At 45.2% G+C, this 143,605-nt stretch overlaps 4 protein-coding genes across 4 annotated transcripts in view; 1 reads left to right on the top strand and 3 right to left on the bottom strand.

Annotated features, from left to right (window-relative positions):
- Positions 1-13,629: 13,629 nt before the first annotated feature.
- Positions 13,630-117,744, bottom strand: ANTXR1 (ANTXR cell adhesion molecule 1). Its single transcript, XM_009984230.2, has 18 exons — positions 117,593-117,744; positions 109,237-109,308; positions 108,469-108,540; positions 105,322-105,403; positions 104,118-104,151; positions 102,255-102,334; positions 100,425-100,493; positions 98,279-98,359; positions 91,066-91,126; positions 87,433-87,531; positions 75,667-75,736; positions 75,299-75,377; positions 60,438-60,533; positions 50,225-50,266; positions 42,279-42,374; positions 40,942-41,109; positions 34,164-34,244; positions 13,630-13,902 (listed from the first exon to the last, which is right to left on the bottom strand). Exons 1-18 carry the CDS (start codon positions 117,742-117,744, stop codon positions 13,630-13,632), a joined length of 1,707 nt encoding a protein of 568 aa, XP_009982532.2.
- A 7,525-nt stretch (positions 117,745-125,269) lies between these two features.
- Positions 125,270-129,111, bottom strand: LOC147526679 (gastrokine-1-like). The gene is made up of 6 exons (XM_086628003.1): positions 129,100-129,111; positions 128,477-128,530; positions 127,939-128,109; positions 127,614-127,724; positions 125,524-125,662; positions 125,270-125,274 (listed from the first exon to the last, which is right to left on the bottom strand). The coding sequence occupies exons 1-6, from the start codon at positions 129,109-129,111 to the stop codon at positions 125,270-125,272; spliced, it is 492 nt and encodes a 163-aa protein (XP_086484129.1).
- A 3,577-nt stretch (positions 129,112-132,688) lies between these two features.
- On the bottom strand, positions 132,689-136,537 carry LOC147526680 (gastrokine-1-like). The gene is made up of 6 exons (XM_086628004.1): positions 136,526-136,537; positions 135,166-135,219; positions 134,235-134,369; positions 133,686-133,793; positions 133,278-133,419; positions 132,689-132,765 (listed from the first exon to the last, which is right to left on the bottom strand). The coding sequence occupies exons 1-6, from the start codon at positions 136,535-136,537 to the stop codon at positions 132,689-132,691; spliced, it is 528 nt and encodes a 175-aa protein (XP_086484130.1).
- A 5,037-nt stretch (positions 136,538-141,574) lies between these two features.
- GKN2 (gastrokine 2) overlaps positions 141,575-143,605 on the top strand; it is a 3,178-nt gene continuing 1,147 nt past the window's right edge. The window contains exons 1-4 of the mRNA XM_009984233.1: positions 141,575-141,586; positions 142,147-142,200; positions 142,727-142,858; positions 143,366-143,476. Of these exons, the coding sequence (XP_009982535.1) occupies positions 141,575-141,586; positions 142,147-142,200; positions 142,727-142,858; positions 143,366-143,476 (309 nt within the window). The remainder of the gene's footprint in view (positions 141,587-142,146; positions 142,201-142,726; positions 142,859-143,365; positions 143,477-143,605) is intronic.

The raw sequence follows: 143,605 nt of genomic DNA on the forward strand, positions 1-143,605 counted from the left end.
GGTCACCATGTCACCTAATCCCACCCTCAAACTGAACACTTAATCCTAACCCAGGACAGCACGCTCCCGTTTGGGCACTGTCCCACGTCAGCCCTGGAACATCCCCACTTTTCCTGCCATCTGAGCAAGAGCGCGGCTGCTGTTTGTGAGAACCACGCTTTAGGACGACAAAGAACAGTTGTGTGTGTATGGGAAAGTAGATTTGTCCTCTCCTCCTTGCACGGTTTTCACAAGCCTTGCACACAAGCTGAACTGCACTCTGCGTACTCGCAGCACGAGACACTCGCGGACACCACGGGCCGGATCTGCTCCTCTGTTGGAAATGCATTTAAAAATACTAATATAGAGCAAAAATGCTTCCAGACTGTGCCAGCCTACGTTAGACTGACAAAGCAAAGCTGGAAGAAACCTTAATGCTTCCCCACAAAACTGGAGCCCCGGCGCTGCAGAGGTGTCCCGACGGCTGCTGGAGTCCCTCCCTGCGTGCAGCTGAACAGCACAAGCAGCAGATCCACTCCTGCTGCAAACCTGCAGCTGGGCAAGAAATGGCTCCTGGAGACCACATCCCCCCTCTTTCATGGCTTAGAGATCCTCCGAACTCCTCCAGCAGCCTGAACACGTTCCTGCCTTCCCTGGAGCCTGGGAAGCGACTGAAATCCTGCAGTATTTATGCATTAGCAAACTGCAGCAGCTGGAACTCGCCAGCACACACAGCATCCCACCCCCAGCTGCAAACCCTCCCGAGGAGGGGGTGAGTGTGGAAACGGCTTTCAGCACAGCTCGGCTCTTCCATGTCTTTTCTTCCCCAGAAAGGGAGGTGGAGGGAAAATCCCACCCGAGCCGACATCCTGAGGTTCCAGCGGAGCCATTTGTCACCGAGCTGGCTGCAGACAGACAGACTCACATCACCATCGCTCATGAGTCCGGCTGAACTGGCTCCCCAGTGGAGTCGACTGGGATAAATCATATTCCAACAGTGGCAGAAAGGGAGGAAAAAAGAAGTCAGGAATTTTTGGACAGGAAATACGTGGGAAGAGGAAGAAAGGGGATGAAACGGGAGTGGTGCATCAAGTGTGAAAGACACAACCTGTTCGCTGGTCACGGTTCCTGCCCTTCTCCTGCAATGGTCTGAGGCAGGACCTTACTGCCCCGGGAGCCGGGGCCCCGTCTCCCACTGCCACGGATGATGGTGGTGAAACCCCTCTCACACCCAGGGCTGTGCAAGCTCAGCTGAGCTGCCAGCCCAGCAGGAGCTGGCACTTCTTGAACGCACACGGCATTTCTGCAGGCACGTGCACGTTCCTCCGAGCAAGGCGGGGAGCGCAGGAAAAGGAACATCCTCGTGTAATTCCCTACAGCCTTCCCCTTCCAGGCAAGGCCTTCTGCACACCAACACACTGCCTGCCATTAACACAATCCAGACAAATTTGAAAAGAATTCTGTGCTTGTTTTAGCTCAGAATTGTTTGAAAGAGGATCGTGTCAAACTTCTGTAGTTCCTGAACTGATTTTATTTGCAGGCAGGTCTGAACCAAGGACCAGGACCACTCCTGGTGGCAGCAAACTTCCCATCTCCGTTGCAGGAGGAGCACACAGCTGCATGACACACAGCTGCCCCCAGTTGTCACTGGCCTAACTGGAGGGGGAACCATGCAGAGAAATTATCCCCCAGCCTCCAGCCACGAGGACTGGGCAGGTGAGACTTCTAGAGAAGGGATCCGTAAGGCTGTAGGAAAATTCCTTGGCTCTGCCGAGCCTGACATGTTTTAGACGTGTGCATTAGAGCCCACAGTACCATTTGTCAGTTTAAAAAATACATTCAGCCTTTAAAAGGTCTCTAGTAAAAATAAGAAAAAAATAAGAAAGAAAAGGTTTTCTTTTCTTTTTTGGCCAAACCACAGTTTTCAGTAAATACTCTTTTTCGGATAAATAATTTGTTGTTGTTGTTTTTAAACAAATAAAGTTTGCTTGTTAAAGCCCAAATCCGAATTACTTTTTAGGGAAATGAAAACATTTCCCTTCGGTTTTTCATCAGCATTCCCCTCCCCGCTAAGTACTGCGGTAAACAGGCAAGGGAAGAAGATCTCCAAGACACAACTGCTGCCTCCGTGCCGACAGCTCTTCCCCGGGGCACACCAGCGGTCCCCACCAGCGGCTTTGGCAGCTCCGCGTCGTGCCCTCGGCCCCCGCGGAATCACCGCCCCATCTCCCACGGGTGCTGGGCTCCGGGAGAGTGGTCCCAGCTCCCCACCCGCCTTCAGAGCTGGGGGAAGTTCTGTGTCCTCCTTGGCCATCCCACACGGTGATTTGTTTGAACTGGTTTCCCTCCGGCTCCGCTCCCAGAGCCGGTGCTCTGAGGTGTCGGTGTTTGCAACGGTACCGTTTGTTCTTTAAATCCAAATTATTCTCACCACCTTTGCCCGCTAATTACGAAGTATTAAAAGATCCCACAAGCTGCTGGGGTCCCTACCTACTGTTCTGATCAAGATCTACATCATCCGACTGAATCAATGGATTCTCTGGTGGGTTCCCAGTGGTTTGTGCCTTCTTTTTTGTTTCTTACATTCTGGTCTGTTTCTTATTTATTTGATTTTATGTTGTGGGAATGTAAAAATGTGCCGCAGTGGATTAGGCCGGTGGCCTGGGTGGTCCGGCACTTGGCCTCAGCTGGTGTCTGTTCCAGCCAAGTGGTTTCAGTAAGAAATCGTGCTGAAGAGGTACAAAGCAAAGGCCAAACCCTCCAGTCCGTATTCAGGCAAAAATCCCCGCAGCCCAGCGAGGGCAGGATGCCCCAGCGCTTACAGCTCCGGACACGAGTCCCTTCTCCAGCTCACTGCAACGCAGACGAGATCAGACAGGATCAGCATGGGACAAATCACCTCCACAGGCAGGAGTGGTGTAAATCCACCCGTTCTAGAGACGGGGATGCACAAATCAAGCAAACGGGAAAATCTGTGCTAGGAAAAGGCACGGACAACGACGCAGGACCCCTCTGGTCGATGCCACCAGCCACTGAGGGGTACTTGGCCCTGAGACCACAGCCTACAGCAACACACGTGTGACGATGCCACGTTCTGCTGCACCACAGCGGACAGGAGGGATCTGCAAACCCAACTCCCAGTGGGACACAGCGCAGGCTGGGGGGGTCCCCTCCGGATTTCCCTGGTGCTTTTTGGTGTGCGAAACAGCACAGAGAAAAGCTTTTCACTCCGGAGGTCGACAGCCGCCCGTCGCTGCAAGAACAGGAGAGAAGCCCACGGCACAAACCGCTCTGTCGCTGCTTACGATCTGCTCACAGGCGGTGCTTTGCCAAAGCCGGCCGGCAAAAAGCGAGCGTGGCATTTCCCTGGCATCCGCCCGCGTGGCATTTCCTTGGCATCCGCCCGCGTGGCATTTCCCTGGCATCCGCCCGCGTGGCATTTCCCTGGCATCCGCCCGCGTGCTTCTCTCGGCCGTCTGGCGCATGCGGCACGGGGCCTTTCTGGTTGATACGGAAGGTTGTTGCTGAAGGCTCCGAGCACGGCTATGGAGTCACAGCTGGAACAGGCATGAGATCGATATATCTGGAGACAAAGGGAAGCTCTTGCCAAGAGAAAAATCAAAGGTTGTTTTGCAAGGGGAGCCAGATTCTCTGCTAAGGCATCCTCTAGATCAAGCCCTAAATCCTGGAGTGCTTGTCTTGGCCCGAGTACCACCGTACCAACCTCCCAAACACATCAATGCTACCTGGAGGACAACCAGCACCTCTGCAAAGCCCCGAGTGCTGCTGTGGCCTCTCCCACCGGCGCTGCACCAGGAAGCAGCACGGCCGTGGCCTGCGGCAGCGCACAGTGAAACCAGACTCAGTCGGATCCATTACACACGTGTGCACCGAGATGCTTCTGTACAATCACTTCACACTCTGTCCCAGACTAGTGAGGAGTCTGGGGAGTTTTCATGGTTTGCAGAGGATCTTCAGGTCATAGGATACAGTTACTGAGGGTGGTCCTCTCGTTTCCGAGATGCTTCTCAGGAATGTCTGAAGAGCTTTTGGCTTTGGGAAGAAAACCCAAGCCCTCGCTCCCCTTTAACATTTGCCTTTCATTTGTTCCCGCATGTCAGACAGAACAGCCCTGCACAGGGAACTCCTTTGTCTGCTTGGCCTTTGCATGGAAACAGGCCAGGATGGGGTACTGATAGACCAGCCACCATCAGCAGCCAGAGCAGGGCTTGCTTAGTCACTATCTCTGATGACTTCCATGTATAATGGGTATTCTTGAAACCCTTGCCAATCTGGCCTCAGATAAGTAGATGGAATTACCTCCATATTTGCAGCATTACCTAAACTCTCCCCTGCCTGCTAGAGAGAATGGTTGGATATTTAAAGAACCAGCAATCTGTTAACAGGACCCAGTCCTGGGTTTCTTTTTTACAAAGCCCTCAAAGCTATGCAGTCATGCAAGCCCTAGCAGAACAGCAAGGGAACCGAGATCGAGCTAGAGGGGATGGCACCAGCGCAGATCCCAGCCCCAGGTCCTACTGCACAGCTGAAGGACACGGGCACCACGAGGGATGCGCAGGCTCTTGCACAAAGCCAGCACCAGACCTGAGGTCAGAAGCACAAACCTCTTCATTGCAGATGTGCAACACCTGGTTGCAGTCATTAACCATAAACGCCAAAGGAATACGTGCACCTGCAGCAAGCAGACAGGTTTTAACCACTAAAAACCAGGTGGCTTTCATTGTAACCTGTTGTTGCAGCCACCTGAGCTCCAATTTTATTTCTGAAGCAACCAGTGCCACCACCAACTGCTCCAGGAGCTTCCTCCCTATATCCTCCAAATCTTGTTTTTTTCCCAAACCTGGGGGATGCTCCTGTCCAAGCGGGGCTGCCCATTGGTGGCACACAGGTTGCTGCTGTCCACGAAACGGGTGGCATCACCACTCGTTGGCTATAAACGCTTTCTCTTGCTGCGGACGCACCTCCAGACTGGTTTGCACGCAGAGAAGGAAACTTCTCCGGAAAGGAAACTTGCACAGGAACCTGATTTCATAACTGACCTCAGCCAGGGAAGCCCTATTGCTCTGGAAAGCCAGAGGGAACTGGAACAAAATTCCTGAGGACTTTTTCTGGTTTTGTTACCTCTGAAGACCCACAGTGCCACATGTGCTTCCAGTTCACCCAGTGTCACGGTCGAGAATTAAAACCTCATTTCTAACTCAGTGCATTATTTAGGTCAATGCAAATGACTCAGTCTCCTAAAAAAGCAGCTTATAAGATCTCCTACAACAGAAAAGAAGAAAACAATGGTTTGCTGCCATGTTTTGAGGACAGGCTATTGTCACAGGAGCCCAAGCACCCAGCATGCCACTAACAGCTCTGCCAACAGCCACCTCTTTCATCCTTGATAGGTTGTTTACCTCCACAGTCCTTCTCCAACAAAAAAACCCCAATACTTATTTTATTTTACACGGTACTCTGAGCCAATTATTTTCCCCAGATTATCTCGAGCAGGCTGGGGGAGCCGTCTGGACCGAGCCATCCCCAGCCCTACCCAGACAGGAACGGAGTCAGAGGCAGACAAGTGAGAATGACTTCAGAATCTGACCTTCTGAGCTGGACTGTTAAAAAAACGAACAAAAAACTGTCTGATGCTACTACAGTTATTTCAATGCACTTTTAGCAACTGCGAATCTCTCCAGTTTCCATGACAGCCTGTGAAAAGGCGGCTGTAATTGCTGTTACTGTAAGCCAACAGTGTCTCACACACACACAGACGCTGGGTTTGCCCCCCAAAAGGTAATTCCATCAAATTCACACTGTGTCCTGCCAAAACAGAAACCCCCCAGTTCTGCCCTGCGAGGTCCTTCCTGGTGGTCCATGGAAATGCTGCCCATGTATCTCCTGCTGGGTCCCTGCTACTGCACTGCGTTAGAGACAGCTAAAAATACTTTTCATCCATTCCTAATATTTTTTCCACATCTGCCGTTGCTGTGGTTACCAGCCTGCTATGCCATTCTGAACAGGGAGGGTGAGGCGCTTTGCTCAGCCATGAATGGGGAAGGAATTGTCCAGAAACACCCTGCGAAACCCTCCCGGCAGCACCTCTGAGCGCAGGCAGGCTTTGCTGGGGTTTCCCAGGAGCAGAGGCAAACCTGGGATCAGGCTCCATGAGTAGCACGGGCTCTTCCCAGACCAGCACCAAGAAATACCCCTGTGCTAACACAGACCCAGATCCTGCTCCCGGGGTCCCCCCGGCTCTGACCCCACCCCGTGACAACAGCACGGGTCAACGTCTGAACATCAGGGCCAAAGCAGGATGCAAGTGGCTGAGTGGAAGAAAAGGAACACCACTTGCTGATTTTCCTTTGAAAATGATACTGTCACAGCCCATCAGGGCACTTGTGAGCTCGACCTTAAATAAAACCAGGGAAGCAAAACCAGTGTTCTCCTCAGCCGTACCACTTCAGTCCAGTCTGAAGCTTTTGAGGTGTAGAGAAGTTTTAATTTTGGCTGAAATCAGGCACTGCAGAGCCAAGATGAGTCCAAACCGAAAAAAAAAATCGCACTTTTCCAGAGGATTTTTTCCCAGCTTTTCTTAAAAACAGTTCAAGGTTTGCCTACACAGGTGACAGGAACGGCAAGACGGGATATTACACAGCAATGCTGACAGGCAGACAAACCTTTCTGAGGCCAAAGATACATTTCACATCACCCATTGCCAAAAAACAGATTTAAGGAATGCAGACGTACTATATTTCTGCCTGGCTTTTACTTTCCCAGAGACTTTCCATCAAGTAAGAAATACTTGGAAAAAGGATCCTGACACCCCCATTCCCAGTTGTCTCCTGGTGAGCCCTGGATGTACAGAGAGACCACAAGATCTCACACACAAGAAGCAATAAGCACTGAGCATCTTCTAGAAGCAGCTAAAGACGTTCACGCCCAGAGGCACGCAGCAGCGGGCCTCGAGGACACGCCAGAAAGGATTTTAAATGGGAATGGAAAGTGGGATAGAGAAATCCCCAGCTTGCTTGCAAGTAAAAGTTACCTCATCTGCTAAGTTCAGTTTTCCACTCTCTGTGGTATTTTTGCATTTCTCCATCCCTGTCAATTCTTCCAGCTCTGGAAAAAGCCCCACAATTTAGTGTCTGTGAAGAACTAGAAGAATTCCTGTTTAGGCTGCAGCATGGTTCATTCGGGAGATGGTGGGAGATGGTGGGAGATGGTGGGAGATGGTGGGAGATGGTGGGAGATGGTGGGAGATGGTGGGAGATGGTGGGAGATGGTGGGAGATGGTGGGAGATGGTGGGAGATGGTGGGAGATGGTGGGAGATGGTGGGAGAGCACAGCTCCAGGCCACATCCAGCGTGAGCCAGGAAATCCCCTTGGTGGATGGGTCAGTCCTTCACCATCAGGGACACGTCCCTTTGGACAACATCTGCACTGACCCAGTGGCATGACAAAACACCTTCCCTGGTGCTCTGGACCTCTCAAAGATATTTTACCTTCCCCTGCTAAGGAAGAAGGACCTTTGAAAGCATTTAAATATTAAAAGATATTTAAATAATCTTCAGGAGTTTGTTCTGGCGACGTGCTGCAGACTTTCAGCCACTGTCGCGGCTGACACTGTTTATTCTGCAGCTCATGTTATTTTTACAAGTTGTTTTGTAGCTGTTTCTTCAAAAAAGTGCATTACACTCTCCAGCAACACTGACAACAAAAAGACTATGCTACTACGCTTTGAGTCTCACCAGTGCTTCTACCAGCCCCCCCCCAGCAAAAGCCTGATCTATGATTCAGAAGGGACTTTCTCTCCCAGAATTAGAAAAAACAGTAATTTCTTTCCCTGCCAAGCCAGGACCTCAGGTGCCCAAAGCCAGATGAGCCTTTGGAGGAGCAAACAGGTTTCATATGCAAGGAGAGACCCCCCCAAAAAAACCCCAACGACTGTTGAGGAAAGGGGCTGCTCTCTGCACCCCACTCGTGTGCCTGTGTGCTGGGGCACGTGCCGCTGACTGCCACCAACCCCGGCAGAGCCTCCAGCCAGAGCCACAAAGCCCTGGAGAAAGCAGCCTCCCTCCCTCGCAGCCTCGACACAACCATAAAAGAAGTTGCTGGAAATGGCCCAGCCAGGACTCACCGTTTCGGCTTCTTCCAGCTGCTGCAGGCACCATCCCGGTCTCCTCTACTTCCTCACTCCAGAGGCAAACCAGCTCCCAAGGCACTCGGTCACCAACCACTCCAACATCACCTCCTGCAGCCACAAAGCCACCCGTTCCCTCCCTCGGCAGCCCTGGCTCTGGAGCCTGGACCTGCTCCCAGGTGGAACTTGTTGGGGGAGACAGGTGGGTAATTAGGAGCCAGACCAAGATGGGGGTGGCCGCATGCTCAGGGCTACTTAGCAGCCTCGTGTCCCCATGTCTTTTCTTTGGAACAACTTTGCTTCAAACAAGGGTCTGTCTGGGGAAGTTTTGTCCTGTTGCACGGGCAGTGATGGAGCCTGCTGTGACAGCAACATGGCGCAGTTCCCCGAGCAGGGAACAGGCTCAGGGAGCAGAGAGGTTCCTGCGGCGGCGGGGCTGGCAGCTGGTGGACAGGGCAAACGAGCCAGTCTGCACCTGGCTACAGTGCTTTGCTGAGTTTTTCCTCAATGTAGAAATAGGACTTTCTGCAAAGTCCAGCTGCACAGCCACTTCTGTGTAAATGTGTGCCCCGAAAGTCCCAGGGCTGCCACCAAGGCTCGGTGGGTTTGCCTCATCTCTTCTGAGTTTGGGCTATGCTGAGCTTTAACTTTCCTTGTGTTTTTTTTCACCTGTTCTCTTCTGAGAAGAGCAACTCAGATTTTCTTTGACGTGTTTAAAAGCACCCTTTGTCCGAGCAAGAGAGCAGGACCTGCTGAGTACTGGGGCTTCTCTCTTTGCATTTACTGGCTACAAGTTTGGTTTCAATAAAATGCAGCAAGAAAAACGTGGGCTGAGCCTGGACTTGCAAGGTTTGCCGTGCTGAGGAAACCGCTCGCTCACGTTTCCAGCGGAAGAGCAAAAGCCTGGGCTCGCATGCTTTGCTGAAAGAGGACAGGGTGTTGAGGCTGAACTTCATGCTCTGTTCATCTTCTTTGAGGAATAAAGTGTTCCAACCATGTCAAAATCCAGGTGAGTTAGTGATAGCTAAGCAGAGAGGAAGAAAGAGAGACTATCAGCAAACGTAAGAAGCAACATGCTTGGTTATTTCTAGGAGTCGTTATGCTTTGTTAAAGGATCCCTTCGTTAAGGGGTGCAGAGTTAGGTGCGTGAGATGAGAAGTGACCCCGCGTTTGGCAGGCGAAGCTCTGGGAGAAACGGGCAGTTCAGGCTGTGTCACGTCCGAATGGAAATAGCTTTTGTGTCAGGCAGAAGTGCTCAGGGTTGTCGGGAAGAAAATCACCAAGTCTGAGTTCTCCAGGGTGACAGAAAACTAGTTTTATGAGAAAACTTGTTGACCAGGATTGTCCTGCCTCCTCCTTCGGTCACTCAATGAATCTGATGGAGCCCGACACAAATTTGTGTAGTTCTTTAATAATAACATCAAGGTCAGCAAGAGTAATGACTGAATTTAACAAATGACACATGCAACAAACAGAGGGAGTAAAACATCATTGCACAGCACTGGCTGAACTGACAAAACGTAATTGGACATCAAAACACGAGGCTTGTTTCTTTTCCTTTGCTGCATCAGCACCACAGATAAGGCAATGGTTCCAACTGGTTACCCTCAGATCTTGCCAGAGCTCTCAGAAGCCGGACGTTATGCCCCTTCCCCAAAATCAACAGTGACAGAAGATGCCTTCACACACCAAGGAGCAGAGAGAGAATTTGGATGACCGCAGAGTTCGTGGGGGTGAATGCTTCAAAATACAGCCAGTGACAATTTGTAATATTATAGCAATTAAAAAAAATTTAAAAAAAATCTGAATCTTTGTCAAATGCAGCTGCTCAGTCCTTTGAGGCCGCAAGACACACTGACAGACGGTTCTGTATGAATGAAAAACAGCGGGAGTGACCAAAGTGACCTGTTTAGAGCAAATGAAACGACTGTTTATTTAATGCCATCAGACAGCTGGTACTGCTGGTCAGAGCAGCCTACAGAGGAGCACGTGCAGCCAGCCAACAGTGACCTGCTGAAGTCTTCCGAAATCGCAGGGCAGATGTGGTGCCACCCAACTCCTTTGGATCTGTAACGAATGTTCACTTAAAAACTGGCTAGTGTGGGTCGATAGCCTGTGTACTGTGGTTCTAGGAAAGTTTTATAGACAGAGAATACATAGGGTACCGTATATCAGCATACGGTACGCCAACTAATTCAACCTCATTTACATAGCATTAATTGTCAGTGGGAGCTGATTCAAATTCAGGACCAAATTTTCCCTCTCTGATGGCTTTACGTTAAGTTCCTTAGTCAGTCTTTGGGGACCAGCATAAAAGGACTACGATTTTTAAAAGCATGTGCGGGACTTTTGGGAAGCTGTTTTAGGTCGATCCTAAACACAAGCTCAGGTCCCAAGTCCGCCACCAAACGTGCTCTAATTTTTCTGAGGACATTAACAAGAGTCCACCAAAACTGGCAGCAGCACGGGTGCTCAGCGTTGGAATTCAGTTATCCCACACCCGTTTTGTTTGTGGCTACCCACCGCGCTCCGGCCGTATCCCACCCCGGATCCATGTGCAAAACTCTTTGGCAACGGATCGAGGGAGGGTACAGCCCGGAGCTCCAGCGCTTCAATTAATGCTGTATAAAATAGGTATTCGTCACTACAGGAAATATTTGTACATTTATAAAAAAGCAATACAACCGTAAAGAAAAAAATACAACAAGCACAGCTTGATACGATAACATGCCATGAAATGTCATTGGCTTTATAATAATTTACTACAACTTGAAAAATGTTCTTTTATCCACAAGGGATAGGAAATGCTTCCATCTAACATATGGTAAGCATGCAGTAACAATATGTACAACAAAAAATTTGGAGTTTGTTTCTTATTCATAAACTGGATGATTACACAGGGAGTAATTAAAAGTTATTGCTTTTCTAGCCTGATGTAGGTTTTATGTTGCTTCTTTAATACCGTAGGGTGTTTTTTTTCCCCTTGGTTTGGGGACAATGTAAAATTCTATACACATCTGCAAGAAGTTAGCTTTAGTCATGGTGTATACACTGCTTTTTTCTTTTTTTTTTTTCCCCAGCAGTAGGTTTAGATTTATTGGTTAATTGACACTTAAGAAAGAAATTTCTCAATTCTGTATTGTTGAAAATCAATTTCTTTTCCAAATTTTTTTGGAAATACTTTTTCTGAATAAGAGAAATATCCATATTACACTAGTCCCGGTTTTTACACCTTTCATCATGAAACCAAATTGAACAGCTATTAAACTAGATCCCATCCATCACAAGAGGGAGTCCAACCAAACTTGTGTCAGGGTGTTAGAAGCTTCCCACTGCCACCTGCCAAGCCCAAAGTCGACGTGTTGAACTAACCACGGCCCGTAGCTGATACAATCTGACGTAACGAGTAGCAAAACTGTTGGTTTTGCTCCTAATTGGGGGCTGTTCTGTGCTGCCTGCAGACAAAACAGTGTTGTGGGTGAATTAATCAGCCTTTTTGCAGAAGAGCCAGCCTTGGCTGTAGGTTGAGTCTTCAGATCCATCGTGACTGATACACTGATCTCATCTAGTAGATGATACACTGACCTAGTGGTGGGTAAGGCTGGTGAATAACAGACTGACTCTGAGTCTCACGGTAAGGGTTCATTCACAAATGTCCTTACCAAAAGGGTCCCAGGTCAAGTCTCCTGAGTCTTTTTCTTGTGTTCCCTTTCCTCCTAGAGCATTTTTTTTTCTTTTTCCTTTTTACTTTTTTTTTTTTTTTTTTCCTAGAAAAGCTAGAATTAATATTTCCAACAGCACTGAAGTGAGTACTTGGCAAAGCGTTTCTTTATCTGGTAAAAAATTGTATGATTATGAGAACCCTTAGATATTCATAGAACTGCAGCTACAAAGACGGTTTACCTCTTGTGACCTCGCAATTTCCAGAGAGAGGAGTCATTTTGTGAGAACTGATCCTGACAGTCAATCAGAGGGCCAGAGGTTCGACTGAAGTGCTGAGTGATCTCACCTATTTCTAGCACTGTGTTGCGAAGGCAGGTGCTCAGAAGGTTTGCTATAGGAGAACAGACGCGCGTACGCAGTGTTGTGGAACACGGTGGGGGTCCCCTGAAGGCAAGGAGAAAGCATGGAGAAATGCAGCCAGTGCATTTCTTGGAAGACTGATTCCCATCTTGCATGTCGGGTGTGTTGGTTTTTGCCTTGGTCAATAACTGCCAACAGAAGTGACGTTGCTGAGAGTTGACAAGAGTGAGTAAGCACACTGACTCTTCTTCACTACGAGTTTGGAAGGCATCTGCTACTTATTCAGGAAAGGAAAACAAACAAACAAAACCCACGTGGAAACATTTCTAGGGAGAAAGAATGCAATTTACAGAAGAAAAAGGAACGCATCAGTGGTGGCCATTTCAAACTGACGGTAACAAGGAGCCCAAGCAGACTGGATTTAGTGAAATCAATACCCCTAACCTCTTGTTTATATTCAGAAACTTTCCTTTCAAAATGGAAAACAGCATTCAATTACTCTGCTGAACCGCAGAGCTGTTAACTAGATGGACATAATTAGTCTAAACTGAATGCAATGACTCTTCTGTCAACCATACCTTTCCCAGATTCCTTTGCTCAATTTTTATGAACTCCTCTGTTCCACTGGGAGAGCTGAAGGCTGACCTATCATCAATTATTCCTTGTCCTCAGGGGATGGGGTTGAAGCCTTGTGACATACTGACTGGTTTATTTTCCCATGTAATTCGTTTTCCTAGTGACACTCCATTTTCTTTCACCTGCACTTCCACTTCCACATACCAACATACGCAAATCCAGACACCAGAGACCCACCCCTTCTCCTTTCTGGACTCTCCGAGATGACAATACCTTCCCTTCTCCAATTCATGGTCCACAGGGACAGCTGCCTGTCATCAGTTCTTTTCGGATGCACGAGGGTTTCTGCACTTGCAGACCTGCTGTTGTCATTATTTGCGTGGCAGCTGGCACATGGGTGAGATGTGATCAGCTCTCTGTCATACCTTGAGTCTTGTACCATGAAGTTTGTGCAGTTGTCTCCAGGTAGCTAGCTGGGATGTCTGCACTTGGAAGAGTCTTTGCAGTCCTTCCCTGGGGAGAACTGCCTCTCCGGAGAGCGTACTCTAGTTATTCATTCTTTTTTTTTCACTGTATCCTGGAATCACCATGGCACAAGGAAGTGTTGGGGACAAAGAGGGGGGAGAGCCTTGCTGAAATGGAACTCAAGTTATTTGCCTCGTTCCTGCAGTCTCTTGGCTTTTCTTGCTTCGATAGTTTGGTGGCACTGATGCACAAGGGATTTTAAAAATAAAGAAAACTAAAAGAGAAAGATGACTACAAAGTCGTTCGTTCCGTTGTCACCCATTTCAAAAACGGTCCAGCTTCCTCTAGCCCCCCCACCCCCCCGGAAGATGGATGTGATACAGTACTGCTGAAAAAGCCTCTCAAACGCTTGTGGAAGAGACGGGAGCAAGGCTGACCCCCTAGACTGCTGGGCGAGGTGGGGGCCGAGAGGGAGGGGGGGCCCGGTTGGGTGGTGGGGCTTGGGGCGGTGGGGGGAGCGGGGGGAGCGTGGAGGACGGGGACGGGGTGTGGGGTGTGGGTGAGCTGGGCGGAGGGGGGGTGTAGATCGGAGCCGGGGGCGGGGGGTTGTAGATGGGTGCTGGAGGTGGCGATGACGGAGGGTATGCGTTGTTGAGCGGGTATTTGGGTGGGGCCTCTGTGTTCTTCACTCTGGTGAAGTTGATGCAACGGCCCTAAAAGAGAAGAGAACAGAGTGGAAAAGCTGAGTTACTGCTCGAGGCAACGGCGTCACAGCCGAGATCCCTCCCTGGCTGCGTGCAAATCTGACGTCGGTCTGAGCATTCCTGGGCACACCGCTCTGTTCCCTCTCGTTCTCCGAGATGGATGTTTAAGAGCAAACCCTGTGCTGAGCAACCACGAGGTTAAACCCTAACAGCAGCTTAGGCAGTGAGGGGGATGAAACCCCCCCGTACTGTTGTCTGACTGCAGGAGCCTCATTCAGAGCATCGAGCACTTCAGGCCATACTGAAGCTGCAAGAGCTGGTGAGAACCGTTCCTGTTCTCCAGAGCTGGTGGCTGAGTCCGTGCACGACCCGTGGTCCTGCCTCTACATGTGCCTCTTCCCAGGCCTCAGTCTTAAACTTCCAACAGCGTGAAATGTGGACTTTGCACCTTTGGAGCCTCTATCTCCTTCAAATGCCTGGCTTGTGTCTCCTACTTCTCACCATTTACCAAGCAGGCAAAGGGAAGATTTGTTTAACTAAGACAGTTTCTTGCTGAGAATTTTTCCTGAAATACATCCCTTCTTCACTAGGATGTCTTGATACTCTAGTGCTCATGAGAAGCCAATAAACTGCTTTTCTCACTCTTCGGTGCTAAGCTACAGTTTGTTGTACATTTTTAAACAAAACCTTTGCCCTTAGAGCTGTGTTGTTTTTTTTTTCTCCTAAGTTCCACCTGTGAAAGATCCCACTGTAAATACTCAAATGTCAGAATCAGCACTATTGTATTATGGATTCATTCTTTCAGATATGAAATCATCCAAAAAGGCACTAGAGGATTTCTGAGTCCATACTTTGTTTTTGGATTTGTGAGTGTGAACTTATTTTCTGTTTTCCTCTTTCCTCTCCCAAAGTAAATGTTTTTCCTGGTGAAAAAATGCCAAATGGAGCATTGAGCCCATGCAGGCTGGAGCAGATCTGTCGGGGTACAACATCAGCCATTCTGAATCCTTTGCACGGCTCTGTATCTTCTCCCTGCTGGACCCAGCCAACGGACAAACACTCTGCAGAAGGGGGACCCGAAGTGAGTTAAGGGAGATGCTGGTAGAAAGGCAGAAAGTGCTGGGGAAGGATTCGACAGGGATGAGAGGAGCTGGTGTGGAAGGGGCTGACACATAAAGAGATACAGACAGCTCCTCTCCAAGAGCTCTGCCAATTATCTCATCGTGTTCTGTGGATATGAAGAAACATCTGCCCGAGCCACAGCCGTTCAGCAGAGGAAAGTGGATTCCTTGCTGAAGCGACGAAGCATGCGGAGCAGCCCACAGCTGAGCGCAGGCTGTCTTGTGCAAGCAAAGGTCGTGTAAGGGGAACAAAGATTTCACAGTGCCTGAACTGCATCGAGTTCAAGACGAGAGCAGAGCCTCAGGGCTGCTCTGAGCGCGGTGGCAGCTGAACCCTCTCTGCATGGCTCAGCCCCGGCCTTCTGTCAGCAGGAAGAACCTCTGGCTTCAGCTCAGGTTCTCCTTGAGGAATCATGCCCTGTAACAGTCACAAATACGCCCACGGTAATGCCCCTCCTTGAGTATTGATGCTCTTTCCATTAAGGCTTGTCCTTACGGCACGACAAGACAGAGGGGAAAAGGGAGCAGAGGGTTGACCACTGCTCCGTACGCTGCGCTGGTGGTGGCCTCTGTGCAGTGGGGACGTGCTCTCCATCCCTTGCACAGGACAAAAAGCCAATACAAAATGTAGTGCCAGAGTGGGCAACGTCCCTGACCAGAAACACTCTGCTCCCTCCACAGCATCCCAGTGTCTCCGGTGCTGGCCGAAAAGGGGGCACCCTCAGATAGGCAGAGGAAAGCCTGAAACAAACCCACAGCTGTCTCATCTCAGGGTGTCCCTGGTTCTGTTTGCTCTCTGTGGGCTGGTGTCTCTGCTTGAACATCATTTTAATGCACTTTGCTGTGATTTTAAACAGCGTGGGGCAGGCTGGTGAGTGAGTGAAAGTCTGAATCTAAGATGAACTGATTCTATGCAGAAAAAAACAACCCATGAGAATGTTTGCCTTGTTCGAGTTCCACATCTCCTGCAATGCAACTTCAGTAGTCTCAGACTATTACTTGCACTAGTTTTGTTTTCTTTATTTAAATTGAGAATAAAATAAACCCGAACAAAAAGCAGCAGTCCAGGAATCCCAGCCAGAGAACAAAAAGTTGCAATTGTTTTTGTGCGGAGAGATACTCTGTCTGGATGCTCCAGGGGTGAGGTTATGGTGCTGCTGATCCAAATGGAACTGAGCACCGCCCTAAGAGTGCTCAAGAGGATGCAGTGAGGCTCAGAAATCTTTGGGTTTGGGGCCGGGGCAGGGCTTGGGGACTAAAAACCATCTAGTACTCCCAGCAATGCCCAAAGCGTGGTCCAAAATGGTAAGAGAGTAGATCCCGTGCAAAGGTATCACTTATTGATGGAAACTGGCTTGGATAGATCAGCAGTGCCATTATGAAAACGGTGCTGGCACTTCTACCAACGTATAGCTGCACCAGGTTTACACCAGTTGTAGTAATCAGCTACCACCTTGTGAGCCTGTGTCCATGAACTGCTGCTTATGTTCATGACTATTGGTAACTTTTTCTACAGTGACAGGGTTGCTTGGAAATTAAAGAGCTCTTTTCCAAATGTGACTAGATCTCCACTGTCCTTGACAACTAAGGTTTAAGGTGGGCTTGTTGGCTGTGTTGTCTGAGCAAGTTGTTGGACCGGAGTCTGAGCATAAGCTGCTCAGGTGCAGACCAGTGAATGGACAGCATGGGAGCGTGGACACGACAGCCAGCCTTGACCCAGCGCTGGCACAGCAGGTAGCTGTGCTCATCAGACCCATCTTCCTCATTCCCTTGTGCATTACACTGGTCTAACTTCAGAGTTCGAACCTTCTTCCCCTTAAAACAGGATGGAGTGTGCCTTTTTCTCCACTCGAGCATGCTGTTCCCCATCTCTTCCCATTTCCTTCGCTGCCTGGGTCAGCTGCTCTGCAGAGAACTGACAGCGACCCGTTTGGCAACACTTTCTACTGCTGTGCAACAGGTAATTCTGCAGAGCATCCAACGTGTGGAGGGCAGATACACAGCTCAGGCTTCCTCCTCCTTTCACGTGAACCGACAGACCAAGGGAGCTCTTGCGTTTCATTGCTTGACGTTTCTCTCACCCATGCAGATGGGAGGAGATGCCAGATAGGAGTTTTCAGTCCAGATGGACTGAGATGGACTTTGGCAGCCACGCTGCCTCAGAGGAGATGGAGAAGCCGACATCTCTTAGGGGAGGAGAGTTGTCAGACTGAATGACAAGGAGATACCCAGGAAACAAATTACTGTGCCATTGCACAGGGGAGGCAGAAAATGTTTTACTAGTGCCCTGGGTACAAACGCAAAGCAGACCCAGGAGGAAATTGCTTCTTTAACCAAAAAGCTGGATGTTAAACGAGGCTCTCGTGTCGAGCACTACGATAACAGACACGAAAGCGCAGAGGTTGTGCTAGCCAGAGTATGACCACAAACAAGTAATCCTAGAGCTCCGGAAGACCCGGCTTTCTCTGAACTGCATGGCAAGAGATGTGTTTTCCCACCTGCACTTACCAGAAGGGGGCCCTGATTCACAGCTGGGCTTTGTACAATTGTGATAGAAAAATAAAACATCAGCATCATCGACCTACTCCATGGTTCAGTGCTGTTTTATCTGGAAAACTGTCTGGATGAAGATCAAGTTGGCCGGCTAATCACCCATCCATTCAAGCTTTTGCAGGGCACTCTGTTGCCAGCACAGTCCAGTTCATCCCACAGATAACAGAAGTTGATGTAAGCTCTAAAAGACTCTCTAAATAAATCGGCCCCAATGCCTTCATCAGCCTTGGGATGTGGATGCAAAACCAGAGTGAGTGTCTGAAGCACAACAGGTAGGAGAGGTGCAGGATCTCTCTATGATCAGTGGAAACATAAGGATCTTCATCTGACTGTGATTTTAGGAGAGTCTCAACTGCCTCTTTGCCATCCACCAAGGTTTACCACCTCATTTAGGTGTCAAAATTTAGATGGGGTGAATGTGGAAGACGGTGGCAGAACATCCAGGAGGCAGGACATGAGCCCACTTCCACTAAGTGCTACTTTGGACCCTTAAACAGAAGTCACATTTCACCCCAGGAGAAAAAACTCCTTAATCAGACTATACCACAGCTTTGAGAATAAGAGGAGCCAATTCTGTTGGTGTTTCTAGCAGGGAGACAGTAGTTGGAGACACAGAATGTGTGAATGTATGTTAAAAGGCTGCTGTGGCGAACGCCTTGGCCAGGTTTTACTTCCCTTTCTGCAGCCACAATGCTCCAGGGGGGAGAGTCACAGCTGTGCCTCAGAAGAGACAATTGAAGCAATATGGAGACATTATTAGATCTGAAACTTAGTGGGATCAGCAGAATCAGCAAGGGCAATTCACTCTCGGATTTTATGTTGGTTTTCTAGAGAGTACTGCTCGCAGGCGCATGCATAATGAATCCTGCTTGGAGTGGCCTTGCTCCTTCACCTTCCCCAGCTAATTATCTCGGGGTGAGGGCCGGCAGCACTGCCTTTAGGACAGCAAAGCACTTATCCGTGGGAGGCTCGTCCTCTCTGACCATGGGCCTCACCCCCCGAGCTCTTTGCATGCAGAGTGCCGTGGGGTTGCACGCTTGATCCAAGCTTTTCCTTTTGTTCTTCACATCTGGTTGACTGAGGAGCGCTGCCAAGGTTGGAAGAGAAGGGTTGGGATGTGGGGTGAGAGGGACATTAGGCTACTGAGGTCGTAGCACAGGGTGGTGGTTTGCTGAGTGTACAAGAGAGTGAGCTGGAGTGTTTGTGTCTTGGACACGGATCCGGCAAGCAGGGGTGCAAAGAGCAGCAGATGACTCAGCCAAGCTGTGGCATTTCCTAGGAACTCCACAGCCTTGTCCGAGCTACCTCCCGCCTCCTCTTGCCTCTCTTTCTGCTTTTATCTGAGCCTGGAAACTAACTGGGAGACAGACAGTCACTTAAAGCACAGTGCCCAATGACCTGCCCAGAGACATTGTTTGGGATGCATCACATGGAATGCAGCTGTGGGGAGGATGGACCTTTCTCTTGGGACACTGGAGTATTTCTTTTTTCTCTAACCCAATAGCTCTCCGGCCCTCGCCACAGCAGGACTCAAACTAGGAGGAAGCTTTTGTCTTTGTTGCATTTCAGCCCTGCTGTCTGTGGCTCCAGCTGTTCAGGGTGAGGCTCACACACGGCTCAGTGGAAAGGTAATTTAGGAAAGGGAAGCTGGTCTCCGAGCAGTGGCATGCCCTCCGTGGTACTGAAAAGATATCTCTTTAACAGATGAAGATGGAGCACATTTTTCTGAAGTGAAGATGAAAAATGTTTTTGTTTCTCTTGGTTTCCTATCAAGCTGGAATTAATACCTGGAAAAATATCAACATTTTAAGATCATAAAACACTGGGACTGGCTTCTGAGCGCCTGGGTTTAAAAAGAGACACTAGAAAAGATACGACCCTTAATGTCGTTTTGTATGGGTCATTAATAATTCACACTTTCCATAAACAAACCTTGCTGTTATGAGAAAGAAGAGACAGAAATAAAAAGAAATATGGAAATAAAGAAAAAAAGAAAGAGAAAAAGGAAAAAGAAAGAAAAAAGAAATGTAAAAATTAACTTGTGATTTGATACCTGAATCAAGCACGCACACAAACCTGTAGGAGACAGTGGCCAAATGAGTAACAGGCGAACATTAAATACGAGTAAGAGTTACCACTGGTCTCTGCAAAGACACGATTTACTAAACTGTAGCTACTTTAAAAGCAAAGCACATACACGGGTGTGTGAAACTAACACTACATTCCCCAAGCCAAACCCTGCCCACCAAAGATCCCGGGTGCTTGATTTGAGCTCAGTCCAGGCATGAAAGTTCCACAAACCTCTGAGAGGGTGACGAGCGGGGAGAGGAGGAGGAATACAGAGCGGAGAGGCATGGAGGGTCCGCCGGCAGCTCTGAGCCCCACGGGGAGAGGCAGGCAGCAAACTGGCAGTTTGCCTGTCCGCAGCCTGCAAGAGCTCGTGCTGCCTCTCCCATGGCTACGGAGACAAATTGCCTATGGCAAACGTGGTGTGGATCCCCTTTTGTGAAAGAGGTCTTTGCAGAGGGTACGTCACAAAACCTCTCTCTAAAACTGCATCCCTTTGTGCCTGGACAAAGGTGATACTGGGAAAAGACCAAGGTGTGAAATATTCAATATGTGCTTCCCACCAACATGTTGTCATTTGGGAACAACTTTGGTCGGGGAGCTCTTGGGTTCCCAAGGGCTTTTGCTGCTCTGAACCCCCTTCAAGACAACCCCCAAAATAAACCCCATGTGGCTTCTGCTATGTGGTAGGGTTCTGCGAGCTTGAAATATCCCTGCTTGCACGACCTGAGCTGGCAGCAGGCTCCTTTTTAAATCACACAAGGGTGTCTGGAGACAGTTTTGGGAAACTTAACCAGCTTCTGGGCTTTGCTAGCCAGCCTGTCTCACTGAGATCAGTCTGTGTCGAGTACGCTCGGTAATGCCAGGAAGCACTGCCTCCTGCAGCAAGCACGCTCATTATACGGCTACCTCTGCATCTGTTAGTCACCAAACAACTATTAAAACTGTCTCATTTCGTGATAAAACATCACTGCCACAAAACCATTCCCATCTGTGCCTCATTACCAAATACAGAGCCTAGAACTCAGCGTTGCTCATCAAACCTACCATTCCCAAGGCATTCCTGACACCTTGGCTGCTCAATGAATAATAAATTGGAGACTTGACCTATTTTCTCCCAAAATTAAGAGGAAGACTTCTGTTGCTAAGATCATCACTCCAACAGGATTCTAATAACCTGGTGTCTTACTGCAGAGACAGCACTGAAATCTATGGACTGTTAAGGTCTACCTTAAAAGACCTCGAGAAAAGTACTGCGGAGTGATAAAGTTTGGAGCAAGATTCAGAGTCTTCTGTCGAGTCTCAGCACTACACGCCACGCTAGGTTTGACTTTCTAAATCCCAGGAACAGAGGTACAAAACGGTGTTTCCTTCTGAAGCCAGTAAAGAGGTGGGATTTACCCGAAAAGAGAATGATAAACACATTATCAAAACTAGTGACAAGTGATCTTACACACAGCCACTGAACTCCAGTTATCTCAGAGGCAGATTCCTACACTGCAGACAAGCATCCTGTCTAAATTCAGAAGGAAAAAAGAAGCAGACAAACTCCCTAACTTTCTTTAATGCCTGGATACGGTTTGGTCTGCTCAGATGTTAAAGCAATGGTTTGTATTTGTATTTATATGATCCTTTTCTGCTCACGCAAAACAGTATACTGCAAAAGCAGTATACATTAAAGAGCAAAGGAAATTACTTTAAACATCATGAAGTATTGCAATTTTTGCAGATCTTTCCCAGAATTTTAAATAAGTAAGAGTTTATTTAGCATACCAGCTCAGTCATGCTGGCTTCTGACTACCGATATGTACAGCACTGGGTATCTGAGGGCCCCGCAGTACAAAGAGTGGTTCTGCCAGTTCAGCCTCCAGTTGAAATCTTACTCATGAGCTTACTCAGAGCTTCTCGCCTGCGCCTGGCTCTTCAGACCCACCACAACCCAGCCTCTGCTTCTTGATATCTGTGACCACATTACGCAGGACCGAAGCAGCTGGGGAACCTACTGAAAAGAAAACATTCAGAGCAAGCTCCTGCAAAAAGCGAAACGAGATGATACAGGCTTCTATCTTGCCAAATTCGAGCACGGGAACGAGCTTAATAGCCCCAAAATAGCTCATGCCAAGTTCGGGAGCGTGGCGCTCCCAGTGACGAGTGGGCATTTGTACGTCAGCAAACCGGCCTGATTGCTTTCGCAGGAGCTAGTTCTGGCTTAGTTACGCTGTGGGATGAGTGTCATTTCCAGGAAGATCTGGTCATTCTTCCCATTGTCTTTCTGGAAAGAGGTAGCTAGTCTTGGAGAAATGGTGAGTGACACATCAAAGACGCTGTCTCACACAGGATTGCAATCTTTTTTCTGGAGGTTGAATAACAAAGCCTACTGGGTACGAGGAAAAGAGAGAAAAATTCAAATGAAACAGATTCTTTTGGCAGCGATAACTGGAACAGCTAATCAAGAGTAGTGGTAAATACTCCTCTGGAGAGGAAGAAAGAGCCTGCAGGATCTGTTCTTCCAGAAAGCAGTGATCTGGGGAGGATCTCTCGGGCTGTAATTTGTCTTTGAGCAAACAAGACAGGGCACAGTTCAAGACAGGATCTTCCACAACATGAAGATCCAGTTCAAGACAGGATCATCTCCAACGTGAGAAGAGCACACTCACTGGCTTTTTTCGTATTTTACATGACTCAGGAGAATTACCCCGTGCAGGGCAGTGCTAGTGGCTCAAGGAAACGGGAATTACTGTCCGCTGAATATTGTCCTACCAGCATTTAGTGAGAAATAGTTCCCGTCCCTGCAGCCCCCGTGTGCTGGATTTGCCTTGGCCTCTGAGGCAGACCTCCGACCGTCAATGCTAAAGGCACAACCTTGCCATTCTGTCCAGGGAAAATTTTGCCCTGGATCGAGGTACGACTGGGACGCTCCCCTTTACGAGCTGGCTACTCCCTGCTCAGGACCAGAGGTCTGGCAGCTCAAGAGTCAGCTCTGTCCTTTGTTTTTGCAGTAGTCCTGCAAGCTGATGAGCAGATCACCCAGCTTTTGGCTTGGGAGCTGCTAATTCCAGGAAAAAGAGCTAATATTTAGGTTAACTTTTCCACGGCTATTAACGGAAAACCGCACAGCAATAGTATGTGTGGAAAGTTTACAATTTTGTTCCCAAGCTCCACAGCTTATCAACACAAACCTGCTGGGTCAGACTTAACGACAGGTTAAACAACAGCTCCTCGTTAGCGCTTGCGTGTTTTGGGTCTGCAGAAAGAAGAATCATCCAGCAAGCGGTAACTTAGCGACGTAGTGGCGGGGGAGTGACTTGGGAGTCCACACAGCTGGTTTTATTCTCAGGTCTGGAAAGGGAATGTGGGCCAGTGTTTAAAGCTGGGGAATTTGAAATCGTATCTCCTGGTTTCTGTTCTTTATTTCAGGAGGAGGTTTCTATTCATGACACGGTGGTACAGCATGGCATGAAATCAGACAAATACCTTAAATCTGAATTTCCTTATCTCTAAAAGAGGCTCCTAATTCAAAACGAGAGAGGACTCAGGGGACTTTCCAGGAGGATGGATTTTGCTGGTGTGCTTTGTGATGTTCGTCGTTAATTAGCAATAGCCTTCCCCGTGTACCATTCATCTTGGCTACTCTGTAACGAAACAGATTTCACCACTTTCAGTGAACTCATTGGAGGTTTGTGAGGCAGAATTTGCTCCTCAGTATCCAATTATGAACAAATAATTATGACTTTGGGAAGGTTTTCATTGGATTTGTGCACTCCAAGCAGAGGCTCAAGCCAACTGCCACATTCCTTCTCTATTTTTTGATATAGCCCTAATAACGCAGCCTTAAGCTAAAACCAGTATTCCTGTGTGCCAGCAACATTTACTGGGCTTTAAGTTCCTCCTGAGCCTGCTCACAGCTGAGTTTCTTGCAAGTGCATGATGGCTGATGACCAATCATTGGTGCTAAGGCTGAAATAAATTGCCTCTGTGCTCCCCATGGTCTCAGTCACTGGTGGGACGGGGTGGGACGAAGGCCATGATCTACCAAGTGTAGGTGCCTCCTGCTTGTAGGGACGTACAGGAGGGGTTCTCCATTACTGGTAGAGTCCTGCACTCCTCTTTGAAAGAGACTGGGCTTTGTGTATCCACTTGCCTCAGGCAAGAGGTGGCACACGTAGCGCAGTACCTGCGGGTTTCAGTGGGACACCAGTTACAGCAGGAGTAAGATTCATAGATTCATAGATTTCTAGGTTGCAAAAGACCTTGTAGATCATCGAGTCCAACCATCCCTAATCCCCATTAAACCATATCCTCAAGTAGATCATCCACCCTATTCTTAAACACATCCAGGGATGGGGACTCAACCACCTCCCTGGGCAGCCTATTCCAGTGGCTGACAACTCTTTGAGAGAAGAAATACTTCCTAACATCCAACCTGAACCTCCCCTGACTAAGCTTATACCCATTTCCTCTTGTTCTATCACCCATCACTAATGTAAAGAGCCCCTCCCCCACCTCCCCACCATCTTTTCTCAAGTATTTGTAGGCCGTAATCAGGTCTCCCCTCAGCCTCCTCTTCTCCAGGCTAAACAGCCCCAACTCCCTCAGCCGCTCCTCATAAGTTTTATTTTCCAGCCCCTTGACCAGTTTAGTCGCCCTTCTTTGGACTCGCTCCAGGAGCTGAAGAGGGAGAGCTGAAGCCCTGGCAGCAGAACAGCATCACAGAAAGCAGCACGGGGCCAGCTGGAGCTACACTACCCACTCTCAGAGGGCGGCTGCTGCCCTGCTGAGCACCACTGTGGCTCCTCGTGGCTCTTCTGAAAAACCACTTACGTGTTTGGGATTTGTATGTGTATTAACAGAACGAGCCATGCAGCAGGGCCCTGCAGTTAGCAGGACTTACACACGCGTGATGCCAGGGGTGGCTGATCAGAGATGTGGCTCCAGTGCTACCGATGCCGTGCTTCACCCTGGCTGTTGTGTGGCACACCGATATGGCGTGAGCCACCCTACCACTGTCCCACTCTGAGATCCTCTGTGCCTTCATCTTCACAACTTCCATCCTACCTCTTCAGTCTGACACTGTTCACTCTTTTTTCACCTCGTGCAGGATATTTGCTCACGATCCTGCAGGTACCACACGTTTTCACATCCGGGATGGGGGCGTGAGCCGGGAGAGCCACAAATTGAATTAAGCTGTAGTTTAAGTCATCCCTTTCTGTGCCTTGGACTGCAGGTAAAGCATCTGCTGTCAGTGCGTTTGTTTCTGGGTGGCTTTGCGTGCTTAGCAAGTCCCTGAGGGCCCTCTGATGGCTGATGTAAGACCTAGGGTTCCCCCCACAAGTTCTCAGTGCAGATGGACCCAGACACAGTCCAACTTTTTCAGCTGGGGCTGCTGCTTATTTTTAGGAATTTATTGCAATCCCACAGGAAATGATGACCTCGCTTTCCCATAAGGATAAGGAGAGTAAGTCCAGCCCACTGCTGGAAGATGCAAGAGGGAAACACAACAGAAATGCAACATCAACACTCACTCAGCAAGAAACACGCATGGGAGAGATGTGTTTTCTAGACATCTGTCACAAAGTGATTCTCTCTGCATCAAAATACTATTCTTTCTGTTGCAGGAGTTTCACTTCCTATGTTTTTACTGATTTCTAAGAACCTAAACACCTACTGAACAAATTGGCAATGATTTCTGTGAGAATTTACATACCTACACACTTTTCTGCATCTGGTCTCCTGGGTTCTGCAATTCTACACCCACAGCAAAGTCCCGTTATCATTGTGCTGCTCCAGTAAGGGTTTTACTCCAATGGTTATTTCATTCACCCCACAGCTGCAGAACTACTCACTCCACGCAGAGGAAAGTTTGAACTACGCTGTTCCATTGGCTTGTTGTGCCTTCTGCTCTTTAAAACAAACTAGGAACACTCTTGTTTCTCAGCTCGTTATACCGAGGGCCACCCTTTCCATGAGCCCCACGCAGGAATATCCTCTGAGCAGGGAGCCTGCCCGCTCCCTCGCTGCTCTGGAAATCTCAAGGCAACACTTAAGCAGGGTCATTTTTTGCCTCAATTCAAATCACACTTTACTGTAAAGCTCAGCACTTGTGAGGGTTCTGGACAAACCCTGTTTCGTACAGTTTCTCAGAGGAGCAAAATGCAGTTTTGTGCTTGAGGCTAAGGAGGGTGGGAGGGGAAGAGGAACCTGAGTGGAAACACAGGTACCCACCTTTGTATCGAGAGGGCAGGTAGTACTGAGTCAGATGGACAAACCCACATCACCCTCTAAGTGCTTGCACCTAGACATCTGTCCTCCGGCAAAGAAAAATATATTCTGCAAGTTTTGCACAATTAGACACACTTGATGGCCTAATTCGCTGTCCCACTAGTCCAGAAGAGTATCGCCTGGCCCAGCAGGAGCTTTGCACTATCCCCTTCCTGTGGCTCCATGACTGCCTGCTCCGGGCTCTAACACACACACATACTCCGTTTTGGCTGGAGCTCTGCACTGCTCCTTCTTTGGAAGCTGCACGGGAGATGTGCTGAGGCAGAATGAACTAGTGAGAAGAGTTGTTCCGTGTGGTGAAAGGAAGATTTGAATTACGTTAACAGATTATTCCAGCTGGTGTTGTATATCCACTGTTTAGCATCCAGATGAGTCAGTACTGCCACATTGTCTTGGTGTTTCTCACCGTATCTGTCTATAGCTGCTCATTGCTCCTTGTCTCAAACAAGGCTGAGATTCTGGTTTTATTTTACACCAATACAGCACCTGGTGTAACTGGTTTGATTTAAGCTGATGCCTGGAGCATATGAATACACCACGGTAAGGAACAAGGCCCAAGGCTATGTGGCAGCACTGTCCCTCTCTTTTTATTTTAGATTTCACTTCCCTCCATTTCAGCATGGTGTGGGGAGCGAGAGACGACCGGTTATTTCCTGGACAGGTGTTTGCCAGTACAGAGCTTTCTGCACAAGACAGGGGAAGTCATGGAAAGGAGACTTTGCTTTCTGTGAGTTGGAATTTGCCAAAAATAAAAAGACACTCAACATTCCTGAAATGGCACAGCAGTCAATGTAACCTCCTCTGTGAAACATCCAATTATATGCAGCAGATTAAAGGTTCTGCAGATTTTTCAAAGTATAAGAACAGACAGAGAAGAAAAAAGTTTCACTATAACATGCTAATGGTTCAGGCTGCTTTCTTCCTCCTCTGCATTTTTTAGACACAATGATGATTGCCCACTCAGCTGGGAATGCTCAGGAGGGTTGTCCCATGAACCGAGAATCATCATCTGCTGAAACGGGTCAGTTCCTGACACAGGTGCCAAGGTTGGCACATGGACAAACTTGCCAAAGCTAACTCCTGGTTCCCACCGAGCTGCTTCTTGTAATACCTCAGCTTGCGTAAGAGAAATGAACCATGTAAGAAACACTGCCAGACTTCTGCTTTAAACTACCTGAGCATCATAAAGGTCTAAAACTTACAGACGAACCGCCAAACCCTGCATCTCTGTACCATCAGCATCAGGTTGTAACCAGCTGAACCCACAGGCCACCTGCAAATACAGCTCTCGCTGCCCACGGCCACTTGCTAATCCTTGAAATTTAGCACTGAGATTCAGCCTTCATTTTCACAAATGCTTTAGGAAAGAAAATATGTTGGATTAGCCTCATTCAGAGGACAAGAAAAGCATCTGAGAAACTGAAGGTGATGAAGTGGCTCGGTCAAGGTCACTCTGTGTGTCAGAGGCAGAGACCGGAGCGACTCCAGGCTTCGACTCCCAGCCTAGTGCCCAAGCCTCCGATCTTGCTGCTGCCATACGAGAATAGCCCACGAACCTCCAGCTCAGCCGGGCATCTCAGATCTAGAATCATAATAGCAGGATGCAAATTAAAAGAGCTCTCCATCTCCTGGCTTAAGACTTTCAGACCATTTTTGGCTGGGGTCAGACAGCTCTTTGCTGCCCCTTGTTGCACAGCTGTGCAGAGGTTGGCCCCGGGTCGGCAGCACCCGAGCACACGCTCCAGTGATTCTCCAGAAACGCAGTGGGACTTCACACACAGGAGCAAGTCCTCGCTGTGCAGAATTGGCCCCTTCACAAGAAACAGTCATTTGGGATGAATGGCCGATGTAATCCAGAGCGGTGATCTGAACTCCTTAGGCTGCACCAAACACCCACAGTGAAGCCTGAAATCAAGTTACTTTGAGGTTTTGGCATTTCACTGTAACGTAAAAACATTAGTGTGATCGTAGGGCAGAGGGAGTTTTGTAAGCTTTTGTTGAAAAACAGGGCTTTTCTGTAGCGAAGGTTCACGCAGTTTGGCTGTAAATTGGTCTTATTTCATACTCTGACTGTTCTGTTTATATTAAGATCAATTAATGCTGACATAAAAGTCAGCACATGCTTGCTTTCTTAGTAAAAAGAACAATTGTGATTACTTCAATGGGGACTTTTTCATGTATTTCGTAGCCTCATCCTCTTGTCACAACTAACCACAATTTGTACCAGAACCATCTCACTGAGGTCTAACAAGATATGAGTTTATGTGATTCCACCAGTAAACTTGCAAAACTGTATTAGTTCTGGAAAACAGAACACATCTGTACACATGATTACACATGGTTTTGTTATACTTTTTCTCAGTATTTATACCCACCTATATCTATGTTTACCTATGCAAACACAAAATGAAAATGTAATTTATGCAATGCAATAAAAATTTCAAATATAATTTGCTCCCAGAATGAGATGTTCCTGGCCAAGTCTGAGCTTGAAATACATTTTAATAATCTCATAAATTCCTGACAGAGCAACATTTATCAAGAAAATGCAACCGACACTTTGAAGAGACACTAACTATTGGGATCCTGTGCTTGGTGAGCAATTTGCACAAATAAACATTGCCTTACTCCATTATAAAGTGATAAAATTTTCTGAAATAGATATATATATTTAAATCACCCCTATCTGGTGATGTTTCAGATGTAAAAATAACCTCATTAATGCTGACAAGAATGCAAACCTAGCCTCTCGAAAATGTGAGAAGACCACAGGAATCCCATGTGACTCTGACTTCCTCGCCTTATTGGAAACATCTGTGCCTGTTGGTAACCTCAGATCATTTCCAGGTTCGACTCCAAAAAAAGAATTTCACAACCTTTTTGTGCACCTCAGCTTCTCTGGGTGCCCTTCAAAACAGGTCCTGAACATCTCCCTCTTTTCCTTTGGGATGAGAGATGCATTTTAACAAGGCTTCTGCAAGCCAGACCCAAGTTTGCTTCACGGTTTGTGCTTCCAAACGCAGACAGGCACGCGGCCAGTCGTTGCAGATTTACCAACACGCTGCTCAGGACCTCTTGGTGCTATCGAAAGCCGTAGCTTTCACAGAGCCACAGTGGTCAAAGCCAGGCAAGACTCTGGCTCAGGCTGCTGCCACACTATGGGCAGGCTCCTTCTGGCAGTCCTCCTTCAGGGGGTCTCAGCTCTCTGTTGTCCTGAAACACCCAACCCTGCAGCCAGCACTTACTAGTCAGTTATTTCTACAACTGTACCTTTTGCAGCAAAAAAAACAGTCCTGGCACCAGGCATCTCGACCTCGATCACAGGGTCCAGGGCATGGACAGAGAAGAGGCAGAGAGAAGGGATTGTCTGAGGTCACACAGAGGACTGGGTCTAAGCTTCAGTCCTCACATTATCCTCTGCAATGTATATAAATTGCAGATTTACTAATCACAAGCCTTGAAGCAAAGTCTTGTTTCAGACTAAAGTGAACTCCAGGGCAGGCGGTGTCGTCCTTGACAATTTGCATGGTGCCCAGGAAGCTGCGTGGGCTGCGGCAGATAAACAGCAACAATTAGTCAACAGAGTGTTTGGAGCTGGATCCGTAGTTCATTCCATGCAAGAGATCTTTTTGAACAGCTCAGCTAACGTGCTGGCAGCGGATAAAGTAACTGATTATAGCCAGGGATTGCTTCTATACGAAAGTGATGTAACCCTGGGATTAAGTCCAATTCCTTCTCAGGCTCCAAAGCAAACAGAGATGCCTTTCAGTTATTTTTCATCTGGCTTCACTTTTTGATGGTGACCAGTGGCTGAATTAAGGTGCCCCTTTGATAGCACCAAGGTCTGAAATCTGCTTCCCTCTTTTCTTCAGGAAAGAGAAGGAGGTACAAATTGCTTTCAGAACATCTCTCTCTCTAGCTCTTGGAGATATCACACGGTCAAAGGCTCCTGTCTGCAAATTTCAGGCTATTCTTTACTAGCCATAAATTTTGCCTGCAAGGGTTTGAATACTTATCTAGCCTGAGGATGCACCATGTGGTGAATTTTTAATTTGGTGGCTCCGTTTGAGGCTGCTGGTTACTGTAGGATGCTTTGCTAATCACTGGTTCTCTCATTCCCAGGGCATGTCCATGCTGTCAAGACTGCTCCGGCTGGCAGTTTGTACGTAGCTGGCAGCGTGGGCATGCTGGTTTGCTGCTAAGCAACCCCGGAGTATTTATCCAGCTTGTGCCACATGTCTACACGGAGCTGCATGGTACTATTGAAACCGAGCTAGTTAGTCTGAAACTCCTCTGGGTGACTGCTGGGTAGCAAAACCAGAGTGCCCAGCCTGCGTTGCCTAGCACTGCTGCAGAGGACCTGGGACAGGAGCAATGGGTGGCCTGGTCCCCTACGGCACAGCGGATCGCACTCGCCATGGCACCCTCTGAAAGGGTGCCGTTGGGATGAACTCAGGCAGTCAGGAGAAAGCTGGAAAGCTGAAGCCGTCCTGCCTTGTGCAGCAATACCTCAAAGCCCTGCAGCCAACCACCTGAAGCTTCCTGTCTTCTGCGACTGGCAAGGCTGGGTTTGCACCAGTGCACCAGGGCTGAAGTTTCAAACCAGCTCTGCCTCCACCTTAAAGCCACACGACTGACCTGGAGCTGTCGATACCAGCTCCGATGGGCCCCCTTTGCTGACAAGCTGGGCAGAGCATTCCTTCCCCTACACTTCCCAGAACAGGATCAGATCCATATTTGCCAGTGGACAGCTATGAAAGCCCACAGACTTGTCACTGAAGATTTTGTAACCTGCTGAGGACCAACTCTGTCCTTGCTGTGCCCCTGGTCCAAACGAGTTATTTGGAGTCACATGGAGAGGCCACAAAAATTTATAGCTGAGCCCAGACTGTCAAAACAACTCTTACAGCTCTACCCCGCTGGTCAACCTTTAGCACTGGCAAACCCTACACCAGAAACACATGGCTGGGAGAGCACGTAGGTGTCCACGTGTGACTGTGCAGGGCTGGCGCGTGTGAATGCCCCCCACGGTGCCATCCTTCAGCATCTCCTGCGCTAGGAACACCTACACCTGTTGGACACAGCTGGTCGGCCTCAGTCTGCGTGTCAGGTCAAGGAGGTGGCGTGTCAGGTCAAGGAGGTGACGAGCCATGTCTCGGAGCACGGTGTCAAAAGACGTTCCTCACAGTAGCTGTCAGCCGTACCATACGCTCAGTGGTGCTCCTGGCATGTGACCAGGTGTACAAACATCACTCGGAGTGTTGTTGCAAGCTGGAGAGATGCCAAGAGCTGTGTCCCAGTTTGGATGAAGGAAGTGATGAAGAGCTTAGTAAACTTACTAAACATCCACTTCAGAGGAAGGACTGTGTCTATGAGTAATTCAGAGGCCCTCTCATTGTAATACGGGTGAAAAGTCTTCAAGCTAATGGAAGGGATTGAATCCAAGGAAATCTAAACCAGCCCTGACTTCCCTGGCAGGAGATTCCAGACACACAGTTGTTTGCACGAGTAGAAATTTCTCATCATCTCAGTGCAACACATCCGACTTTTCTTTTGCAACACTGTCCTACAGACACAGGTTTTGTTTTGAAAAAGATTTTCTGTGGAACTGCTCCTTTTCCTTGATGTTTTTTCTTGCAAGGAAAGCAAATTGTTCACACTGACAGGACTGTCTGCATGGAAGGCACTGACAGCTGCAGTCAACACTGGCAGATGTTTCCGTGCTGCCGTCCCCATCAATTCGGCACTTCCCACTGGGTTTCCAATCACACTACCACAGTAATGTGTTTTATGAGACAATATTTGATGTTTGCTGACCTGGGAGAAGCCACTAGCCTTAAGGTAGCTTGATTCATGCAGCCTTTGTATCCCAAGGTTTGGAAATGTATTTAGATTTCCCTTAGAAGAACAGTGGCACAGAGAATAGAGGGAGATGGGCAGGGATCAAACTGGGCTTACAGCCTCCTGATTTTGTGAGGTGCAAATTTTGCAACTATTTCTGTGCCTTTTGCTTTTCTTTTTGACCAGTTTGTCTCCCAAGGCACAGTTGTAGATTGTGGCAGTTCAGCTAACAGCAATATTGCCTCATTCCTTCCCAGTCCCTGGCACAGAAACCTCTAAACGTTGTAGAGCCAATCTTCCTAACACCCAGCTCTGGTAAATTCACTTTCTACACCTACAAAGGAGAAAGTGAGGTATGACAAACTAAAACCAGCACCCAAATCATGGGGAATGTCTATAGCAAGATGGGAGATGACTTGGAAATCTCCAAGCTGAAGCCAGTGCTTGAAGCTGGATTCTTCTCCCTATTTTAAATCTGAAGTAGGGAAACAAACCCCACGTTTTTGCTGAATAGGAGAGGGGAAAACCCTACCTAATTCTGCCATTTCAGCTGTGTAAACTAATGACTGTCATTTCAGTGTTTTACAAGGAGTTCTCATATTGGTTTTTCCTGTACTGTTGGGAGTGACATCACCTGGTAGTTACGTCACTACTATAAAGGAATAAACACAAACTGCTCACTTAAGCTTCTCTTTCATGCTGAATTATACTTGCACCCGAGTCAGAGACCCTTCGTAGGCACAGCAGAACCAGAACGAGCTTAATTTCCTTCGAGGCTGGATCATGTAACACCTGTATGGGCTGATTCTGCAGCTGCTAATGCTGACAGGACACACAACTACGTGTCTAAGTGATACATCACCAAAAAGGATGGAGCTTGCTGTCAGTTGCACTAATATAAACTGCTGCTCGCTGTATCCTGCATTGGCGCCAGGTAAACTGCTCTGGATTTTCCCTGGCATAGATGGAAGTGGTACCTTTCCTGTAAATAACCTTAGCTTGTCCAGTCAAAAACATTATTCATCAAATAGTCATTCTTCAAAGCCTGCTTTCTGTGGGAAATTTGCCAGGCATTAGCAATCTGTATGTTATGACCTTTTCTTCCAGAAATCAATATCACACTCAGCAAAGATATTTTAGCAAATCTTAGCCCTGAAGGAATAAAATATTAAACATTTTTATTCACAAAAGTTTTGCATTCAGTGGAAAACCTTACAGGGAGTCAAACGTCACAGAACTATGATTCTCCACCCAAAAATTACATTGTTGTTTCCTGTGCCACTGAGTTTCTTGAAGCCTTCACAATGCTACACAGTCACTTACGCTTCAGGCCAACTATATTCCTGAAGCGACTCCAATCTCCTGGGTTGGTTTATGTCGGAAGGTGTAAAGCGACTGCATAGGGCATAAATGTAACTGACATTTTTCACCGTAAGGTGAATATGGGCAGAGGCTTGGAGAGATGTTGAATCTCCACCTTGGACTGGGAACAGCCCTGGGCAACTGGGTGCAATCATCTAAATCGCAGGGAGTTAGGGGATGTCGTATGGCTACTACAGAGATTTCGATTCACCCACGTCGTGTGTGACGAACACAGACTGAACTTGCCAAGCTCCGGGGCAGCGCTCGCTCACCCCTCCCAGCCGTGTGTCCCGGCGTGTCTGCGGGGTGCTCAGAGCGGAGCACAGCACAGGGGTGTGCGCTGGCCACTGCGGGGCTCAGCCACCTACCTCGAGGGATAACTGTCCTGAAACGATTTAGGAAGCAGCCAGACATTTAACTCCACTGAAAAGGAGGAGATTAGTACCTTGGAGATGAGAGGCAGCTCTGTGGTATCCTGCTGTCATAGACAGTGTCATTGCTGTAAAGTGACATTAGTCCTTGCTCTTCAATGGCTTCTGTCTCCACCCACAAGCACACATCAATGTGTAGAAATCTATGGGAATAGTTCTCCCTCTCCCACAACAGTCCAAACCTCATTCTGCAAGCTTTGCTTCATAAAAGTGACCATGAAGTTTAAATTTATGTAGCAAAATATCTATATTTATGTGTATGTTCAGTGTTATTCCAGAATGTAAGATTTTAATGAAGGAAAACATGCAGAAATATTCCTTGCCATTCATTAGAATTAATTACATAATTAATTGAAAGCAGCTATATTATCTAAGACCAAGACCATTCTGGGCTCTTTAATGGATATCTCTGTTACTGCATCTGGACAGTTTTCATACTTGAAACTATATCAGTCAAATTGCACAAATTGCAGTTGCAAACAAAGCTGATAGACATCACTGAATGTTTCTAAGCTGTCATGAGTATCCGCCTTCAGTCCCACGTGTGAAGGTAGTCAGAAACTTGAGAGGGATTTTATTGTTCCCTGGCTGTAAAAAGCATTTTGAGGCACAGTACCTTGTCTCCTGGCTGTGGGCGCATCACAGATACACGGTCGTAGCCTTTCCGCAGCAAGACCCAGAGAGCATCCAGCTTCCCCTGCAGCCAAAAGAAAGAGCGTTATCTCCTGTGCAGGAACGAGCGTGCTGTGCCAGACGCAGCGCAGGGACCACGCAGCTGTGTGGCTTTTACCCAGCCATTTGCTGTGCTTGCACAAGGTGCTGCAGAGCAGGGTTTGTCCCACAGAAACTTGCTTCCGACTTGCTGCGAGAGCAAAGGAAGAGGCTTTCAGACGAGCAGTAAGCAGATACGTCTGACAGTGGACAGTACCCATGTGCCTACCCCTTACCTATTCTTCTGAAAATCTCCAAAGGTAGTCGGTGACTGAGATACTTCCTGGGCTGGGAGAGAGTCTAATACCCACTCAGCTCCTGACATTGTTCCCAGCAAAATGCTAAATCCATGCAGAAAGCGATCAGGTGAGTTTATACGATTCATTTCTAAATTATTCTGCTGCCTCCTCCGGCTGGCTGAGGAGCTGGCCTCTGGCTGACCGCTGCGACATGGTAGAAATAATTTTGATTTATGTGTCAAAACGATCTGCTGGGGAGAACTGACTGAAAAACCGTCTGAGTCGCAGCGAGGTGCTGTGCAACACCACGCTTAATCTTTCATGTCAGCTACGTGCTAGCAAGAGGGGATCAGGTTCCTGGGTCTCACACTGCCCATATATCAACAAACATTTGCATCTTTTCCAGGCAATAACACGCATCTTTCAGAGTCCTCCATTCCTACGAGCGCCGTGTCAGCTGCCCTACAGATGCCACCCTCACCACATTGCACTGGTTTTGACAAGTTCTTCGCCTCACCGTGTGGTCTCTTACCCACCAGCCTGTACCTGAACGCACACGTGAGTACATGCACAGACCCAGACGAGTTTTTCCCAAAACCCAGAGTGTTGAAATCTCTTGTTAACAGCCAGTTTGTTTGAGACGCGGGGTCAGACCCTCCCTGCAATGCTTCTCTGCAACACAAAGCGTTCATTCCTGAGGGAAATTCAGCAGCAACACAAAGCCAGGCTTGTGGTTACTGACTTCATTTGATTCTTGGTCTGTTAAGTGCACCATACTCAGAGATTTGTAAAAATGTGAGAGGGTTAACAACTGGCAGTATTTCCTAAGCTTTCTGTTAGTGTTTTTCCGGATGATACAGAAGGTACCATGTAAAAAGCAGGCACAAGTGGAAACCTCACCAGCAATACTCAGTAAACTTTATTGTATCTGCAGAGATGGAGAGGAGCTGCTGTGAGAATGTACCAAGGGACAACTACTTCCTGCAGTTGAGAAGATCAAACTCACAGACCTAGCTACCCCCAGCTGGACTCAGAAATTCATGGATGATCACTACCTCTTTCCTGGAAATAAAGACTACAAAAATTTTGTGATAGCAGAACTGCCTCGTGTAACCATCATGGGACAAAACTAAGGAAATGGAAACATAAGCTGAACATTGCAGCAGTGATGGGAAAAGAGCGAGTAGCTTCATCAGCAGTGAGGAAAGTTGCTTTTCTGAGAGCCTGTGCCTCATGGCTGAGTGTGAACTTGAGCGTCCGTGATGGTGAGAGCTTCCTGACAGCCAGGGTGTTTATTAAGGTCCTTCCGTGACACTGGTTCTCTGGGATCTAATTAAAGACTCAATGTACACTCTTCCTTTCATGGAGACGTAGAGTTGTCGTCTCCTCTTTTCAAGAAACTATCAGGGCTGTAATCATCTGAAACCTATATTCCTCAATCAGTGAGTTGAGCCAATGGTTCAAAGCTTGTTTGGGATTTGGAGGGATACCTGGATGGAGACAGAGGCACAGAATGACTGCATAGATCTTGTTTCCATAGGATACTAGGGAAAACACTTCCTAAGGTGAGAGCCAGGAAAGTGTGTTATTCTCAAAGGAAGAAGTAAGAAACTCCTCTGTCAGACTCTTCTGTGTTTGGACAGCACAGCCATAGACCTAAGGGAAGCCATCCCTCTCTGTCCCAATCCATCTTTCCCCTACATCAGAGCTGGTTGAAACTCTTGATCTCCTGTCCCCTCTGACAACGTAAGAAATGAGTATCTTTTTCTTCCATTTTTCCTTTAGGAAACCAGAGGGAAAATAACAACTTTCCATGAAACAAAAAGTCCTTTTTACTCTGCAGTCCTAACTTCCAAGACCCTACCAAGGTTTCTTGGGAAAAGCCAAGAGCTCTATCTCTGGGAGTCTGAACGGAGCTTCAGGGTCTGCCTGAGACATCTGGGTGGAAGAGAGGGAGAGCAGATCATGGAAAGAATTGTGAAAATGGCCATGCATTCACTTGGAAATATAAACACTTCTGTGCTCTCCAGTGGACGGGCTGTGTCTCTGTTTGGGAACTCCTTTGCAACTGAGGCACAAGGTTGCTTGAAGAAAAAGAGATCTGGAGGCAAATAAAGCTTTGAGTCCTACTAGATAAAGTTCAGAAAGAGGAAGCAATCGGAGCAGATGACAAATGAAGGAGTGCAGTGTTTCAGCCATTGCTTTAATGTGAATGCGTTCTCCTCCTGAATTAATAGTTAATTCAGCACTATATCGGTCCTGCTCCAGTGAATGACCTGGTACCTAGAGTGCTCCTGAGACCTGGCGTCTGGTGGTGTCAGTCAGAGGCAGTTTTGTAAGCTGCCTAACAAATCCAGGCTTCCCTTGGACCTCCTTCTAGCAAGAGGCTGTGCCATGTCAGCTTTGGAGATAGAAACGGGAGATACAAAGGCGAGAAAATGTGCCAGGGCCACACGGCTTAGTAAATACTCAAGTAGCCTCCACTTCGGATTCACCTGAGGTTTCTGAGGGCACCAGCTCTTGCTCCAACCTCAGCCTTGAGACAGGTGCTGCACGCCAGTTTTTGAGGATGAACAGTGAGTTTAGCCTCGTCATGTGGTTCTTTCTGGATTGTTTTTTAGAGACTGACAGTGGTCCTTTGGAAGTCAAGTACTGTACGTGCTCTGAGGAGGAGGGAGAAAGGAGAGGCAGACAGGTAGATAAAACAGCAGTAGAAACAGGTAGGAGGAAAGCTGCTCACCAAACCAAGGCATACAGAGCCGCGCAGCTGGCTGTAGCAGGGAGCATGTCCTGAACCAAACCAGAACAAAAGGCATGGTCCTTCATGATCCCTCACTTGCATCTATGTGTTGTGCTGCTCCTCCCTGTGTCAGATGAACCGAGGATCCGGCAAGTTTCTTAAGAAGTTTTCAGATTTGTCATTCTCCTTGGATTATTTGCATTGACCTTTCAAACTGTTGAAATGAGATTTTAGAAGTGGCATAATCCAGTTGGCATCATGCTAAGAAGCAGCAGTAGCAAATAAGAATAATAATAACAGCAAGAATCTATTAAGTGTCAGGGGCCACATTTGGTACTGTCCATGTCCTTGGAGCATTTAAAAAACAATCTATTCACTCTCAGCTGTCTACCTACCTTATAGGTGTTACTCTGGGAAAAGTAACAAAGGAGGGAAGAAAAACTCCTTCAGATAAACTGGCAAAAGACAAAACACCAAGTAAAGCACGTTTATCTACCTTCCCAAGAGGGTTCCAACCAGTCCAGTGGAGCAGGTGGAAATTTAACATCTGCTTTAACCAAAGGACCGAGTGCACTTGGAGCGTGGGGATGAGGGAAAATTTAAGCTGAGTATCAGGAGACATTTCCTCCGGGTGAGGTCTGGTAGTCTGTGAAACATTCCCCCCTGAGAAGTGGTGGAAGCCTCTATGTTATTTTAAAAACCAGGCTGGAAAAAGCTTTGGCTGAGAGCACAAACCCGATGACCTAACAGGCTGTCCCTCCTCGCCTCCCTCTGCCTGTTCAGACTCTGCTTCTGCACAGCACAATGCAAATTCATCTCTATATGCTCACATCCTCAGGGTAAGAGCTTCTGCCAAGAGCGCTGATGAATTTTGCCAATTTTGCTAATTCCTTACTGCCCAGGGAGAGTAATAGCAGGATCTTTCATAGAAATGATCCCCTCTGTTTTTGATGAGTGCTCATGGTTGTACCTGGGGAAAGTGTTGGATACAGTTATCCCATCTGCATACGCTGTCTTTTTGGGTGCAGCTCAATAAGGGGTGTGGTGGCAATTAATAATTAGGTACAGTCTTGTCCACAGACAGATTCAGGCTGCTAAATACTATCCAGATGTGGAACACTCCAAAGTTACAGGAGTATTTGGATATGGGATCTTGGATTGGAACTGTCCTTAGACTGCATACAGTTTGGATGGTACATAAAAGAGGTATTTCTAAAGGAATTAAGAATATATATCACCCGTGAGATACTCCTACATTTTGTAGCCCCCTTATAAATGAATTTTTGCTGTTACGAAGCAAAAGCTGTTCCCTAGTGGGAGTCAGAACCGACCTTGAACACTACAGACATTGAATCTTTTCTCCAGGCCTCTCTTGAGCTTTGGAGAATTTGTCTGGGACACAAATCTGCAACAAAATTGCCTCCTCTGTTCAGAGCTGGTTTCCTACCACGCAGAATAAACTCTGAAATTTAGCTGAAAGTCTCGTGAGGTTGTAATCCAACAGCATGAACTGGTGAAGGAAGAGGAGAGAAACTCAGCAGTATCTCCTACAGGAAAGGACCCAGCTCTCAACTCATGATCTCAGGTAGTTGCACCCACATGGATTCCAGCTGTCTGAGCATGTGTTCAGGGCTCTTTGTGCTAAAACCAGTGTTTCTGTCAGGAGTTAGAGCACAGCTTCGTGTGCTGCGAACCTTTCTGGCTGCAGAATATGGAAAGCAACTGAGCTGCACTTCTCAGCTGGATGAGGTCATTTCCACAAGCACACAGGAGGATTGAAAAATCTCCCCGATGGGACGAGTGTGTTTTACAAATGCTTTGCACTAATGCAAGATGACAATGCATTTAGGAACAAAGGAGCAGCTATATGGATGGTGCCTTCCCCACTCTGAATGGAAAACAGTTGGCTCTCTAACCTGTCCCACCGTGGGGATGAATAACCTTTGTGAACACATGTTGAAGTCGTTATAACACAATTGCAAATGACTTGTTGTAGGCTATGTTTATTAGATGATAATCTTTAAGGGGGAAAAGAGAGAGGGTATTGGACAAAGGTTTCAAAGAGGCTCACATTTCCGTATCCTCCGGAAACCACTCTTACTCCCTCGTGCATCCTTGCCATTCCCATCTCTGGATTCGAACCAGCTGCAAGATCAATGACTGAGGAAAGCCAAACACGTGACTTGCCCAAATTCCTACGGGCACTGCTTGGAGCTGAACTGTAACAAGATACAACGCAGGGAAACCTGGGTGTGCTGCAGTGCAACATATCTGCAGTGCAATAACCCAGCTAACAGAACACGTCTGACTGACTGACTGCGACTGGGGAGGAAGAAAACAGGAGAATAAAATCTCTAATTTCCAGCAGTGAGGCACTTCCCCATTCCCCAGCATAAAGTTTAAGACCAGCTCTATACACCAAAAGGTTTACTACATGTGTTGCACATACTCTCTTTGCAGGTTACCTGCAGACACATTGCCTGTAGAGGGTTTCTAAGCCCCTCACCAGCATCTCCACTCATCAAAATGAGATCCAAGCTTGAGTGGTGCAGGGTTTGCACTCAGACATGAATTGAGCATTTTTCAGTCTTTTTGAGACTGATAAAACTCCAGAGCTGCTGCAAACAGCCCCAGACTGAAAAGAGATGAGAAGGGTATTAGCATTTCCCAAAAGAGTTACACCTAAGAAACAGGAATGCAGGATTATTTTTTTTCCATTTCATTAGAGTAGTTCCACAGTAGTTAAGGTGTCCTCCTTTCCTGAGGACAGCTTAATTTGTCCTGAATGCAAAAGATGAGCTTTCTGACATGGGAGCGCCTTCATACCATGCCCTGGATGATGCAACTAATCATCTGTTTTGTATGATTTGTTCCTCTTAACCCACGAAAAGCATTCTCATGTGTAACAAAGAGTTTTTCTTCAGTGAAGTATAGAGTTGCTTGCTGGCTTCCGTTTCGTACGCTGGCAACCATTTGTACCAGTGAAGACAACCTGCAGAACAGCTGCCTGCCCGCGGGTCAGATGGCAGTCGCCTTCCCAGTTCCTGTGGGCAACTGTTATGCAGCTTTGCGTTACATGTAACCTCATATCAGAGTGAATTTGACCTTCCACATCTGCAGCACTCTAATTCAGCCAAACACTTCTTGCAGGGCATCTCCTCCTTGTGAGGCAAGCGTGCTGCCCTGCAGCAAGCCTGGCCCTGGGACCTATGCCTGCTGGCAGACATCACTGCAACCCTTGATTTGCTGAGGACAACTCTCTCTGGTGACATGCAGTAGCAATTTCCTTCCGATTTTCTCTCCTCTTTCTAAGGAAAGAGGATGCTATGTATTCCCTATGTCTCAGGGAGTATGCAGTGTGGACTCAAGGGCCTGCCCTTTGGAAGCGCAGTTGAGTTTGTAAGCACTTTACAGAAACTAGCTACACCGCCAGAAGAGATCAGGGTCCTATTCTTCTCTAAGAAAGCAATGCAACCCCAAAACCCGATCAGCCTGGTGGGAAATTCCCATTGTCTCATGTGGCTCCTTTCCAGGGTACCTCCCCAGGCACGTGTTCAGTGGGACTCCCTCACGCACAGCTACTCTAGCAGCATCTTGAGATCACAGGTTTGTGGACAGTTCTACCTCTTAGTCTCGGATGTGAAAACACTTAATACAGATCTCCTGGAAACATCCTGTGCAGTACAACGCTGGACTGGACTCACCTTGATTGGAGAGTACCACTTCCGAGGAGAGGAAGGCCTGCGCATGCTGTTCGCAAGGTTCCTGGGTTCGGGGAACTCGTATTCCTGCTCTGGCATCTTGACCCTGGCATTCTTGGCTTTCTCTAACTTAGCGCCTTCTTCCGTGGAGCCCTTTTCTCCCCAGCGCACCTGAAAAGATGGCATCAGGGCATATTACAATAGTAGCTGCCCCGGAGAGAAACATCCCTGCTGTAATAACTAGATCCTGGTCCCTGTTCTCACAGTGTCTAAATCCAAGGTGAAGAGCGAGCCGCAGGCTGCCAAGCTTGTGTCGTGGTTTTAGGCTGATCCAGCAACTAAAACTCACACAGTCTCTCCTTCTCCAGTAAAGTAGAGAGGAGAGAAAAAAAAAACCAAAGGGACTGAGGGTTGAGACAAGAACAGAGGGAGCACCCACCAACCATGGTCCCGGGCAAAACAGACAGGGCTTTCTCAAAGCAAAACAGTTTATTAATGATTACTTAGAAGGACAAAGGGAAACAAAAACTGATTACTCGAGAGGACAGAAAGAAACAAAACCAGATCTTAAAACCGACACCTTCCCGCCCCCTTTCCTTTTCCTCCCGGCTCTACCTCCTCCCCCCAGCAGCACAGGGGGCAGGGACTGGGGGGGTGCAGGTCAGTTCATTCCGTGCTGTTACTGCTGCTTCTTTCTTAAAGGAGAAGGAGTCCTTACACCCTTTTCCCCTGCTCCAATGGATCCCCTACCCACGAGGAAAAATCCACAAACTTCTCCAGCGTGAGTCCAGCCCACTGGAAACAATCCTTCCCCACAGATTGCTCCGGTGTGGGCTTTACCACAGTCTCGGGTACTTAGGGAGCTGTAGCCACTCGCTCCGGCGTGGGTCGTCACGCAGACTCCAGATGCCGCTCTGCCTCGTCGTGCACCCCAACACGACCATCCTCAGGCTCAGGCATCTTCTCCCCACTTGTTTCTAGACTACAACCCAAACTTTGAACGTCTCCTTCTTTGTGATTTATGAGAAATGTGAGAGTGGGGAAGGTTTTCAGAAAAACTAACTATATTTCCTTGTCATTTGTATGGCAACACTGCCCCTGTATACCAGGCATGGACCAGGATCTTACTGTACTAGAAGAAAAAGACAATCCCAAACTTAAGGGATCTATGTTTGGCTCTCAAATATTCCTATATCAAAACAATCTGGGCTCAGATGTTCAAAAAAGCTTAAAGAAGTTTGTGTGTATCTCTTGAGTCTCTTTCTGGGTAAATTGTAGGGGTACTTTACAGCTCAGTTCCCAAATAAGATCTTCTGAAACATGAACTGGTATCTAATTACCTCCATTCGTTTGATGCCACCAACTCCTCGTCCACCATAATAAGAGGCATCTACTGTTGGCCATTTCTTCTTTGGAAGGCCATCATCATCTTCCTCCTACAAAACAGAAAGAAGGGGTTGCACTGTTAGGAAGCATGACTAGAGACCGATAGGAAAAAACAGTCATGGGTTATGTGCTGCTCTGAGCCTGCTAGAACCAGTGCAATCAAGGTTCTGGTCTCTCACTGGTTGTTTTCCAGGGGATGTACACTCATGAAAAGAAAATGTTTCATGATACAAACACCACCACTACTTGAAAGGTACAGACCAGCTCCAGCAAGAACGTGACTTTTGCTTGATGTGGTGTTTGTTTTGGAGATTTTTTGTTGCTGGGTTTTGTGGGTTTTTTGTGTGTGTGTTTTTTTTTTTTTTAAGGAGACTCTGTCTTTCATCATCTTTAAATTCAGGGAAGTAAATTGTTTCCAAATTGCAAAATCATTGAAGCAGCCACTAAAATAGCACTTAGCATAGCTCAAGAGCTGGGGTCTTTTGGCTGCAAGCCTGGTTGATATGCTAGCCAGGAGCGATGGTAGCAGGGACTCTTTGGTAGCAGGGACTCTTTGCCATCCCTTCACTGATGCCTGTGATTAGGGAGAGAAGAGCTGCAGCTCTGAGGAGTGTTCCCTGACTCATGGCTCTCCACGCTGGACCAGCCCTCCAGGGCCCAGACAAATCATTGTATGAATGGTGGGAAAGCAAGAAAGCAAGTAAGGGAAATTTGCTCCTGAGTGAAGGCAAGCTAGGAATACGTTTGGAAACAGCCCCAGTGTGAATGCCCAACACAGAGATGAGAGGTTTATCTGACATGAGCTGGCCAAGTGTAATAGGATGGGAAAGACTGATGGAAAAGGTACAAGAACGGAATTAGCTCTTATAATGAATTTCTGCCTCTGCTGGGGAGGCTGCCCATGGAAGCCCATGCAGCTTCAGGGACGTTCACGGGCTTATGTCAGCTTAAGTCAGGCCCTGTGTGGAAAATGAGCCTTAAATTCTGTGCAAATCTGAACATGTTTGACCCTTACGCGCCGCAGACAGGAACCTGCGGTGCGTCACCGTGCACCGGGCTGTACGTGTGCAGGACCCTGGCATTCAGGTACGGCCAAGGCAACAAATCAAGAAAATCTCCTTAGTTTGTCTGAAATGAGCCTAGCTAAAGTTCTAGGGAGCGTATTCTGTGTGTTCTGTGTTCTTTGCTGCACTATGTAACAACTCCACAGATGCTCCGACCTATACAGCGCCTTTCCCTTTAATTTCGGCAGTTCAGGCTACGAACTGGCAAAGCAGAAAAGCAGAGTTCATCAAAAACGTGAAGTATTTCCTGTGAAAAAAGTGGAGAGAAAATGAAAAATGGTCCCTCTCTTTTTCTTTCTTTAATTTTTCACAGGGATTTGGCAAAACTCCAAAACTTAGGAGCTTTCCAAAACTGGAAAAGCCAAAAATACTTTGAAATTGAACTCCCCAGTAGGAAAACTGAAAAACTGGGGGGAAAAAAATCCAAGACAAACTATGCTTTTCACGTCAAACAAAAGCATTTCTGTTTTTCAAAATACACATAATTTCAGCTGCAAAATTTGTCCTGATCTAAAGGAAGAGTGAACAATTGAGAACTAAATAGAAGGTTCCTCGCTGTCGTAGCTTTCCTCCTCCTCTCGCCCTGGGGTAGAGCTGCTGCGGCTCTTTGCTGCAACCCAAGAACTTAATATCTCTGCATGAAGTTTTCCATGAGGACTTTTTTTTTAAAAAAAAAATGGAATCAAAGCCATCTAAATATTTTCCTTCAGCAATTCTCTTTCTCTCTCTCTTCAGTTTAGCACAGACTGGACTTCTCACAACAGGAAATACCAAGGTTTAGGAAATCTTCCCCACAAGCCCTTAAAAGCCCTTCGAGTCACTTCAATCTGAGATAGGAACGTTTCTGCCAGGACAGCAAGGGAACCAGCACAAGGAGACAACAGCCTGAAAAACAAAGGAGTCACAAGCTTGCTTCAGAAGAGTCTGTTTACATGTTTTCAAGGGCATGGGAGGTTTTGCAACACAAGCAAAAAATAAAAAAAAAACCACAATCAAAAAGCAAACCACCAGTGATGTCCTACACATTTGGCAAACGTGCTCACAACACACGTGAGCAGTTAAAGGAAAGAGACTGGAAACTTGGAGTCAGGGAAGAGAGGAGCAGGAAAAGGAGAAGGAATTTTACAATCCCCATGTCCTGCGTCCTCGCTCGCTGCCCCATTCCCAAGGTCTGAGCTGATAAAACAGGGCTGAATTCTCACGTCGTGGCTCAGTTTTGCCCATATTTTCCTGCATGTAGCTACACCGGGGTTTTTGCCTGAGGAAGAGCTGCACCAGGAACTTCAGCTCTGGCCCCAGTATAAAAAACCACCCCGGAAAATTCAAGTGCATTTAAGGATGCTGGAAATTGCCTGTACAGGACTTGGCATCTTCACACCCGCAAAGTCTGCTTTAGATGGAGCTAGAGTTTCTTGTAAAAATAAGAAGCAGGAGGACAGAGCTACGTTTCACAGTCAGATTAATAACTGCTGAACTTCAGAAAACAAAGATCTGTGTTTATCTCGGAGTCCGTGCCTTTGACCCTGACCTGAGGGAACCTCATCTGTGGGTAACACAAGGATAATTCAGGCTTCACTAGGGACATCTGAACCACTCAGGGTAAGAATTCAAACTAAATTTGGCCAAATATACAAAAAGTCTGGACAACTTACCCCTCTCCCCGCCCTTATAATTATTTTCACAGTTGTCTCTGCAATGCCTGAATCTTGTCAGAATTCAGCATTTATAGAGCTCTGCCTGCACAAAGTGCTGTGAGACACGACAGGACAAGGATTCCTCCAGGTTTTTCTCGTATCTTTGCCTGTCAGTGGCCCACGCCTGCCAAGCGTTGTCAGAAAGCACTCGCAGGTCACAGAACATCCAAGAGAAAATGTTCTAACTGGTGCTCTACTAAGGAGCAGGCTGGAGGAAGACCTCAACTCTCGTGAGGCACCACGAAATCCACATATAAGCTTATCCTTGAGACAGAAATGCTTAGAAAAACAGCCTTTGTTGATCTTACCGATCACAGAAGCTCCCAGTTTATCTATGGTACAGGTTCTTAAAGATCCTGCCTGAAGTTCTATCCTCCAAGTGCAAAGCACTGCATGCACACAGTTAAGAGAGAACCCCCGTTTTGATGAAGATGAAGAAGAAAGGATGTTGAGTTATCCCCACTCTATAGCTCAGACACGGAGCTAAAGGAAGATGAAATAAGGTCTTAGAAGGTCAAGGGAATGAACACTGGCACTCCAATTGCAACTGTGATGTACTTAAACCCAACTTCCACAGCCTCTACACTAACCGAGTTTGCTGTGCTGAGCCTGCCTAGACATTTCACATGAAATCTGGCTATAAAACTCCCCACCTCCACAGGGTAATACCTACACCTCATCTGTTGCCAATAACACCCCAAATCTGTTTCTTTTAAATGCCTGTCTCTTGAAAGGTTCCTTTTCTCCTTTTCTCCTCCTCCTGTATTTCTGCAACTCACCGTAAAAGGGGAGTAAAGGGGAAGGAAAAGAGCTGGCATACCACTGGGACCTGGCTTTATTTCAGGAATAACAGAATACATTTCCTGTCTTGGTGTCTACAAAAAATTCCTATCAGGTTCTTTCTCTGGAGTGTATTTTGCTGTCTTCCCAGCAAGGCTTTTCAGGAAGAGAAAGGAAAACAACTTAGAAAAGTTTAATAAACACCAATAAGTGAGGTTGCAAGCAGCTCCCTAAACAGATGAATCCCTGTGAGCCCTTCTCTGGCCTTATGAACGCTCAGTTGTGGAGAAAGAGTTTATTAGTTCACGAAGATCAAAGTGGTTCAAGCTAAACAGGTGGTTTCATCTGTTGGCTTAACAATAGCTGCCATGCAGTGAGTTGAATTCCTGCTTTTCATGCCAGCTTCCCATGACAGTGATAATTACCTTCAGCATCTCAGGGCTGTGCTGCTGAACGGTCCTTTCTCTGCAGGACTCGTGTGTGTTTGCTTTGGTGTATGCGGGTAAGATGACAAGAGACATAAGAATTATCCAATTACAGGCTGGTTGGTGGCTTGGCTCTGGTGCCATGCTGGGGTGACTGTGGAGCTTGGGTGATAGAGCAGCATGGAAAAAACAGGTCTGAGCGACGAGGAAAGAACACACGCTGGTCATCTGGTAGTTCTCCTGCCTGGTTTTGCCAGACTTTAGGGAACTCTGTGTCCCCGAATCCCTTCTGAGGGAGAAAGTGCTGCCGTGACAGAAAATGAAGATCCAGCCGCGTGTTTTAACATTGCCTGGTCTCTGTTTGCAGGGCAAGGAAGCGATGAGACGAGAGAGTGCCTCCTGGGGGTACTGGGGAGGGCTCCAGCTCATGCACCCTCTGACTGCAGTCACAGTCTGTCCTTCTGTGGGACTGACTAGCAGCAGACCTCTGGCATGGGTCAGGTAGTGAACAGGAAATCGTTGGAAGCTGCAGAGCCCTGCAGGTTGGGTTTTTTTGATGTAAAAGATCGGTTGCTATAGTGAGAATCAGCTTTGGCCTCGTGGTAAGCTTCCGGTCTGAGGTGAGCAAGAGTTGTTCCAATAAGCCTAGCCTGAAAGTGATAGGACACATGAATAAAAGCAGCTGTGTCTTCCTCCAACAGGGCTAGAAAAAGCCTTCCTATTCACTGGAGGTAGAAGAACGTGGTTTTGATCCACCATCAATGACTAATCACAGGCCAGAAAGGTGCTCACTGGTTCCTCAAGGCATTCACCTCTTCCGATTGGCATTAACTCAATCTTTCCTGGCTGCAAGTAAAACCATCTGTCCTTCATCTGGGCTTAGCCTCCTCCAGTATCCTGCGTTGTCCGAGGAGCACAGCGGCAAGTTGACGACGTTTGCGATTTCGGAATGAATTAATTGGAAGTTTCCAGCCAATAGTGATTTCCTTCACCAACAGTGAGCGTGTCTCCAATGTGTCTCAAAAGGCCTTTAAAGTAGAGTTTAATAAAACCTTTGGCGGGTTTGACAGCAACGCTGCTTTCCCTTCCTTGTCACACTATAATGCATTCTCCTTGCAGTGCAAAGACATATGGGCCTCAGCTCCCAAATCTGCTGATGCAAGAATTCCTCTTGTCCTTTTTTTGCCAAGATTTTTGGGAGAAGAAAAAAAAAATATCTTACAGTAACTGTAATGCTGCTGCTTAAGGGATTAGCACCCTTTCACGCTGGAGACAAGCAGTTGCTAGGTTTTCTGCAAGGGAGAAAGCTATCTGCAAGATGTAAGAAAAACTGGATTGCAGAAAATCAACTCCATCTCCTATTTGTTTTGAGCAAAGTAGGAAATCTGGAGTATCCAGCCTTCTGTGAAAGCATCCTGCTGCTGCCAACCCCATTCTGTGGACCAGGCTATACAAGAGTAAATGGGACCAACAAAATGTACCTTTTCAGAGCTTCTGCTATTTTTTCCACAGGTGGGAAGCTCTTCTGCCTGGGAAAAAATGCATAGTACAAGTCACAGCTTCAAGCCTTACTAATTTTTGAGCACTGCTCTGAAGCTGTACAGATTCTAAAATAGGATAAACTACATTTTCCTTCTTAAGAAACCTTTGGCTGCTAATTGTATAAGGTGGCTATAGGATAACTGGGTACAGAGCTTAGGGGATGTGCACTGGTGGAAAGTACACGTGAAATTATGCCATCAGACTAGTCCCAACAATGTTGCCACATTGCTGTAGCCAAAGCCTCTCATCCCAGGGTCCCAAAACTGTAAGGATAATAGCCAACAGATTGTACAGAACTCCTCTTGCATTAACGAGGAAGCAGTAAATGACAGGTACGAGCTAAGGCAGCAGTTTTTCAGGCACTGTGCAGTGCTCTGCTCTGGATACAGCCAAAGCCTGGACAAGTCTGATTTAAAACCATCACCTACTGGGAGCAAGCCTGAGCGCAAGCACAACATCCTGCTTCTGTACAAAGAGCATTTGCCCCACGTTCCCCACAGTACAAGACCAGGTTGGTTTAAAATAAAAAGCCAATGGCAAACGCATCGCTAAGGGAAAGCTGTGAAACAGACAGATGAATCGAGGACTGTTTCATCCGAAGAGCTGCACAGACTGTTCCACTCTGTCAGAATCAGGGCTGAGAGAAAATATAAGGTGTCCAGAAATATCTTTACACCAGCTTAACTAAACTTAACCTCAGGCAAACATAACCGGTCTGCTGCAACTAGTTTATTTTGCAGCAACTGGTCTGCTTTTGCAGCACTTACTGGTTTGATAAAAGGCTTCCTTATACGTGAAGCACGCCTTCCCTCTTAGCACAGAGATGTAATTTCCCCTTCCAGTCCTTGGCCAGTGAGCCAGCATTCCAGAATGATGTATTTCAATTAATTTCAGCAATTGAATCCCTTGGCTGGGAGGCATGTGCGATGCAGAACAGAGCATATGCAATTTTAGGTTAATATTTCCCCTTTCATTCAGAGGATAGAAGCTAACAAAGCTAGTGGATTTATATACAGCCCAAACAGAAACGTCTGCTTAGGAAAACCGGCCAGATGCCCACATAGAGAGGCATGGGGAGTGCTGGATCCAAGTACAATCTCCCTTGGGTCCAGGAACGTTCAGATTCGGAGTTTTGCTTCAGGCTTGTTTTGAAGTGCCACGAAGATGGAGGTTCAAGTGCTGGCCTTGGCTCCAGCTGCCCTCAACAATTTCTCAGTGCAGGCAGAAGCTAGGTTGCATTCCACCTCCATAGCGTTGCAGAGGACTGAGCTTTAAGGGTGTCTGTCTGCCTTGGCACAGAGAACACTCACTGGGCCAGACCTCATGGACAGCACAGAGAGGATCGTTTCAGCAAGCTTTTCCACTTGCAAGCTGAAGCAGGCAACGAATTTGTCTCCAGATGCAAAAAGGAGGGCGAACTAACCAAGCAAATCACTCTGAGCACAGATCTAAGTCTTCTCTTACTCGCATAGTTAAGAGGAACTGATCCAAACCCCAGTGAGGTCAATGGAAAAACTCCCATTGACATCAACGCGCCCTGAACGCAGCCCAGTGACTTTTCCATGAAATCTCACGTGTAAAACAGCGAAAGCAGAGGCTCATCGCATGCTGAAAGCAGAAGGACACAGAAAGAGGCAGATGAAAAACTGGGCATATTTCTGGGGAGAAATTCCTACTGATTAAGTAGTGGTGACATAGCTTTAAACCATTCGTGGATAGATTCATCTAAAAAGAACAAGTAAAATTAAGATGAACGTTGTAACGTTGCTTTATCATTTCTCACCAGTAAAACTTCCCCAGCTAGTGCAGCTCTTCTGTTATCAAGATGATTTTGCTGGGATTTTACGGCCCTCTGTCTTCAGACGCCTTGCAAAGACTGTGGGCTGCCTTTGCTCACAGCAGCTGCAGTCCAAGGGGCCAGCACCGTGGGTTACCACTGACCTGCCAAGCGTGGTTTATACGTGCTAAACCATCAAAATCATTACCATGCCATTCCAGGAAGGCAGCTAAGCACGTGTTTAGGTTCCATTAACTTCAAAGTTAAACACACACTTAAGAGTTGTCCTTTTTGTGAATCACAGCCTAACTCTGTAGTGCTGTTCTGTCCAAGTGGAAATATTGTCTGCCTCTGTGCTCCTTCCCCACCTGCTCTGTGGAGGTACTGTACAACAGATCTACAGTCACTCTCCAATAAATAAAACCCACATCTCCACCTCTGTAGTAAGCAAAGTGAGCAGAGTGAGACACACATGGCAGCCTCTTAAAGGCTACAGAGCTGAGCACAAAGGTTTAAACAGTCCATACTCTCCCGTGCAGCAGAATCACAACCTCTTGTGAGGAGACCGAACACAATCTTGTCTTAAACACTGAGGAAATCAGGTTGCCAGTTACTCACCTCGCTGTCTTCTGCAGGAGGTGGAGGAGGCTCTTTAATGATCTAGAAGATTCAAAGAGAAACAGAAGAGTAAATCCACACTTTGTTCTGTAGTGCAATTCATACGTCATGTAAAAAAGCCCCAAAAAAGACAACAGGATACGCCACTATGAACATCTCTGAACTTAGTTGCAACACTGCGTGGCTGCAAGGTGGCTGTGTGTGCTACTGGTGTCAGTCAGAGAGCAAAAGGGGAAACAGGAGGCGTCCCAAAGCCCTGCCATGTAAACATTTCCTAATTACAGCTCCAGACTCTAATTGCTCGTTAGGTGACCCCTGCCCTGTGTGAGGTAACAGCAGATTCGAAGTCACATACCCTTGATGCTCCAGCCTCCTAATCCCAGTAGGAGCCATAGTCAGTGCTGGCTCTAAACAACAGATAGCAATCATTGTTTCACCCAAACAATCATTCCAAAATCAGCATCTCCTTCTGCTGGCCACTGCACACGTGTACAAATCCCGCCTCAAATAATTTACAGTCTGAACAAACACTGGAAAGTGAAACCAGGGTGAAGTCAAATGCCCTGGAGACATTGCAAAGCAGTAATAAAACCCCAGCCTCTGTCTGCCAGGCCCAGACTTCATTCCAGAAGGCTGTGCCACCTCACGCTCTCATGAAAAATGCTTTTCACATTATCAGGCTGATACAGTTCACACTTATAAGCTTAAAAATAAAAAAATTTAAAAAAAGAATATATATATATACACATTTGAGGCTCTCCCAGGGTTTCTAATAAAGCACCAGGGCGAGGTTTTAGACTGGTCCAGGATATTCTCCATAGAAACAATTTCAGTTTATGTGGGTGTGAGGCTATTATTTCATGCAAAAAGTTTGCATCTAGGGCTCGGCAGGCAGTTGGCTATTATCGCAGCCCGCTGCTCCAAGAGCAACAGAGAGCCTTCCAAAGGGAGAGCAGTTGCACACAGGCACGTCAAACAGCTCTCCCTTACACGAGATGCACCCCAGCGCACAGCCATTGCAGTCAACAGATCGCGTTCAGCCAGCCATGGCGATGCAATTGCCCCAGGGGTGGATTTTCTCCAGTAGTTTTAAGCCCAGCTGGATGAGGCAGTTCTTTCTTTCCACACCAGGCCATGAGGCAGATGCTGTCGGGGTGCTGAGCGCCTGTGGGGACAGCACCGAGCATCCTCAGCTCCTCTCAGCACTGGCCGTTAGGTGTGGAGGCTGCCTAGGCATGGGGCACGGATGTGTAGGTTTAAAAATTCCCCTTAAAAGAAAAATAAAAGCACGGAACAACAACAGCTTGGCTGTTTAAATGCAGAAAGGGAAATGACAATCACACTAAAGGCCCTGAAGATATAAGTATTTACAACAATTCCTCTCACTCGTGTTTTTCCTTCTCTGATGAGCTCACTGTTTTTATTTTCCTCTGCAAACCCCGAGTCATGCAATGTGGCCAGTAATGAAGAGCATGTGCCTCTGGCTAGGGAGGAGATGGGGGCTGGATCAGCCCTTTGCATCTCAGCCCAGAGAGTGATGGCTGGAGAGCTCTGCCACCACCTGCTCCTGGGCAGCAGGGCCTTTTTCTGGCAGCCTGCAGCGCCCGTGGGGAAGCCCTGCTGCAGACTCTGTGCTTCAGGAACCATCACTGAACCTTCCTCTACGTGCACAGAAGCGCAAAGCGCGTGGGGAAGCACGAAATGACGACTGAGGCGTGTGGCAGGTGCACCCGCTGCCCTGCTCACAGCATCGCTCCGTCTGAAGCAGCAGATCCGCATTTCTCCACATCCTGGAGAAAGGAGGGATGGTGCCCTGGAGAGGCTCGTGTTGACGAGCAGAGCTGAGTGTCTGATACAGCGTCCGTGTCTCCGTCTACCCTGCGATTCCCAGCGTGTGCCTGCAGCTCTGGAGGGTACCAGCTCTTTCCTCGATGGAAAGCAAATGATGAAACGCGGATGAAAAGTTTCTGCATCAGAGCACTGCTCTGTGGGAAGGAGACCACGGGTGTCAGTACGGTTTGCTCAACGTGCTGCTCCTTGGTTTCAGGAGATGGAGAGAGCGTGATCACTTATACTTGATGCAATCAATAGTGACACAGAGCACCAAAAGACACAGAAGACTTTTCCAGCCACCTTTGCAGACACATTTTGGTCAGTGTGAAGGGGGACACTTGTCAACAGACCTTTTAATCACATCGGATGCTGAGAAATTTCAGATATCCAATCCAAAACATGCCTACTGGAAGTGGCCTTATTCCCTCCTCTAACATTATTCTGGTGGAACACCATGGGTTCCAGTGAAGCTTCTCTCATTTGCATTGGCATGAAACATCAGGATAATTCATCCAACATATTTGGTCCAGCTAAGCATTCGAACATGACTTCTCAGCCAATATCACTGGAAACTCTTGAGATTAGAGACTTGGAAATGAAGAGAGGGCTGTGTTTTTCATACATTTGCATTCCTTCTCATAACATACATGCAAACTGATTTCTATAAACAGATCAAGTGTTTCTTACCACAGTCCAAGAGAAAAAAAAAGAGAGAGAGTTCTTCCATTTTGAAGTGCTTCTAAGAGCAACTGAACACCCCATCAGTTGGCAACGTAGACTGGTTGGTTTGGACAAGCCCAGAGTTTAGTCTTCTCTGCCTTTGAGCCTGTATGAACTTTGAAAGTTCAAGCCTTACAAAAAATACATTTTCTGTGTTGCTGCCCAGGTCCGGAAAGGCTTTTGGTCTACGTACAGTACAAATCTTTTCCTTCTCACTGTTGGATTCTTATAGTTCCAGCTGTCTACGCGTGAGACCCTCATTCCGGGGTACTGGAGGCAGTGAAGCAAATGGGATCTTTGTGCCATCTCACACAAGCGAGCAAAGCAAGCGCCAGGTGGGAATTACAAGGTCCCAGAGCTGAAAGGTAATGCCTGACACCTGCTCATTTTGCACAAATAGAAACAATTACTCCAGTAGAAGGAGAATGCTGTTACAGGGAACGCAGGGAGGATACAGCCCACACTGGCACAGAAGACTGGAGTTCATCACGTTTTGTTCTGGGCTGCACCTCTCGCCTTCCCTCTGCCTCGCCAGATGACACACATGGACCTGCTGAACACAATCAGCTGGGAGCGTGCTTGGCCAAGCAAAATGCTTGGGCTCGTTTAGCTTGGCAAGGCTGAGGTGTTTGTTCATGTGTGCTGCAATTGTTTTGATAACCGCAAGCCATTTCTGTGATTGCTGCTGCAACTGCATCTCCTGTCCCTGTGCTTGAAAGAAGAAAAACGTGAACGTTCAGCAACCATATTCGCTCACTAGGTGGGGAATACCTGAGGGTTTCTACATTATCGCTCTGCTACAGAAACCTTACAATGCAGTCTTTTGTTTCCAAGGAGTCAAGGCCTGTGGGATGGAGAGGTGGCCATTGGCTTTTCCTGGCAGAGGAAAGAACTTCAAGAGTAGTTGTCAGCACTTCTACACACTTAGCTGTGAAAATTCAGGACAGTAAAGTAATTCTTTGCCTTTCTATCACCTTCTATCACAGATCTCAACGTACATGTGACAGACACGCGTCTCTGTTAGCTGACCCAGCCTGACGTCACAGTTGCACAGAGAAGCAGCTGTTTCTGATGAATAACCCAGTGCAAAAGCAGAGAAATGCTATTAGCCACCTCCTAGAAATCTAAAACCATTGGAGAGCATTGGTTTTCTGTTGCCCTGAAATTTCTGTAGCCATTCGGCCATAAGAGAGCACATGTTGAATCCACGTTTTGCATATTCCAAGAATGTGTCTAGGATGTTTTCCGTCTTGGGAGACCAGAAAACTCCACCAGTTTACAATGTCCAGCAAGCACATACTCAGTAACTCTCCCGAGAATTTGAGATGATAAATTGGGGCAATATGTTTCTTGTCAGTGAAGTGTATCTGCTTTAAGATGCAACAGATCATCATTTAAAATGAGGGCTACATGAAAAAAGAGTATGAAATAAGGGCTACATGAGAAAACAGTACAAAATAAGAAATAAAGGACTTCACCTCTAATTAGGACTAAAATTTGGGAAGGGAGCATGCAGTTAACTGAGTAGAGTTTCTGTCCTTATTTACCTTCACTCTTCTGGCAAACACAGAATACATATTTTTGCTATCCTAATAAGCAGGGTTGGGGTTTTTTTATAGCATTAACAATGACCTGACCCATCTTCTTTTTTTTTTTCCCCTTACATATTTATAGTTTTGACCTCCTCTGAGTCCTGTGACAGAGTTTCATAGTTTAGTTATGAGTTGGGTAAAGGAACATTTCCTTTTTATTTGTTTCACATCTGCTGTGTCTTCTAAGTGCCTATTAAATCCTCGGAGGTTTGGTCCACACTTCAAAGTTTCTAATACAAGCAGGAGCCTGTCCCTATTTCCATCTGCAATACAACACATTCTTCTGCCCAGACATACTGGTAGAGGTAAATGAAATCCCATAGGAAGGGTAACTCATCCTTTTAAGTTAACCTCTCTTGTCAGCCTGGAAGCAGACCCAGGAATCTCAATTTTAACTCATTAAAACTCGCAGGCAAGGCTGTTTCACACCGAAGACTTTAAGCCAATGTGCACAAACCACATTCAATACAGACCATAGCACGTGTCAAAATTACCCACTTGTGAAAGACATGACATCATGAAGGAAAAAAAAGCCCTTCATTTAATTAACTCTGCTAGTTTGCCACTGAGTGGGGCTGACATGGAGCTCTCCAGGGAATGCATTAAAAAACCCTGTAGCATCTACGAAGGCCACTGCTTTTCTTAGGCTGTTTCACTTAACGGCGATAAACAAGGCCGGAGTCAGTGGGGTGTGTTCCAAGTGTTTGACCCACTTTCTTTGGAAGACTATAGAAATGAAATTAATTTTCTGGACTAAAGAAAAACATTATAGCTACTTTCAGCTATATGCAGAAGCCCTTGCTCTCACTCAATGTTAGTGAATTTTCTGGTTATGGCAGACTATGTCCCTCAGTCTATTTCTCCCCAGCTGGGCTGAGCCACCTTTCTTCGGAAGAGGTGAGAGGCGGTCGGGGAAAAACAAAGGAAGAGGGCATTTTTATGGAGTTACTTCCCATTACTTCCCATGCAGGACTGGGGCAGAGAACAACAGTGCCTCCTCTGCATTAAGTATCCGCTGTGATCTGGAACGAAGGGTCCTGAAGCTGGTCAAGATTAATATAATTGGCCTTTGGATCTGGCCTTAAGAAAATGCATTAGCAAGTAACATGGTTTGGGAATCTGAAGACTAAGCGTATCATCTAATGGCACCTTCCTGATTTTTAGAGCGTAACGCTTAGTACTTCCCGAAAAGGGAAACTCCATGAAGATCTTTCAGTTTGGACACCCCAGAACTGATGGACACTTTGGAGAATTTGGCTTTGACTTTTTGATAATGACACATCACAGCAGCCCAGGAAAGCATCCTATTTCAGTGCCTGGCACGCACACGGTTCTACTAGCCCACTTCTCCACCTGGGCTGCTGTAGAGCTGATGGCATGAACCCAGGCAGAATGACTGTGCTATGCTGTTTTCAGGATCCATGCTAGCCTGGTTAAAGACAGCCAGTTACAGACCATTATATCCATATCTAAACCATTCTGATCTAACTGACAGGAGGCTGAGAGAACAGGGAACTGCTGTGGGTGCTCTGGATGATTAAGGTGACTGTCTTTATCCTCCTGCTGCCCTGCCCACAGTCAGGTTCTGTTATTTACACTACTTTAAACCTACAATAACAGTGCTACCTCCAAATGTTTTGGATCAACTGTGGCGTGAATGGATTCAGAGCTTGGATTTTACACATAAAGCTCCAACAAATTCAGTGAAACTGTACCACGTTATGCCAGGTAAGCAGTTGCCTCGATAGCTCAGATCCAAACCAAAAGCAGGGATTGCAGGGTCCACGAGCAATTCCTGCCTGCACGTTTGTCTCAACGATGTTTCAGATGATTCCTGCACTCCTTCTCCCAAAGTCATCATAACTGCAGAAAAAAACTGTGCCTTGTGCACATGGGAGTGGGTGGGAACCAGAATATGTGGACCCTTGTAAGTAATCTCCATCAAGCCAATATGCACCATGTAGTTTTATGACTCCAGGGCTGCTGTAGAGTCTATGCATTTCTTCCTCTCCCCTTCCTCCAGTTTAGCCATGATTTTCATGTGGTTTTAATATATATGTTTTCTGTATTTTCTCCATCCAGCTCTTTGTTTCCAAAACTTCTGGTCAGCTGCAATACAGACTGAGAGCCAAACAAATTGCTGAGTTCTTCCATGCTTCCTTCCAGAAAGCAGCTTTAAAGTTAAAACTGGTGCTTAAATACCAACACCTCATTTATATGCCAGCCACACCCCTGAATTTAAAAAAGCTGCAGCATAAAAATTATTAAGATGGTGTATATGTTTTAAGTGGGCAGTTATCACGGACCAGTTTCTCATGCCTTTCCCCCTCAGGCCGCGCTGTATGGATGCATAAGGGAGGCAAAGACTCATGTTTGCCTCATAAAACTGTAAGATGTGATGTACAAGCATGTGGGGAAATGCTCCGAGTCTCAGTGTCTCAGCTGCACCAGGGAGATATTTCCACTCGTATCCTCTGCATTTTATCTCCTGGACTGCCTTAGCTAAGATTCAGCCCAAGGCGGGTGGCAGGCTGACTGGAACCACCACGGCAGGTATGCCAGAGCTAATCTTCCATGCAGATCCTGTTCAGGTGCAAAGCATGGCCCCAGCACCAGTCGCTCAGCCTGCCAGTTGAAGTGTCTGTGGGAGCCACCCACTCAGTGCAGTGCTGCATATTGGCACAGGGAAACTGTCCCAGCACAGACAAACCTTCCATCTAGTGTATCACTGATCCCTCCACTACACATCCAAAACGTTTTCACCAGCTCCATTTCCCAGCTAATCTAACAATGTGCCTGCAAAATCCTCCTCCAGACAGTTCTGGAGGCTTATTATCTATTTGGCTTACATCTATATGAAAATCTATTTGGTTTACATTAATATTAAATCGAAGCCTTATGTTGGCCTCCTACCCAGAACAATTTCACCCTTGGGCACCTGAGTAGCCTCTTGCACACACAGTTACTACTCTGATCACTTGGGCTCGTTCGGGTTACGCTGTGTTCAAGAAAGAGGAGGAATGGGAAGATGACAGCCAAATGCCCACTAACGCCCATGAGATCAGAATCTGGCATCTGCTGTTCTGCAGATACACTCTGCTCAAGAAAAGTGGGGTCATCCTGCTACAGGTGTCTTTGTATTTGCCATCGTTCCTCTAACGTGTACAGTGCTGGGGTTGGCAGCTCCGCAGAATTGTCTGTCTTTGCTCTCTGTTGCTGTTGAACGAACATCCTTGAAACCTCTCGGAAGGTTAGCCCTGGCTTCCGTGCTTTTGTGATGTGCCCCCGCAGGTATCAAGGGAAATTTTGCCTGGGCTGGTATCGGGCACAGCAAAGAACTAATTATTGTTCTGATCCACTAGGCAACAATTGCATCTACTGTAAACTGAGTGGTAAATTCCAGATTTCATCCCAGAATACTTCTGAGACCAATAAGCTTGGAAACAGCAACGCTTTATGGGTGCATGCCAAGGAGATACTGGGTTCCAGATAAATCTCCAGAGTAAGTCTATTGACTCCAGTCCATTTACTCCAGGGATGAAGCTGGTTCGCTGTCCTTCCCGAAGAACTGCTGGATAATAATGATTCCTATTTAATTAAAAAGCATGCCAAGAGGAATTTCAGGGTTTAGAAATGTGCTTGTCACTCAGAAACAAATTTATACTTGGTAAGACAAAATTTGTTGTGTTTTTTTCTTTTTCCCCTGGACACATACACAATCATCTCCGAGACGTCCCTGGGCACGAATCCACAGCAGTGTCTCTGGATCTGCGGTTTGGTCATTAGAGGTTGTGGCTTGCCTGCCTCTTGTCTCTTGTGCAAGCCAGGTCCTCTGCCCTTAAACTCCCTCCGTGCTTCTGACAACTCTGCATTCCTTCATGTGCCATTACCAAACTGGTAAATAAGCACTGCTCTGCTCTCTTGCTCCCTACCCTAAGCCAAAGAGGCTGGGTGCTCTTCTGTGGATTTATCCTTACTTTTACAGAGTTTTTGGGTAAGCAATACACAGTGAGATATCTCGGCTGCTGTTCTACTGCCAAATACACTGGACTGCCATCCCAGAGAGATGGAGGAGATTTCACAGAGGCTCTTGAATTAAAATCTTTCCAACAAGTAGAGGGATTTGTTTGACTTACATTTGGAAAACATCAGTGAGATGGTCCTCGCTTGGAGACCTTGCTAAGCGGGAATATGGGAGGTAAAGGAGGAGAGAGGGTGAGGAAAAGCTTTTATCTACAGTAAATTCTTTAAGTACAGAAATTAAGTCTGGAAAATATTAAGCTTATAAAGTTTCATGTGGACAAGAAACTCCTCTCTCCCTGCTGCACCCGCTTTGCTTAGCTGGACTGTATTTCTCACACTTCAAGAACGCTGTTATATGGCCACTGTCCTCATATCATTCCACTGGGGCAGTCCCACACTGCCCTCTCAATCCATAGCTCCATATTCCCTTTACTCCATGCTCTGCTGCTTTTATTTATGCCTTTTTCTTATCACCTTCATCTTTCTCCTGCAACAGAACCTTAAAATGGCAGCATCACTTAGAGCCTTTCCTCTTTATCACCTTAATTCTCCACGAAACCTCAGCGGAAACACCTGTGCAGGTCACGTCTCCGTTGACTTCTATGCAGATGCACCAACAGAGAAGTTGGCCCAACTTCTCTGAGAACGTGCCCTCTAGTTTAGACAAATGACTCTGAGCAACCGACCACGCTGCTAATCCTTTGTCCATTTTCAGAACTGATTTTTTTTATTGTTCTGAAAAGTCCAAATAAATATTTTTCCCTTCTGGTTTTCATCTCAGGGCAGAGGTGCCAACCTACTGTGAAAAGAAGCATTTTACCCCCAGCATTTCCAGCCAGAAACAGAAATAGACACCTAAGATTTTTCCTGCAAGATTTCCATTCTTCTTCTGGATAGAGAAATACACGTCACCACAAAGACATCCTCAAACGTGACTGCTCCTGCAGTTTGTGGGTCCAAGGCTCTCAGCACCAGGTTGTAGGTTTGGTACAATACGGTGCAGGTTTACAACACTGAGTAAGCGATTTAAAATCAGCAATAACGATAGTAACCCAGAAACTGGGGCCAGTTTAAGCAGTCTTAAAAGAACCATATGAACCCTTACACATAGATAGTCACCAAAACCAGACTCTGATTCTGCTGATGTTTGTACATCCCTGACTCTTGTTCTATATTTACAGCACCCAAGAAGACCCAAAGCAAAAGCAGAGCTTCACTGTCTTGTGCGTTCCACAATAATCAGCCTTTACCCTGATCTTCCCTGGAAAAGGCAGCCCGAGAGGACGATCAGGAGAGATGTACAGGGGTAAGACAGGTCCTTGCAGACAAACAGGATCACGTGTGAGAGAAAAGCTTGTCTCAAGTGCTGTGATTTCCTTCTTGCCTTCCTTGACCTTTCCCTTCTCTCCTGTTTTCTCCTGATTTCCGTATGCCTTTTTAAGTTATTAACTCTGTGACTATGCTTTTCAACTCTGCGCAGAACATTTTGTGAAAAAGCATGGAGAAAAGATAATGCTCAGTGAAGCACAGTCGTATTTCTACCGAAACTGTCATTTGAATATTCCAAAGTGCTTTTCAGACATGGTGAGCCAGGAGAAAAGTTAATCTTCCAAGATTTGCACACTTAGAAACGTCTTTTCCTTGTGCCTGAGGCAGAAGGAGGACTCCAGCCTGGGTGCAGCATGCCTGCCCTTCTGCAGGAGCCTCCAGCACTGAGATAATGACACAGGGGTTAGAAACTCCAGAAAAGCCATTCCTTCCTAAAATGGCAACTGATACTTTTCTGCAAATCATTTCCATTTTATGACCAATAAATAAGACTAAAAGGCTCCTGACAAGGTCTGTATATTAGCAACATTGCTATTTCATGGGTATAATCCAAAGGTCAGAAGCACAAAGCAGTGCCAGCAATGGAAGAAACACCGTCTGTTCAATGACCAGTCCTATGTTTTTTCTTACTGGAAAACTTTGCCTCCTTCCCACTCATTTCTTACATTCAGGCAACACTGAATTACTGTTTTGTGCTAACGATTTCTGTCACTTACCACTGTGCAGCAAAGAGGCCAGAACCACCAGAGAAGAACCAGTGCCAGCAGGAGGAAGAGGATCAACAAAGCGATAGCCAGGATGGTCCCATCTGACTGGAAGAGAAACACAGAGAGCGTGTGAGCACCACTGACACAAAACTCCCCTCTCCACAGTGCCTCACCTGTGCATCCTGCTTCCAGGCAAGTATATGTCCCAAAGGCTATTGCCATACTGCATTTATTTCTGAGAGAAAGTGCATTTTTCCTCCCTCCTCATCCATCCGAACGTAGCATCCACACCCCGATTCATTGCAAAGAGGCTGAGACCTGTAGCTCCCTTCCCGGAGAGCTACAGGTTTTGTCTTGATTTCCTGAACAGCCTCACAATTACATAAAACACTTATTTCACTTCAGATCAAAATTAACATCTCCTTATTTCTCAGAGCGTTATGAAGACCGAAAAAAAAATATTTTAAAAAAAAGAGCTCACAACACTATGGTTCATTGCAGTTTAAGCATTATCTTTTCTTGGCAACTCCTCTCTCCTCTTGCAGCATGAACTTGAAAGCGATGTGCAAGTTTGCTCCAAGGAGAAAACTTGAAGCAAGATCTCTGTGGGCCCACAACCCAGGTCATCCTGCTCTTCTCAGCAGCACTGAGTCAGGGTAGTTCTGCCATGAGCTTTTCAAGGAGATTTGAACATACACACCATTGCAAAAATATACAGGGTTTTTCCACATCAGAAGCCATTAACTCTAGAAGATCCTTCTCCTCTCTAACTGGGATACTTCCTCCATTTAAAAAGGCATTTGCAATGCTCTGATACCAATTAACAATGCAAACTGCTGCACAAGCCAGCTCAATCTAGCAATCAAAACCAAATGTGCGCTATTTTTTGTTGCTTGGATTTAACCCAGAGCAGATGTTCTCAGCTTCCTGAGGCATGCCAACTTCCCTGTACCACTGCTCCCCAATATCATCCCATTCTGAGATAAGCAAGTAGCCAGTCCTGACTTCAGCCTGTTTGAGATGTTCTTGATGTAAGAGCCAGACATTTCAAAAACCCCACCCAAGTGTCAAGGTCACAATGCCAGAATAAGGACACATTCAAGAGCAGACTGACCTGTAGGATGGGAAAATTGGGTGCCTGCTTAATTCCCCGTAATTCAATGGCCAGATGATCTCCCATCACACCATAACAGGAAGAGTAATGGAAAAAACCACCTGGTTGAGAGCCTTTTCCAAACTCTCTTCTGGTGGAGAAGGAATTTCTGGAGAACTTGGATCAAGACAACCTGATCTTTGACACTTGGAAACAAAAGAGAGGTAGTCCACACAGGAGAGGAATTCACCCATGACATCTCTGGAAATGGAACTTGGACCCCAACACAAAATAAAAGCTTGTTTGAGAAGACAGACAGCACAGTCACATCCATCATCTGCAAAAATGGAACCTGCTGATATTCAACACTTTAGAAAATGGGACCCTGACTCTTTGCTGCCATGAAATTGTAGAAGAAATAAGATTTTTTACATCTAATTGTTATCTGCCCCTTTTGCCCCTATATTGAAACAAATATTTTTGTCGTTAAAAATACTCTCAAATCAATTTGCAAAAATACAAAACAAATTGAAATGATCTTTTAACTGTTTTATCCAGGGGATTTTTATTTTCTTTTTTTAAACAGGATTTATTTTTCCTTTTTTTTTTTCCCCCCCAGGACAATCTGTAAAGACCAATTTATATTACCCTAACACATCTGTTTCTCTGCAAGGCAGCTGATGTGGCCAACTAGTTTTGTGTGTATCACAGCAGCAAAACAGTCCGGAGAACTTAGAAGGGCTTGATTTGCCAAATCTTACATTTCTCACTCAGGTAATGCCTCTTGCTAAAGCCAGCATTGCCTGGCAAGTCTGCAGGAATAAGCCCTCTTCTGATGTCAAAACCAGAACACCACCACCTCTGCCGAAAAATAAAATTCTCTTTGGATTAATACCATTTCTTATATTTGAACAAATATCAAGATATTTCAGACAAATACGAACTGAATTTTCTGGGCTCAGCCATAGCCACAAAGTGTCACACCGAGACCCTTAACCAGGAACTACAAATCCTTTTTTCTTCTCCCACTCTGGCTGTGCTGTTGCTGCTGGAAACCGGTCTCTGAGGACACCCTGCCAAGTCAGACTGGGACAAAGCATATTTACACAATAAATCCTACTATAATCATTCAGAATGACCTGAACTCTGCTTTTGGTTTGTTTTATCTTTATTTCATCAGTTTCTGCTAGAATTTAGCTATGGTTCTGTGTAACAGCTATGGTTTTATACATCCAGAATATGCTTAGATGGAAACTGCCACTTACCCGAGCTGAGTAATAAACAAGAAGGAAAATATGCCTGCTAAAATAGTTTGCAAAACTTCCACTGACATTTTGAAATCTTTCTCCTGGTCTTTTAGCTGGTTAAAAAGGACTGAAGCATTTGAAATGTCTGTGTTCATTCCATTATTTTTTTTAATCAAAATTTGGAAGAACAATACAAATGTTTATGGAAACACTGAACCATGGAACAATTCAATGAGCCGTGTTTAACACTTATTGAATAAAGGCTGTCAATTCAGGCCAAGAAAACAACTTTCATTTTAAAGACAAAGAAAAAAAAGAGAATTTTAACACTAAACTAGTGAATTTTCCATAAAAAATATCCATGGAGACAAAGCATGGCTAGCCTCTACGTACACACGGTCATGTGAAATCAGGACTACTTTCCAACAGGGATTTATCTTGACGACTTACACAAAGATAAAACTGTAGTGCTCGTACTCACAGCGAGATGAGCAGCCCAAAACTCCATCACACCTGAACGGCTGAGAAAAGCCAGACAGCTCAGGCACCCGTCAGGACGCTGCGTAAAAAACGTCAGCAAGTTGCTCCCTGACAACCTGGAGACCTCGGCGGTGCCTGGAGTCGCTGTTTTGGAACGCCCTGCTTGGGTGTCGAGAGCCAGGAATATGAAGAAGAGCAGGGCTTTTCAACCACCTTTCAACACGCCACGCGTTGGCCGCGGTACAACTCTACCCTGCAGACTCGGAAACAAGTAAGCTGGTAGAGGAAGCAAGAGGGCTGCGCCTTGGAGCCTCCTTTTTCCTGCCAGAGTCCAAGAGAATTCTACAAGTATTGCCAGCAGTCGAAGTATAATAGAAAACAATTTCTGGAACATATTGTAAAATATAAAGATATCAAGAAATCTGAAACAGGACACTGCAGAGGCGTTTCCTCATACGTAGGTACGTGTGTGTATGTGTATGTGCATATATGATGTATATGCTTTCATTCAGAAGTTGTGGAATGGTTACAGACTGGGAGAAGCCAGACTGACTGGGGGAATCCTTTTGTCACAAGACAGAAGCCTGGCCCACCTCGTGGACTGTAAGTACTCCTAGAGAGAAGCGGGGATCCGGAAAAAAGTGGGGGCTATTTCCTTAAATCTACCCACAAACATTCGGAAAGCGCTGTCCCACAAAGGGACGCGCTCCTCCAAGGCATGATGCAACCCCTGGGAAGAGCCGAGCTAACAAAAAGCTTAGCACAAACTAGGTGCATGCACGTTCCTTTAGCAATCAGGGAACAGACCAGAAGAATCTTTTGGAATCTTTTGGAAGATTGGAATCTTTTCCAATCATTCTTATTTTAGTTTAAGATTTTATTTCCTAGTTTCCCCCTTTACTGCACTGGCCTTTGCAGCATACATTAGCTATTCCAGAAAGGCAACCTGGAATAACAACCCCAAAGTGCACAGCCCCTCAAAGGCGTTGCCTGCCGACGTTCAGCAGTGATGAATGAAGTAGCAGGTGCATCTAATAAACGTGCTCTAATAAATTTGTGGCTGACAAATTAATGCTCTGTTGATTTACAGGGAGAGGGAGGTGGGTAGCATGCATGCTTGTTACCGCAGCAGAAGATGGATTTAACTTTAAGCATGTGTTTAAACGTTCTGACTTCACGCTGTGCCTAAGAGGGATGGACTTCTGTTAAATACATGCATCAAGAGCTTGGCTTTAGATGGCCTTGAAGGCTGGGTTCAGCAAAAGGATTTAGTCCTAACTCCTTCACTGGAAAGTAAGAAGCCTAAATACTCCATTTACTCTGGTTCTGCACTCACTACTGGTGACGTGGTGCACCATCAGCTTGCTGCTCTCAGGACTACAGGCAGTCTGTCAGTCTCCTGTGCTACGCAGAAGAGCTTGTGAGAGCCTTTCCAGCTGTTAATTGCAGCAGAGGACCTACAGCTCTCATGCAGCCAGCCCTGTGATGTCACCTCCAGGGCAGGCTGAAAGCTGCCGTCATACTGGTTCAGGGCTAGGAGTGCAGGAACATCTGCACTGCTGTCAGGACCTGGGAACAGCAGCACGAAGATGGCCATAGAACCAAGTCTCACTTCAGAGTGACCCTACAGTAATAACGACTTAAACAACACTCATCACTGCTAGACCTGAGGTGCTTCACAAAGAGGAGAATCATAGAATTACAGACTGGTTTGGGTTGGAAGGGACCTCAAAGATCATCAAGTTCCAACCCCCTGCCATGGGCAGGGACACCTTCCACTACACCAGGTTGCTCAAAGCCTCATCCAACCTGGCCTTGATGCATGGTTAATGTCATTCCAGAGACAGGGAAGATGTGAATGTCCCCTGTGTCCTAGTCCAGTGTCCTGTACATTAGAAAAAAAAGAATTTTTTTTCACATTTTCCAAGCAGGAAGAGCAGTAACATGCTGAAAGCCTTCACAGGTGTCAGTAGGAAAAGAATGAAGTGCTTTTAAAAAGCTTTATGAAAATCTTGGCTACAGTTTTGAACGAGCATCCAAAAATCTGACCGAGGTTTTCTCCCAGGAGAGAAAAGAGACACAGTTTTAATGTCCTTCAGTCAATAGGGGAGGAGAAGACAAAGAACGACCCTGCCTTTTCACATCAGAGGGACTCGGGCAGCTTTTTCTTGTGAAGGAAACACTCTTCACTTCTGCCCAACTCTCTTGGGCACTCTCTGATCACAGCAACAGAAACTGATGTCTATCATTTATTTTATCACACTCCAGTGTTTTTTTTAATATAACAGAAACGATCTGGCCTAATTTATCAAAGGAAATGAAGTCTCCCTGGATGCACTGTTCTGAAACACCAGCCTCTGTGATCCATGTCTACGTGAAGCTGGTTGAGTGGGAGCCAACTCAGCAGGGCACGCGAGCAAGAAGCACCTGTTCTAGGTCACCCAGTCTAGGTGTTCTCAGCTCCTTTTTTCCAAGTTTACCGTGCTGTGAAACGAGTCGGCCCTCTCACGCTGATCTGTTTCCCTCCTCTCCTTCCAGAGCTGAACTGAGATGCGAGCCTGCTTGAGAAAGAATTTTCCAGCACCCTACATTATTTGCTTTATAGCCCAGTGTGAACACCAGCGAAGCCTCACTTCACCACGTGCTCTATAAACCCAGAGGAAGATACAACCCTTGTCCCGAAGAGTTCCCACTCCAAACAGAGCAGGCAAACACGTGCTGGGGAGGAAGAGGAATCATTACTCCCTCTGCTACAAGGAAAGATCTTTGGTGAGGGAAAACAATTCTCTAATCCCCAATTGCTGTGTTTATGCTTATGAAGACAAGCTGAACTTTTCCTCCAGAAGAAACACTTAAAAGTTTCCAGCTAAACAGAAGTGTTAGCTGGGCTTCCAAAAGGCAGATATGGCAGAACTGATGGCAGAATCCAAGTTTGTTCAGTCCTGGGCTAGTGCCTCACCCGTAAGGCGATGCACTGGGGATCCTGCACTACAAGCAAGGTCTGGTGGGATAGTTTACAAAAAAATACAACATGACAAAACCCTGCAGGCTGAGGAGCTTTTCCTCTGCAGTTGTACACACTCTCCATCAGTACTGGGTTTCAGTAGTCTTCAGAAGACAGACACCTCCCCCTGTTCAGAGGAGTTGAGGCCCAGGACCTTTGTCCTCTTGTTTGGTTCTCGGGCTCCCTGGAACACTCCATCTGATTTGATAAAATGCTCCAAATTCTGTTGCTGTTTCTGATACAAAGAATTTCTGACCCCTAAATTTCACCACCAAGAGACTTATTCTGAACAAAAGGCTAAAAATAGCAGTAAGACTTCGTGACACTGAACATCTGCTCGGGTCTCTACTAGTCATGCCGTTATCTGTTAATGGTCAAACTCCAGGTGTCCCAACATTAACAGCCTCACCGCAGGAAGCAGTGGAGATCCGGGGGAGCAAGGCCTCTGACCTGCCAGCTTCCAGCACCCTAACTGGAGATGAGCATCTTGACAATCGCACCCAAAGCCTTAGGTAGAAGTCATAGAATCATCTGGTTGGAAGAGACCCTCAAGATCATCAAGCCCAACCATTCACCCTGCACTGTCAGGGTCCCTAAACCATGTTCCTCAACACCAAATCCACACGGTTTTTAAACACCTCCAGGGATGGGGACTCCACCACCTCCCTGGGCAGCCTCTTCCAATACTGCACAACCCTCTTTGTAAAGAAATTTTTCCTGATATCTAGAAGTTGTAGCATCAGACTGTGCCCCGGAGGTGGGCGCGCGAGCCTTGGCTTTGTGACTGGCACATCCTGGGCCTGAAAGCAGGATGAACCTCGAGTGCTCTTTTTAGGTTCCATCTGCACACACGCTTGCACTGAAATAATGCCAACAGCTGGAGTGGTGTCCCCGGAAGTGCAGGTTTGGTGGTGGATGTTTCTGCTCTGACCGGTGAAGTACTGAGTAACTCCTGTTCTGAAACAGCCATCTCCTGTCCCCCAACACTTGTAGCTAAACAACAAAATCTTTGAGGTGAAACCTAAGTAGTTATTTTTATTTCCACTTGCTCCTGAAGGCAGTCCTTAACAAGAAGCATTTCAAGTCCATTTCAGGAGGTGAACAGCAACTGGAATAATAGCGGACAAAATTGTGTGGAATTAGACTTTGTCATAACAGTAACCATTTATGGCTTCGTTTGGGTTTACTTCTCTGCAAGGCAGGAAAGGGAGGAAAACAGCACGCTACAGCTCTGGAATGTCTTGCCTCTGTGCACGCCTATGAGATTCACAGCATTTAAGCACCACTTAAAAAAAATTTCAGGAGCACCTTCCTTGAGCTCACACTCACATACCTCCCCCCAAAGCTGAGCAGAAGTTCCTCACGGGCCACTGCAGCGGGTTTGCCAGGAGTCGGACAAGGTTACGGGCACACCAGCACGACCTGAACCCACACAAGAAGATGTGGCTGCAGCAAGTTTCCTGCTGAAACTCAGTCTAAATTGAAATCATATTTTCAATGGAAAAACATTCCAATAAAATAAAATATTTTGTTTGAAACGCACTGTATCAACTTAGATGTTGAATGAGATTTCGCTATTAGGGGCGTACACATGTGCACAGATTATTGCACACATTTTCTATTTAATTTCAGCACTGCCACAGGAAAAGAGTCTGCATATCCACAAACTATTTTGATGTTTCCAAATTAAAACTTTCCAAAACTTCCATTCTGTGATTCTGCCCCCACCTCCAATTTATTGGTCTCATCTGTGAATCCCTGCTTTCCAAACCATAGGAACACGCTGTTTGTAACATGCCTACCACACTTAAGGGCATTATAAAACAGCCCATGCAGCAATGTTAAAGTGAAATAATCTCTGCACATTTAACTCTTCGGGTGACCTGTGTCAGCAAAAACGCTCACCTCCTATTATGCTTGCAGCACAAAGCATTTAAGGGCAATTTCTTTTAGAAACAAACCTGAAATCATATGCCCTGGAGTTCCCACAGAGCAATACCTCAACTAATAATATACAGGTCAGGGGCTTAGAAAAGCGCTTATTAAACGTACTCTGCAGTTTCACAGAGCCTCTATTGGTACAATAGCAAATGCACTTTAATTGCCTGCAGACCTCGGAACACTGATCACTAGCAGAGCCTTAATTGTGCAGCCCAGAACAAAGTCACGATTGAAAAACCCTGCTTTAGCGATGAATGACATTCCTTTGGAATAAAAACCTTCACTGAAGGGCATCATGAGTTTTTGCTACAAGCCTGCAGTGCCTTCTCAATTCTCTAACTTTTCCTTTCTCCATATTTACAGATCAAATCCATCCATTATTCTTTAACTCATAGGTGCAAACTCCTTGTCCTTTGAACAGCACAGGAAAAGCAGGATCCATAGCTATAGCAAAGCTGTGCCACGACCCACCTCCCTTTGTCAAACACAAAACCTGTCGAGGTTAAGAGACCACGTTCTCCTTTTCAGCTGACTTCAATGGCTCCTGCACCCTCGCAACTGGAAATGTGAGAGCAGAGGGACTATATTTTTCTGGAATGGTAGGCCTGTTCCCCACCTGCCACCTCACCGATCATCCCAAGCCATCTATTAACCCAGGTTGCTGTCAGGTGCAATAAGCTGCTCCATCCGTTCACTTCCACACGTATAGTTTCCAGAAGCCCCTTTTCTACAGCCAAGGACTGGCTTAGTCCCATTGCTAGCCAGCATTCCCAAAATCTGAAATCCTGTCCAGGACTGAGGAGGGGCTAATTGTCTGGCAGTGCGCTTAACCACCTTGAGATCTTCCCTTCCAAGGGTGGTTCTGGAGCACCAGCATCTCAGGTAAGGAGGGGCTGGTATCTCCTGGCACTGGATAGGACCCTAACTTACAGGGGCAAGCCCAGGTTGGGCACTGCATACGCCTCTCACACACAGTTGCTTCCCTAAACTGCCCTGACCCCACAAGTCCCTTCTGAGCTGAGAGGTGCTCCTCCTTACAAGCGTAACTCCCTGCTCCTGGAGGAACAAGGTGTGACCTGGGAAGACATCCATTACGAACTGAATACACACGGCAAATCAGAATGAGTTTCCATCAGTGCTAGTCTAAGGCAAGTGTAATACCCTGCCACAGAAACGTTCTCCCAGCCCATGCATGGTACCTCCATCGTTTTGCCTTCTTGCAAAGATGTGTCATGTCTTTCTCACTAGACAATCCAGGGAGTACAGGAATACCACCCAGTGATGCTCCTTGCTCTTCCCATTGAGAGCTGCCCAGGAAGACCTGTTTTACAGTCCCTGCAGCTCTCCAGTTTTCACCCCCTTCCAGTTTTGAGTCTGAGAGTTGCTAGTGCAAGAGGTTACTATAGTGGTGTTTTGTCTTCTGGGAGCATTTTAGAAAATGAACAAAGACTTATTCCAATTCCCATTCTGGCTTCTCTCCGAGATGCTCTCTTTTTGCACGGAGGAACTTGGCAGCGGCCCTCCAGCCAGCAGAGGACTGACTTCCTGCCTCTAAATGCTGCCTTGTAAATTATTTCCTCTATTGCATGTTCCCTTTCCTGACAATATTTGGTGTGCAACCTGCTCTGTGCACACCTGCATGCGTACACGTTCACAAAGCAGTATTTAATGCTTTCTTCCTCTTTCAGTTCTTCAGACTCCTAACACGGGAACAGGAGTAAATCCCTTTTCAGAAGCTTCCCAACTCCACCAGCCAATACTTGCTAACTCTTTTCCAAGCAGTGGGAAAACCGCTGCAGCATACACTCCCCAGGCACTAACAGGTGCAAATGGAAGCGATGCATACTGTGTTCATACCACTGCAGCCTGATGTGGGGCAACTTGGTGGCATGCTGAGACTAACAGCTGAGGAAGAAGAAATAATTCAATTTTTTTTTAGTCTTAGCACTAGGGGAAGCTGAGACTGCTCAGTTCCCATCGCATTTGTGGCCCCATGTCTTACATTATTGCTGATGGGGTTATATTATTAAGACAGGGTTTTTATGTTTAGCAGAGAGTAAACTATAGTTCTTAGTGCCTTCAACTATCAAAGGTCCACTGACGTCAGCAGTAGAATGAAACTACGTTTTAAACTCTCGCCATTAATTATCTGCCACCCAATGACGATATCCTGGTCTGTCAGAAGAAAGGTAGAAAGTGTGCACCATACGATAACATGTGTAAGTTGTCAACTTCCAGACTGGGACTATTTTCTGCCTTAATGTCTCTTTTGTAAGTGCAGGCACGTTTGAAAATTCCAGTATTAAAAGCTAAGAGAGAGGAAACCCATCATGGCAACAAGAATTCCATCTTTCATGGCATGTGAAAATGTACCATTCATGATCTTATTGCAGCCTTCCAGTACCTAAAGGGGGCCTACAGGAAAGCTGGAGACAGACATTTTACAAGGGCAGGTAGTGACAGGGCAAGGGGAAGTGGCTTTAAATTGAAAGAGGGGAGATTTAGATTGGATATAAGGAAGAAATTTTTCACTCAGAGGCTGGTGAGTCACTGGCACAGGTTGCCCAGAGAAGCTGTGGCTGCCCCATCCCTGGAAGTGTTCAAGGCCAGGTTGGATGGGGCTTTGGGCAACCTGGTGTAGTGGAGGGTGTCCCTGCCCATGGCAGGGGGGTTGGAACTAGATGATCTTTGAGGTCCCTTCCAACCCAAACCAGTCTGTGATTCTACATACTGTAAAGTCACACTTAAACGTGTCCAACTGTTTCTGAAGCTGTCACTGTAATCACTGACAGCTTTATTTCGTTCCCGGGTACTTCTCGCCTCTGACAGCACACTGTGCAGACACCTCTGCAAAGGAGAACCAAGGCACCTCATTTACCTGCAAAGCAGACAGCCCAGCCCTCCCCGGGAGGCGATGCCTTTCTGAGGCACTGGAGAGCTGAGAGCGCTGGGCTGACAGTAAGAGCATTGCACCATTTGAAGTCAATAGCTTTGCTGCAAGGAGATAGACAGCAACGATCTGGGGGCAGGATCTGTCTTTGTCTTCTGTGGTTACAGGGCACCTGGAGCAGGTCAGATCCGTAATTGTGACTGCGGTACATGGCCAAGTAAGAATTCAGCAGAAGGAGAGGGACAGGGTGTCTTGCCCCTCAGAAGGGGCCTCTGTTTAATTTGAGTCAAGCAACAGAGACAGAGAGTGGCAAGTTCTGATAGCTAAACATTATTTATACCCAAAACACCTCCTCGACACTCAGAACTGGAAGACCCCGTTGCTAAACAGATGTACAAGCCTCCTAAAAAATGCTTCCAAGGTTAGCCTCCTGAAATCTCAGTCCAAGCAGCCACAACCGATTCCAAGGGTTGGAGAGAGGATGGGTTTTAAATCCACATTGGATTCTATAGAGAAGAGATGACCTTGTCCAAGAGAACACAGGGGAACAAGCCCAGCTTCTCTCTGGGCCAGTGTGGTGCCACGGCCTTCAGGACATTTCTTTGGAAGCAATGCCCTGCCCCTGCGTGTGCCTGGCCTTTGCAGGCTTCAGTGTTCAGGGCTGCCATCGAGCACCTTCTGCCAGCAGTAGAGGCCACCTGGATGTCCCTGCACGGTTTTGCTCTCTCTCGCTTACGTAATGCAGTAACAACGCAGCCTTATTGCCCTCTGCGTGGAAGGGGGATTCCTTCCCCCACGGGGAACTTTCATTTGAAAGAAAAACATTATTTAAAAGGTACAGATACTGAAAAGCCAACTTCAGAGAAATAAATTAGTAACTCTCCAAGACAAGCAAGCCAAGAGATAAATTCATCAAATACTTCCAGCCAGCTGAGCTTTGTCATACTGGAGATGCTGGCATCTTATCCCCCAGCTAGGCATATAAACAGCACGCTGTCTCCAAACCTTAACACCACTCATTCCAGCCATTCCCCTGTTCTGCTGGGGTAGCTGCCAGTGGTCACATAGCCCAGGCCAAATAACACCCTAAATTACACTCAGGACAGCCCTGTCTTAGTTTAACTGTGTCATACGTAAGTTAGTGGGGAGTGGGATTAAACCTCTGTCTGCAGCCCCTGATTTACACAGTGTTACCCTCTTGCTTCCAAAACGAGCCCAGCCACTGTTTGCAGCTTCACCAGCAGCCAGCCAGTCATCCTCACCTGGGGTGTGCAGTCAGCAAAACCTTCGCATGGAAAATAGAGTTGGTCATCCACAGAGGGCACAAGCAAGTTTAATATTTACGTGCAGTATCATTCCGCTCTAAACTAGCGGGTTGCATCTGCATTCCATAATTTAATAAAACAAATGCTCTGCCCAACCACAGCAGCAACCTCACAAAAATGACCGAGCAAGGCAAAAAATCCCAGTATCCCATTTTCAGCAGCTGGTATTCCGTGCTAGAAAACGAGCATGTGAGCACAGGAGTCTTAAGCGCTCTTCCCTCTCCGCTTCCGGCAATCGCAGGAGTCAGGCCTTGCTGGGCTGCAGCACTGAAGCCATGATGTGCTTCTAGAAAAGGCAAAGGCTTTGATCCCTTGTTTCTTTCTAAACAGTGACCCATCTGTCTAAGATGAAAAACACTTTTTTTCTTCTAGAATTCTCACTGCTCAATAAAACTGACGTTTATTTAGCTGCCTCATTCCTAGGAGTCTTGAGATGTTAAAAAAAGGTCGGGACCTGTGCTAGTATGAGCTAGCTTTGCTCTATTAAACTGTAAGAAATTGGCCCAATTTCCTTAGCATGAAAATCTACACTAAAACTTTTGCTAGCTGGGGCGATAAAAAAGCTTATTAGATAGTTCAATGTATAGGCTCTGTCTGTCCTGATCTTCAGATATCTATATTCGTAACTCAGGAGTCCAAGTCTGACTGACTTTTCCTACTATTCATTTTTGTTCTTTACTTGCTGAGAATGTAGCTGTCTGCTTTCAGCTATGGCCTTAATTGATTTTTCTTCCCTGGATTACCTCCAGATAGTCCTTGAAAATGGGTAGTTCATAGAACGGGATAGGTGTTGTTTGTAGGGAAAATGGGATATTTGCAGATTATTTACACGTTGCGTAGGAAGGTTTTGTTGTGGAGCTATGTAAGAAAATAAAGAAGTGGTAAAGCTTAGGAGGCCATCAAGCCCCGTGCTTTGTTCCTTCTCCCATTGAATAGCCACCGTGGGGCTGCCATGCTGAGTCACCGCCGATTGCCATCGGAGAAGCCTTTTGAAGATGACACTCCAAACTTCTTTCCAAACCTGATCATTTCTGAAATACAGCACTGAGAGGAAACCCAAAGCACGGATTGCTCGTTTGCACACAGGAAAGAAAACCTTTGTTTTTTTCCTGCTTGTTCCCATCACTCCATTCCACAGCTTTCTGACTGTCCTTCAGCTGCAGATCTTCAGACTTGATTTTCAGATCTGAAGCCAATTAAACAAGTCATTTGGTGCACATTTTGTGTATGAGTATTTCCAGGACTGAAGGCCTCATAACCTTAACTAAAATGAGGTTGTAGTCTCGGTAAACAGTTTCATCTTTAGAAGGAACTTCAAAAAAACAAACACTACTACAAGGACAAAATGTCTGTTTACCCAGAAGAAACTTCCTTGATTAGTGAAGGCTGCAATATAATTTTCAAAGCAGCCACTGAATGTTGCCGTGTCTAGGTTCGGATGTAGGATCTGGATTTGAATTCTGGCTGCTTAGCTGCACTGCCAGTTTCCCAGTCTGGAGGTATCAGAGGAGTAGGCACCGCTGTGAAGCACAGGCATGTACAAAAGTTTCCTTACAGCTTTTAAAACAATAGGAAAGGAACAGATATTTCAGCTCCTATAACCTAGAAACAATAATTCTATCCCCAGCAGAAAGCATACCAGGAAGGAATAATTTTTCTCTAAGAATTCTTTCCTAGGTCTTGCCTCGTTTGAACAAAACAAAGGAAAATATTCCTGTAATTTGCTGACAACATACAAATACATTTTTGCCAGTGAGCAAAGAGAACTTGAACGAAAACCTTAACTAATAAAATTAATTTCCTTCTTTTAAGGCACGATGAAGTCTTAAGTTTTGGAATATAGCCCCTCACGTAAGCTCTGAAAGCTCTCTCCATACAATCTTGTCCTTGTTGAACAAGTATCAAGATCAAGTGACACAAAAGACTTTTCTCATCTTTCTCATCAGCCTTTGTGGAGCACAGAAGGCCACTAGCAATTTGATGTTATACAGCTTAGCCTTTCACTTATTCTGTAGGGAAACACGGTGTGCTTTACTGGATAGGGAGAAAAGCAGGCCACAGACAGATTTCCCAGTCTTTCCGGCAAGACTACTAAGGCTTCCCAAAAACTAGTTTAAGACAGTACACAGGAGAAGCAAAGCAGTGCCTCAACCATTCCCTGTACAGAAGATAGGTCTTCCCATGGATGAATAAAGTTGAATACACTGAAGCACGGAGAACTGCTCTGAACACAAAGTGAGCTCCTCCACTATCTTCTTCAGCACAAGTCATTTCATACTCTGTTCCCAACAGCCATGACTTAGCAGAAGCAACATCTTCAGCAATACCATGAGTTACAAATGATTTCATCATCCTTTGCCCGATCCCACCAGAGTCTGAGTGCAGCAATTCACTACTGGCAACTAAGGATGCCAGCTATAAGCCAGCTACTTCAGCGGAGAATCTCCCACTTTTTTTGGCAACCATGCCGGTTTCCAGACAAAGAGCATAAGCACAACCGGCATATGCCTTTCACAATTAGCAGCACCGCTGCTGCAGAGCAAACAGACGAGCTAACGAAGCCAGCAGACCTGCTTCTTGATCACTGTGCAGCAGACAAGCAGACACAGACACCTCCAGATCACAGGCTGCTAGTCCTGTGCTGGTCTGCATCCTACTGCAGATGCAGAGTCTGAAGAGTTTACGGAATTCTCAAGAGCTTTGCCACACGGCAGCACACATGATACACAAATGTCACCACACTCATAAAAAACACCTTTAAAAGAGAGAAATGGGTCCTTCGCACACGAGGCTTGCTCAGCGTGGAAACTCTAATACTGGTGTAACAAATATTTGCTGTTAAGCACCACCATCCTACTGAATCGTTTCAGGCACACGGATCGAAACTTACACAGTGTGTGCTGGAGATGATGACGGAGCTAGAGATGAAGCTCAGACCATCATTCATACTGACTTGAAGAGCTGCTTCCCTGGAAAACAAAACAAAAAACAAAACACATGAAACAAGTCAGGTCAGATAGTCCACAACCCTCTACTAGATAATATCCTCTGGAACCTGCACTCCTGATGCACAGGAAAGCCTTTTGTACAGGTTAATTCACACTGCTGGTGCCCTCTGCCCTGTGCTCCAATGCACAGCTGCCAATTAACCCAGCAAGAGACAACGTCAGAATGATGCTTATAACAACAGCAGAATATAGTGAAATGACATGGACTCATTTTCCCCCAGGCCAAGTAAATACGTAGAAAAAAACATACATGCCAACGTCTCGTAGCACAGGTGCTGGGCAGAGCAAGTAGGTATCTTCCACTACAAAAGGCTTCTCATCTGGAAAAAAGAAATATTGGCATGTATTACCTGATCAGCAATAGAGGTCTTAAAGACCAAGCTTAAATAATGTTTTCCTTGCTCTTGATACATCAGCAAGATTAAAGACTCTGTGAGGCATAAAAAGCTACTGCACAGCAGTTGTTCTGAGGTAACTGTTCACATTATTTCAGCCCTTTGTATTTACTCTGTAACTCCAAGGGTCAGAGGAAGTTATCCCAGGCACGCTATCCAGGACACCACATTACATATAACTGGAAATAGCTGGGTTAAGAAAATTGTGTATTATGGAAAATTTTGCACTGCAAGGCAGACTCATCTGAACCGAAATTAAACCTTCCAACCCAAGTACACTATGGTTTTAAAAGCAGAGTGAGAAAAGTTATCGATAGGCAATTGCCTGGGAAACGGGAACATCGGCTAATGTTCTTCCTTTGTGGACTTAAATCAGAATTTACACCATCTCTGTGCTGACCAAGGAACTGCCCAGCCCCTTTGCCAGCTTACTGGAGATCAGGCAGGTTGGCAGCAAACCAGTCAGACAGGCTGGGTGGGTTGTTAGGGTTTTTTTTGGACTGCAAACGACACATTCCCACAGAAGGGATTGATTCTGCTGAATCAGCATTTTCCAGAAGCACGTCATTGCATCAGAAAGCTTTCTACCAGCTGTACTTATAATCAGCTCTAGGATCTTCTACAGAGATGCTTACAGGCCCAGAATGAGAGCTGTTATCAAATATTACCAGCTTCCTAAAATTCTCCCGGTAAAATTATCATTTTGATTGAAAGCTGCTCTCCTGACACAGATTCCTTCCCCTTCTCCTCTCAAACCTATAGGTTTCAAATCTCATCTGCAATCCAAATCTTCAATCTTGTCTCGATATAGTGCAGGGTGGAAGAGACCTTCAGTCTAGAGGGCCATGTCGAAGCAGGAGTCCGATTCGTCACCACCTTGCATTGCTGTTTGCAAACCAGACAGCAGACCTGAGGGCTCTGACCATCTCAAGTCTCTTCACAACCGCACAGTGCGATTAATTAACTTCCCACATACACGTAACACTGGCAAAGTGGAAGCAATCTTCACAAACTTCACTCACATCAACCAAAAAAAGAATTCCCCACACCAAAATCAAACTAACATCATCACAACACCCAACAAAAGTGGACAATTTACACACAATCCACCCCTCATCCCTTCACCACAACTACAACAACATAAATTCCCCACAATCATTCCATCCTTCACTCTCGAGCTGTGTTCAGTCCATGTTTTGCCCATTACCTCTCCTGATTACTATCCTTATCTTGAATTCCTCATGCCTCTGGTCAGGAACCAAAAAGGACTGTGGTAGGTTGACCCTGGCTGGACACCAGGTACCCACCAAAGCCGCTTTATCACTCCCCCTCCTCAACTGGACATGGGAGAGAAGATACAATGAAAGGCTTGTGGCTTGAGATAAGGACAGAGAGATCACTCACCAGTTACCATCATGGGCTTGACTTGGGGAAGCTTGGACCAGGTTGCCCAGAGAAGCTGTGGCTGCCCCATCCCTGGAAGTGTTCAAGGCCAGGCTGGATGGGGCTTTGAGCAGCCTGGTGTAGTGGAGGGTGTCCCTGCCCATGGCAGGGAGTTTGGAACTAGATGATCTTTGAGGTCCCTTCCAACCCAAACCATTCCATGATCCTATGATTCTATGAAATTAGTTTAATTTATTACAACCAAATCAGAGTAGTACAACGAGAAATAAATCCCTAACCCCTTCCTCCCACCTCTCCTTTCTTCCTGGGCTTAACTTTACTTCTGATTTGCTCTTCATCCTCCCCCCGAGCGACACTAGGGGACAGACAATGAGGGCAGTGGTCAGTTCATCACATGTTGTTTCTGCTCCTCCTTCCTCCTCAGGGGGAGGACTCCTCACACTCTTCCCCTGCTCCAGTGTGGGATCCCTCCCATGGGAAACAGTCCTCCACAAACTTCTCCAATGCGAGTCCTTCCCATGGTCTGCAGTTCTTCACGAACTGCTCCAGTGTGGGTTCTTTCCAGGGAGTGCAGTCCTTCAGGAACAGACTGCACCTGCGTAGGTCCCTTCCATGGGGTTGCAAGTTCTGCCAGCAAGCCTCTCCACAGGTCCTTTCAGGACCCTGCTCCACTGCAGGCTTCTTACAGGGTCACAGCCTCCTTTGGGTGCATCTACCCACTCTGGTGTAGGGTCCTCCATGGGCTGCAGGTGGATCTCTGCTCCACCATGGACCTCCATGGGCTGCAGGGGAACAGCCTGTCTCACCATGGTCTTCACTATGGGCTGCAGGGGAATCTCTGCTCCGGCTCCTGGATCACCTCCTCCCCCTCCTTTTTCATTGACCGTGGTGCCTGCAGAGTTGTTTCTCCCACATATTCTCACTCCTCTCTTTGGCTGCAGTTGTGCAGGTTCTTTTTCCCCCTTCTTAAATATGTTGTCCCAGAGGCACTAGCACCATCAACGGTTGGTTCAGCCTTGGCCAGTGGTGGGTCCACCTTGGAGTCGGCTCAAACTGGCTGTATCGGACATAGGGGAAGCTTCTAGCAGCTTCTCACAGAAGCCATCCTTGTAGCCCCTGGCTACCAAAACCTCACCACGCAAACCCAATGCAGAGTGTTCAGTGCATCATCGACAGCATCAGGGAAGTGAACGGAGCAAGGATAATGGTTTAACCAAACCATTCAGCAATCTAACAAAGAGCTGAGCTATTCTGACTGTCTGGTCTTTTGTTGTTGAGGAAACTTGTGCAAGTTATGATTCCGTTCAAAGTGCCAGTGGAAAGAGGAAAAGTCATGAAGAGACACAAGCCAAAGAGAATGTGGCAACCTCTAAAGTAATTTCTGCATCAGCTGTGGGCTTTGTTCGTTCTTCACTCGGCTGCTGAGATAAATTTGTTCACATAGATGACGTCTAATAATGATTAGGGCAAGAGCAGTGAAGGACCATTGCTCCCGGCCCCGTTCTCAGCGGTTAGCTCAGCAGGGTTCCCGCGGAAGCAGGGTCATGCAGCACGTTTCACTGCAGTGGATGAGGCATAAGAGACACAGACTCCAGGAGTTTGTCCTCTCGTGCAGAAGCAGGACTCACCAGGTCAAGTATTCTTTCCCAGGCATTCCTAAAGGAGTTTTCCACTGAATACAAAATTCTAGAAAGCAGTAATATTGCTCTAGTAATTCCTATCACACATTATAATCCCTACTTCACACCAGTCTATTTCTTTGCTTTGGCAGCAATACAAAAGATTATTTCCTCAGGCAGGTTAGGAAATGTTTGTTTTTAACACTCCATTTGAAAAAACGAAATGGTGATGAAAAGTTGTAGCCTTCACTGTTGCTTTCCTTATGTTTCCAGCTTCCATCAAATCCCTTCCCTACATACACACACTTGAATTCTTGGGTTACCCACACCAGTTATTTTGTTAAGGACTATTCAACCTAGACAAAGAGCTGAAAGCGAAACATTTTAGGCAGCCATGTGGTTTTCACAGACAGGCTTTTCTTCTGCATCATGGCTCGCCTACCAAGCGCAGTCTTCAGTGATCCCTCTAGATCCTGCTCCTGCTGTTGGCCTGGGAAGAACCATGTTATTGCTGTTTTCCCACAGCCTTAGTGCAAGAACACATACGAACACTTCCACTATGCTGAACGTTAGAGCAGATGTTTTCAGCACAGGGTATTCCTTTGCTAGTCCCATACTATCTAGAAGATAAGTTCCTCATTAAAAGAGGGGCAGACAGACAACAGGCATGTAAAGCACGCGATGTAGGGATGCAACACACCCTCACTTCCCATCGCCTGCAGCGCAGGCTCTGGATTCACGAGCTTGCATCATAGACAGGCACTCAGTTTTGCAACAGAGTCACCAGATCAAACCAGCAGCGTTTCCCACTTTGCATAAGCAAGGCAGATGCACAGCGGTGGTAAATCTGGCCCTACAGTTCTGTTCTCACCCTGATTTATGAAGACATCATTAACTCCCATAAGTTTGTGACGTTGTCTCAGAGCACACATGCCAAGAGACTGAAGACCAGTGTCTTGTTTTCTCCTTCGCTAACGCTGGCAGCAAAGGCCAAAGAATTCTCCACGCCAGCATTCACTAAAACAAAAGCTGGCTTAATTTTGCAAGGTCTTTTGCTTAGATCTCATTGGCTTTTTGTTTCTCTTTCTCTCCCTTCTCACTCCCAACTTGCATTAAAGTCTATGCCTCTCTAGAAAGTTTATCAGACTCAGAGTCTCAAGAGGGGACTCATGGCTGGCCAGGCTGGCTACAGGGAGAAGTTATTTTGTTTGGAGAACGTTTGTGTTTCACCACAAAAATGAGCGACTATTTTCCTTTGCTCTAAACAAAAGAAGATCCATTTGGTTTGCATAACTCTGGCCATCTGACTCCTTCCTGGAAAACTTACATGGGGAAACCAAACAAAACAACACTTCTCATCTGCTATTGCATCTGTATCTGCGGGATGCATTTGAAGGAACGCTGCTTTTCTTGTCTGCTGTAGAAGAAACTTGCTGTATTCCTGTGCAGTAAGAGATGGGCCCGAATGCTCCCAAACTCTAGATCTCGTGCCAAAATCTGAATTTTGTGGTTTGGACTCCTCTCAGCTGACAATGCTGGTGGAAGAGCCGGGGAAGGCAGGGTCGGAGCGCTCGATGCCGCTGCCTTAGCTGCCCAGGAAGCGATTTCTGTTCTCGGTGCTGCCGCTAACTGGCTGTGTGACCATGGAAAATTCACTTTGCCTCCTTTGCCAATTCTATAGAAAGGATGCCCAGGCCTTGATTGCATCTCAGATACCAATCAAGGGCAGAGCTTGGGCATTGCATATTGCAATGTCTCAATTTTGAGAAAGTCCACCCATAGTAATGGGTACAGTTTGCTCCTTATCCATGCACCGCTAATCACTCCATCAAGGAAAATAAAGTTCTCACTGTATTAAAAAAAAAAAAAAACAAAAGCCCACAGGACACTGCACTCATAGGCAACTAAAACTAGTCAGTCCTGAGGCATAAGCCATTCAGAGCAGCACGCAGAAATGGAGAGGGTCAAACATCTCGCAAAAATACATCTGGTTTTTGTGGATACCTTTTCAACAAGGTACTTTCTGCTGCTCAAATTCCTGTAATTCACTACCCAGCATTGCTACACCTTTTAACAACTATCTGTAGCCTGTAAAATCTATTATTCCCAACATCAGTGAACAGTTTCTTTAGCCATTAGCAGGGTGTAACCTTTTGGCAAGTCAGGACTTGGAGTACTTCCCAACCATAATATAAAAAGGTCTCAATATATGCAAATGTTTTAACACAGAAGAGCAAACCTCAATAAAAGAGAGGTACAAAAACCCAAAGAAGGTGACCAAGACAGATCATTGTACTTTCTTTTAGCCATATAACCATGTTAAAATTAGCAGCTTTTTCTTTAGTTACTAGTTCATCCAAGAACCAACTGGTGTACTGGAAACTGACTGCAAAGATCCCTTGCAGAAGGGTTTAAAAAGCACAGTATTTTTGAATTGCCACCACAATATCACAAGTGCTGATTGTTGAACTCGCAATATCAGCGATATTTTAGTCCAGAAATGGCTTCTAAAGCTGTTTGCCAAACTTCCAATATATCACAGAATAAAAATTTCCTTCTGTTATCCCTGTCACCTAAAGTACATCTCAGAAAATGCTTTGCCCTGGTCTCCTGTTGCTACAGCAGACAAAACTCTGGTCTATCAGAGTAGTACAGCCAAACTGGGGGTGGCACTCTGGTTGCTCCCATGTAAGACCCCCTCAGGAAGGTCCGTGCTAAGGTGGCTGTTCCCTGTACCTCAGCCCCAGACGGGCAGCTCTGAGCCAGCGTGAGCCTGAGCACTCCTGTCGTCCCTCTGTCACCTCAGAGGAGACAAAATGCCTCCACGATTCTCTGCGCCGCCTACCAAAGCCCAATCTCTGTTCATCCTGGCTGACTCCTCCTCTTCTGCCACTCCTTGTGACAACTCTGCAAGCAAAGTTTTTATTTCAAACCCATTTTGTGGGGAGATAGGAATGCAGAAAGACACTGAAACACTCTCAGAGCTAGAGAAACTGCCAACGAGAAAGACCCATAAATAAGAAATGTTTTGTTAATGCTGTAATGAAAACCACATTGAGATCACGCTATAATTGCTCTGCTTTGTGTAAGGACACAGGAGCTCTGAATGCCAAAGCCATTCAGAGCAGAGTTAGGGGCTGGGGGCAAGAGACAGAAAAGCACAGAACAATGATATCACACTCCTAACAATCTCTAGACGGAGAGAAGGGATCTAGAAGGAGTTGCTTTTTCACTGATGGCTTTGTCTGCTGTGCGTCAAATTCTGTTCAACGAGCACACGTAGCTTCAAGACTACCAATAAAACCTGGCAAAGCACCGCACCATGGATTTGCTCGTGCTCACACCTGGCAGCTCAGGAGAGCAGCACACGCTGCACTGCAACAGGGTCGCTCCCAGGCAGGAGTCCGGGCCCACCACCGCAGCAGCTCCACTCCAGTCTCAGAGCTCTCACCATAGGGTCCATCATGCTCATCGGCAAAGACACACTAATGTCACAGTGGGAGACCACCTCGGTCCCCCAGAAGCACGCAGTGTGACAAAGCGAGCGTGGCAAAGCACGTCACACTGCACAGAGATTCTTCTCCTCGCTCAGCCCAAGTTTCCTGACTGCGCCGTGCTTGTTCCTCTACACTGGGCCAGGACGGTTGCAGAGAAGTCTGCTGGAGGTCATCAGGAATCCTGATTTAAAAGTTCCTACACTGCAATTTGTTGGAGGCTGGGAGAGCGTTTGAGGGAAGCGTGACCATATTCTTTGTCAAGCAAAGACTCCAGCCATGCTTTGAAATGGATGCCAAGCTCACCTTGGTGTATGCTTTCACCTAGGAAAAATTAGAAGCATATGTTGTGTCCTTCCTAAAGGTCACACTCCCCAAAACACCTGACAGAGTCTGTACACAGTGACGAACATTCTCTAGTACCACGGTGGAAAGAGGGAAAAGCTACTATAAGAAAATAAAAGAAAAAGATTCAGTGGAGGGTTAAAGTGACATGACCAAGTGAGGAATTTGGGGATGAGAGAGTCAAGCTGTGAAGTAAAACGTTCCTGTGCTAAGAGCGACCGGGCTGTGAGAAAGTAAAGAAGATATCACCAAAAAAAAAAAAAAAAAAAAAAAGTACTGTGCTGCCAGGAAAAAGGAAAGATGGGGAAATGGAGAAACCTTCTAGGCTTTAAAAACAAAAGACAATTTTTAGGAGGCATTTGTTGGGCAGTTTTGGGATACAATTCCCTATACAGCTCACTCTGCTGATACCTGGCAAAGTCCTGTTCCCACTGTCTCTGCCTCATTTTCCCCTCAGTTCTGATACTCAGTGCTGAAAAAAATAAATAAATCAGACTCGTTTGTGCAAAGGATCAGTTTTGGCCAAGTGTCCAGAGCATTCCCCAGAATGCAAAAGATCTAGCCCCACCTCTGCCGTGGTGCATGCTGTTTCCTCACCAATCTTTCATCTCTCCATTCAGTTCTAAATTGCTTAAGACAGAGCTGCCTCTATGCCCAGAACTATCTTTGCTGGATCCTGCACAATCTGGGCAGACAAAGACATTTTAGCACCACAGAGCAGTCATAAGTCACTGCACTGGATAATTACATTTAACTCTGTGCAGTCTGAAAACAATCCTCCCAGGTCCTGCTGCTGGCAGAACACACTCTGCTGTTGAACATGCATCTCATTACAGTTCTGCTCAGCCAAATATTCTTCATGGTTTCTACAGATGTTCCTTTTTTTTTTTATCCCAAGCTATGAACATCATGAGCTGATGCTCTCTTCACCTGCCACTTTTCTCTGCCAGTAATTCCAATAAAAATCTATTAGCTCAAGCCCTTAACCTCAGCAAGTCCTAGCTGTGCTGGTCTACATCTCATCTGGGATAATTTAAGGTTTCAGGAACTGTTGGCTTAGTGTTATCTTTAAAAATACCTCCCTCCCTGATACAATCAGAGGTTTCAAGCAAACAAAAACAGCTGAGCTAGCAAATCTCCATAAGGTTTCCATAAAATTCCAGTTCAGTTAACTCTTATGTTAATCTGTTTGCAGCAGGCTGGAGCTGCAGGCACCAGTAAAGCGGAACACCGAGATACCTTCTCACATAGAGTAACTTAAACTTGACAGAGCTGCACCAGTTCCCACCAGGAGAGACTTGGGTTTGAGAACACCGATGAACAACTGCTGAGTTCTCTCCTTCAGGGAAAGGTCTGAACTCAGAAATTGAGTTTGTGGCCTCTCGCTTCCAGGTCAGGGCATCCAACAATGTAGTGCTGTGCAAAGTGAACTGAGAAGCCTTGGTGCAGTGCCAAGGAGAACAAGCTCGCTTGTCACCTATGTATCGATTCAGGACACGACGAATGCGTAAGGTCAGAAGGCAGCGAACATGTTTGGCCCATATCCCCGTCTTCCACAGTGATTTTGTGGACACAGGAAGACAGCTTCAAACAAAAAAAGCCCCTGAAGATAAGCTGAGGTTTCCTGAAAGCTACTACAAGATTATGATGACAGACACCACAATAAATTACTCAGCTAGACAAGCAGTCAGCACGCAAAGAGAGGAAGGAGTCTTCCTCCTCAGCCCCCAACACTCGGTCACAGTGTTTGGGCACGAGGTAACCCTCACAAACAGTTCCTCCCAAGGGCAACACTGGGTGTTTTTGTGTCTCCGTAGACAGGACACGCTGAACAGTGGAAAGCTGATGGATGACGTTCTTAGCTCTGTGAAGACTTTACGATGTTTCCAGGAATGGATGCCTGGCTCCAGAGCCAGTCAGCTCGCAGGACGCTGAGCTGGGATGCAACAACAGGTCACAGCTAGCACAGTCTCAGGTAGCAGAGGTAACCTTCAAGCTAATGACAAGGGAGCAAGTAGTCTTCTCTGGAGGGAAAAGTGGAACAGCAAATCCAGTGCTGAAAAGACTTTACACAGGAGAGAACAGACGGACAGTGTTCATATCACTTCCCTCTCTCTCAAAGCTGGCAGAAACAGCCGCTAGATTTTCCTTCTGTTCAGTCTCCGAGTCCTGTACTGGACTCACAAAGCAAAGGGAGTCACATAAGGACAATTTTTGGATCGATACGGAGGCAGAAATGAAGGAAGAACAGGCAATCGAGAAAGGAGACCTGTACGAAATCTCTGGCTTCTTCCATAAACCAGTAGGAAGAGTTCTAGGCTGGTGTCAGGACACCCGTGTGCTTGTCTGCAGTTAGCTCCCTTGGAGCAGACACCTTCAGTTCTGTAACTTCAGTTCCCCCATCTCTAGACCAGGGGTAGCAGAGTTTGCCCATTTCACGTACAGCTTCTGATGCTTTTTCTCTTCATGATACAGATCTATTTCAAGGCTCTTAATTAAAAGTTCAAATTAAGCAAAAGATCCAAGTTTTCCAGGCCTTCAGAATTCACACTTAAAGAACTTTGTGCTGCAGCTCTTGAAAGCCATTTATAGAAGAAATGGAAAGCAATTTGGGGAATTAGAGTACCAATGTCCTTCCACCAAGGAAGGACCAAACGAAGCTCTTACCCCTCTCACACAGGTTGCAAATCTGGCCCCTCGTGATCCTAAAACCGAAACGCTGCACACATTGACCCAATCCATCTTGCTTTGGAGATCATCAGGAGCACAAGTCTCCCAAAGGGATATCTGATCTGCCGGATGTTCAGAACATAAAACCAGGCCAGGCCAAGCGACAGCAGGGTGACATGGGCTCTCCTAAATCTTGCAAGATTAGAGAGGCTTCTGTCATGCTGAGTGGTGGTCTTGTAGGTCCTATAACTTCCATTATACATGTCCATGTGTTCTTTGCATAAAACACAACTGCTCGAAGAATTCTTCACTAACATTTCTCTTGAACCAAAAGTAGCTTCTCCACAAAGCTGAAATTTTCACCCAAGTTACGTTTGATATGGGGTATTCACATTTTAATTGGAAAAAAAAGACAGCAGACATGCAAACTAAGAACATTACAAACTGTCAGCTTCCAGCAACAAAACCAAAAGGCTTTTTGGTTTGCACTGTGTGGCTTCAGACTTTGATGAAAAGAAAACTTCTAAATATTTGAACAGTAATTTCGTTTCCATTGGAACCTTCCAGGTGGAGAGAGAAGAGAAAGTTTCCCGCCCAGCTCTAGAGAACTAGAAGAGACTTTATAACACATATGCTCCAAAAAAAACTTTGGATCTGAACTCTGGGGAGAAACCAAACATGGTTCAACACCTAAACGCAGCCGTGATCCAGATTTAAGGAGTTCTGGCCACATGTCAGGTTTGGGTCCAATTTTACGGAACTTGAAAGGAAAAGCATGAATCTGTGGCTGCCTCTGCCCTTCTTTTTTGGAAGCCACCTCTCACTTTCTCATACATCTCCAGCACCAGGCTGCAGGGAGGTGCCTCCAAAGCAGTTAATTCTCCATATACTGCCCCACCCCAGTGCTTTTACTCAGATCTCTCTGCTTCTCTATTCCACCCTCCAATTCCATCTGCACCTTCCTATGTCCTTGGTCCTCCAGCTTCTCCTCTTCACATCCTCAACACTCACCACATCTGAACTAGGCAAACACGAGCCACAGCCAGCCAAGATTTCCACTTAGTGTCACAAGAGTTGGCCATGGCAGAACCTGCCTGCCACAGAGGAGGCAGGTTCTGCCTCCAGCACAACAGTCTAAAAGCCATTCAGGACAGATTACTTACACTCACCGTCCTAAAGACATACCTGCTCCCTGAATGCCCAGTGGCATTCCTCACAGGGCAAACAGCCTTAGCAAACTGTTCCCCTGCTCTGAAGAGCAAGTTACACACATGCTGAAAGTATGAGCAAGTCCAGCATTGAGCCATTAGACTGCGCATGTAGGAAATTAATTAATGCATTTATTTTATACTCCAAAGGGTCAGGAGCACCTCCAAAATGATCAGGCAGCTTCTGAACAGATTCCATCGCAGAAAAGATGAATTCTACCACCACTGGTGGTATTAGCTATGAGTTGTGCTAGCTGGTTTCCTATGTGGGTTTGCAGGCATGACAGAGGAGAACAATGACATCATTAGTTCTTCCAGCTAAATAGCTCTCAGTACACTTCAGAAGAAGACCAGACACTCAGGGTTTGATTTGCATCTCTTCAGTTCTTCTGCTGGGTGACCTCTGTAGAGAACACATCTTTGCAAGCTGCACCCACAGAAGCACAGCAATGCCTTAGCCAACACTCCAATACAGCTTCCAACAGTAGTGTTTATCTAAGCTGCACGACCAGGTTTGCCAAGTACCACAAAATACAGGTAAGGAAAGAAACAGACCTGATCTCACCTGTCAGCAAGACACATACAGACACTCTTTACAGGCAAGTTTCTTGTCTTCTATATTTTGTGCCCTCCACTGCTCAAGCTTATCTATTCACATCCTTGCTGCCAGAGTCATGGCATACAATACCATCACTAATTCTCCTCTAAAAAAAAATTATCTCTTCTGCATTCTGCAAATTAATAGCTCCTCATCCCATAATTATTACCTTCACGGTCAACATATCCGAAGATTCAAAATGTTTTGCAAACAAACGCAGGCCAGTGCAGAGTCAGGAAAAAAACAAACAAACACACACACCCCCCCAAAAAACCCAGCTTACTGAGAGTAACTGTGTCATTGATCCTGAAGCTGCAGAGCACTCTGTCAACGTTCCGGGCATGTCGAAATCCATTTCCTCTCACAACCACCTGAAATGACTCTGTAGCAAAAGAGACAATAAATTATTGACACATGGTGAGGCAAAGAATGGCCATTTAGACAAGGCACATATTTCCAAAATTTTCACGCGAGGTCTTTTGAGCTAAAATTTGCAGTTAAGTTAAACTTAAAACTTGTTAAAAATTGAACTTTCATTCACTCTCTCCCTACCCAATTTCAACTTGAGTTTTTAGAAACAGAAAATAATACACGACAGAAACATTTTAACTGACCTGCAGTGAAACCATTAAGCTTCAGAAACCCTGAGCTTTCCCCTCCCCAGGCTGCCATTTTAAATGGCAGGAAGTTTTGAGTAAAGAAAGAGAAAAAGTATCTTTCCATGGAAATGAAAAAGATCTTTCAGTAACAATTCGGAGAAGTTCAACCTCTGCTTTTCTGGGTAACTGCAAAATTGTATCAGTTGCCATGAGTTTTGTCACCTCCTGCCCTACCAGCGGGTACAGTGACCCTGCGTTCTTGACCGGACTCAGTTCCATGCAACAGGGGATGCATCATCACCCGATCAGCTTTCTAGTCTCTGGACAAAGGCTATGACGTCAGAGTCTGTGGGCATTCCCCCAAGTCTTCATCCTTGCTATTCTTCCAGATCCGCTCTACAAGGTCACCACCAGCTGCAGTACAAGCAGAAAGCATCAAGGACAGTCACTTACACCGGAGAGCTGAACTGGGCAGTCCTTTTTGGAACAAGCAGGGCTGAGCAATGAGATCATATCCTCACAAGTCTTTCAGACCACTCTCTACTGTCCCTTGTTATTCCAACTGCCTGAACCCAGTACTCGGAAAGGTTTATGGACTTCCTGCAGCCACCAGCATTAAGCCTTGCAAGACAAGCAGCATTTTCAGACTTTCAGAATTTGAAACAGGGCCATAGTCCCAGAAAAGTTCTGGCAGCAGACATAGGGACTCAAACTCTGCAGTTCCCCACGGCAAAGGAAACAGCCCCCACAATTCCTGTTCCTATCTAGGAGAGGCACTCAGATAATTCCCACTGATGTTTCACTGCTGAACGTGGTTTGAACACAAAACGTTTCACTGTCCAAGACAACGCAGGAGTAATCAGAGTGCACCAGAAACACCGCCCTGGTTTTAAAATATCCAGGAGGAACAAGGAACCTAGTTCTTGCAGATTCAAAGTTTTCCCCTTGCACTTTACAGTCTCCATCTTCTTTCATCTCCCTTAAGGACTCACATACTGTACTTGTCAAAAAAATCAGATTTGCTCTGGAATCTGGGCTCTTTTCCAGGTCCCACTCATTTACAGCCAAGTTGCAAATCATCCCACCACATCTAGCCAGGGAAGCTGCCTCACAGGCCCATTATGTGCTGTCCAAGAGACAGAGGAGAAGAGCTCTGTTCTGGAGTGTGGGGGCTGAAGAATACTTAAGAGAAATTGCAGAATTCTCAATTGCTGGGGAATGAGAGTTCAAGTACAGTCAAAGAACAGCATATCAATGATGTCAGATTAACCATGGGGATCCTGTCACTGCTTGAGACTGAAACAAACAGATCCTGCATGTCTGTACTGATGCAAAACCAAATCATCAAGAAACTGGCATTTCAGAACGATGTGTTGCTGCTGAAGCTCATTACTCTAGTGCCTAAGACCAGTCTGCAGTACAACAGTGGCCTCACGTAACATGGAGCCTTCATGTTCTCTCCTTCCAAATAAAGAAAAAGGAAAACTCTCCATCACTCTTCAAGGATGTGCACAGAAACAAGAAAACACAAGGTACCAGAGCTACACCTGCAAAGTTTTATCTAAAAAAAGGCACTAATGCACATAACTTTCATGTTCAACGGAACTTTCATTAGTCTCAAAGTCCTAAGAGATTAAATCAGCTGCAGTTTGAGAGCAATGGAGTATTTGCCCAAACTCAGAGACAAGGCCTTGAATTGAGCATCTAAGTAACTGTTGGCATTTTTCAAGGTTAACACTGCTCCTCTCATGAAGTACTGGCCAAATTCCAACGTGAATGGTTTATATCAAACCCCTCTACACTTCCTCCCAGCTGGCTCTGTCGGATCCAGCTGTACATTACCCCTACATTCTCATTAAGAGACAATGAACGGGAATGATAAGATGAATAAGCAACTGACAAGCACATTAGAAAGTGCTAAAGACGGTTATAAATGATGGTTACAAATCATCTTCTGGCTTACGACATTACATAAGCATCATTGTTTACCCCGTGTGTAAGTATCTAAATGTATTTTTTAAAAAGCGTGTAAAGTGGGTCTGAATGTTCATACAATTTCATTTCCTTTCCCAAGCATTTATGCAACACCACTGCACTGTATCAGAGGCCGTCGTGACAACGAACATGCACCACGCCAAGGTAGGGCTAACAGCCCTGTTTTGGAGCCCTTTTTAACAAAGGAACTATTTAAACGTCCAGCCAAAATGAGAAGTAGATTACTAAGCACTAAAGTTCATATCAACTCTGCCATCCTGGCTTCAAAAAACAAAACTACAGTAGCAGCACTCATGGAATACAAAACTGATGTCTGGTACTTATTGGGCATTTAGCCTGGCGTCTTGCATCTGCCAGGAAAATATGACTACCTACGTATGTTTAGGTATACAGGCAGTTGCTCCAGGAACTGGAGATGCAGGAAGGATGATGAAAGCAGCTGCTTTGGAAGTGAAAACAAAGAAGCAATGATAACTGGCTTTCTTACTTGGACCACCGATTCAAGAAAATGGAAGATGCAGAACTTGTCAGGGACTCATCCTTCCCTACAAACCTCAACTCTGCTCGCAACCTCTCTACTTAATGAGTTGCTACACATTCAACAAACAGTTTGGATACACTCCGTAAAATGCGGAGAATTTACAGGAAGCAGATGGAAGAGGCTAAAATGGTTCTCGAGCTTTCTTTGGAAAAGGCTGGGTTCTGCTGGATGCAGAAATGCTTGCCAGGTCTTGAAAGGCTCAGTGTACACAGCTCAATCATATCAGAACAGGCACACAAAGAGGGGGCAGTACGATTCCCAGAATTCAGCTGGATGATGTTTGAATTCTAGTCCTCAACCACTGTATCAACCCTAGATGCCTAAGAAACGTTCAAAGAATATTAGAAGCCTCTAGAATAGAGTGTGCTCATTTGACTTTTGTGCTAGTTTCTTAAGAAGCACTTCCCCAAACAGTTCTCTGAGATGATGAATTTGCAAAACTCAACCTAAGCACAAAGTCTTATTTTCTGATTTGGTTTGTAATTTTGCAACATATTTACTTCAAGTTTGGCACAGTTTCATTCAGACAGACTAGTTTGACTGAAAAACAGGTAGACAAAACTGCCAAATTCAAGCCTTTCCTGTAAGAAAATCCTGTTTGACATCATTTGGCGGAAATGGGAAAAGTGCAAGCTACTATAAGATGGAAAATAAATTCACCAAAAAAGCAAAAGTTTTAGCTACAGTTAATTGGTTCCTTTTGCACTCTCCAGCAATTAGAGATGGACAGAAAAATGTATTTTAGGCAACATGAACAACTAGAGCCTCAATCTGTACTTACCCCCTGCACATATACTGGAAGGCTCTGCCGCCAGGATTTCTATACAGGATTTCTTCAAAATCTGAAAGACAGAAAAATGTCATGAAGTCTCTCTGACTTGTTTCTATGGAAACACAAATCTGAAAGTGTGGGAGAGAGCACACACTTGTTCTTATGTAAATGCTTAACTCAGATTGCACTTTGCATTCATGTCACAATGACGTCATCTCAGCTTTTCACTTTAACCCAACCACACAGGTGTCACTGCTCTTCCACAGCAAGCTGTTGCTAGGGAGGAAGACAACGGACACCAATGCTCTTCAGTACCTTGGTACGAGCTCGCCTGTGTCCGTGGTGCAAGTTAAGCAAACTGTGATCCGTAACAGCTCACGTGCCCTGTGCAGGGTTAGCCAGGCTACGTCATTGCTCTCCCTTTGCAGTCACACATCCCTCTCCAAAATTCCTCCAGAGCCCAAAACTCCAAATAAAACCTCACAAGTTTAAGCTAAGCCATTTACCTTTGCATTAGAACATCCTAGGAACATCTATATGGCCACTGCTCAAGTCTCAGCATAGGGGCTCAAACTTGTTAAGTTTTTCATCTATCACAGCACACCTGAGTGCATCCTCAAAGCTGCACCGTGACTTCAAACCAAGCTGTGTGGACATTTGCTCTTTACTTAAACCAAGCTTGACTTAAGCAGCGTGTCTTCGTAAGGGTTGGCACTGCCTTCAACCACTTTACGTGTGGACGGTGATTTACACAAATCCTTCAGCATCAGGCTTGGCAGACCGCTTGCAAGGCACGAGGAGCATGCTAGAGGTGGATACTGTTTATTCCCACACGGTGCTAAAATTTCTCAAGCTGTTACTTGCATGCAGCAGCCATTCCTCTCCTCTGAAGACCAACTCACATTCTTTGCTGCACGCAGTCAGCAAACTCGTGACAGTGCCTGTAACCCCTGCGAGAACGGCAGCAGCGACCGAGAGCCGGGGGTGTTCAGCACTGGGCCGGGCAGCCCCTCGACGAGGTAATATTGATCAAAATTTAGGTCAGCTCCAAGAGGCAAGTAAATGTCAGCCAAGCATCATGACTCGAATCCAACAGGAAAATTATTTTCCCAACTTAAAATTGAAACATCTGCAAGGAAAGGAGTGCAACCAATACACTACATTCTGTAAGAAAAAGATAATCTATTTTTAATCCGCAATCATGGCTCTCTGCCTCAAATACCTAAAGGCACAGATATAGAGTCATGATTTATTTTTTAAAAACTTTTAAACAAAAGTTTTAATTACTCAGAAGCAGAGCTGGTAGAGACTAAAAGAGTACCAAGGGAGTGAAGGAACCAGGACTGGCTGAGTTGCTGGCATCCTGACAAGTGAGGAGAAAGAAGATTTGCAGGAACAGGGTTATACAGGAACTGTCAAGTGGAAAAAAAGAGAAAGTCAACAGCTGAGAACTCAACAGAAAAGCACTGGAAGAATTTGAAAGGCAGAATAAGAAAAATATACAAAAAATAGAGAAGACTGTAAGAATGCTGTTCCAAAGTATCCATCTGTAGCTATCCATCCACCACCTCCTGTCAGTCCTCTCCTACCCACCCTTTACTCATTCCGGGATCTGCTTCTCTGAAGATACAGCATTTTTCTCCCAAAGCCACTGCCAGGGCTAATGAGCACAACTAAGAGTTGATGTTTTTTCAAGTGTTTTTCCTCTCCACTGAAAAACGCCTCTTTTAAGAGGAGAATCTTTTCGCATTTTTCTAAATTCCCCCTTCGATTCTGTTCCCCTTGCCCTCAGCATCCCCCAAACGTTTTTATATATTCCTTCTCCTCATTGCCTTGCAGCAATGAAGTGAAAGAGAAGTAGGCAAATGAGTTGGAGAACAAATGCATGAAAAATATCATCAATGTTTTCAACTTCTTTTAAAAAAAAAACCACACACACCACCAAGCAAAGCGTCACATGACTTCAGTTTGAAATTCATGGCTTCTATGCAGTCATTTGCAAATATTCATGCTGTAAATCAACTCAGACGGGGGGTGGAATAGCAGGTGTCTCAATGAGATGATGCAGATCTCCCTTCCAGTCCAATCCAACCCATTGACGTGACTCCACAAAGCTGGCCTTAACAGCTTTTTACAGTGCCAACTGCAATATTTATTTTGATTTAGAATAACAGTAAGTTTCCAATGCTTCAAGCACCCACCCTAACTAAAAGTGAAAATCAGGCAGCAGTAACTATTGCAAAAAGAATTCCTTTCTGCCTCTTCCTCATTATAAAAATAAACTCAAAAATGACTTCAACATATTCAGCGTAGAAGATTTCATCAAATCTTCTGTTCTTTCACTTCCCGAGGACTGCACAGCCCGGTGTGGCTGTGGGTGCACTTCGTTTGCTGTGGGTGGGCTCCCCGGGAAGGCAAAATAACACCCATGAGCGTGACGCGGCCTCCCACCAAGAGCCTGTGAACCGCTCCAGCGGCACACATGGGAGAACTGACCCCACTGCCACCTTTTCACTGGGAGAACCACCACAGTTCTGGTCTACTCGGTCACTAACTGCAGGCCACAAGGCAGCTGGCCTTGGCATCCACGCAGAAAAGTATCTGAAGCACGTGCTTGCTCTTGGTGAAGCAGCTTAGCTCCACACACTTAAAGACCAAGCTCAGATTCCCAAATCAGTCTCCTGTTGTACTCTGTGGGGCTCCAGTTATGCTCCAGCTTCAGCAGGCTTCTAGGAGGATCTCTTGTTGATATTTGTCGACATGCCAAATAAAATAAAACGCAGCACATCCTTGTGGAAGCGTGGCTTTATTTGTCACAGGTATCTCTATCAGAAGCGAGCTGAACCCAGCACTACCTGTGACTAATCCAGCTTTCTGCCAGGCACTGCATTAAAGTCCAAGGGCCAGGAGAAGGCCTTGCAGGTCGCCTGGGCGCTTCTAGAAACACAGAAGAGGGGCAGTGAAACTCCCGGACTGCTGGAAGCTTCCATCTGGTATTCTGGTCCCCAAACATGCCGGCAGATTATTTCACCACAGCAGCTGCATATTTCTTATACATTTTTTTTTCATTAAATTTGGGAATTCTAATTGGCAAACGGGATGCTGAAGTCTAAGAGAAGGCTACTGCCTAACCAGTGTCAGTGTGAATGACCTGCAGTCTGAGGCTAGGTACTCATTATCGAGCTCTGTTGAATTACTAAAGAACAAAGTCTGTTGCCAATTACGAACCACTAATTTATGAAGTGTTTCCTTTCCAATAATATCTGCAGGAACTAAGTGAAATAACTATATCTAGGTCCTTTTAAAAAATGCATTTGAGGGAAGAAAGAAGTAGAAAGTGTGATCATGTACCTCTAAAAGTAACAAGAAACACTACGCCGTTGAGACGGGGGGTTCACATGCTGTGCTTTAGATGGGCATGTGAGCTACCCAAGCCGAGAGGCTCGAGCTGACTTTCTCCTGGGCCCATGTGGAAAGCCTGGCTCTGACAGAGGACACATTCAGAGTGTCTGTGTGAAGCTCCCGCTCTGAATTGCCCTCTGGAGATCCCATCCTTCCTTAGTGACTGCAGCAGTTTGAAGAGCCCAGCTTGCTGCCGCTGGGCAGCGTACACGTAACGCTCAGGCTGCATGTCAGCAGTAAGGCAGACAGCTGACTTAGACATGTTGTGTACATTTTGCACATACAGGACATGTCTTGCAAAGGAAATAACTTTCGTGTCTCTCGCCCATTCATGGGGTCTCAGCCCCTCTCGCTGTGCCAGGGAATATACAGTTTATGTATTTGCAAGTGAAGTTTCAACAGCTGGCTCAGGAGAAGTAAGTAAAAGCATCATCCCATTTCTCATACTTTGTCTAACAGATGCTCACATCAAGTTCTCACAAAAGTTACCACACTACGCGTCCCAGCACTGCAGTTTGTGTAACAGAAGTATGCAGAGACAGTACATTTCCAAGCTAAATTTCTTGAGGGGAAGGAGTACACTGAACTGCCATATCGTTCTAAGAGCTGAGGTGAGACCTGAAGAACACTGAGGGTAGGTGGACGCCGTTGCAAGATGATCCGAAAGGAGTACACAAGAAATTAGACTTAAAAGGATGAATCACTTGCACAATTTATACAGATGGGAGACAGTCCCACAAACTAATTCATACTACTTTATTTCTTACACATCACAACTGCTCCACTGCTTCCTGCAGCTCACCCAGAGAATCCTTTCTAAGGGACCTGCAATTGCTTCTCTATCCGAGATAAGCTCCAAGCTAGTGCCACTGTTCAACACGTGCAAGGATCAGGGAGTGTTCTTGTTCCAAGCGACTGCTCTCTCAGTCAGTTTCTGTTGAAGGCTCAAAGCAAAGCACTGGCAGGATCCTATCCCAACTTTCATGTTGCTTCATGTTCCATTGCCTCCAGCTCTCCTACCAAAGACACACTGAGCAGCAGATGAAGTTGAGTTTCAGGTTTTCCTTCTAAGACTTGCTCCATTTGCTTTAAATTGGCAGGTTATGATCCACACAAGTTTTTCACACCAAAGAAAAATTTAACAAATTGTTTCGGTCCTTCCATTTGTTTCCCAGCTTACAGCAATCAGATGTCTGCTTCTCTACCAGATTCTTCCCTCCTAATAAACTCAAAATCCCCAGTAAACGTGGGGGAAGCTGAAGTCTTGGCAGTGGCTTTTTCACGATGAGGGAGAAAAAGCAATTGGTTTGCTTAATAAAGTCACATCGGAACTCACAGGAGAGAAAGGACCAAAACATATGGTGCACTGAATACCTTCAGCTCCCACTGAGAATCATGGTTTTAAGAATGACTTCACGTGGGACTATATTTTCAGTTCATTTAAACACAGCCTCCAGGGCACTGCCTGGACAGCTTGGTGGTGCTTAGTGGGAGACAGTCCTCCTCTGAAAGCCCTGAGCAGGTCTCCCTGCAGCTGCCAACTTAAAACTTGCTGGCTCCTGCAGAAAGGAAAGGGCAGGGGGACTGAAACATTTGCAGACCCACCGCCCTGAACATCTTCACTCAGCAGATGTAGAGGCCCAGTGGAGGCCAGCCTCAAGCTCCCAGCTCCCACTCTCTTCCTCATTCCAGAGGGACTTCTAAGTCCACCACCTCTGTGCACACAGAGAGTCAAAACAGACCTACTCCTCAGGACAAGGGGAGGAGGGAAGCGTCAGGCTGTCCCAGCAGGAATACAAGGCAGTTCACACCACATCACTGCAGACCAGAACAAACCCAGGTCTTCACATCTCTAGAGTGATTTCAAACACTAATTTCCTGCAGGCTCGTCATTTTATCTTTCCTTCCCCTATTGTAGCAACCAGCAGCTAGTAGCCTAACCAATCCCCTCTACCCACAGCTGAGCACCCTTGCTATACCAACTTTTACACAGGGATTGAAAGAAACCTCCAGACCTCATGGCTCTTTCAACACTAAAATGCTTTCCTGGGAACACAAATGCATCATTTTGCTCCGAGATGGAGGCGCTTTGCAAGGACAAGAAAAGAAGGAATAAGGGAGATTCTTTTCCAGCTAGAACAGGAATCTATGAACTCTTTGTTATTCTGCAGAGTGATCAACGTCCTTCTGGCCATTCCTTTTACACACTTTCTCTCTACCCAACCTATTGCAATCACTCCACTCAAACGCAAGTGATCAGGTCACAGATTCATTACCGTACAATTAAACTTCCTTCTGACCCTCCTTTCTAGGGCTGGGAAATCTTGCACCAGTCAACTGAAGCAGTTCTTAACTAGGTTCCTGGAGGCTGAAGGCTTCCCATTCTGTTACATATAACTGGAAAGGGAGTCAGAACTGCTCCTGGAATTCATTAAAAACAGCTGCAAAGGGAATGCAGGGCTGGGAAGCAAAATGGTTTTTCTTTTTGTTTTTTTTTGTTGCTTTCTTAAATGACATGCAACACCTGATTGTCCAAGAGAACTGAGGCAGTAGCCCCACACTGGGAGAGTGCCAGGAAAACCAATAAACCAGGGATTGTATTCCATCTACATGCAAGAGCACTGGGGAAAATTGAGTATGAACTGAGGGAACAGTTTTACCTGGTACTACATGGTCAGAATAGTGTGTAACCACTGTAAACACAGAAATCTGAGACTCCCCTGGTGAACCTACCCTCCCCAGCTTCAAGTTGTAGATTTCATCTGTGTTTTATCAACCAAAAAGTCTATACCAAAATGAACAAAACGTGTCCTTAAAAGGATTTCCCATCCTTCTTTGTAGCCATGGGAAGCAATCGAATTAGAACAGTTATGGGATATGACTGAGCAAAAGGAACAGAAAAATACTGAAAGCCACCTGAAAACATCCTGTTTCCTAGTGAATGCTTGGCAAATTTTAGACTTATAATGAAAATGGCATACACATCCTCTCACGTATTGCTTTTCCTGCTCAGCCAAGGGAATCATTGGCCCTGGGTGAGACAGTATTAGGCCACTCAAAGTTTCAGATCTAGAAACAGGGATGCCTTATCAGGCATCCTTGTTTACCAGTAAAGACCATGGAGCCTTTTGCATGGCTTGTATGCAAGCCAAGGGAAAGAAATCAATCTATGTCCCTCTGTCAGCTGAACAGCTAGCTCTTATCCCAGCCACTCAGGAATGGGCCAGCTCTTACATGCTGCACCTAACCCCTAAAGAAAATGCCAGGAATTGATCAACCTAATTGGGAAACCTAGGTCTGGAGGGGGAAAAAAAAAAATAGCCCATTGGTCAGGAGGCTGAATGCAAAAAGTCGAGGTTTTGGGATCTTGGCATTCATAGCAGGATCCCTTCCCCCACTCTGACCAGGTGAGCAGCACAGCACATCCATCGGGACAGAAAGGATGCTAGTCAAGCAGAAAGGTGGAGATCAAAGAGTGCCCTAATCCTTCAGAACGTGCTCTAACACATCTTTGCTGTTCCAGTCTGTGGCAGCCATTTTATACATCGTCACGTGCCGCGTCCATTCAGTCACTTACTGCCCAGCAAGGAGGGAGACACACACAGATAATATTTGAGCTCAAAGCTTCCTGACCTCTTGATAAACTCTACCTTGAAGTAGCAATATTAGTACAAACAAAGGTCCATCTCTTTGGCCCCAATGTTTAAGTGATTTATTAGCAGCCAGCAGGCCCTTGTGAGCACAGCAAAAGGAAACCTTCAACTGTGCAAGCTAGCAAACTAACATGCACACATGCAAGCAAAGGATTAAAAATACTTACAGAGTCTATGATCCCCTGAAGGGCTTCAAAACCGTCGTTCACTGGAAAGACATGATCTTTGCTGTCGGCAATTCGAGCCAGCTGACAGAGCGGTAAAAGTAAATAAAACAGAAATGCAAAGAATGAGATAAATTAGCCAGCGGGCAGCAAATTAAGACTTCTCCAGAATCATCCACTTGCAAGTAAAAAAACCCAAGTGCTCCAAGTATTGCTAGTGCATTACAGTTTGTCAAGCACTGAAAAGTTTCTCTCTTTAGCTTGACTGATTTTAGAAAGCTCTCTGTCGGGAATCAGCAAAGGCTTCCCTTAACTTTGAAGGCAAGATAGAAAGTGGCTTTCACAGATGCCCAGAACCTAATGATCTTCATTGCAAAAAACGATCTCCCACATGATTGTAAAGCACCCAACTCAGCAACTCCCCAATCAAAATAGGCCACAGCATCAACTTGACAGGCCACTAACGCAGCGACACACTTCAGCACATACATCATTTAAACCAGGGAACTAATCAAAATGATTCCATATTTATCAAAATGATTCAATATAAGCCAGATTCATCTTTCCTGTCAGGACATAGATCTACTATTTGTTCTAGGCTTAACCATTAAAGAGCCAAGCAGGGAGCTAGAACAGGAGATATTTTTCTTGGTGGGGGAGAAAAGGGAGCAGAAGAGCATTGGAAACCTACATGACAAGGAAGGGGGCCATTCCTGAGGCAGTAGTACGATAAGGGGAACCAGGACATCACCTGTAAAGAGCTACACGCAGGTTCACTTGTCAATAGCATGCTAAGGGTTAAGGCAAAAACATAAGCCCAATTCAGAAGTAACGAGCTCTCCATGCATCTGCTGGAGCAGAATCAAGTTTTACTGTTGCAACGCCAACGTTTGTTGTAGTGATTCTCTCCCATGGCAGAGGTAACACCAGCCCAGCAGGCCTCTTGGGCGTTTCCTCTAGCATTGCACATTGGAGGCAGCAGACCAGCCACACATTCCTCCCTAAACCCCACTGGCTCCACCTTTCCAGCTCATGTCACTCAGAACTCCCACTTCCCAAGCAAAACACCAAACTGCCAACCTCCTGCTTTGCATCTGAAGAAATACTCCAGGCAGCTTTCCTCTGCCTGCTCCGAGGAGGGTAGTAGAGCTGCTTACTGCTTGTCAGCCAAGATACAGCAGCTTCTGTAAACCAGGATGTTTACAGCTTCCCCAACTCCTTCCCTATAGTCACCCTCCTAGTGCATTCTTGGACTTCAGACAGAGTTCCAGTTAATTTCCAGTTAATTTCATCTAGTTCCAGTTAATTTCTTCGGCATCTAAATGACTTCAAGTAGCAGTTGTCTGAGGTCTGCTTCTTTAGATCTAGTCTCTTTGCCATTTTTATTCCCTCCTTGCTTTTTCTACGACTTACTCTGGGTTACACCAGTCTCTGGTTTTGATTCAAAGGAGATTGTTCTAAACCCAGTTTGTTTTGACTTCTTTTGAATCAGCGTTTGAAGCTTTGTTAGAAAGCTGAAAACCTGGAAAATCTCTATTCAGTAAGTATTCCAGTGCTCCACTTAAAGGCTGTACGAGTGTTTCACTCGAGTTAGAAAAATGCCAACTGTTACACTCGGTGTGAAACGTAATTCATGGACATATTAACATTCATTTGATAAATTCAGAAGTCTGACTATCAAATGGGAAAACACTGTAAAATATTAGTGTCACTAATGAAGCTGTTTGATTTTTACAGCATAGTTTTCCCATGAAAGAAAAGTTGGACTGAATCTGAACCATTACATGGCACTACCTCCATTTCATGGGAAAAAAAAAAGTCCCCACAACCTCCTTCTGCCAGCAGTTTAAGCCGGACTGATTTGCTATTCTTCATGGGTCTTTTCCTCTGCTTCTCTCCACCGTTAGCAAGAGTCCTTGTGGCATGAAGACTGAGGGACAGTTCTCCACACATGAAGATTTAGACAGAAAGGGGCTTAAACCCAACACCCAGATCAAGACACTTCAGGTGGTCACTTTAGACTGTCCATCAGTCAACAGGAGGAGAGGAAGACACCTGCGAAGCCTTGAGAACGTGATTCAGGAGCGTGTGCCTCTGTTCACCACGCACCTTTGCCAAGTACCTCAGTAGAAAGGAGTGCTTTGTTTACCTGGGTCTCGTTGAAGTCTTTCACACCAACACAATATACTGTTGCTCCCAGGTCACGTGACCGATTAGCCTGCAACAAGGAAAGGTAGGATGACATGGATGCAAATGTGATGGGATACCAGCTTCTGAAAGGTCTTAATCATAAATTTAGTCTTTCTCTGTAGAATGAGCAAGGGGGTACTTGTCAAAAAGAGAGCTTTAAAAGCTTTCCTCCCTGATTCTGCAAAAACAGGTTCTCTCTGCTACTAGAGCCGCTATTCATTTAGTAAAGCAAAACTCAAGTTATTTGGTGGGGTATTTAAAATGTAATTAGCTCACCTTCCTAACTACTCCAACTTCCTAACGTTTGCCTGTCCAACATATGTTAAGACAGAATAAATCCATTTCCTTTTCAGCATTTAGGACACATTCCAATATAATAGTAATCTAAAATGTTTTGTTATTTTTTATTTCAGACACGTGAGCCGGGACTCATGATATCCATAGGTGAAGAGACACATCATTCCATCTACTACAAAACTGTATCACTCCCACTATTTACACAGCATCGCAAACTAGCAAAGAGAGAACATCCACGGGTTTGATTTTTCCAGGCTACTTCGTTGACATGCAGATGAAATTGCATTTATATTCAAAAAGCAACTGTTCTAAATGCTCTTGCCTGCCTAAGTACTTTAATCATTTTTCATTAGAACAGGAACACCTGACTGAAAAACCATTCCCAGAAAAGATCACAGCAAGTCAGACTGTATCAGGAGACTGCAGTAGTTCAAACTGCTGGACAGCAAAGTGCTTCACAAGAAAAGCATCACGCCAGTTTTACACCAAGAAACTTGAACCCCAACAACTGAAGCAACTCAAAGTGTAAGAGCTGAACTCAGGATCTCTGTTCTACCAGCTCACCAACTGTTCTTCCCCAAACCAAAACAAATATAACACTTCTGACCTCTCAACTTGTTCATTCACCTCAAAAAACAAACTTGTTTTTCTTGTGGGTTTTTGATTTCGGAAGGGAAGAAAAGGAGATGATTCGTAAGGAGGGGAACTCGAGATTCATGACATTTGTTTGTGCTGTAGCAATATTGGTTTTACCCTACTAAACCATTCTTTTTGTTGTTATTGGATTTAAAGCTGCGCTTTGGACAGATTAAAAGGAAAAAATCTGTCCATAGCAAATTCATGTAACAATAACATCTTCCAAGTTTAGGTCATCTTAATTTGTTTGATTGACAAGTGAGAATGGGTTCATCTCTTCAGAGATAACTATCAAAAGGACATCAGTAGGAGCACTATACAGCAAAGTTTTCAAGTGCTCAGTCTACTGTTAATCTAATATTTTGCATAATATGCTAATTTAATGAGGGTGTTGAGAATACATGCTTGAATCTTGGAAACATTTGGGGAAATTTTGGATTTGATCATCTGAAAGACTTTCTGATGTGACACATCATTTTAGGAACAAAATCCTCTTTCTGCGGTCGTTACTTTTTATGAAAGAAGAAAAGTCAAAGTGAGAAGATTTAGGTATTTCCCAGAACAATCCAGTAAATACTGAAACTTTTCAGCTGTGAACTATTCCTTCACTAGGCTCTTTTTTTTTTTTTTTTTTAACCTGGAAGTTTAAACCTCCCTCTTTTTCTCTGAATAGTCTCAGTTTTGGCGAGTCAGAAGCATTGCTGTTGTTAACATTTATCCTTAAGATTCACATCTAAAGAGCATCAAAGGGAAGTTTTGTTACCAGGGTAGGAGGTTTTCCCCTATCTTCTGCCTTCAAAGCAGTAAGCCCAGACATTGCACCGTCTCCCTGCCTAAAAACATGTAAGACACTCACCTCTCTCTCAGAGTAGAAAAACAGGTCTTCATGGAGCTCTCCATCTGTCAATGCAATGATGACACTTGCAGTTCTGTAACCTAAACACATAAGCTTCTTTAGTCCCTTGTTTTTGAGTTGTATTTGTTAAACTAGTCTAGTTAACATCCTGCTAGTGACCTGTTAGCACACTTGAAGGACCAGAAACAGTGGACATCAAGCCCATCCTTACTTCCCTTCAGCCAGCCAGTTTTCAGAAGACATGAATTTCTGCACACTTTTTCCACTCAGGCACCTGCTTTCAACACCAGTTTTATACCACACTCCTTTGATGTGCCAATGATTTTTAACTGAGAGTCCCTCATAACTATTTCAATATTTCAGACCAGTAGATTAGACCGCAGTCAACAAAAAGACAATCCAAAGTGTTCATAGTTTTATCTTGATTTTATTAATGCTGTCAATTCAAGAAATCCAGAGATTTTTTTTCAGCTTGTAATGAAAAGCTTAATTGGGATTTAAATAGATATGGCAGAAAAACGGCCTAAAATCTTCAACCTTCCTATGTAACATTTTTCAGCAACATAGTTAAAGCTCGCAGTCTTCCTCTTGCATTGATGGTAGCTTGGGTTTTACAAGTTTGTATTAGTTTTCAGAACTGGCCAAATAGAATTAATCAATATTTCTGACAACAGACTTGCTACAGATCTGAAGGAGTAGCTGTGCCTTTAACAAGCTGTTGCTGAAGAGACAAAATTCCAAACAAGCAGATTCTTCAATTACTGCAGAACAGAGGTCTGGTACCTAATTTTCTTGGCACCACTTAGAAATCCTCAATTTTAAATAATGTGGTCACGATGCAACAAGAAAGTCAAGTGCTTGACAAACAATAAGCAACGTGCAGGGTCGTTCATGTTGCAGGTGCCCAACTCAACTAGGCTCTTTCTGTAGGAAATGGAGAAGGGTGAGCACTTCTTGTACAAGCTTAGGAGCCCAAAGGACCTCCAGAGAAGCCTTTCTCCCTCCATTAGCTACTGCAGGAGCCTTAGGGCCTCCTGCAGGTGGTATAAACACTCCTTTTAGTGGAGCAAGGACAAACATGCAGAACTAATAAACACAAAACACACAGGACAACATTCAGACTTGAGGACCCAGCTGTCCACTGCTTCTTGCATATGTTGGCAACCTGTCTACACGTTACGTGTACACCAGCATGTAAAAGCATTATCAATCCCAAATTGCCTTGTTCTAGCTATCGAGTCCGTTCTGCTCCAGTCATATTTTGCAGAGCTGTGTGGACGTAGTCACTACTTCGTTTTATTCATGAGTGGCCCTGCAAAACCATTCGGACTGGCTTTGTACTCACAGATCTGCTTGCCTATCTTTTGGTTTCCAAGAAGCAATGTTTATATTTCTACTTCAGGCTTTGCAGTGCAGAAAGTTTTTACATTCACTACAAGGAAGAAAGGACGAACACTTTTACAATTGTCTGCACTTACTACTAGATTTAATACTTGCTTCCTGAAAAAAACACTTTTATCTAACAGCATCTCCACGTGTTTCAAAAGGAAGAAGAAATGGTTACCTGAGTCCTCAAGCAGAAAGAACAAGATAAGGTACCAGACAGTTTTGGTAAGTTTAGGTAATTGCAGTCAGCCCAGCTTCTCACTTTTGGCCTGAAACACATTCACTCCAACTCTGGATCCTTAAAGCTCCACCTGTTCTCTTTACTTTTCAGAAACAACTACCCTGAATAGGCATTCCTGTAAGAACAGGAGCCAACCTCCACCTTTCCCACAGTAAAGCTGCATTTTAAATCTATTGAGGTTATTAAAAAGAGAAAAAAAAACCCCACACATTCAATGAATCAAGAAAGTCTCTCACCGTGAACATTTTCATAGTAAATCTGTTCACTTGCCTGAAATTAAATCAGAAGATTATTAGTTATAAAGGAATAATAATACTTTGTGGGCATCTACACATGCACCAGAAAGAAAGAGAAGATGGCACTGAAGACGTCATGTTTTCAGCCTGCACATAACCTCTGCTTTCAGAGTTATCTGCTTCATAAAACCAGTTTCTTGCCTATGGTTTTAACTGCATTACTTCAAGGTCTTGCCTAAAGCATAACTCAGTCAAACCATTGGCCAACAGTAGTGCAGTCTCCCACTATTCTGATACCTGAAAAATTACATTCACCTTCTTCCTTCAGAAACATCATAGGTCCATGGACAAAATACTCCCACCACCTCTAGATCAACTACTGTAATTGCAAATAAACCACTGCAGAGAGAAATTCTTATGCTTCTGTCTCCCACTCGATCTATGCACAAGCATATTGTGCAAGGTAGAAGGGCAAACACTTCAGTGCGTATCGATTCAAAATTGAAAACTGGGCCCCCTGAACACATTTGACTTGTGAATTTCACTTCTGTTCTGAATTTAAATTTGGGGTTTTGGACTTGTCCTGAAAAGTTTGAGGGGATTTGGTTCTGGCCTCCTAGTTAAGAGCCAGCACATCTGTCAGGTCACCTGAATTTTTGTTATATGTTCACATGTATTTTTGATAGGCAGACAGTTCCACTATCCTCCCAAATGCATGGGTAGTACAGAAGTTGGAGAGGTTCGGGAGTTCAGGGTAAGAGAAACTCCTGAGCTTGTAAAACACGCAGAGGGAGAAGGTCAGCATGATTTGCCCACCAGTGAGAACAGACTAGAGCCATGGCCTCAGCCCACACCCACCTCCAACAAGCCTCCTATAGCACCCATGCGGGACTCTGGGCAGCTTTCCACCCTTCGTGAACATGCTTCCATGTGGGACTGCAGTACCAAAGCTGCCTCCCTTGTCCTAAGCTAGAAAGGCAGCTTCCCCCATAAGAGCTGAAGGCAAAAAGAAAGAGAAGTGGTAGGGTGGGCAGCTCCCTCGTACCAGCTCCAACGCAAGGTGTACGCCTCAGTGTATCTATTGCATAAAATTGAAACAGCCCCACTTACCTACCAGAGAATTATTAATCAGATTCCTGTGTTTAACATTTCCCGAGGAGCCCCCAGGGACAGTTTAGAGGCACTATAGCATGCATCTAGTTACCCTTTCAAATCCTTCATGCATGTATGTGTCACCTCCCGGAAGGACTTTCTGCAGCTCTTCTAGACCCTGACGTATCTGTTCCCTGAAACGAATGCAGATGCACTGTTAGATCCAAGCCCAAATTTATCAGTAGCTGATACCCAGGTGAAGACAGGCATGGCAGAACCAGACATGGAGAGAGAGGGAAAAAGAGTTAACCCAACATTGATATAGGCTAAGGTAATGTCTGGGTAGACACCTTTCTAACAATACGGAAAATAGAGCAGATGTACTGCGTTCAGCTCTGGAGTCCCCAACACAAGAAGGACATGGAGCTGCTGGAGCGGGTCCAGAGGAGGCCACAAAGATGATCCGAGGGCTGGAGCACCTCTGCTCTGGAGACAGGCTGAGAGAGTTGGGGCTGTTCAGCCTGGAGAAGAGAAGGCTCCAGGGTGATCTTATTGCAGCTTTCCAGTACCTAAAGGGGCTACAGAAAAGCTGGAGAGGGACTTTTTCCGAGGGTGTGTAGTGACAGAACAAGGGGTAATGGCTTTAAACTGAAAGAGAGTAGATTTAGATTGGATATAAGGAAGAAATTTTTCACTCGGTGGTGAGGCACTGGAACAGGTTGCCCAGAGAAGCTGTGGCTGCCCCATCCCTGGAAGTGCTCAAGGCCAGGTTGGACGAGGCTTTGGGCAACCTGGTGTAGTGGAAGGTGTCCCTGACCATGGCAGGGGGGTTGGAACTGGATGATCTTTGAGGTCCCTTCCAACCCTAACAAGTCTATGATTCTATGTGCTCGCAGTGTTCCCACAGCCTGGAGAAAACATCACAACAGCAGCACACTCCTAGGTCAGTATCTACACATTTCTTTCTAAATAAATCTTCCTCTTGTAACCCTGGTCAAACCTCTGATGTAGAAGCAGAACAGCTGACTCACACCTGGCTCACTTTCCTCACTTATGCTTGCTGACTTGACTACACAAACGTAATCAAACAGCCACAAACAACGATGCAATCTCAAACCATCCTGGCAACTCTAGTTTATTTGGACGTTACACCTTCAGTGCCTGTTCCAACCAACTCAAAGGTTAAAGTCTTTCCCAAAAGCTCATTATGATTCAGGAGATCTCTTCTAATTTTTTCAGAAATCTCAGGCACAGTGACAGATCAACTGCAGGCTAAATGGGGTGGGTGTCCATTTGTTGCATACACCAAACTCTGGAAGCCAAGTCTGGGCCAGAACTCTTTAATACCAAGATAAAACCCTGTAACGCGTGGGGTGTATCTCTGAGTAAACTACAGAATCTTCACGGGAAATGGGTTCAGGCACTGCATTAAGGACCACACGGACATTGCAAGACCAAACTCCCAAAGTCAGCTTTGTTCCTGCATGTTTTAGCTTCTTCACAATATCCAGTTTGTGTGATCATCACATACTCTATCTCACATTTGTGAGGTTGATTGCAGCGGTGCACTAACATTCAGTCTACAGAGCAGTAACTCCCATGGGGAGAAAAGAGTATCTGCTTTTGCAATAAGTTGAACTACCAATATTTAAGAACTTGTTCTGTACCTGCGATGTCACACGGAGCTGTACAATCACAGGTGGGCTAGGGGCACATATCGCCTCCGTTCAACTACCCATGCACATACCAAGTCAATACTGAATATAAAATCAACAGAGAGTCCTGTGATCAGATCTATTTTTTGAAACGCGAGCACTGAAATTTTAAAATAAACAGCAAAGGTCTTTAAAATATGTCAATCCAGTCCCATTAGAGGCACAGAGTTTTCCCAAAAGGGACACTAAACACCCTCAATCTTCATGTTCAGATGCTGACACACCACATGGAGGCACAGGCAAGGTAGAAGAGGTTTTGCCATTACACCAGCATCCCTGTTAAGAAAGGCCAGTGTTAACTAAAAGACCAGCATGAAGCCCCCAACTTGTTTGTCAGTCCTCCAATGAAAACCAGCAGCTCACCAGTCAGCTGGTTTTTAGACTAATAACGTATCGATGTCCTGTTCCCAGTCAACATTTCTAAGACAGCTGGATAAACACGAAATACATTTCCACATGGAAAACACTCAAGTCTCATTGCTCAGAACCTTGACAGAGTAGAGATCTGTGCAATAGGGTATGCTTACAGGGTGGGAGACAAAGAGGCAGGGAACAGGTTTGTTTGTTGTTTGGGTTTTTTTACATTTTTAAATGTAGTTCGTTCTCTTTATACTTACTGATACAGTAAGTGGCAAGAGAAGCTCAGGCTGGCTGGGTTTAATGACATTTTTCAAGGTTGGTATGTATGTGGACTGCTCCTCAGGAAAGCGGCCAGTTTCCTATTCATTCTGCTATAGGAGCTGCTCTGGTATGCAACTTCTTAGACTTCCAATATGTAAAACACATGCTGACTTATACAGTCTTCACATGTGTTACATATTTTTTGCTCCACGTGGCAATGAAGTTAACAGAGGGAGCAAGAGCTATTGAAGCACCTCATCCAGCTCTCCTTGAGAGAGCTCAGAGTAAAAAGAACCACCAGTAATCTATCCCATAGATTTTACTGGGATTAACTTGCAGATCTATAAGGGGATGACAGGAACATGCTTCAGAAACACAGCAATCAAACTGTCATTGCCAAAAACCACACACTGTTGTAATCCATCCTAAACACTGTTTGCCTGTAACACACCTTCAGACCTCCGAAGAAATCATGTTCACCTCTACCTCAAGAGTACGGGTATCACCAACAGCTTTCGAGGTTGTTTTTTTGGGAAGGGAGTTTCACCTCTTTGTTTGCAGAAGAAACTCCCTAAGAATGTTTCAAAAGCAACAATGCTCTTGTTCTCTAACAAAAGCCTGAAAATCTGTAGAAGGCAGACTCCCTCTAGGACAGCAATGTGAGTTTAAAGCCTAACTGCTGACAGAAAGACATTGAGAAGTTAAAATTAAGAAGGCAGCCTCTGCCTGAAGAGGCCTTAATGCATTCTGGTAGAAAGAGTGTCATAGGTGAAAACAGGCAGGCGATTCAAACGATGAAACCGAGAAGCCCAAAGGTGTCACAACACTGCTCACAGTTGGACTGGAAATCCTAGAGCAAGGAAGATGAAGGAAGCTACAAGAAGGCCACAAAAGCTGCTGTGCACCTTTAAACACCTTCTTACCTGTCCTCTGTTAACCTCATCAGAATTGTCCCTCTAGTTGAAAAAACAATGAAGGACATCCTCAACTGAGGGCTGGAAAAGGAGAGAAAAAAGGAGATTATTTTGGTGGTCCAGAGCAGAGGTTACTGCATGCCTAACACCAAACACACTAGGTGCTCTGATTGCTATCTAGACTATAACTCACCAGCATTTTAGATCACTGGCATATAGATTGTAACTCAGCAGCAAAAGGTGTTCTGCCATGGGCCTTCCTAGAGGAAAACCGTGAGGAATCCTTCTGCAAGAGGGAACTAGCACTGCATCATGCCCCTGGGCTTGCTAAAGCAAGAAAGGCTTAAGCACGGCCTGGTATCACCATGGAGACAAGGGAAGGCTGATGATGTTTATCACAACACATTCCACTCACTGCCCTGTGGGATTTTTCATCCAGTCTCAAGGCATTCAGTGCCCAAAGCTACAGCCTCAGGCCTCTCCCTGCAGCCCCAGACTTCTGTACCTCAGGCAGTAGCCAGCCATCCCAGAGACAAGAGGATTCCTGCCCCACAGAAATACAGTTTGATCCATGCAAGTGAGGCAGGAAAGAAGGGAACGATGAGCTTATCTGCTCCTATTTCCTGCATGACAGAAATCTGGGGAAAGCAGTCGATGGGGTGACCTGAGAAAAGCAGAAAGAATCCACTGGGTCACCTCTCAGAAAGGAGTGTGTGCTACTCGACTGCGCCTGCACCCCCCGCCTCGTGCAGTTATCTGCAGAGCAGCACTTCTTACCTTATGAACTTGCGGGCCAAGTGTTCCACAAAATGATATATTTCATTCCAATGGTGCAGGACACTTCCTGATCTAGGGAAACAATTAGTACAGGAGGCATTAGTTTAATTGCTGCTACTGGAGCTTTCCCCGGCCTAATGTTTTGTTACACATTGTTCAGCTAGTCGTTTGTCCTTATTTTGTTTAATGCTCACTGTCCATATCCTTCCTTTAAAGAGCTATTAAACTGTAAATGACATTTCCTACTTCGCTTTGAAAAGCAAGAATAATTCACGCTCTATGCAAGTGTTTGCAGCCACACTTCACAATAACGTACGCGGTTACGCTCGACCTCTAGCACAGCCCTAAACACATAAACCCTGGGTGAGCAAAGACCTTTCCCTCTCTGCACAGTATTTTGGATTAATTCCACCAACTCACCTGTCATACCATTACGCAGAGCGTTTAGCTCAAGTGTATTTTGAGAATAAAACGCAGTTGGAGGAACAGTGTGTTGAACTTCTCTGTGTGAGAGACTAAGAAAGGTAAAACACCCTAAGTCCACATCTCAGCTGTTCTGGCTGATTCTTTCGCACCTCAGTTAAAGGCAAAACAAATAAATTTTGCTCCTCAGGAAAATAAACTATGGACTATAATGAGGTTGGATTATTCTTCTTTATGTTCTAAGAACCAGCAAAAAAATAGGTTAATCAGAATCTTTCAGCACTAAATGCCCCTTCTGGCATAAACACTTCTATCAACACCGGAATATTAATTTTGGAAAAAAATGCCTTCCTAGTTGGAAAATAAATGTGTCATCACTCATTTAATTAATTGACTACAATTCAAAATTGAGCATGTGGTCCATCTGGAAAAACAGTGAACTCTCCAGCTCTCGTTGCACAAAGGACCCAGTACCAACTGCATCTCTTCAAAGAGAACCTTGCAGGCACCCCAGCCTGCCTGTGATGGTAAGCGACAGATCACAGGAGTCTGGGTCACAACCGAACGCTGATAGTGCTGGATACTTCTTGGCTCTTTCCTTTCATCACATCAGGACTTGAGGTTATTACCTGTTAGCCATGCAAATTGTGTCAGAGAGGACCAAGGAAACACCAATGGCAAGGGTCTGCATGAACTAATTAAACCACACAGTGGGAAAATCAGTGTCAGTTCTAACAAGTGAAGGGTGAGGTACACCAGGACTTGCTCTCGAACGAGAAACTTAACCCCCGCTGCATTCAAACTGCAGACAGATAGAACACAGACACACAAAGCTCAACCCAAGGTGCAATGTGACAGGCACTCCAGTCCCATCAGTGCCAAAGAGCCAAAACAATTTCAGAGACCTGGCCTGGAATATAAGTATCTGTTGTCTTCATATGGTGAGGCATAGAAGAAACACTTGACTTTCTAGCAATGGTTACATCAATCTCCAGAAGACACATACAGCCAAGGCTTTCTCAACCATAAAGTTATTACTACCAACTTCAATGAAATGTACGTTGCTTGAGACCATGTATCCACCTCTCAATAAAGTGTAGACCGTTCAAGTTTCACGTGTCTTCTGAACCATCTGGTAGAAGACATGTAAAGCCAGGACCTTTCAGAAGTATACCCTAACCAACCTTCTCCTGGCCATCAGATCAGATGACTATACCACACTTCACGATAAGGGAAAACTCAGCACTCAGTCTCTGCCAACACAGGAGCTTTAGTTAGCCCCAACTTGCAGGAGGCCACTGCCCTAGAAGCCACATTAGCCTTTAAAAGTCTGGTTAGTTCTTCCCCTCTGACCAGAAGTTGATCATCCCTTAAAATTACTATTGCAGCAAGGCAGCTGGGAATGAGATCCAGCCACAGGGCACACAAGGTATGTAGGTCATCGTCATCTAAAACTCCTGTCATTTTTCATGGCCCTGAGAAGTCGTGCGTTTTTTGAAAGCAGCATTTGCCAGAATAAAGCTCGAAAGCCAATAGCTCAGTTCAGTGTTGCGCCAGTCAACGGCACATCCTGCCTGAGCGTTCAACTTTGCAACTGTTGTTCCGCTGGTCTTCAGTTGTTTGGGCAGTTTTTTCAGGTAAGCAGTGCTTTTTAACACTTCACACACGTATAGCTTCAGCTCCTGCTGCACCTCCTCCTCTCTTTCATCACCCTCACTCTGTCCTTGCACCAACAATCTCATCTTTATGTCCTCTGGAACAAAACTCCAAGCATCTGAAGTTACAGTTCTTTTTCCGAGAAACCTTCCCACACGTTTACTAACACACAAAAGGAACAACTGAAAGTTCAAGAGCAGCAGAATGTTGAATGTCCATTTTAAGGAAATGCTTACAAATATGATTGCTAAAATCATAAAAACAGACCAACTCTGTGCCCCAAAAGGAAGACGGTTTCTGCTTTCAGCTCCAAAGGCACGGAACCGGGTCAACTGGAATAGTCTACAATCCACTTTTTCTTCATCTTTAGCAGAGCAAACAACAAAAGGGTCCCAAAACAAAGGCTCACACTTTTGCTGACCATACCTCATTCCTCTAGCACAGCAAGTTTTCCATCTGCAGCCAGACAGCTCACGGTCTGCTTGCAGTTAATGTCTCTGTCTAATCGAGCCCAGGTGTCGGCGGCTGTAAATGCCCAGGTCTGCATTTAGAAAGAAGTGCTCCTCTGATACGTCAAACACCTCGTCTGAAACACTTCAGACTTCTCACGGCCTTCCCTTGGCATAAAATGGACAAAACCAACAAAACTGACCTCTTTGCAGTCAACAGAAGGTTTAGGAAAACTTCAGCGGTGTTATTCGGAAGCCCCACAGTAAAAGACACTGGTCACTTGCTAAGCCTCTCGTAAAGCAGGCCAAGAGCTCCAAATAGGACAAGCATTTCTAAAGCCTAACTGCAAGGCAATAAAAGCCAAACTTGAAATCGTTATCTCTTCATATTCCCAAGGAGAAACAAGATGATCAGCGAGCCAACACTTTGCAACTGAATGGTTGATGCCATAACCATTGAATTGAAGAGGATCTTCGAGGATGCCCGATTCTCTTCCTGGAGAAAAGGCTGATAAATGGAAATTAATACTACATAAACCCTTACGCCTTTAACAAGAGAATGATACGTGTTTTTCTCCTTCTCACTGTGACAAGATGCACCATAGCCCAAAGCTGCAGCAACTCAAACCTCCCCACGTTTTGACTTTCTTGCACTTTTTCGACTTTTTATTTCCATTTCTGTCACTGCACCTTCTCAGAATACCTGTGACTTTATTTAATGCACAAAAGAGAAGAAAACTGAATCAATCCCACAAACTCTTACACAAAGACTTCACACCAGTTACAGGCACTTCAGCTGACTAAAGCACAGAAAGACACCTGAGGCAGAGACTGATGTTGATCCAAATTCTCCTTCAACTTCCACAGTTTTGGACTCATAGCTATCAGAGGTGGCATTGACCCAAGAAGTTTTGCAGCATCTTTTTATTGAGCTCTTTAAAAATAACACAAATGAGCCAAAAAGCATCCTTTGCCTTTCCAAATACCTCAGGAGCAATTTTGAAAACACTACATAATGCAAAGATGTTAGAGAGGTGATACAATTCTTTGAGAAAACACTACTGTCTTGTGCCACTCTTCACATGAGACAGCTCACCAGAGAGACTGTCAAACATTTGAGGTTACAGGCTCAATGGAAGCGCCGTTCAGAGCAGGATAAGCCTCTAGGCCCAATCACAGTCCAACAACACGCTTCTCTTCCTGATTGGCAGGGGATATGTAAAAAAAACACCGAATAAAGAAGTAACCATGGACTGAATTGACATCAAGCAGTAGGTAAAGCGCAGAATGTTGCGGGCACACACTTAATCCTGGATGTAAGGCAGCTCCCACCCATCCCTTTTACCAAGGCATCATTAACCTTAGATTTGCCACTGGCTAAAAAAACCATGTACATGGGTCTTGACAGGCAAAGACGTCGTGTACTAACGTAGCTCATCGCAATCACGTGCCCACAGCAGCCCTGGGAGTGAACTACATCCCTTCAGGCAGCAAGCAAAAGAATGCGCCAGTTCCTCCACCCTACCTTGCTAGTATCATGCTGAAACAAAGAAAACAAAAACGATGTCCCTATATACTCACAACTCTGCACCATCTGAACAAAATGCATGTATGGTTCTGGATTCAGGCCTATGACTCCAGAAAAACAATCAAGGAATCACTAACTAGGGCGACGGAGAGCAGAGATGATTTTGAATCTGTTTGTGCACACGCTCTGTTTTACCCTTACCTCCTAAAGGCTTATATTTTGTCGGATTAGAGCAGCTGCAACACCAGTCAGCTCTGGAAGGGCCCTGTGGTTAGCTCTGGGAGGGCTCTCTTTCCCAGGGGAAGATTCACCACTACCAGAAGCAGTTCACGTAGGTCGGTGTCTCTGCCTGGTGATGCCAAGAGTGCGGCTGCTTTCCATCCCACTGTGGCGCCGCGTTCTTCTGCGCTCGGGGTGTAAATCTGGACTTAGTCCCGCTTAAGCCATGGTAACGACAGCTACTAAAGCTGGATTCAAAGACACAGCTATGAGCCTCTCTCGAGCAGGAGTCTCGCTTCCATACAACTGGTTAAAAACAGATCTGCTGTCTGGCTGAGTACCAAAGGGATCACAGGAAACAGCTTGGATTACTTGCTTTATTTTGCCAAGGATCTTTCAGAGCCAACTTTTCTTTCACACATGTACAGTTCCTTGCGTGTTTTCTGCACGTGGGTGTAAAATGCCTACTATTTGCACACAGCAGGCAAGAGCATAGGAAGTAACACCTTTGACATACAGAGGATACTTACTCATTGATAACAATGAGAAGACTTACTCATTGTTATTCCTTCCTCCCTACCTGCAAATAAATCAATCTGGGAGCTGCTTCTAAACGTTCCAGCCGTTCTCGTGTGCAGTGTTTACAAACTAGAGCACCAGATATCATGTCACTTAGGGAGTGGGTCATACTCTTCTTTAATTAGTCACATGGACAGTATTTTTGGAATAAGTGGACAAGGTCAACAAAAACAAATGTTTGCTTTATGTTTATCAACACCTCACTGCTTCCTCATTCTTCCTTCTTTATCTTATCTCGCATCCAGGCTGCAAATTCTTTGGCACCATCTTCTGCCACAGGTCTTGCTACCATTCAGCTACGGGAACCTCAATCCACCAAACCCCTCAGCACCACGGTAACACACAAGGACATGCCATCTAGGAGCAACTCGCCCAGCAACTCTCCCAAGATAAGCGGCCTCACCTTCCACAACACTGGGCTTATCTTGGTACGACCTCCACCTTGAGATGCTCAGCACCCTGCACGACTAGATCCTGCATGTAACCTAAATAGCTCCAGATTGCTGCCAAACCTTAGCATCCTCCGAAGTTGGAGCACTGCACCAACAACAGCATGACAACTTCGGTTCTACTTAGCAAGGAGTTTGCTCAGCTCGAACCGCAGTCCTCTGGGGGGGGGGTCCTTGCATCACTTCTGGAACACAGCTCTGCTAGCCTGGGGTCCAACGGGCACACCATGAGAGGCCTTCTGTACTGCTACCTAAGCTGTGAGAGACCTCTTGGAAATGAGAAGAGACCAGCAAGTGCACGCACAGAGATCAAGGATGCTATTGTAACCTAGCGAGCGTACCTGGTATCATCCAAGCTCTTGTTCCATTTGTTACGCGTGCACCAAGGCTGTGTACCATAACAGGATTCTTTCTGAATGGCTGAATACTGGATTTTCTTCTCCTCATGACCATGAGAAACGGGGATTTGCTTCAGGTCTTCTGTGCAGGATATCTGCAGGGAGTCATGTCTCCAGCTGTCTGCAGACAGCAGGAGGAAACCTGGTTTCCCTTCACCAGTTCACAAAGCAAGTTTGCAGGAGTCTCCTAAGGAGAACATTGCAGGGAGCTGGAGCATCGCTTTGTGAGAACAGCCCACAACACGTGCCCAGTGGGTTACATGTTCACCTTGAAGGAGCTTCTTGAGGCCAGAAGCACACTTCGAGAGCCCATGCTGTGACAAGGACTGCGTACAGTGCAGCAGCTGGAGCACGTCCTACAGGCAGCACACGTACAGGGTGCTAGATGGGCTTAAGTAGGCACCAAATGTGACCAGGCACCGAAGCAAAAAGGTCAGTAGAAGGCTGGCACTGGTGACTTCCAGGGCCACGTTTATTGTTTTGGTATCACTCCTTTGATCCCAGAAAGTAGGTTGCTTCATATTTTAATTTCAATGGTAGAAGAAAGATAAATGTCTCTTTTATCACATTTAATAATTTTGAATCATTTTTAGATCTATCGTAAAGAAAAAGTGAGCCCTGAATTTATTCATATCATTTCATAGTTTGCCTGATGGCCTCTATAACATCACCTCTCTCCATATTCAGGACTTCAGCAGCATTTCTGAAAACATTCTCTAGACATTTAGAAGGTAGCAGACCCAGGCTGAATAAGACTCGAGTTTTTTTAGAACTTCAGCTTAGCCTCTGAGGAATGAACGGAAGTTGTAAAGATAAAGGATCTGGGATAACCTGCTCCACCACAGCCAAGTCTCACATCAGCCTCCTCAAAGTCTAAACACTCTGCTCCATGGCATTTTGTACACACTAATAGCTTAAACACCATCACTCTCCTCCAAATTCTGCTGGAGACTAAGTACATTTTTACATCGGATCCTGTTTGGTTTTGCACCAGAAAATCCCAGAAGTAAGAATCTTGCAACTGTCAAAGTAGGAATTTTTGTTGGATACCTTGATACATGCAATGAGGTAAGCCTGCTTGCTTCAAAGTTTGTGTCAAGCCTCATATTTGGACCCAAATTTATAATCCCTTGAGCAAGCCTAGAAAGTCATGCCTTGTAGTAAGAGGACAGCAAAGAGCTTGAGATAAGGGGCTGTTAACATTACGTTAACTCAGAGGTACAACACAGAACATCCATCAGATTTGAGAAAACCTTCAATCCTGCACCAACTTCCAGGGAAACACAGCTTGCAAAAGCTGACTGTAGTACAAATCATGCTCTGGCTTGTTTTTTTTGTTTTGTTTTTTCATATGCAGCAATAAAAGTATTCCAACTAATAACTGAACAGCCAAAGCAACAAAATGCATTAGAAAGGTAGGTCTTTCCACTGAAGTAAAAAAAAAAAAAAAAAAAAATCTTTCCCCTGGAGTGTCAGGACAACTGGCACACTAAAACAGCCAGTGCCTCAGTCTTACATTTTACCCAGTATTTTGTAATAAAGCGTTATGTAATTCCAAGTCTTTTATACTAATGGAATGTGGGAGCTACTGCAAAACACTCAAGAGGATCAGTCAGAAAGCTTCATTTGCGAGCGCTTTTGGCAGCTTGCAAATACTTTCCTGTCTCTGAAATTTACGGTTAATAATGTCAGTACCATGGCTGTGTGTGCGGATTCTCCAGTATTTCTAAACCTTTGGTTCAAAAGAACTGTTGTTAATCTAGAAAATCAGGAGAATCATTTTAGCTAGTACTTTCTTACACTTTTTTTCTAAATTGTCGCATGGCTTCAATATGAAGCTTTCCAAAGCTCAGCACTTCTCTGTTTCATATTGCTCCATCAGCAACCTGAAGGCCTGTAAAGAGGCAAAGGAGTGCCAAGAAGACGACACTGGGACAATTAGTGCTGAAAAAAGCGAGGTTGGAAGTGATCTTCAGTATAAGCAGTTGAAGAGTCGAAACAGGCATTGAATTAACAGGAAACAAAGAAAACGTGGCTCAGCCTAGAGAAGACAAAACTCTCTTCCAAGAAGGCACTCTAGCTCTTTTCCATCACAACGGCCACCATCAGAGCCTCTCAACGGCGGTACCACCTCTCAGAGCCGGGTCTTTACCTGCAAGTTGCTGCTCGGAACGTTCAGGGCTCAGGAGAGAGCCGCAGGGAAGCAGACCTCCAGGCAGGCGAGCATTTCCTCCACGTTTTCAGCTACAGAACTAACGCCTGCAGCAACAACTCTCCAACCCCTGCTCCCAGGAGTGCCTCAGCCTTCCCGGCTCATAGGGAAATCAGAGGTGAGCAGGGTGCTGCCCTTCCCCCAGCCACTCTTGTAACAAACTACAGGGTTAAGAACACAATAAAGTTGCTCTATCAAGCACGGCAAAATTTGTAACAATTTGCTTTACAGAGCACAATGGGATTATACAGGAGACCTATCAAAGATGTTACCACAACAAATCCAGACTCTGAGCAGTAAGGAGTTTCGCAGGTCCCTCAGGGACACAGTGATTTCTACCAAACCAAAATCCAAAGGAAAACTCCTCGGTATCAGTATATGCCATTCCAGTTCATGCCTAGAGAAAGATTTCTTTGAAAAACAATAGAGCAGAACTGACTTACTTGTCTAGAATGAAATACAAATCAAATCCTCCGTAACAGGCAGGACCACCATTCTCTCTCTTTCCACCTTGTCCATCACAGGCTAGCAGAAAAGTTGCTAAGAAGAGCCATTTGAAGCCAAGTCTCAAGATGCTTTGCTTTGCAAGGGCCATTATATCCAGAGAGGAGGAGAAAAAAGAAATCCCTTCTTCCAAGGCTCCTTTATTGCACAGGTTTCTCCACAAAAGCCATTCAATCACCTTTAAATGTATGTATACGTATATTTTATTCCTCAAAACTCCACTTGCAACAGTTGTCCTCAGGAATTGCAAGACTTTCCCCCTTGTTTCCCTTGCACTTCTGTGTCTTGGTTTCAGATTTCAAGATGCACAATACTGTATTTCACTTTTTTTTTTTTTTAAAGGGACTTGACCCTCGGTCTCACTCGCAGCTCTCCGAAGGCAGCACAATTGTTCTGCAGGAGAAGGAGCAGCCTCCTCACAAACCTGGCTTTGTCACACACTTCAGAAAATGCAGGGAGGGTTTGAGGCTCCCCCCCGCTTAATTATTATTGTTATTATTGAGGATGATGGCAAGTTTTATTTTTCCTCAGCAAAAAGAGCTCGACGAACGCCACCTTGTGGCGACAACTCCAGCTGGCCCGAGCCTCTGCTTTTAAGCCCTTCGTTGGCGCACCGACCGTGCTGAGCACAAAGCACAGCAGCTCTAGAACGGACACAGAAGGGTTTGGCTTGCAGCGGTCGCACAGCACTGGGCAGAGACATCCTGGTTTCCCACGTAGGCAACGTCTTAGTTTAAAGACCTTTGAAAACCTGGAGCAGCTTCACAACTGTCAAAGTGACAAGTCATGGCAGGTTTCAGCCCTCGTGTCTTCTCAGAAATATTAAGCAACATCTGCCCCTCTGAAACAGGCTTCCCACCCTAACCACCCTTAGCAAACTCCATTCAGCCACTAGAGCCTAAACCCTTTTTCTTCCAAGAAAGCTTGCTGGAAAACGGAACTCCAGCTACACTTGCATTTTCTGTCTTCTTCCACAAACAGCACCACAAGCTCCAAAACCTGAGCAGGACGGTTCAAGCAAGAGCATAGAATCATAGAATCATAGAATCGTAGAATGGTTAGGGCTGGAAGGGACCTTCAAAGGTCATCTAGTCCAACCCCCCTGCAAGGAACAGGGATATCTCCAACTAGATCAGGTTGCTCAGGGCCTTGTCCAACCTGGCCTTGAACGTCTCCAGGGATGGAGCATCCACCACCTCTCTGGGCAACCTGTTCCAGTGTTCTACCACTCTCATGGTAAAAAATTTTTTCCTAATATCCAACCTGAACCTACCTCCCTCTATTTTAAAACCGTTACCCCTTGTCCTATCATAACTGGCCCTCCTGAACAGCCTCTCCCCATCTTTCCTGTAGGCCCCCTTGAGGTACTGGAAGACCGCTATAAGGTCACCCCGGAGCCTCCTCTTCTCCAGGCTGAACAGCCCCAACTCTTTCAGCCTGTCCTCATAGGAAAGGTGCTCCAGCCCTCTTATCATCTTCGTGGCCCTCCTCTGGACCCTCTCCAACTGGTCCATGTCCTTCTTATGTTGGGGACTCCAGAACTGGACGCAGTACTCCAAGTGAGGTCTCACGAGGGCAGAGTAGAGGGGGAGAATCACCTCCCTCGACCTGCTGGCCACGCTCCTCTTGATGCAGCCCAGGACGCGGTTGGCCTTCTGGGCCGCAAGAGCACATTGCCGGCTCATATTGAGCTTCTCGTCCACCAGTACTCCCAAGTCCTTCTCCTCAGGGCTGCTCTCGATCCATTCACCACCCAGTCTGTATTTATGCCTGGGATTGCCACGACCCAGATGTAGCACTCCCCTGTCACAGCAGCCCCCCACAACAGCAAGAGCTGAACTAGAGGTGCCAGGAGCAGGGGATCCTGCCCTTCCCCCTCAAACCCTCCCAGGCTATTGCAACACACCTGCTCTCCCAGCACTGGCTGCTGGTTAGCGGAGCAGCTTCAGGTGTTGAAGGAAGCATGGGAGGATCAGGTCAGGCTTCTGACAGGGGATGCAAGTGCACTCGGGTCAGGCTTACAAGCTTAAAGAGTTAAATTTGTCTTTAAAAAGCGCAACCAAATAATCTGAGGAAAGACCAGGAAAAGAAGCAGAATAGGTTTCAAGGGAAAACAACAAAGAGCATGATAATGGACTTCTGACAGAAGTGGGAACAGCTGGATGACAAATTAGTCAGGCGCCTTGCTGCACTGATGATTAAAGCTTTGGGAGTGTTCTCCCTCCCACACCTGGCTATGCTCAGCAAGTACACCAGCTCCATCACCTGGAGACATGGGCAAACGGTACCTCCTGGGTCCTGCTGCCAAATCCTGGTGAGGCCTGATGGTAGTGCAGATCCTTTGGAAGTCAGAGCTTCTCTAGGGCTAGACAGGAGTGGAACCAGGTTCCTGTGTAGATGGATATTTTGGGCCTCCATACGTAAACTCAAGGGGGGTCAGGAGTGTGGGCAAAAGTCTTCCACTTTCTCTCTCAGTCTGCAAGGAGAGTAGTGATGCAGCTAATTACTGCACGGGCAAAAGATCCATGTCAGGGTCTAAGGCCTTCTACAGCAAACAGAAACAATGCACAGTGTCAGAAATGTGTATGAGAGGGACATGGGTTAGTGGTGGGCTTGGCAGTGCTGGGTTAACAGTTGAGCTTGATGATCTTACAGGTCTTTTCCAACCTAAACAATTTTAGGATTCTATGAGAGCCTTCTGCTGAGGCAGCTGTGATGCTGCCCAAGCTGAGGGGTAGCACCTGCACCAGCCCTGGGCCTGCAAAACGTGAGGGCAGGGGCTCTTTTTTGGGTAGTTGTGAAACAGAGGCAGAGCTGACTCATCTGGTCACTTAAACCCTGTGAGATGAGGCTGATGAGGATATCAAAGAACTGAGCTGTGGCTGCTGCAGGCAGCATGGGTGTGCTAGGTGAGCACACCTTGGTGATTTTAAATGTTCATGTGGATGCTCTGGATCAAATCTTTTGACAGCTGTAAAGATTGAATTGCACAACTCTTGGGATTATGCCTAGAGAGTTTTGTGTATGTGTTTGAATGTCGTACTGCCCTGAGGAAGGGTCTGAGACTAGTCCGTGGGTTCTTTTTTAGTGTTTTAGAAGAAAAGGAGCTGAACGCAGGCTGCAAAATTAGGAAAGGTAGAAGAAGAGTTTTCTCTCTGGGGACCAATGTGCTGGTCTTAAGCAGTCTTGGAAAAGTCTTTAGGGCCAGTTTGTGATCTGAGGTACGGCTAGGGCTCCTACCACAGCTAGATGAAGTATCTTGTCCCTAGTTTATGACCTGTGTCTACTTAAAGATGAAAAGCAGACTGAGAGTCTCTTTCATTTGGTTTTGACTGGTCCTGAGATGAACAACTATGTGGAGGTGTTTTTTTTTTTTAAAAAAAAACAAACACAAAACACACACAAAAAAAACCCAAGCCTCTACCTCAGGAAAATAGTTTTGGCCTGAAGCTAGCAGAGGGAAAGGAGGGGCAATGGAGGAGGAGATGAGGTTCTCGGTGTAGCTGTGGATACAGGCAGACAGAAGACGCAGGGGAAACTTGGGGAAAAGCCAAGGAATGAGACAGCAGATGAAGCTTAGAGCACTCTAAGATGGAGGGGGGCTGTTGACAGAGTGGAACACTGCTTTGTGCTGTAACTCTGGCTTTCTTCAGGACTGGTCCTCTTCATCTGCCTGTCTCAGGAATGAGTCTGTCTTTGTTTATGCTCTGGTAACAGCAGCATCAACACCCTGAGAAAAGCAGCTCCATAACAGGAAGCTCATGTGAGACACAGGAGGGGGTGCTGGAATTTCTGTCTGTCCCTCCCTCACTAAAACCAAAAATGCTATGAAGACTACAGCTTTGTGTGAAAGACCTAACAGTTCTTGGAGAGACTGGGGGTGTTGTATTCTTGGTGGGAAAGAGAGAAGAGGAAAGGTGTTTTAATTGCACACAGCAGTTCAAGGAGTAATTAAGCTCCAAGTGATGCCCTTGGTTTGTAAATATAATTTACATATGTAAATGATGGGGAATTGGTATCAGCAGGCTTTGTTGGTTTATCATCTACTTTCTTACACGTAGCTATGGGACCTTTTCTGAGACTCACAGCTTGGAAGAGCTTTTACATTTCAATTGCACAACGTACACCTCCAGGCTGACACCCAGTGGCCAGGGAGGCTTTTTTCTTCCCTGGATTGCTCTAATTTTTCAAGGGATCAATAGCTCACTGTCTCTTGCTTTTGTCTGACTTTGCCCTGCTTTGATTTGCCTCTGCTGTAACATGTAAGGCTGTATTTTGTTGTTTTTCTGGCAGTTAGAGTTCATTCGACTAGCTTTTATAACAAGGGCTGCAAACTTTCTGCGTACGTATGTACCCTCTTCCTGAAGAGGAGTATCGGGTTAAGCACACGGGTGAAAATATATTGCTGGTAATGTATTACATGAAATAGGAGAAAATACAGTACAGGGAATCATTCTGCCATAACCTAGGGTGGCCACGCAGTTCCTTTCCAAGTCGTGTCTTTTAATTTCTGCCTAAACCTGCCCAGGGGGCAGGGGTGCAGCCAGACAGCCATGCAATGAGGCCATGCACTTCTCAACAGCCTCCCCTTCTCTACTCAGTGTTGCATGTATATCGCTTTTATTCACCTGTAACCATTCCCGAGCACTTTGCCAGGGCTGGAGCATCTCTGCAGCTCCTTTGCAAGTGTTTTTTCTACATTCACTTCTAGCTGGACAGAACTCAGCCCAGTTTACTCCAAGGGGCACCTCTCTAATTGAGTTGAGACACAAATGATCAGCCTGGTTCCCACTAGTCCGGAGTCTGGAGCAAATGTTGAGGAAATCATTAGGGCCTTCTGGTTTTCAGCATTCCCAAAAAATGGGTGGCTGAGTTTGAGCTCCCTTCTTAAATGAAAGCACTCAGTTAAGTGTTCTCTAAGAACCAGAGCTTCAAACTCTGAATGCTTCTCTAATGACCAAGTCCAAACCACAGCACAGGTGTCCGAATTCCGAGTCCCTGTGACTCACAAGAATGCCAACTCCATATTCTCCTTTGGAGTCTATTCAGTTTGCTCAGATATTTAGGCAGCAGTAATTAACTCCTCAGAGACATCAAGGTGCATGAATCCCGAAACAACTAAGCCTAAGGTAACAGTGGTTACCCGGAAACATGCATCTAACTTTGAGCAAGTGAACATGCAAACAGCACTGATGAAGCACTGCCTGTTTAAATGAATATTAGGATCTTCTGCGCTTTCGTTTCCACGGTTTCAAGGCAAAAGGATAAGCACACATGCCCAGCAGGAGGGAGCAGAGCTGTAGGGAACGAGAGATTCAGATTTACCGACTACATTTCACATAATCCTACAGGGTTTAGAAACATCCTACCGCAGTGTCGGATTTGCAGTGTCTGACTCACCCTGTCCAAGTGCTGTGAACACGGAGAATGTGAGCATTTATCTATGAGGGGAGGCATTGCATCTTAAGTGACCCCGTTCCTCCTGGAAGACTCTCTTTGGAAGAGGCTAATTATGCTGACGCATGCCCCAAACTGGAGTTTGGACTGGAGTGATAAAGGGGAAGCTTTTCCCTCTTCGGCCTGTGCTGTGTTGTCAAATTACCCCTCTCCTAATCAAGCTCACAGATCTCCTTTGACTGAGTGTTGTCCGCTGGCTTAGTACCGCGCTTATTAGCACACGCTTTTGATTTTACAGGACAGAATGCAGAAGAGTACACGCGGGGTGAAACCGTGGCTTTTTAAAATCCCAAATCGTTGCATGTCAGAGCCTGGGAGATGGGACACCTGCCATGAACTGGTCTCTGTCATTAAATGCCACCTGTTGGACTGCAGTTGTCTTCTGCAGTGCTGGCAGGTGGGAAGGGCTGGAAGATTTGTAGGGGGGCTGTTCTCACTGTGTTCACTCTTCAGGACTCTCATCCCCGCAGCATGAGGCAGATGTGTACACACGCGACAGGGATGTTGCCTTACTGAATCTGTAGTGTTTAATGGCCCTAATCTTTTTGAAAAATTCAACTTCAATTCCCCTCTAAACTCCTCTACTTTCAAATGCTTGGGATCGGCTTCTTAATCTCTAAAGTTTGGATTCTTCTCCAGGACAGTGGCTTGACCATGTAAGAAATTTGAGTTCAGGTGTCCACTGCAGGATCAGGGAGGGGAAAACGGTTGTTGGGTGACAACAGTCCAAGAGAAATGCATCCTTCTAGTTCCCCGCTTGTTCAAAAAAAAATTAAAAAAGGTTAACTTTGACCCAGCATGAAGCTTGCTGTTGCAAAGTAGATAGGGGATTGTTTGTCTTTAGCCTAGAGCCCACAAATCTGACACAAACACTTTGTCAAACGCCCTCATAAATTCAGCAGAACCATTACTGTATGGTAGAAGAGATGCAATCAGGATATTTTCCTGGATGTGTTCATAGATGGTAAAGGGTATAGGAATGAGAAACTAGTCACAGTTAATCCGTGCAGAGGGTCTTTAATTGAAAGATGTGATATTGATCTGTTTCAACATCTGAATCATCAAGAGAGAAGCTCTCCAAAGAGGAGATGCCAGGGAAGTACAGCATCAGGGTTGGCTTTGTGCGGCAGCTATCGAGCATCTGTGGTTCAAGACAGGCAAGATGTTCAGGCCTTGTTATTGGGATAACAGTAGTTAAGGTGCAAAAGTCGCAGGACATTAAGTCCAATGCATGATCCTTGGTTGTATATAATCTGGGATTCTTTAAAAAGAAGAAAAAGAAAATAAATACTACAACGTAATACCCAAGATCTGTGCATCATTCATTGGCAGCCCTTAGTACTGGGCCCGTTGCACTCCCGTTTTTAATCAGACTGAGCCACCTCCATTACCAAAGCAATTAGCCAAACAAAGCAAGCAGCAAGTAAGTGGAAATGCTGTGATGTCAGAATGCAACATCCCATGCCTGATCTGTAGAGCATCCTTCTTGCGACAGGATTTGCAGACAACCAACTTGCAGTAAAGCTCAGAGTACTTTGCTGGGGCTTCAGGACTAACTCCTCTGAGTAAAACTCAGCTCCTTTATATATATTTTAAAATAATTTCTTTTTTTTCCCCCTCACAATACAAGCAACTCTATTGCAAATGATCAAAAGATGATTACGGCACCCATAGCAAGACAGTTGCTTTAACTAGTCTCCATAGCAACAGCTGGCATTCTACAACAGTGTATTTTTATTGCTCTGAGCAAGGAATAGAAATATTTTACACGTATGAGTGAAAGATTCTCTTGTAGCCACCAACTGGATCTATAACTCAGAAATGAATGATCACAAAGATGTGCTATTTAAGATTCCTTTGGTTTCCCAGTACAGAGGGGCACTGTTACGTGCATTATAGGGTTATGCCAGTGATAGTTAATAGGCCCTGCCAGGCCTAGACGTTATCGGAGAATCCTATGAAGTGTAGGTCCTTCAACTCCTAGGTAATGTGATCGTTCCACCTCTGGAAAACCTCCAGGGAATGAAGCCGCTTGGCTTAGTAGCGGGAAACACAAGTGCTGGTAAGTTTACCAAGGAACCCCGTCAAACAGTCTCTCAGCTGAAGGATAGTGGTTCTTAGGACCACCCTTTTTCTTTACCTCGGCATTACAGATGAGGTCAATCTGCAAAATTCTGGGCCAAAACTTAAGCCACCTTAAACCTTACTAAAAGGAGTAGGGAGGGTTTGGATCAGATCATTTATGGAGGTTGTGACTCAACACTGTTCCGATCCTGAACCCTTTCTGCAGCTCCTGAGGTTCTTGATTTGTGTTCATCTCTACTTGGAACAGCAGCATTTGTATATTATTCCCCAAGGGGAAAAAATAAAAAGCCTGGTTGGTTATGGACATAATTCGTTTGCTGGCACTCACCGTTAACTTCATATGCCGAGTAGGTTGTGACTCCTTCACACAGAGCGCTGATCTCTGATCCGTAAGCCTGGAGGTCACTGATGGGTCCCCTGATGAAGAACTTGATCTCCCTTGCAGCTTGTCCTTGACCGTTCAGGTTCTAAACGTCAGATAACATCATTCAGTAGGATGATTTGATCTGTTTAATGCTGTACATAGTCCTATTTCTGGCATGATGAGTCAGTGCTTGATGTTTTACTCTAAACTGTATTTAGTACAGTCTTCTAAGCCACTGTGGGACCGTTAGTAAGCATTGAAGACAGCTCCTATAGCAGATCTTTCTAAGGGAGTCTGGGTGGAGGGAGGCTAAAGAGGACTGGAAACTCCATTCAACAGCTGAGCAGGAAAAGCACAGTGCAGTCAGTATTTTAACAGAGACCTCCTACAAAAGTGTTTCCTCAGTTGCTTACTAACCTCTCACCCTAGAGGTGCTCAGGTTGTAACTTGGAAGCAGGGAAGGAGAAGTCTATTCATTCAGCCTTCAAAAGCGGGAACCAAAGAAGGCAGTAGCAACGCTTGACAGATATGTCTTCCTTAGAATTATTTGCAAGTAGTGCTTATGATCTCTTTGGGAACTCTGAGTGTTTTAGCGGGACCGTTTTTCCCGAACTGCTCCAGAGTGCTTTGTTTCAAATGAATTTCAAATATGTTTTCCTGCCTGAGCACTTGGTTGTCTGGACAAAGTGTCTGGATGCCTGTATTTTCTCTTAGGGCCCAGGCTTCCTCCTGGTTTGGATCCCTCGTGGTTCAGCTACAGCCACAGGACTCCTGTTCTGGCTCATACAATTAACATGGAGGAAAGGCTGCTGGCTCTCGAGATGCTCTCTTACGCCCTAAAGGAAAATGGAGGTCTGGACAATAGCATCTGCAAAGCAATGTTCCGAAATGAAAAATGCAATTTCAGATTGAAATTACTCAGAGCTTTTTTAAGATATTGCTATCCAAAAATAAGTAATGCCATTGAAAGTTTCCTAATCTAAACAGTTTCCTAGCAACCTGCAAACCTACACTTCCCCAAGAGAAAACCTAGATGGGGAGGGAAGGAGGGGATGATGCACCTACTCTTTTTCTTTTGTAAAACCACCCCCGTGGCAAATTCCCAAACTATGTTACTGTTCAGAAAAACAATCCTGCCACTTGCGAATATCTCATCCTCTCAGGAAAGAAAAAGCACAGTTAAGAAACAGCTTTATGAACTCTTAGCAGGGATGACGGGATTGACGTAGGCTTTCAAAATTAGCTTCCCTCTTGCTGGTAAGTGAGGAGTTGAGCTAAGCTTCGGAGGGCACAGAGATGCACCTTTGTACAAGCAAGTCTGGAACTTTAGCTGGAGCTGAATGGTTTTGCTTGAGCCTCTACCTCTGTAACTCTCCCGTTTTTCTTCTCCCTCCCATGCCTTCCTGCCCTTTAAAGCCAAGATTTTCAGAAGGATTCAGTTCAGGGACATCAAGAGAAGCCAGTGTCTACAGAAGGTAAGTATGCTGAATGCTGAGATAATTTTTTAAATGTCTGTGCTAATTCTGTGAGCTGAACTCATGTTAATGTGGCATTTAGTTGCTTTGAAAAAGTTTTGAAAGCTTGAAATCTTATTTAAACTTTTTTCCTCATTAGTGGATTATTTGTTCTTCTACAACTAGAGCTGCCAAAAAAAAATGGGGATTTTTTTTTAGCCTGAAAAGAATGTAAGATTATGTAGAGTACCATGCCAAAAATCTAAAATCTCTAAACATAAAACAGTATTAAAAAGCATCAATCTAAATAATCTTTTAAAACATTATAAAAATAATCAGTGATCTACAACACTGAAAAACCGTGAAAACCCTGCACTGCAAGCAACTGAAACAAGGTATTCTGACTCCTGAAGGGTTTCAAATGATGTTAACTTGAAATGTCATTGAAACTGATACAACTTCATAATCAATGGTGTGATCTCAATGGCTTGTAAAGTAAACGTTGGTTTAAAAGCTTTTGAAAATAGCAATGTCTCTGAACATCAGTTTACTTTGCGTTACTGTACAACTTCACAAGTAACTACTCCTTTTGAATCTTACCATTCTCTCTTCAGCCAGTGTGGGAAGTGCTTCAAAGCGAGGAATCCGCCGTCTGTCCATTTCAGAAATAAAGCAAATTCCCTGTGACAGCACTTTGCTTGCAATAAAGCCCTGTAAAATAAAGTTATTGACAACTTAGAATTCAATTTTTCAATAAGGAAGGTTGGAATGAAGTCTGTATGAAAAAAGAAATAAATGCAGATAGTTTTCACCTCAAAACTCAGACTCAAAATGTTAAGAATAAACAAGTCCCGTCTTTTGGTCAGCTTTATAGGAGCTAATCTTCTTGTACATTTTGTGAAAAAGCACGCTCCTTGCCACTCACTCTGTTGTAGTTCCAAACGGTTTTCCATGACCCAACGGAGCTCCTCTCCTCGATAGCTGCCACGCGCCATTGCCTGTTGATGGACAGAATTTGGTAGCCTCCAGAAATGATGTATCGCTTGCTTATGATTTCGCCGTTTATGAATTGCTGGCTTTCGTTTCCTTCCACATCCTGAAACTAGAGAAGTTAACACTTTCAGACTTCCAAGTTAGTTATCTCCGCAAAACCTTAGGAAATCACTGTTGTAAGTGGAATAAATGCTGCCCACAGGGAGCGCCTTTAGCGACCACAGTATTTTTGAAATGACAAAGAATTAAGGCTGTGGCATTCTGGAGGAGCTGTAAGAATTCTTTTAACAGATACAATGAAGAATTTCTGTGTCTTACAACTGTCACCTGGTGGGTGCAGAGGTTTATGCATGAAAGATGTTTTTAGGTTCCTTTCCTCCAAAGGGATGGGAAAAGAAGCAAGGAAAACTCAAGAAGCAGGGAACATAGAAACAACAGCGCTGCACATGTAACTTGGTCACTATACTCACGGAATCAGCAAGGGCTGGAATCAGCAAGGATCCAAGAAGGACGATACTCACAATCTGAAATGAAAATCAAAACCAAAAGCGTGACTGCAAGTCTGGCTGACAAATCTGGTCATGAGAATCCTGATGCCTTTTTCCTAATCTGCCGTTGAAGCATATTCCTTGGGTCCTCTTTTTGCTTTCATACTAGAATATCCGACAATAGTCACCTGAAGTGAGCTGTCCTTGCTTTGCCCTAGGATAATGCAAACTAGACATATAGTATGTTGCTTTTTGAAGAGCTGAATCTGAAGTTGCTTCTGAGACCTGTACAGAATACGGATATTTTAAAAGAATGAGGAGATGAGATTTAATTTTAAAGTATTGCTGCAGTTTTGCAAAAGCGTTGACAAAAAATGGACATGGATTAAGCTTCCTGTAGATTAAATAATGTATAGAATCTTGAAAAAAATCTTATCTCTTCATCTGACGAGGTTAGTAGGGTCTGAGTTGCTCATCCTGGAGGAGAAAAGTCTCCCAGAGAATACTTTTTTGCTATAGACAGACAGAGGCACTTCCAAGACCTACAGGCAATGGTTTTGAATCAAAGTTTTAGCTTATAAGGAAGAAAAAGCATGCGTACTCACAGTGAATTTCATCTTGACTGCAGAGCTGATGCTAGTGCGAGTAGAACGAATGCTGTGAACTGTCCACCTTATATACATTTTCAGAATTAGGTATGAAACGATTCAGTGTTGAAATAAAATTATTTTGTCGTTTGTATCCCTGTCTGCATGTCACTGAAAATTATTTCCTGCTGTAACTACTTCATAAACATGAGGATTGTACTTCTGCAAATTTTAAGCTGCCAGAGTCTGATAATTATCAGATAAAAATCCATTTGCAGTGAAAAATTAAATATGATTTATAGTAACTTTCTGACAGGTACTAATTACTTTTGGAAATTCACATCACACTTAAGACTAGAGGTAGCCTAGGGTTTAAAAAAAAAAGCCTTACAGTCGACAAAATAACTAAGAGCCTTTGTACCTTCCAGAAGGTTCTGTATGTTACCATGTAACCATAGGGCCCACCAAAATATATGGCCCAAATACAACATTGCCACTGATAATCGTTCTGCCATGGGCAGTTCAAGCTGAAATGTTACACACATGTCCAAGTCTGTGGGTGTCTCTTTGCTGGTTTAGGTGGCAACAATTATTTTTTTTTTGCCCCTCGGCTCGTTTTCTGTGGTGATGTACTTGCTGAAAGAGGGAACCTTTCCGTTACGGAGGTTTTTGAATATTTGGGGTTTTTGTCAGGTTGCTCAGCTTCGTTTTGTGTGCAACCTGAGGCTGTGGCAAGGAATTGCTGTGAAGATTCCAAAACTACTTCTCAGCAGGAAACCAACACATTATTCCTTAAAAAAAAAAAAAAAAAAAAGGTGTTTTTAGTATCTAAAAATCACATCTGACCAGTGCTTCAAGTGTAACGTTAAATTCAATCTGGTCTCAGTTTCACCAGGTCATCTGCAAATCCAAAGGGACTTTTTTGATACACACCATCACGGAAAAGGGTGGTTGTGTTCCTGGTTCTTCATGAGCAGCAGCATTTGTATGGATTTGTGTGAAAAATGTAGGTTTTGTGTGAAAAATGTGAAAAACATGGGCTCTGAGGGCAGACGGCACTTGGCGTCTCCTGCTTGTGATGCTGCTGGGGGGAGAAAAAAACCCCCCGAAGAGAAACTTGGAAAAAAGTTGGAAAAAGTTCCGCAGCTTGAGAGGAATTAACCCTTTGCTGAAGGAACGGAAGAGCTCAGCTCTGCTGAGGTGCGGCAGAGCCGAGCCGGAGGGCGGGAGAAGGGCAGGCCTGGGGCGGCACCGGGCGGGAGGGCTCTGGGGCGGCACCGTGCGCGCCACAAGGAGAAGCGTAAAGGGCGGGAAAAAAGGGCGGGAAAACGCTGCAGAGGAGGGCGTGAGGCGTCCGCGCCCTTGGTTAGGAGCAGCCTCAGCACATTTGTGCTATTCCGGCTTCATTCATTTGCAGGTGTTGAAGCGTTTTTTCCCAATAGACTGTTGTTACACCTGCTGTTGATGTCTCAAATGAGAATATCTGGTTTTGTGGTTAAAAAAACAAAAGATTTCCCTCACAGATCAGGTACTCTCAGCATCCTGAATTCATCTTAAAACACATGAGGGCATTCAACTACATTTATTAGGTTATATTATGGCTTTTTAACCGTACCCAAGTCACTCTCTTGAACTTTTTTCTGTCAATACCGTTTTTCAGGTGCTTTGGTTTTTTTTTTGTTTGTTTTAAACGTAAGCGCAGTCGAATCTTCCTATTTCTGCCTGCTGTGGGATAAGAGAAAAAACAGAGCAGCAGGACTTAGGATAAAACCCTCTGAGTTTGTAATGCTGATGGGTGGCCCTCAGAATTTAAATTATGATTTTAATTCAATTAGGGAAGGTGAAAATCTGGTATTTTCCAGACAGCCCGAGCTACTGAAGTGATTGTAGATCATAGAAATGGTGTTTAGTGATAAGACTCAGGCCTCGTCCTGGTTGAGAAGGATCTTTTCTTGCAAGATGAGCAACTCCAATTTCCAGCACTGTTAAGAATATCTATATATCTCTGAACTTATACGGACATTTTGAGAGCCAGAGTACTGATGTGTCTTCAGGGTCACTGTAGTCTTTGCTGTCAATCCCTTGGCAATCTCTTTTTTGAGTCAAGTTCCCTTCCTGATCAGTTTAAACCTGAATCAACTGAAATTCGAACAACGAAAATTGCGAAATGTAATGACGTCTCAATTAGAGTAAGAAGCCTGCCTGAATGTGACATTACAATTAAATTCCTAGGTGTCTGGAAGAAGCAAACACTTTGCTTTATTGGTTTGGTAATAGTTCCCTGTGTTCTGTGAAGTTTGAATTGTTACAGGAGGACACACGGTTAATTTAAGCTTTTTATGGAACAAAAAAGCTTGGAGATGTATTGAGCATCACGGTGTGGAACACAGAAGTGAAAATGAGAATCTATGTGCGTGAAGTTAAAGTAACTTTGGAGAATTCAGGCCCCATTGCAAATGTTTTGTGCCCTGTAGTTGAAATTTTGGCCTTAAATGAGACAGTATTGGAGCAGACGGCATCCCTTGCTGGAAGCATCCGTGCTGTGGTATTCCCTGCCAAGGGGACTAGGGAGTCTCTGGGCTGAGCCTGGTGGAGGGTGCTGAAATAGTTTCAGGTGCAGTTTTGCTTTGGTTGTAACATCAACTAACTATTCAAGACCCAAAAAACATTTTCCTGAACAAAACAGACTGCTGCATCCTTTTTTTTAGGGTAACCCTTGACTATTCCTGAATGGGTCGAGTGTCTCTCAGAGTAATTCCTTCCAAACTCTAATAACAGGGCCCCAGAGCCAGGAGGGAAGGGGAAAATGTGGTATTTTCCAGACAGACTCAGTTACTGAAGTGATCATTTCAAACAAAGAAACTAGTCCCAGCCCTTTTGCCTTAGTTTTGGCCTAACTATAAATTTGTTCTTTCCAAATTTCTAATTGCACTTTTAATCGATTAGGGTATGCTTTTTTCCTTCCTGCGTTAAACATGTGTCAACCATTAAGTAACATCTGTACTCCACTGCAAACTGCATTTAATATGCTTAGTAATTCTGTTATTCACAGCTCGATTTTGGGTTGCTCAGAGCAATAGTGCATCTGTCTATTTGTAAGTGACTGTAGTGCATTGCAATGCTTATTTTTAAACTAAAAATATTGTCATACTTAGTATGTTAATATGAAGTTGAAATAAAATAACTCTGGTACACTTGTTGATCTAAATCTGGACTTCAGACCATATTATCTTAAATGTGGTCTATGCAGTAGCTATAGCACCGTTTGCTTTTAGAAGTGATGAATAATTGCTTAAGGCAGTATGTGACATCTCCCTGGGAAATCGTACAGGATGGGGGTTGAATGCCAAAATTTTGCAAGAACACTAGCTTAGCAATATGTCTTTGGAATTACTTCCCCTTTTTTAAAGGATTTGTAGAAACACAGCGCAGACCAACATAGGTTGATGATAAATTTTACTGAGACACAACAGCCTCCGCAGATAGCAGAAGAAGAGACAGACAAATGATTGAAAATGCGATCAAGAGAAGATGATCAAGGAGAAAAATCTTGTTTGTGGGTCTACAGTTCCATTCATCGTCTTGCTCAAAACTTTGTCAGGAATAATTAATTACAGTAAGAGATGGGTATTTCGTTAATCTTAACTTTCAAGCATGAAGCATCGTCATTCAGGAAGTTCGATCCTGAAAGAAAAGGAAAATCTGATTAGATTTAGACTGAGAAAATAAGAGAACATTGTAGCTGAAGTTCTTCTAACATGATGTTGTAAATGTACCAGGAAATGTCACTTAAATCTTGAGCTGCATCTTTCTAAACTTACACTACAAGCAACTGTTAGTGCAGTATTTCTAGACAAATCTAAGCTGCAAATTGGGTTTTGAATCTCAAAATCGTGTTGTGGCAGGACCTGTGGTAGCTAGGTATTGTGTATCCATGAAGTTGCCTAAAAAATTCAGAGTTGCAACAACATTTAGAGCCCGAAACCTCCCTGAAAAAGCCTGGTCTCCAAGTTGTGTGCAGAAGAGGGACAGACCTGCTGCTTTTCCTTAGGTTTGCCTTTGCTCATTTATAAAAAGTCATAGAAAACCACAGGATTTCCATACTTCACTTGCTCATCTTCAGTCTTTTTCATCCTTATTTGTAATCTTGTTAATCTTCATTTTGGTATACAAAACACTGTTACTACTGTACTCACCAGCAGCTGGGTAAGCAAGGTAAGAGGGAATTCCTCTGCACAGAGCTTCGATGCGTCTTCCATATGGGCGCAAACTTTGCAGTCTGTCTCCTGAGATAATGTAGCGATTCTCTATGGGTGGAGGTTGGTCAGGACCAAGTCCCTAAGCATCAAAGAAACAAACCCAGAAAACAGCATTTAGAAAAACCCTAAATGGCATTCGGAACCTGTAGGCACACCTTGGATAATGGAGAAAGGGTTATTCAAGTGCAATGCGACTTTGGAAAGATGAAACTCTCAAAGTGACTCAACCCTGCTGAGAAAATGGTCTTCAGGTTTTGGAGCCCTTTCTCCTCCTTGTGGGTAGGGAATGAGTGTGTTTCACAGGTAATTGATCAGCTTTCTCACCACTTCCATTCACCATCCTACCTCCTCTCCTTGAGGTTGTTCAGGAAACGGATCACGACGTGAAAACCTCTCATCCAGTTTAGCGATGATGCAGGTGTTTTTTGAAAATACCTTGGTTGCAACGTAGCCCTATTAAAATAAAAAAAAGCTTTTTGTGGGAAACGATTAACAGTGAAAGTTAAGTGGGTTGTCAGAGAGAAGCATTGATTAACAAAAAGGCTTTGTACTGTACAAATAATCATCGGAAAGGAAAATCTTGTTTTTTCAATTATGTTGTCCAGGTAAATGTGACATGGAGGCTGACAAGGGACTTTGGTAAAAGATGAAGTCAGTTGTCTCCTCCAGTAGTGCCACAGGTACGATACATTGTACTGCTGAAGTGAGGTGAAGGAATTCACTGCTGAACACATCAGTGCAGCATACAGTCCAGCAGAACCAGTAAAATGGTTAAATGGGAATGTTTTTAAGCATCTCCTCTAAAATCTTGATAAGTTTTGATGAAGCTTACGTGTTTTTCAAAAACCTTTTGGCTATTTTCTGATTTTTTGAGCTGTGGTGCCAGTCACTTACAGTCTTGGTGTCCCAAACAGAATTCCAGGCATCAGAGCCCTCAGAGCCCTCTCCCGAGTCATTGCTGATCCCAGTTTCAATGAAAGACTCATGTGAGTGTCCACCGTGGTGCCTCTTAAAGTGTTTCTCGCCATCCTGATTTTTGAAAAAGATCGAAGGAGGTAAGGGTTTAGGTTTGTGGGTTCCCACTAGTCTTTCAATAAATAAAGCAAAAAGCTCTAGTAACCACGCTTTGGAAAACTATTGCTCTTAGAGCTCCGATGAGAGGGGAATTAATTTCTGGCCTTAGAGCAGAGGCTGGGAAGCCGTTAGTACTGTTACGTTAAACCTTCTGTTCAGGGTTTGTCTAGCCCTGGTTTCCATGTGTCTGCTGCATCCACTTTCCAAAAGACAGACGAACTCTAAGTGCTCTATTCCTCCCCTCCCACACCCGTTAGACCAGGTGGAAAAGAAGACATGGTTTCATTTAAATGTTTCATTAAATTTCCTTCAAAGTTCAACACTGAACGGTATGTTCAGAGTCAAACTTGCAAGAGAAACTTCTAGGAAAAGCAAAATAATTCCTTAGTGTTCTATCCCCAGCAGGAACGTGCAGGCAGAGGGTTATTTACAGTATTTCACTGTATTTTGTGGTCAGATCCTTCATGGTAATATTTGTTTCTCTCTACACAATTATTTGCACAGTGTTCCTGCTCATCTCAAGACAGACTTTGTTGATTTCACATCTAGCAACTGGCTTTTTCCCTGGATGATAGATCGAGGACTGAAATATTTTCTTTGGTATAAAACAAAAAAAAAAAAGCAGTTTCTTGGTAAGTATCAGACTTTAAAAGACAGCTTGATTTTCAGAAACGTACTTTTTGGAGGCTCTGGCTAAAGACCACTAGTTCTTACAGCAGCAGCGCATAATGGCATGTAGCTCTATACTTACCCTGTTAGCAAGAGCTGCAGCCAGGAAAACTCCAAGAAGACAAGCAAACAGGATCTGAAAAGAACATTTGAAATTCCCAACACTGTAACATTGTGACTGCTTGTCTTGCATCAAGTTCTTTGCTGTCTTAAAATAATTTTGACTTCCTGTTTAACTTTGTCTCCATGCTTAGCACTTTTCTGAAGTGAGGTCTAGCTAAAGAGCATTTAAACATGCAGAAGAATATTTTGTTAATGAGCTTGCATCAGATCATCAATTCACACAAATTACTCTTCCCCCCAAGCAGTATACTTTGCACAGCTAAGAAGATCATTTAAACACAGTGGGTTGTAAAATATATCCAGCCCCGGTTCAGTAAACTCCTTGGAAAAAGGTGGTCTGAAACCTTTTGCTTAAAAGACTGAACTTTCACCCTGAGCTTTTGATTTCAGACCTGGAACAGATCCATGCACCATCCATGTGCACGGGCAGCTATTGAGTTGGAACATGGGTGCACAGTACAGCTCTGTACTTGGCCCACAGCAGAAACGGGACTTGAGCATCCTCATAGTAGAGCTCGTGCCTCTGAGTACAGTGCTTGTAGCATAGGGTAGGTACGATATTTCTGTTTAGAAAAATGTAATGTTAAACACTCTGTTACCCTTTTACAAAATAAGACAGTTTCAGTGACTCATGTGCTTGCTGTTGCCCACATTTCTCTAGGGTTGAAACTACTGCTGTTTTTTTTCAAGATTTAATATTGTTAAGATGATACGTTCTTTTCTAATAATAATTACTGTGAACAATTGTTCTCTCAGAGACAACCCCTCTAATATTGACTTACTCACAAATTTCATCTACTTCAAAGGAGGATTTTTATGAGAAAGATCCAAGCGTGACTCAGCGGATTGAGCACAAACATTTTAGAATTTATCCTGCAACGATTTCGGGCTGCTGTAAATACCCCTGCTTCACAGTCATGCACTTGGAGTCTCTCATGTCTCATCAGGCAGATATGGCTCTTCTGTGCTCTCATCAGGCAGATATGGCTGTGCCACAACTTTCTGTGACTTGCTGACACTGTTGACCTGCATCTGAGCTGCCAAGGAGGCGATTTTGCCCTTTCGACGTTTTACACGTGTGTCTCACCCTTGTAACAGAGCTCTTCAGCTCTTCTCTCAGTCACGTTGGAGGAGGCATATGGAGCTAAGCCACTGCCAAAAGTGACATTTCAGCCATGCAGTCCCGACCCATTTGGCATTTTCACTCTCTAATCCCTCCATGCATCGGTCCTAGTTAGCTAGGCGCCAAGACAGACTCAAAATCATTTTAAAACTGTCCATCCTTAAGAGTTTTATGAGAAAGTGATACATATACTTACAGTGAACTTCATTTTGATGGTAGGTGAGGCAAGATCTGCTGCTAATTGATGTGTACTCTTACTTTTTATACAGTAATAGCCCAAAGTTAAATCTTAAAAATGGGTTTACCTTATTGGCACATGCCCTGTGTTCACAGAATTGTGACGGGTTTCCTGGGGAAGTGCTCTGATAAGAGGAGGCTTTGATACCAGCCTGATTGGATTCATTATGTACAGAAAGATGAAAGAAAACTTGTCATGGTAAGTTTAATGTGTTTTACAATAACTTTTAAATGAAAAAAAAAAAAAAATCAGAACCAGAGAGTAGGTGCCTGCTAAAATTTGTAGTGACACTTTGTGCCTACGTGGCAAAGGACTCAGCCTGATATTTTATCCAGAGCTGATGCCATCTTTTAAATCAACAGAGGTGGTAACCTTGCTATGTTGAAACTGTTAAGTCAGTCCTTGGAAATCAAGAGGTTGGTTCTAAATCATAGAAACTGCTAAGTTCTTCTGTTACGCCTCCTTTCTGAGCTCGTTCAGTTAGGGTCTGCTTTCCAGTCTGCATCTTCATGGAGCCTCTTCATGAAAGTAGCATCTGATTATGGACTATGGGCTAACTCTAGGAAGGGACCAGCAACTAGACATAATGAAAAATAAGTAAGGGAGGAGCAGTAACAAGGAGCATTTTATGTCAACTCTTATGTAGAAAGTAGGTTTTACTGTTTCTCCGAATTTGATAACTAAATACAGAGCCACAGCATAAGAGCCTATTTACCACGTTCATTGCAGAAACTTTGCAAAGCAGTTAGGTTTTTAAATTGGCCAGTGCAAATGTCCAAGTCTCTTTGCCCAGGAATGTTGTCCGTTATTATATGTATATAATAATATATCATAGATAATTTGGATTTGTTTCTTAGCTGTGCCTGTTACAGAAGCAGCACTGTCAGAGGTGCTCATTTACCAACTCCAGAAGTGCTGCTTTTTTAACAGCAGTTCTGTTGGTCCCTCTGTAGACTAATTGTGCACTTCACTGTAGTTCAGTATGAGTTTGCACACTTAAGCTTCCCTTTTGTTGCCAGAATGGCGTGTTGGGGACACAGTGTCATTATAGACCAATGTTGCTGAACTAAGTTCTCCCCTGTCCTCAACCTGCTGAGGATCATTATTGCAGCTGCTGTTGGAAAAGTCAAGACACCTTACTTTAGTTGAGAAGGGGAGGCCCAATTCTCTTTTACACCACTCAGGGCCACGCTTGGTCATTCTGCTTCCAAGTGATGCCTTGCTCGGACTGTGGGAGTGCGGAGGTGTAGCAGTCTGCCAGCACTGTGAGCGAGAGCCCTGGGTTTCATCTGTTTTACACCTCGTGCAAATTGCAAAGTGGGTGCAAAATACAGTGCATGAAAGTAGTAAATTACTAAAGAAAAAGATTTACAGCTCTTCTAACCAGACTGATTTGTGGATGCCAAATGGAGACAGGTATGTCCTTAGCCTCCGAAATCCAAAATACGCATTAAAGTCTTATTTTGTATGTTGCGAAATCCTCTCAGTCTCTGGAAATTTAATTACTCGACTAGTTCTCAAGAAAGGCATTGAGAAACTGAGCTGTATAATGCTAATCTCCGCGGTGTAGTTAGCAGATTAGAAAACAGTTTTGTCCATTTCTTCCAACAACCACAGCCAATTTGGCCATTACAGTAATGTGTCACACTGGAAGCCGGAATCTCCAAATTTTCCATCAACTTGTGATTACTTGGGTCGTTTGTACGGCAAACACACACAGCTGAGAGCGTTTGACATGAAGATACTTACGAAGCTAATTACAACAGTAAAAGGCAGGGAGGGCTGCTTTTACTGTGTAAGACCCTCTGCTTTTTCCAGTAGAAGCTTGTCTGTGTCTCATTTTTAAAGCTCTGCTCAAGGCATTCTGTTTCCTTACTAAATTCTTGTACCACTGTGCAGCAAACTGCCAAGAGCCATTCCAGTTTGAACCCTGTTCTCAAATTAGTGTTTCATTTTGTGCACACACTTGTATTTTCAAGTGTTGCGGGTTTTTTATGCCTTACTGTCTAGCAGGAATAAAACTGCTGAAACTATTTCTGGATTCATCCTTGAATCTTGATTTATTATGTAACCATGGGATGTGATTAAATCTGCTTGACCTGTCCTTGTGCTACACAGATTTTTCTAGGCTGTGTCACCCCATCTTTATCTTTATCTTTATCTTTATGTGTGGCTTGCCCTGCTGAATGCAAATGGAAGCACAGAGGCTTCTGTTGGTTTTTTGAGGTGTTGCTTCATTCTTTACTTTTCTCTCACTACCTGTTCACTCCCTGATATAGTACATATTTTTGAAAAGTACCTGGAAAAAGCTGCCATGAGTCACCAGGAGAGTTTATTATGATAGTATAATCTCACCTTGACTTGATTGGATCCATCTCCCTCATGTGTTGAAATTCCTATTTGGTAATCAGACTTGAACTGAAATTGTACAATTATTCTTTTCATTTGATTGTCAAGGTTCTTTTGTTTGAATGATTTTTAGTGGATGACAGTGCCAAATAATGGGTCGAATTCTTCTGGCAATTTTACTTATGCAGATTACGAGTAATTTTCTATCTTAATCATGTTTCATCAGGGTAAATTAGAATGTATTTGAAAATATTCGGCCTTTTGAAACTAACAGAGAAATCAAGTTTCCTGCGACAATAAACATTGCTGTATCATAACAACGTATTACTCATTCTTAACATTACTCAAATTCCACTTCCCGCTGCCTTCCCTGACGTGACCAATCTGAATGCAAGTGTAACAGTTGAGGAAAAAGTGATTTTATTTGGGGAAAAGTTTGAGGGTCTTCACCTAGATCAAATTATCCAAACCAAGAAGACTGTAGGCATCATTGTGAAATGTCATGTTCACCACGGGGTTCTGAGGCTTCCTAAGCTAAACCTTCCTCTGCCTGAGGAGGGGCAACGGTGAAATTAGAGCAGGTGACAGCCCTTCTTATGCAGCTCTTTACTTCAGTTACTCTATAAAGAAGAGTGCTTAGAGGACTCTGGCATAGTCATGGATAATCTTGCCTCTGGGTGCACCCATGCTAATTCTAGTTGTGTTTCTGGTAGATGTGTGGATCCACTGTGGGGGAAAAAGTCTCCAAAAAGCAAGGGTTTCCTATTGGAAGTATACCTGGGCTTTGCCTGAGGCAACTAGGAGTGTGTTCTCTCTTGCAATAATGTTAATTAGTCAAATGCTTTTTAGAAGTTAATTTTTGGCCTTGTCTGATTGGGTCAGCAAAATTCACTCAGACCAATGTAAGGTGAAAATCATGACATCATGGCTGTTGTTGTAATTTTCCTTCGCTAATTAACTGTTGATTTCACCTGTTGTTCTGCTTTTACCAGGACCTAAGTATATTGATGATTAAGAAGGCAGAAGCTCATGCTTCTTGGGTGTTTTTCAAAAGAAATGAATATGTGAAGACATAATATGGCATCAGATCATTATTAGCCAGCTGGACTGAGTTGAATGTAATGAAACTAATTAACTAATCAATTCAAGGTACCGATCCTGCCTACAAGAGGCAGGCCATTTTCTCCTGGCTGTGGAAGATGCAACAGTGTCCTTGGTGCTGCAGCCCAGGCTGGTGAGCAATAACATAATGCCTAATGGAAAGTTAAATCAAGCTTTAGTTGAAAAGCATTTAAAACTTACTAAAGCTTTTTGGTTTAGCTTGTGGTGCCTGAACCCTGTGAGATTCCTGCTATGAAAGGCTTATTTGACTACAGAAATCTACTCTGAGTATTTCTGACATATCTGTAATCTTAGAAACAAAGAATCTTTTGAGAAGACGGGACAGAGTGAGCTTTCAAGAGTAACGTTAATCTAATTAGTCTAATCTAACTGCACTTGCCACAATTTGATATCTGGTTATACGTGTTCTGATATATTGCTTAGCAGCACAGCTTTGTTACACCTGAGATAACATTTTCTGTGTGGGGTTAGGTGCAATTTCCTTTTTTTCATTGAGGCCTGTTTGCTGAGAGAGATTTCCATACAGTCTCTTTCACGTTTTTTCTGATGACTGAGATTACAGAAACGTGCTGGCTATTATGTTGAGTTCTTGTTTTATTAGAAGGGAATAGGCTTCAATTCTGACTTTCAGGTAGAAAGCACAGTGTGATTCGTCAAGGTATGGGTACTGGCTGACATGGAGTCACGGATGAGGAGGAGTCCAGGCAAGGTCATAGTCATAGGAGAATACTTCTCATGACAATATCAGGTGGTCATTGACATTTTCATAAAACACAGAAAACAGTGGTGGCTTTAAAGAAGGAACCCCCATCCTGCTCCTTTTGTTTTGCGACCTTGTGTGACCCACACATCCTCTGAAGTTTGACACCACCCTTTGTGTGCTGAGGAGGCTAGAAGTTACCAGATTGTCCTGTGAAGCACAATTGTTATTCTTAATTGTGTCACTAATTTCAATTACTGTTGTATGCATCATGGTAACTGATCAAAAAGGAGCAGCACTTCTCATTAAGAGTTCCTGCATAGATTAGATGAAAGAAATGGCTGAAGACTTGGTCTGTTCAGTGGCTGGCACGTAGGCCACCATGACATAAGTGTTTCTTTCCAGGAATTGTCTGCAGACTATCAGGATACTAGGGTTTATATTTCAGAAGACAAAATGCAATTTGTGTGAATGAATCAGTTATTCCTGATGCCATTGAATTCTGGACAATATCCTGTTAAATACTGAAAAAATGGAACCAACAAGAGTGGGAACTCCTCTAGAGTTTAAACCAGTAAACAATAGCCATTTGCAGAGTCATTAATTTTACAAAAGCTGATTTACTGAGTGCTTTTAACATATCGGGGTCAGGTTATCTGTGCCAACCCAAAATTCAGATATGAGGCTTACAATGTAGATACGGACTTGTTCTGAGTCATGAAGAAAAGTTCTGTCAGGTGTTTCCCACACCTCCAGCAAGATATAAAAGTTGAAGGTCTCTGGGATTTTCTCACATTCCTACTTTCTGCAGCCTCTTGTTCTTATCTGAAAGAAAAATGAACGGATTTGTGAGTATATCCATTTTTATTGAACTTCTATTAGCAAAAGTTCCTTATTTTTAAAAACAAAAGGATAGAGAAGAAGATGCTCATGTAAGTGGTCCAAGTTTTTTTTATTACAGGAACTAATATGATCTGTGTATTGTTTCTTTGGGTTGTTCAGTGGGAAACTTGTATTTCTTGGTGTGCAGTAACCCTTGGAGTCAGTGGAAGCATCATTTGAGCAAAGAACGCAGAACTCGATTACGACTCAGAAGGGGGATTTAGTTATGATTTAGTAATTACAGTTGTAGAGACAAATCAAGAAGTAACATGGTATCAAAGGACTGTGACTTTTGAAAAATATAGAAAATACAATGGTTGTTATTCTGCTTTCTCAGTTACAGGCAAAAGAGCCTAATAGTGAGAATTTCACAATGAAGAGTTGTAATTATTTTCAACTAATACATGTGTTGAGTGGGTTGTTTTTCAAACTGATGCTGTAGCTGCTTCCCCCAGTTGATGAACCGGTTATTTTTATGGCACTGCCAGGCGTTTCTGTTGAGTGAGAATGCATATTCCTTTTACAGGCTGCAGTCCTCGTTTTGTTGGGAGTATTTTGGACTCAGGCTTCTGCATTGGACGTAAGTAGACTGATAAGCCTTCTAGTGCAAGTACTCATTTAAAATGCATTAGATTCCTGGGCACAGGGTGAATAAAATAGGAAGAAAAACATAGAAGAAACTAACAAGATACTTATTGCCAAGCATAGTTAAAAATAGCCTTTGCCAAAGATGATAGTCATATAAGCCAAAGAGGCAGCTGTGGGGGCATAGGTCCACTTAGCTTAAGCTAAATTTTGGAAGCTGTTGCAGCATCCTACTGGTCCCTGCTGCCACACATAATGACTGGGATGCCCCATGCTGTCTTTCCTTAGCCTGCAGTGAGGGCCTGTCCCCTGCTTTGTCAGCCTGACTCGCTCTTGCGTAATTAATCTCTACCTCAAGGGCCTCCTGATACTGCTTGAGGGTTGTTGAGGGATTTAGTATTTACATAAAGCAATCATACTTGTTTATTTGAGAGAACTCATTTGTTCATATTGCACTTTTTAAAGGTGCAAGCCAAATGATGAACAGTGATTTTGTGATTTTGTGTTTTTTTTTTCCAAAGTCCTATGTCCTGAAAGATCCTAACAAGGGCTATGTCACTGGAACCATGACTATCGACAATGGGAGAAATATTGTTGACGTCCACATCCGTTCTGGCGCGCAGTCCTCTGACAGCATTTTTGACTACTCACGTGTAAGTAAACCTAAGAATCTGCCTAGACTTAATCTTTGAGGAAGTTTTTAAACTCAGCTATTATTTTAGTGTATTGTCACCATTAGTTGTCCTGAAACACTGCTTCATTGAAGACTCCTGTCACCTTTCCTCCTCTTAGGCCATCTCTTTGTTTCACCTGTACGACGGTGCAGTTTAAAAGGCTGTCATGGTGGGCCAGAAAAACAAGAGGAATGTAACTGACCTTCATGCAAGAGGGTTGAGACTGGGATACCATCACTCATGTACAGCAAGTGCAGCAGAAGTCTGTGGAAAAGATACTTCCAGTTTTAGGGACAGACATTAGTGAGAGCGGGCTGCTTCTGTTCCCCAAAGGTGACAGTGTAAATGCAGAGTCATTGCACAATAGTGGGCTGTGGAGCCACTTTGTGTTTCTTCTAGGTTGTCTTAAAGAGTTAGGAGAAAAAACTAATATTAGTGGTAGCCATTTTTAATTAATTAAATTAACCATAATTTTTTTAATCACAGGGGTATATTGCAACAAGGTTATTTTCACGACATGCCTGCTTTATCCTGGAAATAAATAAGAAAGACATCCCAGAGCTGCAAGAAATTGGACGCACGGCTTTTGAGAAAAAGGTGACTTTGTAGTGAAACCCGTGCTGTGTACAAGAAAGGCTACTGCATGAGTTGGGTGGTGTGATGGGAGCCCTCCACTCTGAGAATTCTCAGACAGAATTTAGAAATCAACTGGCTTTGACCAGACTT

This window comes from Tauraco erythrolophus, chromosome 29 (genome assembly GCF_009769465.1).
Source record: "Tauraco erythrolophus isolate bTauEry1 chromosome 29, bTauEry1.pri, whole genome shotgun sequence".
Taxonomy (NCBI): domain Eukaryota; kingdom Metazoa; phylum Chordata; class Aves; order Musophagiformes; family Musophagidae; genus Tauraco; species Tauraco erythrolophus.

Bases quoted from the DNA above. Each gene is read 5' to 3' on its own strand.
- ANTXR1 (XM_009984230.2), bottom strand. From the start codon at position 117,744: ATGGCCCTTGCAAAGCAAAGCATCTTGAGACTTGGCTTCAAATGGCTC. The intron at 75,378-75,666 runs GTATGTTTTTTT...TTTGTTTTCCAG, and splicing joins GTGCTACGAGACGTTGGCAT to GGAAGCAGCTCTTCAAGTCA. The intron at 50,267-60,437 runs GTAAGTGACAGA...TGAATCTTCTAG, and splicing joins GGCCTCTTTGCTGCACAGTG to ATCATTAAAGAGCCTCCTCC.
- LOC147526679 (XM_086628003.1), bottom strand. The intron at 127,725-127,938 runs GTGAGTGGCAAG...TTTATTTTACAG, and splicing joins CCGTTTGGAACTACAACAGA to GGCTTTATTGCAAGCAAAGT. The intron at 125,663-127,613 runs GTAAGATTCAAA...TCTGACGTTTAG, and splicing joins CACTGGCTGAAGAGAGAATG to AACCTGAACGGTCAAGGACA.
- LOC147526680 (XM_086628004.1), bottom strand. The intron at 133,794-134,234 runs GTAAGTGACTGG...TTATTTTAATAG, and splicing joins CTGTTTGGGACACCAAGACT to GGCTACGTTGCAACCAAGGT. The intron at 132,766-133,277 runs GTGAGTACAGTA...CTTTTCTTTCAG, and splicing joins CCTTGCTTACCCAGCTGCTG to GATCGAACTTCCTGAATGAC.